The sequence below is a fragment of the Trichosurus vulpecula genome, chromosome 3 (assembly GCF_011100635.1).
Source record: "Trichosurus vulpecula isolate mTriVul1 chromosome 3, mTriVul1.pri, whole genome shotgun sequence".
In the NCBI taxonomy this organism is placed as follows: domain Eukaryota; kingdom Metazoa; phylum Chordata; class Mammalia; order Diprotodontia; family Phalangeridae; genus Trichosurus; species Trichosurus vulpecula.
The window spans coordinates 163,253,663-163,397,841 of record NC_050575.1 but is presented as its reverse complement, the minus strand read 5'-3'; the positions used below and the strand labels follow the sequence as shown (position 1 = coordinate 163,397,841).

Here is a 144,179-nt window from a genome sequence, read left to right as displayed (position 1 = left end):
TGTAGAGCACATGAAGAGGAATAACATAAAATTAGGCTAGAAAGTTAGGTTAGAACCTTATCATTGAGGGCCTTAAATGTCAGGCTGAGGACAGTTTGTATTTTGTCCTAGAATAGAAAGAGAGTGTTTGAGCAAGGAAATTACATGTCCAAATCCCAATAATGATACCTTGAGATTTTAGGGAGATGTGAGAGCTGTCAAAGGCCCAAGTTAGCCTTGCTTGTACATTAGATAACTCTGGAAGTAGTAACTTTTATTACTTGAATTCTTTAAGGATATCTGATCTTGCCAATATGGGTACTGCCTTCCCTGGTGAGGACTGCAACCCTTTGCCTTAATAGATGGTCTTTTTGAGATGTCATAATTGAAAAAACGAATCCTAATGTAGTCTAGGAGTGTCAAACTAAATCGAAAAGGGAGCTACTAAGCCATAAGGTACTAAAACATAAGGATCTCTGTGGGCCATTTATTGACTTAGTTTTTAAAATGTAATGTTATCTATGTTATGTTACATTTTTACTTATTTTGTTAAATATTTCCCAACTACATTATAATCTGGTTTGAGACATACAGCAATGCAGTAGTATTGCCGGCCAGCAGACTGCTTGACACCTCTGATGCAGCCACCTGTCTAAAGGTAAGCCTGTCATGGGATCCTACTTTAGAACTGGAAGGGACCTTAGAGGCCAAGTCGAGTATTCTCATTCTGCTGTTGAGGAAACTGAGTCCAAGAAGGGTTAATTAACTTGCCCAGGATCACACCGCTAGTACCTGAAGCAGAATTTAAACTCAGATCTTCCTGATGATACCCAGTCCTAATGCCCCACCCCCTATATCTCATAGTTACCTCTCTGAATTTACTTAATCCTGTCCTCAAGTGTTATATGGAATATGGATTATTCTTAGGCCTGTTCTCGAAACATTTCTGATTTTTGCTCCAATGATATAAGTTCACTTCCATTGCTTAACCAAGTCCAGAGTGGAGCATTACTATTATTGTGTCTTATTTTTCCTCCTACTTTACCCAGAATATTGTGCCTGTGCTTAAAGGGGCTTGAGAAATCCTTAACTACAATTGATGCAGGAAATAAAAAGTGGACAGTGTAATTGCAGGAATGAAAATTTGCCACCCATCATTGAAACCCCACTGTGCGACTGAGTAAACACGTTGCATTTTTACCAGAGAGATTTTCCTCTTTCAGGCCCTTCTACACATTTGTGTCTTGAAGTAGAAAGTAAAGAGTTAATACAGCTCATCTGGCAGGATGCAGTAAAAGTTACAAATAACATCAGACCTTCTGATTTGATGATTCCATGGCTGAAAATATGCCCTGAAAGTGTTATCAAAAAAAAAATAGCAAAGATTTTCACAGCAGCATTATATGTAATTAAAAAACCAAAATGTCAAAGAAAATTAAAACAAAACAAAAACTGGAAGCAAGATAAATGCCCCACTGTATGGAAAAGGTTAAACCAACAGTGGCACATGAATATAATGTTACTTAGACTGGCCAGTTTGAGAAATACAAAGAAATCTGGAAAGACCTTTACGAAATAATGAATAATGACAAAAGAACAGAATATGTACCAACCAAGACCATATAAGAAAAGAAGTGAATGAGAATAAATGAACAATAAAAAAATCCTGATGGGGATCCAGAGGGAATGACTGAAAAGTTTTGATAATATATATGTTATAATTAATTAAAATCTAAATTGTTACAAACAACGGTGTACTAGAGCCAGCTCCCACTGGCTTGGTCCTATCGTCAAAATTTTGGCATGGGTATTGATACTTCAGAAAGTGGCAAAATATAGCTTGAGAATTAGAAATGCTTTCAGTACTGAGGAAGCTGCCAAAAAAAACCTTTACATTTATCTGAAAGAAAAACTTCGAGCTTTGCATGAATTTTCAATATTCGGTGTATGACATTTTTCTACCACTAGATGGTGCTGATATCTCTGGGATGAATCTAAATTTTCTTAACCAGGACCCATGATTTCATTGGTTAAGGACAGTGGTTTCCAAAATTCTCATCTTTTTTGATCAGTTAAAAAAAAGTGAGGATATACTCTCAATATAAGTATGTTTATTTACTTAAAAATTAATATACATGTAGTACTGTATTAATACATTATGTGCATTATAATACATACAAAAATAGAAGGGTTCAGGCACATGGGGCCCATCCTGGCAGGACTCTGGTTCTTCTTTTCCTCCCACCTTCCTACTTTGTGCCTCACACTGTTCTAGGTGCTAGGGATTTTTTTTTAAAAAAGTGAAAGTGCTTCAACAATCTGGCTAGCAGCTTTTGTGGGGGTGTAAGATCCACCCACAGCCAGCACCCAGAAAGCTGCCAATAGCACAGGTTCTTTTGATCTGCTTAACTAAGGAAAGCAAGGTGAAGGGGTTGACAAGTTTACTTTAATTCAGCATACAAATATCATTCCCTTAGTTCAGGGGAAGAGACCAGCACACTGAACTTCAGAGCAAATTACAAACAAATTACAAACATTAACAGACAAACCAAATACAGATTCATAGTTACCAACATCTAGGTTCAGCCCGGGAGCTGCTACCATCTCCATCTGTGTCACCACAATCTTTGACAGCTGCTGTCCCCCGGGGCCTCGGATTGCAAAGGTCTGGGTCCTGGCCTGGAGGCTGCTGCCCTGGCTGCCCCAGGCCTTTCATTCAGCCTATACTTGTTCATATTGCCAGTTCTGGGCCTCTCTCAGCCTGAATCAGTCCCTGTTGCCATCACCACAACCAACCTTTCGAAGAGAGTGAGAGAAAGGGAACTAGCATCCACCTTGCCCCTAAAGCAGCCAAGCTGACAGAGGAGCCTTGCCCAGAAATTGACTATGTTGTATCAAGGAGAAGCTCAGTTTTCTCTTATATCCTTCATGTAATCCAATGAACCCCACTAGTAAAGGGACCCCCTGGTGAGGAAACTTTTTCTGCCAATGTAAGACTGGAAACACTCAGCAAATTACAGAGTTTCCAGGGAGTAATAAGAGGTGAAGCTATTTGAAGGAAGGAAGAAAAAATGAGAGAGGGGGAGGAGGGAGGAAGGAAGGAAGAGCAAGCATAGAGGATTTTTCTTACGTCAGAAAGGACTTGAAGAAAGAAATTAATAGTCTGACGATAAATTGATCCATTTGTTTAGGTGGAATTATTTATTTGGAGGGTAGAAATCCTGAACTCAAGTGACCTAGCAGCCTCAACTGCTCCAGTAACAGGGATTATGGGAGTTTACCACCATACCTGGGTACTTGTTAAATATAGTGACTTCATTCCATTTTTTAAAATTTTGGACAAATTTGGACAAAAGGCCCTAAGAAAACATCTTAACTACTGTGAAAAAGAGAATTACTCCTGTACTACTACATATCCTAAATGTCTCTCCTTGAAACTAAGACTTCTATTCAATAAAGACTGATTAGGGCTTTGATTCAGGTTGTTCAGAGAACAAGGACTTTGGACCAGGATGCTGCCCTTATATTATTTAATTGTTACAACATGACTGCGGCCTTAATACTATATGCTTCATACCTCAAACACAAAGTTGATCTGACTAGGGAAAAAGAGTCTCCAACCCATGGCCAGACATTGAGTCAACAAGATCTTGCAATCAATATTGGTTCGATGCCCCTAGAAGATCACACTTGTAGGTCCTGTCCTGTCTAACTCACACTCTCCTGACAATCCTTTGACGTAGAAGCTTCTTGCTTTCCCATACTGTTTCCCTCTTTTTCCATCTTTACTCATGAGCTGCTCTCATTGACAGGCTCTAATGTATTCTAAAATTGATATTTCCTGAAGCTATGTGGAAGCTAAAGTTAGCAGTACAAAATGGAAATTTTAAAAGTCCATGTGAGGTTCAGGGATATCTTATGGGGTGAGAGACAGAAAGAATCAATGGCCAGGCAAAATGACATGGCTGACAAGAAATAGGGAAGAAACAAGAGGAAACATTACTGTCCTTTCACAGTTGAGGGATCATGGGTCATGTTCAAGAAGAATAAAGGGAGAGTTGCTGTGGTAGGGCTAATCAAGTGTCAGGCTCACCCGCACATCCAAACAATCGCTAAGTCTGGTCAACCCAACCTCACAACACCTCTCTCATCTGTCTTCTCTGCACTCATAGGATTTCAGTTGTTCAGTCGTGTCTGATTCTTCATGACCCCATTTAGGGTTTTTTTTGGGCAAAGATACTGGAGTGGTTTGTCATTTCCTTCTCCAGCTCATTTTACAGATGAGAAACTGAGGCAACCTGACTTAAGTGACTTGCCCAGGGTCACACAGCTAGTAAGTGTGATAGGCCAGATTTGAACTCAGGAAGTTGGATCTTCCTGATTCCAAGTCCAGTGCTCTATCCACTGCACCCCCTAGCTGCCTTACTCATATGGCTGCCCTCCTCACTTCTTATTAGGGCTATTTGTAACAGCCTCCTAATAGGGCTCCCTGATAACCATCTCTCTTCTCTCCAGTCCATCTTCCATACGGCTGACAGATGGATGATCCTAAAGCACACATCTGAGCATGTCACTGACTTGCTCAGAAAAACACCAGTGGCTCCCTATTGCTTCTGGGATAAAATGAAACTGTTTGGCTTGTAAAGCTCTGCACAATGTGGTTCCAACTTACCTTTCCAGACTGGTTTTCCATTGTTCTCTCACCCACTACATTCCAGACAAACTGGCCCTCTTGCTTTCCCCTGATCAGAATATTTTATCCCCCTTACTCTGTACTTTGCAAGGAAATGTCCCCCAGGCCTGGGATACACTCTCTCTTCACCTCTGCCTCTTGGAATTCCTGGTTTCCTTCAAGGCTCAGCTTCACTGCCGCCTCCTACAGGAGGTCCTTCATAATTCCCTCCAGGCATTGGTGCCCTTTCCCATCAAATTGCTTTGTATTTATTTTGTCTATATCATATATTACATGGATTCTATGTGAGTTTTGATTTTCCTTCAGCAGAAGGCCAGCTCCTCAAGGGCAGGGATTGTTTTGTTTTCATATTTTCATCCCCAGGACCTTGCATGGAGCCCTATATACAGCAGATGCTTCATAAAAGCCATGTCATATGAATGAAAGAAGGTGGGCAAGACTTGAGGAAATCTCCCAGGGAGCTCAATGAGGCTGGTCCTGGGGAGGCAGCCTACAAAGAATCCTGGGGCTCCCCTCTTTATCCAAGCTTGCCTTCCTTCAACTAGAAAAAGTATCTGGCACCTGAAAAAATATAAATTAAAAACAACCCAAAGTCCATGAAAGCTGCAAGGCATGAGAGAATGAATACTGCCAACTGTTTCTTCTGGCCTAGTTTTGATAGAATGGGCAATGTATTAGGCATGTGGGGTGGATACCAGTGAGCCATCCCACTTTTAATTATGCGGCTTTTCTTCCCCCTATTGTCACAGCCTTTAAAGCTTGTTATCTGGGGCCTAGAATTTTCCTCCTATGGGGATAGAAGCCCCAAAGAGGATTTGCCTTTTTTTCCCTACGTCTAAGCTCTTTAGTATAAGCTGGTACTTTCAAAAATGTATGTTTCCCTTTTGACTGGGATTAACATAATAATAACAGCTGACATTTTATAGTCTTTAAAGTTTGCAAAGGCTTTACATATATTTCATTATTTGATCTTCACAACAGTACTGTTTATTTTGTCTATATCATATATTACATTATGTTGATTTCTCTGTGTGAGTATTGCTTCTCCTTTAGCAGAATGCCAGCTCCTTGAGGGCAGGCAGGGATTGCTTTGTTTCATATTTTCATTCCCAGGGCTTAGCATAGAGCTTTACATATAGCAGGTGCTTAATTAAAGTGTGTTGAATGAATGAAAGAAGCTGGGCAAGGGTTGGGCTAATATTTATATAGTAATGTAGAAAGTAGAAAATACCTTCTTATGAACTTACCAAACTCTCTACCCCAGCTTTCTTCAGTATTCTAGAAACTCATCCAAACTCTTGCCAAGCGTATCCATGGACAGTGATGATTTCGCATGAGCTGAATTCCTAGATGATGTTTCTAAAGCTACTGCGTATCCTATACACTTCTCAAACTCGACATGTCTAAAATAGAGCTCTCCATTTTCTCCCATCTCCATCCCTAACTTTCCTGTTTCTGCTGGGTCGACACTATCCTTCAAGTTTTCAATTGCAGTCATCCTTGACTCTTCCTTCTCTTTCACCCCTTATCTCTAATCAATTGACAAAACTTCTCAATTCTACCTCCCAAATTATCTGCATTCTACCTCTGCTTTATACCCGATTCATTCCATCTCTCTCCTCATACAACCACCATTCTAATTAAGGCTCTCATCAACTCTCCTTGGACTGTTACAATAGTCTCCTGATTGCCTTTCCCATATTCAGTCTGTTCCCTCTCCAATCCATCTTCCACACGGCTGTCAAATTGATGTGTCTGACCATGTCGTTCCCCTGCTCAAATAGTTCCAGTTCTCACTTGCCTCTAGGATAAAATGCAAACACCTCAGTTTAGCGTATAAAGCTTTTCACAGTCTGGTTACAGCTTACCTTTCCAGGCTGATTTCATACTGCTTTTCTTCATGCCCTCTATGTGCAAGCCAAACTGGCTTATTTGTCGCTGTCTGTACAGAACTTTCTATCTCCCTACATTATGCCTTTGCATTGACTGGCTCCGCTTGCCAGGAACGCACTCCTTCACCTCTGCCTCTTAGAATTCCTAGCTTCCTTCAAAGCTCAGCTCAGGGTCCACTGGGAGCTGATGGGGATTTGCATTTGAAACCCTACTTCTATTCAAACCTGGGATGTTTTTATGGAGGGACACTGTAAAGGAGATGTGACTTGTGATTTGCTGAGATTTGAAAGCTGAGAGCAGTGCCATAGACCTGTGTAATGGATTTTCATTTGTTGAAGACTTCAGGGAGACTTCAGAGACAAATATAGAGAGAGAAGTTCCAGGGAGGTGGTTAAGAGAAAGAGAGACTTTTGAATGGAGGACTGGCACCCTTACTGCCTTGGACATGTGTGGGAGCCAGCCCCATTTTGTTTCAGGATCCCCAGGACTTACAATATTAGACTCCTGAGAGTGGACCCCCTCCTAGGGAAGATCATTCTCTCTCCTGGTTTGAATTGAGATCTTATCTCTCTCCCAAGGTGGCTAATTCCACAATTAATAGATCACCAGATCTGGAGTCAGGAAAACCTAAGTTCAAATCTGACCTTAGACCCTTAGTGACTATGAGACCCAGGGCAAGTCAATTAACCTATCTCAATCTCAGTTTTCTTATCTGTAAAATGGATGTAGTAATAGCACCTACCTTCCAGGGTTGTAGTGAGGATAAAGTGGGATGACGTTTGTAAAGAGCTTTGCAAACCTTCAAGCACTGTATCAATGCTAACTACCGTCATTATTATTACTTTTGTCTAATTTTTCTTAGTAAATTCTAATCTGTAGACTTTTCCAGTTTGTTTGCAGTTTTGCTTGGATACATGGGTTTACTTGCTACCTCTGTTCATGGCCTTCTGTGTAAGTGTTTGGTGGTGAGTGTAAGCTAAGGGCTGTCCTTTCCCTTAAAAACCATCGGGGAAGAGCTTTTGTCCTGAACCTTTAGACATTGTACCCTTAGGCTAGAGATATTGGAGGGGGTGGTCGATAGATCTAGATCTAGTTCAATATGTATCTTAGAGATGGGAGGAGAGATCACTCTGCCTGGATGGGCCTAGGTAGGAGGCTGGAGGTGCTAGTGCGTCCATTCTCCTACTCCTGACAATGGGGGAAGGGCAGAGACCTGGGCAAGGGGGTAGGCCACATCAGATGGAAGGGCCTATATGGCCAGGCTACTTGAAAACTGCTTTACATATTTAATTAACACCTTTTCGCTCCCACCCCTACCTAATACCTTACACATAGAGTGTGTTTAATTTTCTGTGTGTGCCATTTCCCTCCAACAGAATGCAAGAGCCACCCGAAGCAAGGGCTCTCGTTTTTGTCTTTGTATTCTCTTTGTTAGTGTCCCCTCCTTTTCAGTTATTTGCCCGTATTTTGTCTATAATGCTTTGTATCGGCTTCTCTGTAGAATTGTCCCATTTCTCTCAATAGAACATAAGTTCCTTGAGGGTAAGGACTGCTTTGTATTTTGTATTTGTATCCCCTGGGCCTAGCTCAGTGTTTAGAACACAGTAGGCACTTAATAAATGATTGCTGAATGAATGAAAGGCACTCTTCCCACCCAGGGGATCAGTTGAGCTTCCCAGCAGAAATGCTTCTCTTAGCATGGAGGCGGAACAGAGCACCACCTACAAAGTGGGATTTTAGGGGGCTTGGGAAGTTTTCTCCAGTTCCACACAGGCATGGGAAATTTCATCTTTAGAACTATATCCCAAGGAAGTTATTGACAGCAAGGAAAGACTCAATACTCAATGGATCTGTGATTTTAGCAATCTCTCCCAGAGATGCACTAAATTTTTAACCCAACCATGCCAGCACATCCCAGTTTGACTCCTGTGCAGATAAAAGGAGATGACATTCGTAAAGCACTTTGTAAACCTTGAAGTGCTTTGGAATTGATATTGTTGCTGTTATCCGTGCCTTCCCATAATTACATCACAGGGTGTGTACCCAACAGATGGGGGGCGGGGCTTGCTAGCATTTAGTTGACATTGTGTGTATACCAATACTAGTGGAGTGCTTGGCCCAGCCGTGGGTTACTCCTCTTGGTACTTAACCACCCTGTCTCTTTTCTCCAAGCATACATTTTTTGGTGACATCCTTTTTACCTCTTCTCCTGTATAAGCCCTCATTGGTAATGGTTTGTAGACTGCTCGGGTCCGACATGTGCCTCTCCGTTGCCCTTTGGGGGATACTCAGCTTCGGTTCTTCAGACTGTGGCATTCCATAACCGGCAGTCATATAACATCATCAAAAGAATACTGATGTTTAAAATGATTGGCTTTTGTTTCAGGAACAAACCTGAAGTACTTCAAAGAAAGCACTCTGCCATTTTCCAAATGCAATATAGCCTATTCTCCTCATTCTCTTCTATTCTGGGACCATTTTGTTGTCCATTTGCAACGTCCATCTAAGATACATGTATTAGAAGACAAACTCTATGGGTTGTCCATCTAACTTAATCATAATCTAGAACAAGGGTTCTTAATTAAGGAAGCTAGGTGGCACAGCGGATAGAGTGCTGTACTTGGAGTTCAAATCCTGCCTTAGGTGCTTACTTAGTGTCTGTGTAAATCACTTAACCTCTGGGCAAGTCACTTAACATCTCCCAGCCTTGGCTTTCTCTTCTGAGAAACAGGAATAATAGCATCTATCTTACAAGGTTGTTGTGAGGACCAAATCAGAAAACTAGCATATATAAAGCACTTTGCAACCTTGTAAGTGCTAGCTATTTGTGAACCTGGGGTCTACAAACCCTCATGGAGAGATTTCATGTGAACCTTCAGAGGGGGGGAATTATATCTTTATTTTTTATTAACCTTCAACTGAACTTTAGCATTTTCTTCGATTATGAGTTTCAGCAACAAACCACAGTATTATTAGCAGCACCTATGACTGTCACCAAGAGGAATCACAGATATTTTCATATCCCATTATGGTTGTTGCAGATATCTCCAAATATCATTTATACTCATCACTACTTCAAAATTACCATAGTTATTATAACCCATTGCCAGATATTATTTAACAAATTTGTTTTGTTAATATTTTGATATCTATATTTCAATTATATTTGTTTCCTCTCTAATCCTATTTTTTAAAAAAAAAAATTTGTGTATTTATAAGCAGTTCTGAGAAGAGCATATAGTTTTCACCAGACAGCTAAAGAGGTCCATGACAAAAAAGGTTAACCTCTCCAAAGTGGGGCCCCCAAATTGGATCACATCATAAAGCCTAAGGAGTAATTAATTGGAAGGTGGGAACATGTGTCTTATCCCACCTTTCCTATGATAACCAATAGGGCTCATCTCCAACACTACCCTATCACCCTCTTTATCTATTATTGCCCAGAATTTCCCCACTCTGCCTCTTCCTGCTAGTATTATTCCAAAGCTATGGAAACTCCCAGCTTCTCTTCTGCTCCAGACTCCTCAAGGCACTTATAACCTGTCCTCATCCTGGGACCTTTATCAGCAGCTGTGTAGGCAAAATTCTCCCTGCCTTCAGTGTATGTACAATCTGCTGGCCAGATCACCTTATGTCTGGAGCAGATAGTGCCCGAGAGCCCTGCACCTTCTCTTTTTGTTTTGTTTTTGTTTTGTACAAAATGAGTAGGTACAAGTAGGGTAGATCTCATTATGTTATCTTTTTTCCTAAACTCAACCTTGCTTTTGGATTTTCCTATTGCTGTTGAGGGTGCTAGCAAATCCTCAAATACCTAGTGTTGCAACCTTGGCTTCATCCTCTACTCCTCATTCTTTCTCACCCTACATATCTAATCTGTTGCTAAGTCTTGTCAATTCAACCTCCACAATGTGCCTATATGTATTTCCCTTCTCTCTGCTCACACACCTACTACTCTAGTTGAGACCTTCCCTAGATCACAATAGCTTCCTAATTGGTTTCCCTTCTGAAGTCTCTCCCTGTTCCAATGGACACATTACATAGCTGCCACACTGATATTTTTAATCAGATCTAACCATGTCATTCCCCTACTCATGTGGCTCCCTATGCACCCTAGGATAAAGTATTATGTTATTTTTATCTCATTCACTTTTAATTTCTATTTTTGTATCAGTTTTACAATATGCACAATTGTTAGTACACTACTACAAGTGCATGATTTATAAATAAATATGCATATATGCATGATGTATAACCCCAATTTTTTATTGATAGGGGACCAAATAAAAGCAGTTCAGAGACCATTAGTCTAGACAATAGGTATCCTTCATCTACTTGGTCTTTCCTGTGTAGATGGTTAGGTTTATTTGTTTTGTTTTGTTTTTTGAGTGTCTATTGATCTCATCTGATAGGCCATTCAGGTTTCTGGAACTTGAGTCAATCAACACAAAGTCGTCTGCCAATAGGAGCATCTGAGGGGACTATGAGGAATTCTCCACCTGTAATTTTGTTTCAAGAGTTCCAAGGAATGCTGAGTATCCTTGGTGACAGTGGTGAATACTTGTGGTATGCATAGCCTCCTATTTTAGGCTCCTTTGATATTAATGAAGAATTGTGATTCCCTTTGACACAGGCAGAACCAAGCATTTCTTGGGTTTCCTGAGGGTCATTGTATTCAGTATGAAATATTTGCACAGGCCACAAGGTGGTGCCAGTTCCAAGCTTCAGATGCTTGGACTCACTTCCACTGTACGTAATGGTCTCAAGCACGTAGGTTCTTGTCTCAGGCAATTTGCTCACTATCAACCAAATGTGCCCAGGCTACAGTCTCCTACAGTTACTTTCCCTGGGTTTCTTTCCAGGGCTTATCCAAGTGTATGATTAAATACAGTCATTATTCATTATTAGTTTAACCCCAGTCTCCATTCCTACAGAATTTCAATCTTGTGACCTGAAAGGATTACTCATTCACATATAGATTCAGTGGATTCTTTCCTAAGGAGAAAACCAAAGTAACAATGGCACTGTTAAAATTCCAAACTACCACTCCTAGAGTTAAATATCAACTTTTTCTATCTATTCTTCAGAGTGTAGTGTTCCCACAGACCATATTGTTAGGTGTATTGATAGGGTATTGCCCCACCACTTTATCATTCTTGTTTCAAAGGTACAGGGCAGTAACTGTCTCAGTTTATTATATTTGCCTTCTGCCACTTGGCTAGATCTGTAATGATTGACACTTGTTGCCTTCATGGGCTTCTCGATGTCCTTATAACTAGCAGATAGACAAAGTCCTACTGAATAACTTATAGGTTGGTCACCAGAAGATCCTAGGCTAGGTACCATCATGACATCTCCTCCTGAAGTTCTCTAGAAGATTTCTCAGACTTTTTCTTTTTTATTGATTAATTCCTTTCTGTTCCCTTTTGTTTTTAGTTTCCCACTAGAAGCTCCTTGATTATAGGGACCATCTTCCTTTCTGCTTGTATTTGTATTCTTGGACCTTGGCATGATGGTACATGGTAAGATTTTACATTTAATCCTAAAGGTAATAAGAAACCATTGGAAATGATTGAGTAGGGGAGTCACATGGTTAGATCTGCATTTAAGGAAAAGTATTTTGATAGTAGTGTACGGAGTGGACTGGAGTAGGGAAAGACTTGAAGCAGGGAGACAACTTAGGAGGCTGTTGCAGGTAAAAGGTGATGAGAGTTTGAAGTAAGATGGCAGCTGGATGAATAGAGAGAAGAGTCAGATGTGAAAGAGGTTGTGAAGGTAGGAACGGCAAGATCTGGCATCTATTTGGATATATGGGGTGGTAACTTCAGAGAGCACAGTTTCTTTTGAGTAATGACAAGCCTGATTGCAAAGGGTTAAGGAGCAAGTGAGAGGAGAGGAAGGGGAGGCATAGGTAAGACATATGGACAACTATTTCCAGGAATTAGGCTGAGATAGGGAAGAAATATAGGACAATATCCTGAGGGATGGTAGGGTTTAATGAAGGGTGTTTTTTTGAAGAAAGATTTGGGCATTATTAAAGGCAGTAAGGAAGAAAAGAGTAGGGAGAAAAGAGTAGGGAGAGACTGAAGATTTGAGAGGGAAAAAAGGATGATTAAGTGTACAGTCTTCTGGAAAAGATGGGAAGAGATAGGAACAGATTCATATGTAGAAGAGTTGGCCTTGGAAAGGAGAAGGGCCATCTCTTTGTCAGAGACTGGATAAAGGGAAGAAAGAACGGGAGAAGAGCGATGTCCAGGAATTTCAAGATGAAGAGAATGGAAGAAGAAGCTCTTGTTAAATGCCCTCAGTTTTCCCAGTAAAGTAAGGGGCAAGGAACTCAGCTGAGAGGACATAGGGGAAGAGGAGGTATAGGCAAGTTGAGGAAGGAAGATAGTTTTTATGAGGAATGAGATCAAGAATCAATTAGGGAGGAATAAAAGCACTGTCTTGCACCTGAAACTGTATAACATGGATTTGTAATGAACCTAGTTGGCACGATTGTGCGACTTCCTTCCACTGCATTAAGAAAATTAGTGAGTAGTATTGGAAGAAGCTGGTGGAAGGCATCCAGGGCTGAGATCTGGCCAAGAGATTAGTGATAATAGGACAAGGTGGCAAGGGTCTCAAGAGCAGAGGACTGTTGATAGTATCAGGAGCGGAACTATAGGTGAGTAGTTATTGACATTTTCTTGGTTACCTTTTTTTTTTGTTATTACCAAATTTTTTTTCTTCCACATTTGATATCTTCATCTCTCAGTTACGTTGAGGATCAATTGCTCAATCATCCTCAAAATTATCTTGCCTCTAGCATGGACCTTCTCTGTATATCCTTGGTCTAGCCCAGATGAATTTCCATTATTTTCTTAAGTTCTTTTTCTATTTTCTGTACAAGCACATCTGGGACTGGGGTATTGGTTCAAGTGTGGTCATTTTGCTGTCCTTGATGATGAAAGGTTTCTTATTTTAAAAAAAATTATATGTATATATGTACATACACACACAGCAGATAGTTTCCATCTTTTGTCTGTTTATTGTTCTCCTAGCTCTATCTTTAAATGATCTTGGATTGAATTTCATTAACTGAGTCATTCTTCAATCTTTCTTTAAACTAGTATTTCTTTATATTGATTCTTAAGGCTTTATGAAGCAAGACTCCTCAAAACCTTCTGCCATTCTTCTCTGTAGAATTTTTAAAAATTTAATTTAATTTTTTTTTGTTACATTTAAGTTCCAAACTGTCTCCCCACCCACTTGACACAGATTTGGTCACCATTTGACACAGATTTATAAATATATATAAAACCATACTATATGTACTTCTATTTATCAGTTCTTTCTCTGGGGGTGGATAGCATCTTCTCTCATAGGTCCTTTATAGTTGATTTGAGTGTTTGTCGTACTCACAATAACTTGGTTGTTCACAATTATTCTTCCACCAATATTGCTGTTATTGTATACAGCATTCTCTTGGTTCTGCTCACTTCACTTTTCGTTATTTCATGTTTTCCTAAAATCAACCAATTCATCGCTTCTTACAGCACAGTAGTATTCCAAGGATTTTATGAATGAATTTATCTTCTAAATTGTTGCTGCCTCTGGCTGCCATATTTCTGCTTGGTATTTAAGTCAAAGTATTTGCTGAACACAGCAGATTTTAGGCTCTTTTGCCTTATTGTCATGGCGATTGATTTGCATTACTTAAATTTCTTCATAAAATGATTTTATTTGGCTTTGATTTCCTTTATCCATCCATATCACATTTTTCTAACTTCAAAATTTTGTTTAAATAGGTCAGGCTGGAATTGTTTATTTGTATACTATATCTTTTTCTTATTTTTATTTTTTCATCTAGCTTCATATTAATTTTGATTTTTCCTCTTACAAGTTGGTGATCTGATTACATACAGACAACTGAATCAGGAATGACTCCCATTTTAATAGTCATTTCCTATCTGTTAAAATAAAATTGTTGCATTTTTAGGTTATTTCTTGGTGCTCTCCACATCTAACATCTCCTTTTCTTCCCCCAAGAAAGTACAATATTCATAATGTTGTAGGTGTAAAGCTTCTGTGGGGTCTGTAAGGTTTTTGGCCCCTCTCATTCTTTACTTCTTTAGATACAGAAAAGATCCATATGTAGAAAAATGTTCACAGTGGCACTCTTTGTGACAACAATGAGCTGGGAGAAATGTGTTCAACAATTGGGGACTAGCTAAACAAATGAGAACCTATCAGTGTAATGGAATATTACTGTCTCATAAAGAATGCCAAACGTGAAGAATCAGAGAAACATGAAAAGACTTGTATTAAGAGATGTAGACCAAACAAACCAGAGCCGAAGAGTAACATACATGGTAATTACAGCAATGTAACAAAGTCAGCATTGACAGATGGTAAAATTAGGCTCAAATATAAGAGTTAGATGTTAGTGCCATGCTACTGAAGTTAAAGAATCCATCCTTCCTTTCTATTTTCAATCAGTAAGTTAACTTTCCAAGGAATACACGTTACAGTTGGGTTTGTTCGATTGTTGGCAAAGATCTGTGATGTTAAAACAAACTTTGTCAAAATGTTGAAGTTCCACCATTAATTATTCACTTCTTTGACTTTTAAGTTTTTCTCTTCTAAAAAGTATAATAGTTCCCTAAAAATGCAAATATTCTGGGAGAGGTAACATATTAAGCTATATCAAGTAAACCTTTATTTGGGATTGGGTGATAGCCACCTGAAAGCCATTTAACTGGGGGGAGTTGGGAGGAAGGAGAAGCTTGAAGACAGCCAGAGTTAGATTTTTGCCCTCTTTGGAGATTTGTTTTTGTCAACTTGCAAACTCTTGGAAAGTTGCATTATTTAGTTTACCATTATCCCAGTTCTGTTAATAGCAATAGCAAGAAGTTCCTGAGACATTCCTAGTGATACTGAATTTAGCTTAGAAGGCTTAGACAGCCAAAGCAGCAAGGCAGTCTGGGAGAACATGGATACATGTGCTAGGCAGGTCAGACCCCCTTCACCACTTCAACCACCTTCTCCCCTCACATCCCAGGACTCTGCACCCAAGAGTCCTTGGAATAGCAGTGTCTCCCCCCACTCCCGCCCCCCCTCCCCGGGCTATTGGTCTTGTTTTCAGACTGACTCTTGCTGACATCATCCAGGAGAGAAACCTGTGGACAAGGGGTCCTTTATCCCTGCCGCCAATGGGCAGGAAAGCCCAAGAACATAGGAATAGATGGCAGTGCTCATTTTGCCATGGGAAGGATATGTGGTTAATGGCACTCTTTGGTCCCATGTCCTTGTACTGCTAGAAAAGGGGGCAATAGGAGAACTATGTACCCTGGACCTTGAGAAACTAGAGTATGTATTCAACAACTATCAGACAGCAACATAATTGGGGACTTTACCTAACCTAACCTTAGTATCAGGATCCCAATAGAGTTGAAAGAAATCTTGGAGATCTAATCTCTTTACCTGTAGTCACTCATAGATCCAGAATTCTTGGGCCTTCTTAATAAATAAAAAAGGTGCATATTATCAGTTTTGTGCAGAACAGCCATGTGCAAATATAGGTGTTAGCCATGCTGAACCCTAGGATGACAAATTTTTTTGTCTTTGGGTTATAGGTCTCCTTCAGATTGTCAGTATATAAAGACTGTTCATAGACTTCATTTCCAATGATACTTGGGAATCAGTTTCCTTATCTGTAAAATGTGAGGGTTGGACTAGATAACATCTAAGATCTCTTCCAGCTCCCGCTCAATGATTCCACAAGAGTGTTTCCCCAATGGTTGCATGTGAGTCCATAGCATGGTGATATCACCAAGTGAGAACTCCTATTGGGGAGGACGCTCTATGAAGTAGGACACTTAATAACTGATACTGTGGTAGCTACTAAGGGTGAGTGGACAGAAGAGCAAAACTTGGACCTACAGATGGGTTAGAGAGAAGGATAATTTAGCATGAATGTAGACCTTACTAGCTTGGAAACAGTTCTGTGTATTTCATACTGATAGGGTCAATAGCATCATCTTTGTGTGCAATGGGTAGTGCATTCACGTAGTTTTGATGTACAGGAAGTAATCCTTCTGTGAGATTTAAAATTTATGAGGCTATTTTGAGAGCATTGTGTCCGGTTTGGGTGTCTGTCATTTATTAAAGACATGAAGAAATTGGAATGGGTCCACAAATGAGCAATAAAAATGATTAAAGATGTTGGCTAAGAGGAAAGACTGATAGAACTGGGGATATTTAGCCTAAGAGATGGCTGAAGGGTGACTTCAAGTATATGAAGTATTATTATAAGAGGGATGTTCACCAGCTGTTTTGTTTACTCAGAGGAAAAAAACTGAAAGGAAATGTGTTTAAACTATAATAATACAGTAATAATAATAACTGACATTTGCATAACATTTTAAAATTTGCAAATTATTTCTCTCCTGGCTGTGCTTGTGACATTCTAGACTTTGCCACCATGACTCATGTCTTCTCATGTCATGTCTTCTCATCCTGGAATTTTCCTCAACGTCTGGGACCTCTTCACCCTGGAACATTCATTCCTCCATGCTTGAATTCTTTCCAGGGAGGGGCCCAGGCCATTTGTGCTTTCCTCCTGGCTGAACTTCTGACTCTTTTCAGACTCTGCCACTATGCTCCCTCTACCCATCTCAGTTTTGATGTGTTGCCTTCCACTTTTAGGATGTAAACTCCTTGAAGGCAGGGACTGTGTAGTTTTTTATTTGTTTGTTTTTGTATTTGTATTGTATCTCAATGCTAACACAGTGCCTTTACCTATATTGGTAGTATGCTTCAGCCTATGGAGACTGACTGGGAAAAGTTAAGACGTAAATCAGTAATTCAGGCTGTGGACAAACAGTGACACCTTTATCTTGCCATTTGCTAATCTTGCATCCCATTAACCATAAGGCTCTTCATCTAAACTTCCAATGAGCAAGAGTTGTATTGATAATGGTCATCTGTAGAGGAGTGGGCTCCCCCTATCTGGCAAAATACATCCCAGATGAAAGCAGGTTGCAAAATCAGTCATGCGGCAGGATGGACTCTCCTCCCCTTTGTCATCTTTCTCCTGTGTTGGGTCATGATGGAGAGTGCCAGAGCAGATCAGAAGCAGTGTAGCTGGGAGGAAATGGGAAGAAAGACTGTTCTGAGCCTCTTCCTTAAATATAGGGGATGGAACCCACGGATCTGCCCTCTAGCCAGAGGGTTCAGTTAGAGGGGGAGAGGATACTGATAAGATATGAGGACCAGGCGGATTCAATCTTGAAGCATAATGAGATTTCCCAATGATGAGTTACCTCTCATACTCACTAATTGCTTAGGCACCCCTCAGGATACTCATTCACCTAAGATCAGCAAAGAATAAAAGTATCTAGGTAGTATTATAGATGGAGTATGGCCTTGGATTCAGGAGGAGCTGTGTTTTAATCTTGTGTTAGACATTTATTTAGCTGTGTGTGTGACTCTGGACAAGTCATTTAACTTCTTAGCCTCAGTTTCTTCTTCCATAAAGTGAGGATAATAACGGTACCCTCCTTACAGAGTTGTTATGAGGATCAAATGAAATAACATCTAAAAAATGCTTTGCAAACTTTAAAGCACAATATAAAGACTAGCTATTACTATTGACAAACACAAAACAAACACTGGGGTTGGGGGTGGGGTTTCTTTTTTTTTAATTCATTTAAACTTTTTTTGATGAACAAAAATCTGCTTTATGTCCCTCCTACCCTTTCCCATTAAGGAAAAAAAAAACAAAGCCCTTGAAATAAATATGTATAATCAAGTGGAGTAATCTCCTACGGTGGACACACATATACATGTACATATATACATTATATATCTAATTATACACATATATGAATACCCACATGTATCTGGACTCAAGATGTAGAATTTCATAGTATATGTTTATTACATACATATCTAAATATATTATACATAAATTATATATGTATATGCATATACATATATGTACATTACAATATACATGTATGTATAAAATTCTTCATCTTGAGATCATCACCTCTGTGTTAAAATTATATCTTGTTTTGGTCTCTATGATCACTCCCCACTCCTTCTAGTCAGTATAGTAAATAATTTTATAAGTAGCCAGTATAAAGTAATCACAGCAGGGAGCAAGATTGCAAAGGGAGCTAGAAGTCACATAGAGACTGTCCAAAAGATCAAAGGAGCATAATTTGCAAATTCTATCATATATTAACCAAAAATCACAGCCTGATACTATGTGCTAAATCAAGGGAAGCCATTTAGGTCTTGCTGTGAGGACCTTTGGTTCTGCGATAGTAAACCTCAGATAGGCTCCAGACTCCAAAGTAAGACCAGCAGAACACCAGATAGTGCTAATAACTATCTCTGACTTGATGTGGATGTTAATGAACTAACCCCAAGGTGTACAGAGTTAGTCTGTCCCCTACCCAAACCTTATAAAAATGAGACCCCAAACTCCTTTCCTCTTCCACTCCTGCCCAGCACTCTTCTGTCTCCATCTGGGTCCATTTTGCTGACTGCTCCCACCTCTAAATCATGGTTATGTGAGTAACTCTACAACTTTCCCCTTCCCCATTCTCTTCCCTAGCCTGCATGTCTCTGTACCCCACCCCGACTTTTATCACTTGTCTCTGTACTTTCTGTGCCTATTTGATACTTCATTCTCTGTGCCTTATCGAAGTGTGATTGCAGCATCACTTCCCACTGCTATTGTGGTCTTTCCTGGCAAGTACCCAAAAAACTGGGCATGCCTGCCTCCATTTCACAAGTCATAAATTAATTAGCAATTTATCCCCTCAGTCAGGATGTGGGCAGCATGCTTCATCATTGATCCTCTGCAATCATGGTTGAACATGTGTTGATCAGAATTCCTAAGTCTTTCAAAGTAGTTTTTTACAATGTTGTTGTGAATTATGGAAATAATTCTCCTGGTTCTGTTTTCTTCATTTTGCATCAGTTCCTACAAGTCTTCCAAGGCTTCCCTGAAACCATCCCCTTCATCATTTCTCATAGCACAATTGTATTCTATCATATTCATATACCATAACTTGTTCAGCCATTCCTTCCCCAATTGATGGGCACACCCTCAGTTTCCAGGTTTTGCCACCAAAAAGGAGTTGTTCTAAATACTTTTGTACATATAGGCTCTTTTCCTCTTTCTTTGATCTCTGGTTTATAGTCTTAATGATGGCATCACTGAGTCAAAAGTTATGCACAATTTAGTAACTTTTGGTATCATTGAGTCAAAGATTACACACTATCGAGTAACTCTTTGGACAGAGTTCCAAATTGCTTTCCAGAATGGCTGGGCCAAGTCACAGCTTCACCAACTGTTTTCCCATAGCCCCTCCAGTGTTTGTAATTTTCTTTTTTTTGACAACTTTTCCAGTCTCATCAGTGTGAAGTAGAGCCTCAGAGTTGCTCTAATTTGCACTTCCACAAATTCACTTCTGAGACAGAGTTGTCACTTGCTCCCAAGCTTCTCATGATTTCCACCTAAGCCATTGGTTCCTCCTTGTTAATCACAATAACACCCAGAATAGAAGTTCTCTTTCATTGGTTCCTCTACCTTTTAAGGATAAAATTATCAGGTACCTCATCTGCCCTCACCTAGGTCTTGCAGACATCTGTAGCTACAAAATGGGAAGAATATCAAAAGAGAAGCCCAAAAAATTATAGAAGACAAAATCTAAGAAAGGAGCCAGCAATAAAATCCACGCCTCAGATGGCTAGGTACAAATGAATAAAAGTCTGGGTAAGAAGTAAAGGCGAACTAAAGATCCTAATGCGAGGAGCCAAATCTGATGTCACTGATTCACTGATTTGAACTCAGGTCCTCCCAACTCCAGGGCTCGAACTCTATCCACTGCACCACATATTGACTTAGAGAACCACAAATTAACGTAGAGAATCCACCCCAAATGTTCACACGGACTATCTGTGCCCGACCTGTGGTAGAGCATTCCGAGCTCGTATTGGTCTGATCAGCCACAGTCAGACAAATTGAAACTTGACTCTAGCATAGTGATGTCATTTTGGTCCTCTTTGAGAACGAAGGACAATAACCACGTGGTACTGTATTTTTTGTTTATTTTATTAAATATTTCCCAATTAAACTTTAATCTAGTTCAGACCTTATATAGGAGTGTTGTGGGTCACATGTGCCCCATGTTTGACACCTCTCTCCTAGATTGCTCCCTATTATCTACAAACATGTCTAGATCTTCCCCATATTAAAAAAAAAAACCTCTCACTTTATCATACCATCCATTCAAGATGTCTTTCTATATCTCTCCTCCCTTTTAGAGCCAAATTCCTAAGAAAAAAACTATCTGTAGTCATTGGTTCTACTTCTTTTCATCACACTCACTTCTCATTCCCCTGTAGTCTGGCTTCCAACCTCATCACTCAACTGAATATTCCCTCTCCAAGGTTACTAATGATTTCTAGTTTACCAAATCCGATGGCCTTTTCTCAGTCATCATCCCTCTTTATCTCTCTACCACATTTGACATTGCTGACCACCCTTTCCTCCTAGATCAGGGTTTCTTAACCTCTTTTTATGTCATGGACCCCTTTGGCAGACCCCTTCTCAGAATAGTGTTTTTAAATGCATCAAAGTACATAGATTACAAAGAAAATCAAATATTAGTGAAAATAAAGATTTATTTTTTCATCCCAGTGCACTGATTCCTGAAATCTATCCATGGATCCCTAGGGGATCTGGGACTCCAGATTAAGAACCCCTGTCCTAAATATTCTCAGTTTTCTGGGTTTTAATGACTTCTCTCTCTTTTTGTTACATCTTCCTACCTGTATGAGCCATCTTCAGTCTCATTTTCTATATCATTATTCATGTCCTGCCCCCTAACTGTGGATGTAGCTGAAGAGCTGGGCCTCTTCTTTTCTTTCTCTCTATTGTCTTTCAGTGATCTTATTAACTCCTATGCGTTCAGTGATCATCACTATGCAAATGACTCCAAGATCAATATATTCAGTCAATATATTTTCCTGTGTATCAGTCCTACATTGCTGATTACCTATTGGATATGTAGGCATGTCCTATAGGCATGCCAAAGTCAACATATCCAAATGAGAATTCATTATATTTCCTCCCCAAAACTCACTCTTCTTCATAATTTCCTTACTTCTGTCAAGGGTATCATCATTCTAGTCACTCAGGTTCATAACCTTGGAGTCATCCTCTACTTATTCTCCCTCACCCTCCCATATCCAATCAGTTTCCATGTTGTATTGATTCTACCTCCATGGCATTTTTTTTTTCATCTATACACTCACATAGTCACCGATCTAGTTCAGGCTTTTTTCACCTCTCACCTGGATTAGCCTTTTATTTGATCTCTCTGCCTCAAGCTTCTCCGTACTCCAATTCATATTCACATAGCTGCCAAAACAATAGCCTTTAGATTTTTTTATTTGTTTCATTAAATATTTCCCAATTACCTGTAATTTTTTAAACTTTTAAAAACATTTTTGAGTTCCAAATTCTCTCCTTCCTTCTCACCCCTCCTCCACCCACTGAGAAGACAAGCAATATGATATTGATTGTACATGTGCAGTCCTACAAAATACATTTCCATATTATACGTCTTGCAAAAGAAAACACACACATTAAAACCAAGAAAAATAAAGAGAGTTAAAAAGTATGCTTCAATCTACACTCATAGTTTATCAGTTTTCTCTCTGGAGATGGACAGTATTTTTCATCATGGGTCCTTTGGAATTGTCTTGGGTCATTGTTATGATCAGAGTGCCTAAGTCTTTCACAGTTGATCATCCTTGCTGTTACTGTGTATATTTTCCTGGCTCTGTTAACTTCACTTTGCATCAGTTCATGTAAGTCTTCCCACACTTTTCTGAGACTATCCTGCTCATCATTTCTTATAGCATAATATTACTTCAAGACAATCATGCACCACAACTTGTTTAGCCATTGCCCGATTGATGGGCATTCCTTCAATTTCCAGTTCTTTGCCACCACAAAAAGCTGTTATAAATATTTTTGTACAAATATGTCCTTTTTCCTTTTCTTTGATCTTTTTGGGGTACAGACCTAGTAGTAGTAGTGCTGGGCCAAAGGGTATGCACAATCAAAACAATAGTCTTAAAGCACAAGTCTATATCATTCCCCTGCTTAAAAAGCTCTAGTGGCTCCCTACTACCTCTAGGGGAAAAAATACAAACTCCTCTGTTGGCATTTAAAAACTTTCATAGTCTGGCTCCAGACTACCATTCCAGACTTATACATTCCACCCTTCTGCATACTTTATGTTCCAACCAAACTGACCTACTTTCTGTTCCATATGCAAGGCACTCCATCTCTCTTGTCCATGGATTTACATAGACTGTTTTCCTATGCCTGGAATCGTTTCCTCCTCAGCTCTGCCTCTTAGAATCCCTACTTAGCTTCAAAGCTCAGATCAAATGCCATCTCCTATTTGAGACTTTTCCTGTTCCTCCCGGAAGCATATGCCTCCTACCCCTCGAAATGTCCTTGTATTGTATATGTGATTGTTGTTCAGTCATTTTAATCATGTCATACTTTTCATGACCCCATTTGGAGTTTTCTTGGCAGAGATACTGGAGTGATTTGCCATTCCCTTCTCCAGCTCATTTTACAGATGAGAAAACTGAGGCAAATAGGGTTAGTCAATTTTCCCAGGGTCACATAGCTAGTAAAAGGCTGAGGCTGGATTTGAACTTAAGTCTTCCGGACTGCAGGATGGCACTCTATTCACTGCACCACTGGGCACCGCCCCCCCCAATATATATTCTACATTTATTTATGAAATATCCATGTTGCATACCTCCAAATAGAATGTAAGCTCCTCAAGGGCAGGGACTGTTATTTTTGTCTTTGTACCCCCACCACCTAGCACTATACCTAGAATGCAGTAGGTGCTTAAAAATGCTTTTAATTGATTTATCAGTTAGGATATTTAGCTTAGTGGCTATGCAAATGAGCATTCTTCTTCTGTCCCTTTCTCTTTTGGTTTCAGATAGCTGATGGGAAGGACCTTTCACTGGCCTGAATGAAACAGCCTGGTAGGATTTTACTCAGTATATTGCCCTTGGGCAATTTAAAAGCAAAAACTTTCCCTCTCCCACTTAGAGAGAAGAGGGAATTCAGGGTCTGTGTATCATCCCTTCCTTTCAAATGCTATCTGCTTCTTTGTTCAGCTTCTTTCTTTACCTGGTTGTCCAGAAGGAGTTGTCATAGGGGAGATTCTTCAGAGCTGGTCCAATGAAATAAGTAATGGCTCTGAAGTCAGAGGATATGGGTTCAAATCCCCCTTCTCATCCTTACTAGCTGGGTGTTCTGAGACAAGTCACTTAACCTCTCTAGGATCCCTTCTGGCTCTAGATCTATGATCCTATGAATAGAAAAGAAATGGAATGGTATGTCAAAGGCAATCACCAGAGAAGGTGAGGACTATTCCCCTCTCTTAGATATCCTACAGTGATTCCCAAAATTTCACGATAAGGAATTTATTTCTTTGAATTAAACACTTTTCCTCAAGCCTTCTTTTAAATAGTACACATATTCTTGGGAAGGGTTACATACCTATCATCAGTACATTATTGGGAATGGGTAATCTGGGGTTTCCCTTCTTCATGAGAAATAAGGCAGTAGGCAGGGAAAAGATTCAGGTTTGGGGGAAAGGAGGAATGGGAAGTTTTAGGAGTTTCTGATGATTCATTTTGCCTAGAGCTGACCTGATGACCTTGAACCTAAGGCAAGAGAGAGTTGGCAGTTTCCTGCCCTTGAGAAACAATGGGGAATCCCAGAGGCCAAACCTCAAACACAGAGTAAGGTAATTGAAACTGGAACTTGGTTGGGCATCAATGCATCTCCCAGTCTGAACTCTTGTGAAAGAGGGAGATTAAAGAGTTGGAAAGTAGACAGCATAATAACTCTGTGGTTTGAGTCAGGAAAACAATTACGTAAAAACTGACCCAAGGTGAAGTGGAGAGGGGCACAGTCTCAGATTCTGACTCTCCCTGAGTCACGCCTCAGAGAGGAAAACCATAAGAAAAAGGAAGTAGCAGAAATCACTTCTAGTTGAAGCCTCCTGCATCTATGACTTGACAGAAGGATGAGCTCAGAACTACGAAGTCTTAAACACCTCCTGACGGGGTAAGGACCAGGAGTGTCAGGGGTGGGCTTGCATGGGAGCCCAGGATTGGGTTACAGGGAGGGCACCTAGGTCAATCCCCTGCCACTCACTGTAGGAGATAGATGACAGAATCTACTTTTTTCTCAAAAACCACTAAGGAAGCCTCACAATCCCAAGTGAATAGAATTGGGTATCATAGACTCACAACTTGCTAGTTGCTGTTTTCAGTGCTCTTGTTTTCCCAGTTCTTTCCTTTAAAGCCTCTTTTTTCAGAAATCCTTTCTTCTAAGTCATGTTGGCTTCTCAGATTCTTATGAACATTATATCATGACAATAGTAGTCAACTGTTTAACATTTTACCCGATTCTGTTTTGTGAGCTCTGTGCTGCATCTCAAGACTCTGGGTTCAAAGCTGGTTGAAATTGAGGGCTTTGGCTGTTTATGTATCCAGGAAAATGTTATTATAATATTCACTGATGTTCAGATAGCTGGTATTCTTCTCAGACTGCTTTTTCCTATTTGCTTCTTTCAGTTTAGTATTTACAGAAAGGGGCACTGAGGGTGCGATTCTTGGAGAAGAAAGGAAGGGAAATTGAAGGGATATGGTAAAGTACCAGGTTTGGGCCATCTGGTTTTGATGCTCTCACTTTCACTGTTAACACCTAAGGTGGAAGTGGTTGGGGTAACTTTTCAGGTTACAATGTCTACAAGAAGTCCGATTTATTTTCCTCCTTCTACCTTGCATATATTTCTAGGCCAGAACTCCCGTCCTTCTCCCTCTCTCTCTTGACAGCTTTGTCTGGCTTTGGTAAGTTCTAAAGATTCTTAACCCAACTCCGAACCACACTGATGAGTTGGGTGCCCCAGAGGAAGGTTAGCTACATCTTCCCTTTTAAGTTCTAGGGGTATCTCTGAGGGATTTGGGGTATCTTTGTTGTTGTTAGTTCAAGTCCTTGTTTTCATCTATTCTCCCCAATATCAACTACCAGTGATCAGCACCCCAGCATCATTTAGTCCATTGACATCAATTCGCTTTTAAATGGGGATATTTCCTGAGAAAATATAGAAATAACAGAAGTAAAAACATTTCCCTCGCCAGCACCTGAAGACACACTCTCCCCTTTACCACCTTGGTCCTTAGGGAGAGTGCATTCCAACTTAAAGCAGTTTTTACCAGGGATTTGCCCTACCAAATTCACTTCTGAATTCGTCATAGTCAATCAACAGAGCCACTCCCTTGTTGGTAGTGTTCAGCATCTTAGATTTAGGGATCCACCCAACATTGAGCTGTGTTAGAAGCACAGGCTTGGCTAGTACCAAAGTTTATCATGGACTTTGGTTCTTAGGCCCCTGGTGGTTTGCCATTTTGACCTTTTAAATCTCATGTTGGAGCCATGGAGCTGTTTCTAATACTCCTTCATCTAAAAGAACAAACACAGAGGAAAAAAGAATGGAGACCCATATTCATGGGCCATATGTTGACCCCTGGGAGAGGGAGAGAGGGATGAGGCCTCTTGCCATTGAGAGGCTTACAGCACGTTTCTCTCTTAAATGAGGCCAGGCAGGAAAGACAAAGGGGCTTGCTTTGGCCAGTTAATGCCTTTTGAATATGCTTCAGTTCTAGCTCAATCCATCAAAAAGTCCATCTCTTCACTAAGAGGTTAGTGGACTGGAACCACACAGGGTCTGTATCAGCAGAACAGGCTGTGCGTGCTCATAAAGACTGGGCTCATTCACCAGTCCCCTGCTACATGTGTTTGGTAAGCATTACACATATTTTTTCTTTCCTTTCTTTGTTTTTTAAACAGATGAGGAAAATGAAGCTGAGGGAGATTAGGTGAAACAGCAATGGGGTATGGTGGAAAGGGCATTGGCTCTTCTCTGACACTTATTACATGGACAATCATGGGCTTCATTTTCCTTGAGTGTAAACTTAGGTGGTTAGACTAGATGGCCTAGGAAGTCCTTACCATTGCCAGACATGTGAGCCTATAACTTGACTATGGTCACATAGCTAATAAGTGCCAAAATTAAGGTTAGCCACTATTCTAAACTGCCTCAGTTCTTATGTAGTGTTCTTTTCTCCTTGCCTCTTCAAGTAGGATTTCAGTTTTGTCTTTCCTATTTACTTAGTTTTCTCCCAGTCAGTTTGATAGGCCAAACATTACAGATTATCATTCATAGATGGCATACATTTGCATAGAGCGTATAGTAGCTGCTTGCTGATGTTACAGGAGGGACATAAATAATGCTACTATCTCAAGGGACTATTCTAGATTTGATTAATTTTCATGGTGGTATAATCTTTTTTGATAGTATTGCTATAGTCTCTTTGTTACTGTTTTATTTAAAAGTATAGCTAACATTGATATAACACATATTATGTGTTATATAGTACACATTACAAAGATCGTTCATTTGGTCCTCATCACACCCCTGGGAGGTAGGTGCTGTGATTATTCCCATTTTACAGATGAGGAAACTGAGGCAAACAAAGATTAAGTGACTTACCCAGGGTCACACATCTGGTAAGTGTCTGAGGTCACATTTGAACTCTTTCTGATTCCAGGTCCAGTCTTCTATCCACTGCACCATCTAGCTGTCCCCATCGGTATTCATTACGAATATTGTTCTGTAGTTTCTTTCTCTGATTCGTCTCTCTCTAATTTAGGTATCATGACAATATTTGTATCATAGAAGGAATTTGGTAGGATTCTTTCTTTTCCTTTTGCAATATTGGAATTCATTGTTCTTTGAATTTTTAATAGAGTCTAATTGTAAATCCATCTTGTCCTGATTTGTTTTTCATTTTGAAGTTCATTTATAGCTTTTTCCTTCCTCCTTCTGAGATTGTGTTATTTAAATTCCCTGCTAATTGTGCTATTAATATGAGAATTTTGTATTTTTGTAGATATTCATCTATTTAATTAAAATTTTCCATTTGTTTGCTATATTATTGAATAAAATAGTTTTTAATTTTATTTATTTCTCATTTATTGTGAGTATTCCTTTTTTTTTCTCTTGATACTAGCAATTTAGTTTTCCTCTCCTATTTAATCAGACTAGCTAATGGATTATCTAATTTCTTTATTTTTTAAAAAAGCTTTTTGGTTTTATTTATCAATTCAGTCGGGATTTTTTTTTTGCTTTTGTTTTTGTTAATCTCCTCTTTGATTGACAGAATTTCTATTTTGATGTTTAGTTGTTTTTTAAAAAATTAATTGATTTTCTAGGAGTTTTTAGTTCCACGCTCAGTTCAATTATCTGTTCTTTCTCTTTTTTGTAAATGGAAATGTTTAGAAATATGAAATTTCCCCTAAGAATTTCTTTGGCAGCATTCTAATAATTTTTGTACGTTGTCTTGTCGTAATTTTCTTTGATGATATTCTCTATTGTTTCTATAATTTGTTCCTTAACCACCAATTCTTTCGAGTTGCTTTTTTAAATTGTTATGCTTATTTACTTACCTATTTATTTGCTTGTTTATTTGATTGAGACTGGGTCTTCCCACCTTGGCCTGGCTAGAAATACAGTGGATATTCATAGTCCCCATCCCAATACTGATCATCATGGAAGCTTTAATCTACTCTATTTTTCCAGCCTGAGACTGTTCACTCCTCCTTAGACAGTTTGGTGGCTCTTTGCTCCTGGAGGAATCATTTATTAAGTGCCTACTATGTGCCAGGTACCGTGCTAAGTGTATTACAAATATCTCGCCATATCAGTGCCAGACCCAATATCTAGAAACCCAATAGGCTTTAGTTCTACCATAGCTCTGGACTCAGTGGATCCACCAGCTTCAGATTCCTCGGCAGCAGGGACCACAAATATGTATCTCCATGCCTGGCTAAGATATTTAGTCTCAAATGAATTTTTAATTCTTATTTCAAAGGTTCTTTATTGAGTCTTCAAAGGTCCTAATATAATTTTTGTTTGATTGTAGTCAATAAAAATGTATCTAATATTTCTGCTTTTCTTCATTCATTTGTGAGGATGTAGAATGTGGAAAATTTCTGGAAAGGTGCCATGCACAGTTGAGAAACATGTATGTGCTTTTCTGTTACAATTCAGTTATCACCAGAGATCTATCATATCTACCTTTTCTAAAATTCTATTCTGGACCTTAATTTTGTAATATTTAGGTGCCATTCCAGTTGGTATGTGTGTATGTGTGTATGTATACAAATATACATATATGTGTCTTTGTGTGTATTTATATACATGTATACAAATAAATACATATATGTGCATATATACACACATATTATATACTAAATATAAATTATTGATATTCATTCTCTAGAATGTGCTGAGATCATGATAACTACCCATGATTCTTTTCATTAAGCTGAAGCATAATAGAGTTTGCTCCAGCCCTTTATTTTAACTCTATATAAATCTTTCTGTTTCAAGTGTGTTTTATATAAACAATTTAGTCCGCTGTCTAATCCATGCTGTCAGCTTTCTCCATTTTAGTGAGTTTGTCCCATTTATGTTTACTGTTGATTATTAAGAGCATCTGTACCTTCATCCTGTCCTTTCATACTTTCCCTTTTCTTTGTCCCCACCTATTTTCTCCAATCTACTTCCATTCTATTATTCCTCTTTTCTTTTTGTCTAGTCTCTGATATTGGGTTCTTAACTTTTCTCCCCTTCATATTCCACCTTCCATAGATGGACTTTGTTTTCCTTATGTCTTCTCTAAATCTACTCTCTTTAGTTTTCCTCTTCCCTCTCTCCATCTGATTTCCCTTTTGAGCTGAATGAATTTCTACACCAATCTTTGTGTGTATATATGTATGGATTCAACCTTCCTTCATCCAGTTAAAATGAAAATAAAGTTCATGGGTAGTCTGTTTCCCTTCACTCCTCTCTCTATGCTCATATGGTCTTTTGTCATATCCAAATTATATGAGATAATAAATTCCACACCCTATCTCTTTCTTCTTTAGTATATTCCTTTTTCCTTCCTTTTTATTTTTTTCTCTTAAGGTCATCAAAATATAGCAGAACTGTTCCCAGGTGTTCTCACTTATTTACTCCCTCTAAGACCCCTGAATACATTAGAAATCTGAGGGGAAACTTGTTTCTTAAGCCTCTACTAAAATATACACACTTTATAATCATATGGCCCCTTCTAATTACTCAAATGTATTTATCTTTCTGTTTTTCTCTTAACTCTTTTGTTTTCATTTCAAAGTATCTGTTTTCAGTTTTGGTGTCTTCATCAGGAATATTCAGAAGTCCTCTATTTCCCTAATGGTTCATTTTTTCCCCTGTAAGATTTTACTCAGCTTTGTGGGGTAGGTTATTTTTAGCACTTTTGCTTTCTGGAATATCACAGTATAAGCTCTCTTTTTCTTTATTGTGTAGATGGCAGGTCTTATTCAATCTTAACCGTGACTCCTGGGTACTTGAACTCTTTCTTTTTGCCTCTTTCAGTATTTTTCTTTGACCTGAAAAATTTTGGATTTCGACTATGACAGTCCTGAAAGTTTTCATTTGGGGCTTCTTTCAGGGTGTGACCAGTAAATCTTTTTTTTTTATTTTCACTTTACTCTGGTTATAATAGATCTGAGAGGGTTTCATTTGTGATTGCTTAAAATACAGTATTTAGGCTTTTTTGTTCTCAAGATTTTCAGGTAGTCTGGTGATTCTTAGATTGTGTCTCCTTGATCTGTTTTCCAGATCAGTCATTTTTGGTAGGAGATGCCTTTCACTTTCTGATGTTTTTTTTTCAGTATTTTCAATTTGTTCTAAAATTGTTGCATGGGGAATTTATTACTTGAGTGAGGTTTGCACCTCCTGTAGTAAGTTATTCATTCTCCTTTCAACTCTTTCCCATAGAACTCTCATTTCCTTTCCCATTCTTTCCTTGAGAGCTCTCATTTCAATCACATGATCACTTTTAAATTCTTGCTCCATTTCTTCTGGAAATCCCAGTAGAGCATGCGGTAGATTTGTAATTTTATTTGAGGTTTTGCTTTTATATGTTGTAGAATTCTTCTCTTCTTCTTGTTATGTATCTTTAGCATCCCTCGTTCTATATATTAGGATTTTGTATGGGGCCATTGGATCTGTGTACTTCTAGAAGGAATGATAGGTCTTCTTTGGTGCTGATCCATATTATCTGAGTAATCAGGCTACTTTCTTAAAGTAGCAGCTGGCCAACTCAAGTGATGAATGTGGGAAGGGATGGCCTACACTGGGGCAGTTTGACCCAATAAATAGTCAATAAACATTAATTAAGCATCAACTACATGCAATACTGTGCTAAGCCATGGGGATATAAAGACAAAAAGAAAGACAATCCCTGCTCCCAAACAGTTTACAATCTAATCCTTCCCTTCTGAGTCAGTGACTCAACTGCATATTCTAGGCATCCTTGGGTAGACCCGGGTCTGGTCTCTTATCTCCCTGCTTCTGGTATACAGCTTTAGTCTCTAGTTCTTTGGCTTGTCCAAAGTCCCTAAGCTAATAAGCTTCCATGAGCCAAAGCCCCAGCTTGGGGAGGAAGTGGTTTCTCCCTCTTTATGTGGTCCTAGCCTGGCAAAATGCATGGATTTCTTGATCATTTCTTAGTCTGCATTTATTTATTTAGATTCTTGCTAGAGTAGTTGTGAGAGACCTGAGGCTGATCTGCTTTCACTCACTTCACCTTCATAACAAAAGTCCTTGATTAAGTAGTCTTCTCCTTAAAATTGTTTGTCTTCAACAAAAACCTATTTAAAATAAGTGTGTTCTTCAGGAGCAAAGATGTTACCAAGAAGGGAATCTATTATCACCCATTAACACATTAGTGAGAAGTAGTTTATGAGTAGTGATCAGGGCCTTATGAGAATAGTAGATAGGGCAGGCAAGATTCAATGGGAATGAGGTCAAGAGAGGTGAAGGGCATGGAGCCCATCTGGAAGAGGAATGGTTCTGCTGGAAAGTTGTAGTGGGGAGGGATGGGAGGGTGATACCTTGCACTTTAATCATAACAGTAATGACAATAATAGCTAAGATGCACGTAGAGTACTTTAATGTTCACAAAGTTTTATGTGTACACATGCAATGTACAGTGTCTCTATGCACATGGATATTCACACATGCATATGTGTTTATATGTACATATATGTTACATATATGTTTATATAAGATGACATTTGATCCTCACAGCAACCTTATGAAAAGATGCTATAATCATTCTCATTTAAAGCATGAGGAAACTGAGGCCAAGAGAGTTTAAATGATTCGCCCAAGGTCACAAGCTAGCGAATAGCAGAGGCAGGATCTGAACTCAAGTCTTCCAGACTCTTTAAGCCCAGATAGCGACCCATTCTTCAAAACTGCTTCTCACGTGACCCGGGATGCGCAAGCCGAAGAGGAAGTAATAATAGTGGCTGTCATTTATGTGGTGCTTACTATGTACCAGACACCGTGCTAAGAGCTTTACAGTTACTACCTCACAACTACCCTGGGAGGCAAGTGCTATTATTAACCATATTACAGAAGAGGAGACTGAGGTAGACAGAGATGAAATGACTTGCCCTAGGTCACAAAACTAGTAAGTGTTTAAAGGTGGATTTGAACTCAGGTCTTCCTGACTCTGGGAAGTAGAAGATCAATCTCACTATTTCAGCCTTCTCTAGCATATAAAAATTTTTGTTTTAGATAAATATTTACTTACAAAAATGTCAGTCCTGAAATACTGTGATTTCATGACTGAAAGATGATGGTCCTTGAGATCAGAATGACGCCATAGACTTCAGGAGAAAGAGGATGGACCTTCCTGACTCCTACGGTATTTTGTTTTGTTTTCCTCCCAAATGAGAAGGGTTTGACATGTTTCATCCATTTGGGAAAACTATGGTCAGGCTGATTTGGGGAGCTCCATCTGAGTACTTCCCTAGGAATGTGACATCAATTCTCTCAGGGCTGCTGCAGGAAATACATTCCTGATGTATTCCAAAGGTTTGAAGGTCTCAAGTACACCAGAGCCCAAAGGAGATGTCTTGTGCGCCAACAAAACCACGGAGGGTCTGGGGCAAGGGGCGGGGGTGGGGTGGGGGTGGTTTGAAGCCAGGGGAGATCTTGTCTCTAGCCTCCTCCTGCTCCCCATTTCCAAACCAGGAACTGTTCTCTAGGCCTAGCTTTTTTGGCAAAGTCAAAATTTTGAACAAAGGCTTATGCTGAAGCAAATTTCTCACCCTCCACCCATCCAGCTGGGCCCTGTCCTAGAGGGTGGGCCAATAAATTTCCCTCTCCCAAATGTGATTCCGTGTAGTTTCCTCCTCTATAAAACAGAAATGGTAACCCCTTCCTGGCCATCTTCACAGGGCTAATAACGTGAAGCTCAAGTTAGAGGGGCTGTGGAATTGTGAAGCTCCCAGTAAATAGGAATTATTAGTAGTAATACTGGAACAATTGGAGGATAAGAGCCTCAGGAGCAACAGGTAGGGCTTTGTCAGAAGCCTGGGACCCTCAGGCTGCATAATCTGGAGCCACAGCTATCGATAGCATGATGGGAATCACGTCCTTTTTTAAGGAAGAGGCCAGGGCAAGCACCAAAGCTTTATCATAGACCTCAGAAGGCCGACCATTTCTTGACACTATTGTTTACCTTCAATACCAATTTGGACATACTCCTCACTGCCCGGGGCTCCCAGCACTGTCTTTCCTCTGACCTTTGGAATGACAGGGTTTTAGAGCTAGAAGCCACCTTTTAGGGACTCTTAGAGGAAGTGACCGATGAGTAAATTCCTTCATTTTATAGACACAGAAACTGAGAGTACATCATTTAGATATCTCACAGTCAGTGGCATTACTGGGCCTAGGGCCCGGGTCTCCTGATTCTCACACAGGAGTGTTTTTTAGAAAATGTGTTGCTGAAAGAAACACCACTCCGCCAGCTTTTCCTGATAGGCCAGAAAGCCTATTTATTTATAAATTATCCCTGTGGGTTTGCTAATATTTTGGCCTTTCCCAGCTTCAGTGCCCCATTATGCTTATCACGCTCAATGAGCTGTGATGCCTCATGCTTCCAAGGTACATCTTATACTTTGGGGACAACATTCCTGCAGTGTACATCAAATAGAGACCCTTCTGCAGTCTTTTGCCCTTTGGGGAAGGGGAGGGGAGAATCTCTCTTCATCCAGATGCTCTTTTGCATGCTGTGCTCTGGAAAGGGGGCACACAAGGTTCAGAGGAATAACAACACACTCATGGAAACACTGAGAGTAGGCTCCCTGACGGCTCAGGTGTTGCCAACTTCTCTTTGGGTGGGCTGGAGAGTTCAGCCTCTAATTTCATACCAATTAAAAAGCAGAACCCCTGCTGAGCTGCCTGATCCATGGCAAATGCAAGAGGCAGATAAACTGGTCCGGGATTTCTGGCAAAGATAGTTGTGGTTTTTCTTGGAGGGCTCAGGAGTTGAGACCCATAACTGGGAGAGCTTCAGTAGAGGAGACATTGTAAGCGTGGGACACGTGTTAAGTGTGAGAGAAGAGGCATTTGTGAGGAGCTAATAACGTCCCATGGTGGAATCAATGAATTTTAGTTTTTCACTTATCATCCAACAGCTCCATATTTCACCCTCCCCCGCCAAGTGATAACTTGTGATTTCAGAGGCATACAGGGCATCCAATGACTAGCACATGACCGCCCCCGGCCCAAGTTGGTGCCTGCTCTGCAAATTATATTGGTGTAAGCGAGCTGCCTGGGGCCAAGGAGAGGTTACAGTGTCCCCGGGTCACGGGTCCGGGGTGGGACTCCAGCCCAAGGTCTTACTGACCCCGAGGCCCACTTCCGCCTAGCTCCCTGCCATTTCTGGGACATTTGCTACTAGTCTTGGGAGCCTGACTTCCCCGAGTGCTTTCTGATGGAGAAAGGTGACATTCTCCAAGAGGCCGATAACAGGGTGTGTGGGCTTCCCAGACCCCCCCACCCCCCAGGCCTGAGGCCGGGTAGGGGCGGGGGTGGGGGCGGGGGAGGGTGTGTCCCATCATTTTCCCGCCTCCAGTGCGGGGCCTGCTAGGAGAGCCTGGCGCGAAATTCCCGCAGCTGGGCCTGGGAACAGAGCAGCCAATCACAGCGCGACCAGGGGTTTCCTGGGGCCCGCAGCAGGGGCTTAGGGCTATATGAGGAAAGGGCAAGCACCACGTGGCTCATTGAGGCGAGGTTCCGAGGCGTTCGTCTGTTCTTCTCAGCCGGGGTTTTAGGAGCAGCGATCAGTGAGCAGGTGGGTCAGATAGGCGGCGACGGGGACCGCCCTTTGTCTCACCAATGAGAGTGTCTTGATTTATCGAGGGAGGCCGGAGGGCATAGAAGCCTAGAGCTAGAGACCTCAGAGGCTATCCCGATAGTCCGAATGCCCCATTTTACAGAAAGGGAAACTGAAGCCCCGAATGGTTATCTGATTTGCCCAAGGTAAAATATATACATTTATATATACTGTATTATAAATATGCATAAATAAATAGAAATATGTATGTAAATATATTTTAAATATGTATTATAAATATTTATAAATCATATAAATATACAATATATGTATACCAATAAATGTGTAAATTTGCCCGAGGTAAAATATATGCATTTATATATATTATAAATATGTACAATAAATAAAATACATTTATATATACTATATTATAAATATGTAAATATATATTATGTTATAAATGTCTACACATGATAAATATAAATATGCAAATATGTATATATATGTGTATGTATGTACATACACATACATGTTTGTATATATATGTATAGGGCAGCTAGGTGGCAGTCTGTAGAGTGGGCCTGGAGTCAGGAAGACTCATCTTCCCAAGCTCAAATCTCGCCTCAGATGCTCACTAGCTGTGTGACCTGGGCAAGTCACTTAACCCTGTTTGCCTCAGTTTCCTTATCTGCAAAATGAGCTGGAGAAAGAAATGGCGAACCACTCTAGTATCTTTGGTCACAAAGAGTCACCCATAACTAAAATGCCTGAACAATATATACATGCAAACACACAATCAATTTGTCCAACCTCCTCTTGTTACAGATGAGGTAATGAGATTCACAGAGAATGCTGGGACTTGCCACTGAGATATTTTTATTTGTGTGTATATTTAGACATATATATGTATATGTGTATATAAATACAGAGTGAAATAGAGATGGGATTTAAATCCAGGTCCTTTGACTCTAAATCCAGCATACTGTCCACTATATTAAGCTGGTCTGAGGGCCTTGGGGGGTCTGGGGGAGGGGTTAGATCAGAAAAATAGTTTAAAACAGGGGACAGCTGAACAATCCACTAAACCAGAAAGACATTGAATTTGAGGATTCTCCCTTCCACCCACCACCCCAAAACCTCTGAGATGGCCTTTATAGGAGGAATAAGTATTTATTGAGTGCCTGCTGTGCCCTTTTGAATTATTCATAGGTCTAGCGTTAAAGGGTACCAACTCTATTCACTCCATGACCCTCCTGTGAAAGGAGAGGGTTGGGCAAACATCACCAACGTCCTCCCCCACTTGTACTCTGTGATTCTAGAATTTAGAGCCCGAAGGGACTTTGGGGATCATTTTGTCCACCCCCTCATCTCACAGGTGAGGAAGTGAGATCCGCAGAGAATGTTGGGACTTGCCGCTGATTTATCTTGGCAAAGGTGGCCAGGAAGAAAACCCTATCCTTACCCTCAAGGAGTTCAGAGTCTAGTACGGGAAATAGAACAAGATAGGACAGGGAACCCTAGCACCCATTGCCACTCCCCCACTCCCTTCTGCTGCTGTCTTTTCTGGATGATGGTTGGCTCACCCGTACTTCCTCAGATCATTTTCACGGTAAAGCTTGAGGTGAAAGAAAGGAGGCATTTTAGGGAATTCCCCTGCATCCCTTCTGTTAGCGCTCAGGAGCCAGTAGGAAAGACTCTGCCAAGCCATGGCCCATAAGGATGCCTGAGAGGTCCCAGGACCCTTCGCTAATAGGCTTTAAAGTCCTCAGTGTGGCCAAAGATACAGGTTTCCCACCTATAGGTCTAGGGAGGCATTCTATTTTAAGAATTGGTTGTCTGTCATTTCCCGGAGCAGGTTAGTTCATTCTGCTGAGAAAATAGAAAGTTAAGTGTATTGGAGCGTGGTTTGTGGTAGAGGTGGGGGAGATGAAATTGTTTGGAGGGTTCTGAGACCTTTCTGGGGCAGATTTTCCGTCCCCCAAATTAGGGAGGGCGGCATTTCTTGCAAGAGTAAATCCTTCGTTGGCATGCTCCTCGACTAACCCCCAACTTAGAGGTTTCAGTGTTTCAAAGGAGCTCTCAGCGTTTTCTAAAATACCTGGAGGCAGAGAGGACACGTCCTGCTAAATGAGCAGGGCTGAGGGGCTTTGGGCAGGAGAGGCTAAGAAAATGAGCATCTGTCACCTTAAGGTTCTGTGCCTCTGTGTGGGTGTCTTTGTGTTGATTATAGACTAAAGGTTTTTTTTTTCCCTTCATAACCATTTTCCCCCCCTTTCCTTTCTCCGCCTTCTTCCCTTTCTCTCGGTCTCTGCCCTGCTCACTCAATCACATGCATACAAGGAATCCTCTGCTTGGCCAGGCATTCAAAGGGGACCGAGCCCCGGCTCCCACTAACAGGATGATGGACAATGAAGTCTTCCAGAGCTTCCTTCTCTACAGCACCATGCTAGTCATAAAGATGTACTTGTTGGCAGTTATCACCGGGCAAGTGAGGCTTCGAAAGAAGGTAAGTTTTCAGTCCCTCTGAATCCTCCTCCCTTCCCTCTTCTGGTTCTGTTCTGTTATCTCTGCAAGTGAGGCTTCGAAAGAAAGTAAGTTTTCGGTCCCTCTGAATCCTCTTCCCTTCCCTCTTCTGGTTCTGTTCTGTTATCTCTGCAAATAGTTGGAGTTGGCAAATAAAACCCAGTATGTTTACACTCTGGGGGAGACTTAGAAGTGAGTTAGATGCTAAATATTTTCTTACTGTTTGCTTGAGTTTCTCTTTCCCTCGATTCTCTGCCCCCACCCCCAATCTGTTTCAATAGAGCCTGCTTATTTCATCTTTTACATGTAAAGAACATTTTTCTCATTTGACATGTCATGTTCTCCAGAAGGGTATGTGTATGTTAATCTCTTTTTGGTATCCGGAAAGAAAATCAGATTTCTTTTAAACCCACAGTTCCGGAATAGAACAATCTGAAAATCAGATTTCTTTTAAACCCACAGTTCCGGAATAGAACAATCTGACAGCCTTGGAGCCTTGTATCTTTCATAGGGAAACTGTATTTTGGGGGTGGAGTAGATTTGGCTAAACCAAGGACATGGGGATCATTAAGTGGAAATTCCCCAAGCCCCAGGCTGATTATTCTCCAGGGCCATCAGAATCTTCTGAGCCAGAGTTTTAGCTGGAAATAATCAGGAAGATTCAGGTTCTGGCACAGTTTATGTGGAAGAATTTTCACCCGACATGTTTTAGTCCCTTAACAATCAGGGGAAAAATACAGAGAGAATGAAAGCAAAGAAATAAGTAAAAACTGTTCAAGATGGGAATACATTTTTAACTGGATGGTGATCAGACAAATAAGTGTATGAGCCAACAAGTTGGGCCTGTTTTATGTTATATAAAATTGGAAGAGAATGCCTGCTTCAGAGGACTATAGCCACGAGTATTCACCTGGAGTTTTCACTCAGTTTCAATTTTTCCATATGATCTCCCTGTTGATATATTTCTAATTAATCATCCTTCCTATTTCTGTCTTCTGCCCTTCTGAGCATTGGGTTTAGAGTCAAAAAATCTGGGTTTGAATCCCAGTGAATTCTGCCACTTATGTACTGTGTGACCTCAGACAGATCACTTGACTTCTCTGTTTCTTCATCTGTAATACGGGAATGATAATACTTGTACCATGTACCTCATTATTTGAGATAACCAACTTATGCTTTTTAAATTAATTCAGCAAATATTTGTTAAGCATGTAAAGCACCTTATAAATGTCATTTATTGTGGTTCTTTCCCACATCATAGGATGGTGGTTGCGTTTCAGAAATAAGTAAAATTTCAGTGTAGAGCCTAAATCTTGTTCAGAAGCTAGGAGGAGAAAGGAAGAGAAGCAATCCATTGAGCGTCACTGGAAGCTTCAAGGAAGCATAACTTCCTAAGACGCAGAAATGTGTGGGATCATAGATTTATTGGTGGAAGAGACTCTAGAGCTCATCTAATCCAAAGCCCTCATTTTCAGTATGAGGAAACTGAGACCCAGAGAAGTTAGTCATTTGCCTGAAGTCACATGGGTGGTACTTCTAGGAATCTGGAATGCATGTAAGCCATTGCCCTGTCACCAACTACAATTCTGAAGATATGGGAACAAGTAAGAGGAGTGCCCATGCTCCCAGAAGGGCTTGTTATGTTACTAAATGTTGTTGCCCCATTCAAGAATAATTATTCCCATTTGAAGGTATTGTTGGGGAGAGGAATTCCTCAGATTATACTGACCTTGCTTCTTTGTGCTTTGTTTTGTAATTTCTTTAATTCTTTGCATTTCAAACCCTTGTTCACAATTAACTAGGTACGTTAAGGCATCACAGGCAGTCAGTATTTTTTGAATAAATGAATGAAGGGCTAGGATAATTTCATGCCTCAAGAAACATGTTGCAGCTCTGCTGCTAAAAATGGGATCCCAGAGATTGGGCCTCACTTGGTTTGAGGTTAACAGATAAGAATCCTTTGTGCTGATCTCAGTTCTGATGAACTCAGAAGATAACTTGGGACAAATACCATAAATTCCCAGCTCTTTCCCTCCCTGTCTGTACAATGGGAAGGGTGAACTGTTTTGCAAAATCAGCTAGATGTGAGAACCGATAATGATCCACTGGGGATCCTGGCCTCGGATCCTGGAGCTGGAATGCCCTTCAGAAGCCATTTACTACAATGCCTTGACCAGATTCACGCAGGCAATAAGTGGCAGAGCTGGGATTTGAACCCAGGTCGTCTAACTCTAAATTCGCTCTTTCCCCATGTACCACATGATCTCCTAGAGCTGAAAACTATCAATTTTCTAAATGTACTTATCCTCATTCCCATGGCAAGGAAGACATTGTTGCTCAGCAACTAGTATCGATCAATCGACAAGAATTTGTTAAGCTACTTATCTGGAAAGTTGATGGATAGAGTGCTGGACTTGGGTTCAGAAAGACTTGAGTTCAGATCCTGCCTTAACTACTTACTAGCTGGGCAAGTCATTCCATCTGTCTCAGCCTTAGGGCCTCCATCTGTGCAATGGGAATGATTGTTTTGAATACCTAAGTAGGTAACTTGTGTAAAGGGCATTGCCAGCCCTTACAGCACTATATAAAAAGCTAGCTATTATTGCTCAGTGCCTACTGTGTGCCAGGCATCGTGCTAGAAGGTAGGCGTACAAAATATAAAGAACAAAACCTACTTGTAAGGCCCTTACATTCAATGGAAAAGCAGAAACACATGGACAGGGGCAGGATAAAGGAGTCTGGCTGGCCGGCCTGGGCATTCTTCTTAAATGAAGGTTGGGGAGGGGCCTCAGGGACTGAGGTGTGAATTCAAGAGCTGAAGTGATGGGAGTGGGAGGGAGGAAAAGAACCAGCATTTATCGAGGCTCTCTAGTACTATGGGCAGGCGCTGTACAATGATCTCACTTAATCCTCACAAACGTTTCTGCCTAGAAGGTGCTGTTATTATCCCGTTTTAGATGAATGACTCACCCAGGGTCATGTAGTTAGTAACTGTCTAAGGCTAGATTTGAACTCAGGTATTCCTGACAGCGGGCTCAGCGCCCTATCCGCTTCCCCCCTAGCATGCCTTTTCTGGGGCATGGTAGAGGAGTCTAAATTGTAGCCTGATGATAAATGAAGAGATGACTGGCCTGAGTAACCTCCTTAAATGGAGGTTACTGTCCTGAAACATCCCAAACAGTAGTAATTCTCCATGAATATCTTTTAGGCTTTTGCAAATCCAGAAGATGCTTTGAAGCATGGAGGCCTCCAGTATTGCCGGACGGACCCAGATGTGGAGCGATGCCGCAGGCAAGTATCTGCCTTCTGTCCCTGTGTGTTCCTAGTTCAGCCTCTCACTTCTTCCCATCCTGTGTGCTGGGGCGCTTAATGCTACTTTGGAGAGATGGCTGGTGAGCTGTGAAGGAGAGATGGGTGTTATCTTAGACATTCTCCTTCCCTCCTGCCAGTTTCTGAGCTAGGGTGAAAGGGGTGGAGTTTGTGGAAACAGTGGTAGAGAAGGGATAAGTGTGGGTGGGTGGATGGTATACCTAGGATGGCTTAAGATGGGACAAAACCCTTCTAAACAAACGAATGGGCATGTCACCTCAGACTAGAAAACACGACTAGTTGGCATTAGTTATAAAGCTCTCTTTACTTAACGTTATTTCCTCATTTGACCATTTCATTCACCATAAGCCTATCCCCCATGCCTGGAAAGTATTCCCTCTCGTTCCTCTTTCTCCTCTTCCTTTACTTCCTCCTTGACCTTTTCTTCCTTCTCCTCCCCCTCCTCTCTGAAGGTTAAGTGACTTGTCCATAGCCATTTGGTGGAACCAAAACTTGAACCCTGGTCTTTGACTTCAAGTCCCTCACAATATGCTTTTGAAATGCTGAAGCCCAAATAATGTGGAATTACCAGAGTCCTTGGCAGCTTCTCTCCAGCTTAGCAAATTATTGCAGAGTATGGAACAAATGGAGACATTCGTTTTTCAGAGATTTTAAGAATTTATAGCCCAAGGAGAAAACCTCATTAACCTGCAGAGACTAGAGTAGTTAAATATTAGGCCAGGGCTAATGGAGCTGTTATTCAGTAGCTTAGCTTTTCAGCCATGAAAGCATTTGTGTTTTTAGAGCAGTAAAGATGCCCCATAGGTGAGCCCAAACTCTGAAAAACTTGGGCTGCATTTGGGGAAGGCTGGGAGATGGGGGTCAGAGTACTCTCTACCACTGCATTTAAATACTGCCTTTTTAGGTGGCCTGAAAATAGAAGCCTGGGAAATGGGGCAGAATACTAAGACCTTATCTGTATGTATACATAATTGGAAGCTATTCATGTGGCTTAGCAAAAGGAGAAAAACCACCTCAGAAGGAGGTAAAAAAAAAAGGAGAAAACCCACCACAAATTATCAGGCTGTTACCCTTCTTTTGAATGAATGTGTAGACAAGCCCAAGGCGTGGACTAAGAGGGACAGATGCTTGCATTCCTTTTGGGCAAAGATTTGGAAACAGGAGGAAAGTGTGGACAAGGGGATAAAGGGGGCAATGTTAAATGTAGTTGAAAAGAACATTAGATTTAGAGTCAGAGGGTATGGATTAGAGTCCTGGCTCTGGCAAAGGGGGATCTGGGTTCAAATTCTTGATCTGTCCTGTGTAATTACCCTCAGGCACTCAGCCTCCCTGGGCCTCAGTTTTCTCATTCATAAAATGAGAGGAATTGGACAAGTTGACATCTTAGGTACCTTCCAGCTCTAGGAGCCTGTGATCATAGCTTTCTAACCTGAGACAAATTGCTTTTTGCCTGGACCTTAGTTTCCTCATTTTCAGAATTGGGAGAATGCACTACCTGCCTTTTGTTTTGTTTTTGCTCTCCATATCTTAATGTAGGGAAAGTGTCTTGTAAAACTTAGAGGGCTTTGGAATAGGCATTGTTAGTAAGTTTTCTGTTAGTCAGAATGGATGAAGTCTTAGGAAGACCAATCTAGCTGGCTTGAAAGAAGCTCATCACCAACTTGACCACAAGTTAGTGAAATTTTCAGCTATAGAAACTCGAAAAACCCCAAAACAAAAAAAATCTGTCTGCTGTTGTGATCTGCATTGGCGGAGAGAGCACCCACTCTGATGAAATCACAGGTCCTAAGCATGATTGCCACCATGTTGGAGGATGCCCAGGGCAAAGTCCATTTCTATTTGAGTTTGATGTCGCTGCTGTAGTTGTCATGTTTGCAGATGACAAGGAGTTGCTTGTATCAAGCCCCAGAACATTACAGAACCTTTTAAATGAAAGCCATAATCATGCCTAAGAGGCTCAGCCTAACACTCCATGTAGGAAGACCCCAGTGGATAAGGAATGCTTATCATCCAGGCTACAACGTGTAGTTTGACTGATGAACCATAGATCTGTCCAGTTAGTACTTATATCTTGGAAGGATGCTGTGCAGGGCTATGAGTTGGGCCCAGGAGCAAATAGTAGACTAGATAGATAGGCTGTGGAAAATTGTGCTGTATGTCTGATGCTCCCAAGCTTCTCACTGAAACAAAGGCCAATTTTTAGAACCAGGACTATTCTGATGATGCTGCACGACCATGAGTCACAGAGTAACCTCATTTCTGAAGAGTGAAAATTGTAAGTTATTCTAAAGAGTGGTGGGCTCTAACACATGTCTGAGGAGCAGTTGTGGGGGAGAAGCAGCATCAAGAATGGGACCAACATAGAGATGGGACCAGAAAGGAGGCGGGAGGGTCCTAGAGCCTAAGACAGATCCAGAGCTGGGAGAGGCCCGGGAGGCCAGCTAGTCCAATACAGATGAGGAAATTGAGACGAGAGATGATCAGTGGACAGCCCACAGGTTCCATTATGTCCTTTTATCAAACGAGTAGGCACGTGTAAAGCAAACCTTAAAGTGCTGTATGCGTGCTGGCTACTGTTATTATTCATGTAATGTCAAGTTTTGGGAAAGGCTCCCCTCACAGCGGATGGACTGCCTACAAGAGTCTTTATGGTAGGAAATGGACGAGAAGGCATGGATGAGTTAGAGCCTGTACTGCTGGATGAAACATCTACCCCCTTCCCCCATTACCAATCCATCGAAGTGCCTTCAAAGTAATATATTGTCACAGTCTGTTTCATCAGACATTGAAGGCACTGGAGGTAGGAGCTGAGTTAGCTAACTTGAAATTTATTAGTTTGTGGGATATTTTAAAAATAGGACTTCCTACTTGTATTTCTCATTGTTTGAGGTATCAGCGGAGCCCAGCTTCCCTTTTCTCTACACCAGTAGTTCTCAAACCTTTTGACCTCAGAATCCCTTTACACTCTTAAATTATTGAGGGCCCAATGAACTTTTGTTTATGTGAGTTATATCTAGGGATATAATGGAGCTAACTACATCTGGATGAGCCAGTTGTTAAATTTTTAGTGAGTATTTACTTCTTGAAAATCAGCAAAAGCTACAAATCAGGGCTTGATTTATTGTTTTATTGATTGTCTAGACTTAAGAAAACGATGGAGAAAATGTTAATAATGCAGATTAAACATAAAAGTGTGTCTCAGTGTATACTTTTTTCCCCTTGGAATGCTGGTGGTTAAACATTTATCAGCACATTCTTGTTTATAACTATCGATATTCGTTTGGCTGTTCAGGTGCTTTTCAGTCATGTCCGACTCTTTATGACCTCGTCTGGGGTTTTCTTGGCAAAGACACTGAAGTGGTTTGCCTTTTCCTTCTCCAGCGAGTTTCACAGATGAAGAAATTGAGGCCAGCAGGGTTAAGTGACTTGCCCAGTGTCATGTAGCTAGTATCTGAGGCCAAATTTGAATTCAGGAAGACGCCTCTTCTGGACTCCGGGCCTGGCACTCCATCAACTATGCCATGTGGCTGACCCATTGATGTTTACTGTATTAGAAAATAAAACACCTGAGTATTAGGATGAAAATACTTTTGACATTGTGGATCCCCTGAAAGGGTCCTGAGCATCCCCCTTGTATTTCTGGGCCACATTTTGAGAACCCCTGCTCTAACCGAATGAGGTTTTACTGTGTTTTTCACAAGCTGCAAAACTGAGCTGAGATGGGGTTACCTTAAAGTGAAAGTCATGAAAATTGTAGAGGCAGTGGGAGGAAAATGGTCTGCCTCCTGGATTGTCTGAACGTGACTCCTAGCAGCTGCTCTCCCAGTAGGGATGGGGCCTGGGGGGAAGGCGCCACTTCTAAAAGACAGCTATCAGATTTCCAAACGGCTGTAATGACATAGTAAAATTCAGGCTGATGTCGAAATGGCTCAGCAAGAGGCAGGATATTGCAGTATGGTGAAGCTACTGCGGGTGGGGAGCAAGTCTGGTCTGGAGTGAATTTGTTTTGAATCACTTTTGCCTTGAAGTGGTCATTATTATGAATGAAACACGTCAGCCCATACCTCTGTTGGCTGAATGGGTTTTTCATTTTTTTCTTCTCCGATTCTGCCCTTTGCTCCCTCACCTTCACCCTGGAAAATGTCCTTAGTGGCTTTATTTGGAACCGTTTTTATAGGATCCTAGTTATAGAGTGAAGAGGGACCTTTAGAGGTCATCTAGTCCAGCACCTATTAAACTGTAGGTCGTGACCCCACACGGGGGTCATGACCTACAGTTTAAGAAGTGCTGAAGGGGTCATGAGTGGAAAAAGTTTAAGGAGCCCTATCTAGTCCAACTCCCTCTTGAAAAGAGGTTTATTAATGCTTTTTTTTGTTTTTACACATATACTTCCTACGCCCTCCTCCACTTTTAACTGAACCTTTTCTTATAACAGAAAAACAGTAATTGCAGTAATAGGTAATGTAACTAAAAATGTCTGCAACATGCTGCTCTTGTAGCCCCGCCAACTCCCTGCTGAGGGGAGGGAGGTATGGTTCATTATCTGTTCTCCAAGCCAACCCTCTTATTTTGCCAGTGATTAAATTAAAGCCCAGAAAGGTTAAGGACTTTTCTAAGGTCACACAGACAGAGTTTCTGTTTAGAACTCTCATTCCTGGGGACAACATCTTCCAATGGTCAGTATTATGTGAGAATGCAGGGAAAGCCGAGAGCCCTCCAGGGAGAGAGACTTGGGTTGATTTACCTCTTTCTCGCCTCTTACTTATAGTTGGGCAACCTTGGGAAAGTCATCTAATATTTCTGGGCCTTAGGTTGGCTGGGATGACTACTGAGGGCCCTTCCAGCTTTAGATATGTGATCCTCTGAATTCTGAATGAGTGAGCATGAAATAAGCCACTTGAATCCCAGAATAGTAGGATCTAGGGGGACCTTCCTTGAAGCTTGAGTTTCAGGAAAGCAAAAGGAATACCCAAATCTACATAGCAAGTAGCATATAGATTCTTGGGTGATCTGCCTCAGTTTCCCCACGAGTGAAATGAGGGAACTGGACTAGAAGGCTCCTTCCTTAAGGGCATGGGTCGGCAAACTATGGCTTGCTACCTCTTATATGGCTTGCAAGCTAAGAATGGTTTTTATATTGGCCACATTTGGCTAGTGGGCTATAGTTTGCTGACCCTTACCAGCTCTAGTGGGATACAATCTATACCCTGACCTTTACTGCAAAAGGATATACATCAGAAAAGGCAGCAAGATATAGTAGTGAAGAGCCCTGGGCTTGGAGTCAGGAAGACTGGCTCAAATTCTGTCCAAGATGTTTGCCGGTTAGGCGACCCCAAGGAAGCTACTTAACCACTGTGGACTCTCAGTTTCATCATTTGTAAAATTGGGATAAGAATAGTACCTGCCTCATTTTAAGGCGAAAACAGATGTAAAATACTATATAGAGTAAATTAAGAGTTAACAGTCGGTGGCTAACTGAGCTCCAGTAAATGACTTAAGGAAGGGAGAGATGTGTGAAGACAAAGTCCCTGATCTTCTGAAGTTGATTTTTGAGCAAGGTGGTTGTGTCTTTCTCCAAACTGGTCGGCAGTGTATCCACTCTATCTAGAGGCAGGCTAAATCATAATTTTTTCTTGTAATCTTTTGGTTCTCCTCCCACCCCCCATCCCCAGCTCTGTTATTTTTAATAATGAAATCTCAGTCAACTTCAGAACCTTCTCACCACTCACTCTTCTATCCTAGAACCTTTGACCCTCTCCACAAAGAGTGCCATTGAGCTCAGAATACCCATTTTAGGACTGACTCTAGAACCCTGTGCCTCTTTCCACTCAATCCAAATACTCTCTGGATATCCACATAACTGTTGGTTTGATTCTTGACATGCCCTTTCATTTTTTTTTTGTTTGCAAATAGAGTTTTTCCCCTAAATCAAATCATTTAAAATACAGTAGAGAAGTTGGTTAAAAGAACCCTGTCATGGATCCTTTCTTAAAGTGAAAAATCTTTTGGTAAAGGTGATAATGATTTCTTCTCTGTCTCCTCTATCAGTCCCTACTTTACTCAGTCAGACTCGTATGAAATAAAGCACAGCTGCACTGTTCTGACTGCATTAAGATAGATTTCTTTTTTTAATTAAACTTTTTTAGTTTACAACACTCCGTTCCACAAGTTTTTGAGTTCCAAATTTTCTACCCCACTCCTTCTCCTTCCCCCTCCCCCTCCAAGATGGCATGTAATTTGATATAGGTTCTACATATACCTTCACATTAAACTTCTTTTCCAAAAATCAAATGGTAAAGAATTATAACCAATGAAATTAACCATGAGAAAAATGTAACAAAACCAAAAAAAAAAGAGCAAATAGCTTCAATCTGCATTCAGATTCCATAATTCTTTCTCTGGATGGGGGATAGCCTTTTCCATCATGAGTCTTTTGGAGCTGTCATGGAACCTTGCATTGTTGAGAAGAGCCAGGTCTATTAAGATAGATTTCTTTAGAGGTAGTGAAGCAGCTGAGAGTCCTGAGTTCATCAAGTCTCAGAGCTTGAAGGGATCTCAGAGACCATCCTGGACTGTACCTTAACAGAAACTGTGCTCCTTCTTGAAATGTGCAGACCAGTGCGTTTAATTCAGAACCTAATTCTCAGGTAGGAAAGTCTTGGTAAGGCTCTTTCTTCGATGAGGGAGAGATGTTTGCTTGATGCTTTTTTTGTATGGAATCCCAGAGAGTCGGGCAAGTTGTATAGAGCAGAGAACATGGGTCAGTGAAGTCTGGGAGGTTTTCTAGTCTGGAAAAACCTGTACAAATCTCTCCCTCAAGTTTTTCAGGTGAAGGCTGGATAACTCCTTGATGGGGATGTTATAGAGAGGATTGCTTTTAGTTTACACTTTGAACTAAATGGCCTCTTGAGGGTCCATCCTAACTCTGAGATGCTGTCATTTTCTCAGGGAAACTTGGGATGGCTGTGCTTTTCCACTAACTGATCTGCCCACTTGACATTCTATCAGAAATAGAATCCTGCACCATGGGATTGAGGCTGGATACCTCTGCTGGTCAATTTAGCAAGCTAGGTGATTTGGGGAAAGAACACTGGCCTTCTAGTCAGAAAGTTTGAATCCAGCCTCTGACATGTAGTAGCTGTGTGATACTGGGAAAATCATTAACCTCTTCCAGCCTCAGGGTCTGCCATCTGTAAAATGGGGACAGTAATAATAGAGGCTGCCTTACGGGGTTGCTGTGAAGCTCAAATGAGATAATATATGTAAAGTGCTTTGCAGGCCTTGATTTTTTAATGTTTTGAGACTGGGTCTCCTCCCTTTTTTGTCCGGGCTGGAGGTACAGCAGCTGTTTGTGGGTCCAATGGCAGGACTCATCAGCATGGAAGCTTTGACCTGTTCTGTTTCCATTCTGATCCAGTTTGCCCCTCTGTAGGCAGCCTGGACCCCCGCTCCTGAGGCTCACCACAGTGGTGCCGTACTAAGAGAGGACACCCAATCAGCATTCAGAATGACTGAACTCAACCAGTCCATTACCCTCTACCTTCCCCTTCCCAGGAGCAGGAATTATAGGAGCACACCGCCATGCCTGCCTTAGAAAGCCTTTAAAGCACGATAGAAACGTTACCTCTTATTTAACATCTACTGTAGCCAAGGCTTGGGCTTGCAGAGCTTACAGAGATAGATATGACATGCTCTGCTCTCGATAAACTTGTCGTTGGGTGATGGAGGAAAGACAAGTATAGAAGTAACTATGCTGTAAGAGTGAAGTGAAGGGGATTGAGGGGTCCAGGCAAATTGCTATGGAAATTTTAAAGAGGAAAAGATTGTTTTTATCTGGGGGGCTCAGGGAAGGCTTCATAGAAGAGAGCACTGGAGTTGGCCCCAGAGGGAAGTCCATTGTAGGCAAGGGGCAAAATGGCATGAGCAAAAGCATGGAGATGGAAGAAGGCTGGACAAGACTGAGGCAGAAAAGAGTGCATTTTGACGGAAAGCGTAATCCATGTTAGCAGTATCATGGGGTAAAGCTGCCCAGGTAGAATGGAACCACATTGTGAAAGGCTTTGAATGCAGCTAGCTGGTGCAGTGGACAGAGTGCAGGACCTGGAGTCAGGAAGACTTGAATTCAAATTCTCCTGCAGCCACTTATTAACTGTGTGATCCTGGGCAAGTCACTTAACCTCTGTCTGTTTTAGTTTCCTTAACTGTAACATGGAGGTGATAAGAGCACATACCTCCCAGAATAGTTGTGAGGATAAAATGAGGTGATACTTGTAAAATGTTTTTCAAAAAGAACCATATAGGGGCAGCTGGGTGGCGCAGTGAGTAGAGCACTGGCCCTGGAGTCAGCAGGACATGAGTTCAAATGCGGCCTCAGACACGTGACACATTTACTAGTTGTGTGACCTTGGGCAAGTCACTTAACCCCAATTGCCCTGCCTTCCCCCCTGCAAAAAAAAAGAACCATATAAATTATTATTATGGATCAATGTCAGGAGTTTCTTTTTTGTTTGCCAAGGAGCCACTGAAGGTGCCCAATTTAATAAGTAGTATGATCATAGATATATTAGAAGAGTATTACTCAGGGTCAGTTGTGTGGAAAATGGGTGAGGAGAGGAGAGACTGGAGGCAGGAAGACTTGTCAGGAGCCTGCTAGAATCAGCCACCAAACATGTATTAAGCATTTATTGTATACAAGATACCGTGCCAAGGTCTGAGGGTACAAAGAAAGGGTCTGCCCTCAAAGAGCTCACATCGATGGGGAAGACAACATGCAGACAACTCACATATATACTGTACATGAGGAATAATTTTAGGGGAAAACATGGGGATGGGTGAGATTGGGGAAGGCCTCTGGCAGAAGTGGGTTTTGAGCTGTCTCGAAAGAAGGCAGGAGGTAGAAGTGAGGGAGGAGAATATTCCTGGCATGAGATGGCTGATGAAAAAGCTAGAGTTGAGTGTCATGTGCAAGAAATACCGAGGAGGCCAGCGTCACTAAATCATAGAGGGCGAGGAGGGAAGTAAAGTGTAAGAGACTGGAAAGGTAGAAAGAGGCCAGCTTGTGAAGAGCTTTAAAAGCCAAACAGAATTTTATATTTGATCACGTAGGAGCCATTGACATTGATTGTGTGGGTGATGAGGTCACCTTGGCAACAAAATGGAGGGAAAGACTGGCGTGGCAAGGAGCCCAGCAAGAAGGCTATTGCAGCAATCCAGGCATGAGGGGATGAGGGTACATGTCACGGTAGTGCCTGTGTGAGTGAAGATGTTGGGAAAGTAGAAATGGCAAGACTTGGCAACTGACTGCTTCTGTGGGTTGAGTACAAATGAGAAGCTGAGCATGACGCTGAAGTTGTGAGTCTAGATGACTGGGAGGTGCCTTAGACAGTAATAAGAAAGTTTAGAAGAGGAAAGGGTTTGGAGGGAAAGATAAAGAGCTCTGTTTGGGACATGCTGAGTTTGAGATAACATCTAGTTAGAGACGTCCAAGAGGCAGTTGGTAGTGTGGAGTGGAGTTTAAGAAAAAGATTGTCTGGCTTGGTGAAATAGATCTGGGAATTGTGTGCATAGAGGTGACAGTTGAACCCATGAGAGCTGATGAGCTCACCAGACAATAGTATAGAGGTTGAGGAGAAGAAAGCCCAGGACAGAGCCTTTGGGAATACCCACAATTCATGGGCGTGACCTGGATGAAGATCCAGCAAAGGAGACTGGAGGAGCAGTCAGATAGGAAGAGAACCAGGAGAGAGCACTGTCACAAAAACCTAGAGAGTAGAGAGTATCCAGAAGAAAAGAGGGATAGTGTCAAAGAGAGGTCCAGAAGGATGAGGATTGAGAAGAGGCAGTTAGACTTGGTAAGTAAGAGACAGGGACAGCTTTGGCAAAAGCAGTTTCATTTGAATGATGAGCTGGGAGTTCGATTGCAGAGTTGAAGAGAAAGACAGGAGAGGGAGTGGAGGCGCTGATTGTAGATGGCTTTCTCAAGTTGCTTAGGCATGAAGGGGAAGAGAAATACAGAGGGGTGGTTGGATCAAGTGAGAATTTTTTGAAGATGGGGAGAACCATGGGTGTGTTTATAGGCAGCATGGAAGCAGCAGCCTAGGTAGAGGGAGAGATTGTTAGAGTGTGAGATGATAGAGAGGGCCATCTGCTGGAGAAAATGGGGTGAAATGGGAGCGAGTGCATGTGGGGGAAACATCTGAATGCCATGAGATGAGGAGGAAGTGGGGCTAGCTCCTCTTGGGAATGGCCTCAGTTTTTTCTTGAGGTATGAGGCTTGAGGAGGGATAAAAGGGTTTGGATGAACTGCTGTGGTGAGTGGATAGTGAATTAATCACATGTAGCACTTTCACAGAAGTGAAGTACTGTATTCTCATTTGGGGGTGGGTATAGAAAGAAGAAAAAGGTTTCATTGGACCTCATACCTACTCCCCAGTTTTCAGGTTTGTTTTTGAGAATGTCATTGGAGATTTTAGCTGTTTACTCAAGACAGGAAGTAGTGGATGGATTTCCACAGCGACCCTTTGTGTATGCCCAGCAAAGCTCACGCTTAGACAAACCCTGAGAAGGAGCAGCTGGATCACAGTACACAGATGTCTCCTGTCAGCCACCAGCCCAGCGTCAGCAGCAGCAGGAGCCAGACATGGGAGGCAAGCTCTCTTGCTAGCCTGAGGACTGTTGTCTGTGCTAATATTGGTCCCTGGATTTTAGAGCTGGAGTAGCCTAGGAAGCCGAAAGACAGGTGAGGCCTAGAGATTGGAGGTGCCTTGCTCAGGAGGTCACTCAGGTACTCGAGTGGTAGAATTCAAGCCCAGGGCCGCTTTCCCACTAAAGCAAACAGGCGATTGATGCTGGCACCATGCCTAGTTGCTAGAGATCTCTGAACACTTGCCTCTACTGATTTTATTTCCCTGTGACCTATTCAGGAGGCAATAAAGTTGGCATCTTGCCGAGGCATTTTTATTGTTGTTAATTATAATAGCAGTAGAAGGTTCACAAAGTGCTTTCCTCACAACTGTGCGAAGGCAGGTAGTGTAGTCATCATTTTTCCCATTTTGTGGGTAAGAAAATGGGGTGAAAGAGGGAAAGGGCCTCTTGCCAGGTTATACTACTAGTAAGTGCTGGTATTGTAGGACTATAACTTTAGAGCAGGAAGGGACTTTAAAGGCCTTCTTATCCAACCTTACCTCGTTTTACAGAAGAGGAAGCGGGCCCAGGAGATTAAGTGACTTGCCCAAGGATGATCACACACATAATAAATGTCAGGTGGGATTTGAACCCAGGGCCTCCAGTACTTTATATTGAAGTTGGGCACTTTTGGCACTGTGATGTCCAGGGCAGATTTTTATAAATGGGAATCCTAGAATCAGGATCCACCTGAGTATGACCTACCTAATCAGATGTTGGGCAGTTGGCCCCCCTCTTCTTCCTCTAGATCTCTACCTCCACCAGCCTGAAGTCTAGCAGTAGAGAGATTCCTTGATGTTAAACATCAGCTCCTTCCAGTTTTCTCTTTTTAAAATGCAAATATTTTTGGCGAGGGTGACATAAAGGTCAGGATTCCTTAGTGTGTTTGGGATCCTGATTCTGTTAACAGTGGATAGGTAACACGTTTAAGAAGGAGCAGTGAGTAACTATGAAGGGTCTTCCTAAAGGTTTCACAGTTTTTTCTAAGGGCCACTTCTGGGGGTAGCAGGTAGAAGAAACTTGCCTTAAGGGCATCAAGCACCAAGTCTTGAATAGGGGCACTGATTAGAAATCATGTTTGAGGAAGTTGGGGATAATGTTTTCCCCTTCTAAGCAGGTTGGAGGAGGGTCATGGGAAGAGCTGCAGCTAAATCGAAAAGTTCTGAGAATAAAATAGTGCCAGCCTGATTGACTGGCCCTTTGGTCAGCAGTCACAGAGCATCTCTATGAGCCAACTAGCTGCTTTACAAGACATAGAATTACATGCCAGTCCCTTTGGGCATGAATTCTAGGAACAAAGATTGGAAAGGGTTGGTCCCCTTTGTACAAGGATAGAAAGTTCACCGGGTTGGTGTTGCAGAAATGAGTTCACCAAGCCTTCTCCGTCTCTCCCATTTCCCTGTTTGGGTAACAGTCTTTCAGGTTGGACCAGTATGAATCGACTCTTGCCAAAGAATGGAAATTCTGATTTTGAAAATGGAGAAGTCACAGGGTTTTGTTGAAAGAATCAGAGTTACTGGGGCCCTGGAGCATTCCATTTGAATGAGATAGAGTGGGTCTTGCCCTTGATGGTGATGGTGGTGAGCTCAGGGGGGGAATGGGAGCAGGAAGGGAGCTACTCTGAGAAGCCATCTCTTCCATCAACTAGCTTTGTAAACTTAGGCAAGCCCCCTTCCCCTTTGCAGGCCTCAGCTTCCTGGTCTGTTAAAAAAAAATGAGGGTCTCTGTAGTCCCTTTCAGTTCAAAATATTAAATTCTGTGGAAGCAGATTCTGGAGCCTGTGGATGTGTGCGTGTGATGTGAGTGGGGTGGGATCAAGGGTTACAGAATTGGCGGGGGGTCGGGGGGCGAGGGGTAAGGAACTTGGACTGTTCTTAGAGTTTGCCTCACACTTGCTTTAATGGGCACTTTTTGTGGATCTGTGATTTCCTCGTAAATACTCCCCTCATAGATAGAGATCTCAGTCCAGGCACTTATCTGTGAAACTTATCTGTATTTTCCCCCATAAATCCTTCCCTTACTCCTAGACACTTCCTCTTAGTACCTTAGGGGCTCAAATATACCAAACCAGCTGGCTGCCCATCTGCCGTGTCTCCTTCTTGCTCTATGATATGACCACTCCAATTTCTTTCCTGATCATATGTTTCTTGGTTGTGTACACATATAAATTAGTCAGACTTCCAACCTGTGGGTGTAAGCCACTCATTTAAATCACTAATTTATGGCAATCTGGAATTTGTTTACCACCGAACTCAAGGAAGTCAAAGATTTGCCAATGCCTCATGGAAAATGTTAACCAGTTCCAATTAGATTGAAGCAGATTGGCTCTCCCCCCACATCATCAGTTTATGTATAGGTACGGATGATTTTCCTCCCTTCTTGATCTTTATAATAAAAGCCATTTCACTGAAAAGTAGAGTCAGGGAGCCTACAGGGAGGTTATTAGGTGATTATTGTTTCACAGATGTGATAAGAGGCAGCGCACGGTCAAATCAGAGAGCCTGCCTCTGGTCACATGCTGCTCTGTGGTTGTGGGCACATGCCCCAGGGTGCTCTGTAGCGCCATACACTGCAGAACAGTTACTGATCTGCACTGCCACAAGACTCTCTTATTTCCTGACTCTTGTTTAGTTTTCTGGAAGTCCAGGAAAACCGGTTATCTCATCTCTTCAGCGTTGGACAAGTTACTTCCCTTTTTAGTGCTCTAGGCAGCGAAGACTTTAGATTGCAGTGACAGTACCAACCTGCTAATTAATTTGTGCTAATTAATTTAGTATCCGTGTCCTTTTTTTCTTCTCTGTGGAATAAGCCTGTCCAGGTTTATCTCTACCCCCATATACATGTGTATGTAAACACCCCTTATAGGTAAAGATGTGAGCATGTCCGTATTATCAGTTGTGAGAACCACAGTGTTATTTACTGATAGCTAGCTAGCATTTATAAACATCCCTCCTCAGGCCTCATACCTCAAGAAAAAACTGAGGCCGTTCCCAGAGGAGCGAGACATTTTGCAAATGTTATCTCATTTTTTCCTCACAACAACCCTGGGAAGCAGGTACTATTATTATCGTCCGCATTTTACAGAGAAGGAAACAGGCTGGATGAGGCTCAGTGACTTGCCCAGGCTCACCCAGCTAATAAGTGACTGAGGCTGAATTTGAACTCAGGTCTTCCTGACTCCAAGTTCGGTTGCTCCGTTCACTGTGCCACCTAGCTGCCTATTGAATCAAAATTCCTTGTTGGAGATATAGATCATTCCCCCCAGCTTTCTGCCCCTCAGAGTGGAGAAAGGATCATTGAATTTTCAGATAAGTCCCTGATAGTTTTCTATCCCATCATTCAACTTTCTACATCTTATTCCCCTAACTAGATTGTACGTCCCTGGAGGGGAGGGCCCATATGTTTACTTTTTGTGACCTTTGCAAATAAGAGTTGTTTAGGAACACACTGAGCAACTTAGAGTAGAGAAAGAGGTATTTTGAGTGGATACGTTTGGGCTGTGTGTGGAGGCATCCCCATTCCAGCAATTGAACTATGATCTGCAAGTGACCATACTCTTCTCTTTCTATTCCAGAGCCCATTGGAATGACCTGGAGAACATCTTACCATTTCTGTTCTTGGGATCCATCTATTCCTTCCTGGACCCAAACCCCTTCGTAGCCTGGCTTCACTTTTTCATCTTCTTTGTGGGGAGGATAACTCATACCATTGCCTACCTGCTGAAACTGAGAGCTCCCATCCGCTCAGTGGCCTATACCATTGCTCAGTTGCCTTGTGTTTCCATGGCTCTACAGATTCTTTGGGAGGTCATAGACATCTGGTAACCAGCAGTCAGCTATGGTGCCATCTCTCCAACGAGGGAAGGCGACGAATGCAGATTTTCCAGGGTTCCGTCTCATCCCCATATCCATCTCCCTCCTCTCATTTTGTTTCCCTACATGACTGAACCAAGTGCCTGGTTGGCCAGACACTTGTAGAGTATGCATGCGTGTGCATGCTTGTATGTCTTTATATCATCCCATGTATGTACTGATATGCAGATGTTCTTTAATTCCATGGAGTCTAGTAAAGTTGCTGATTACAACTACAGCATATGGAAGAGACTGATCAGATCCAAAATCCTCCCAAGTTTGCTACAAAAGCACAATTTTAAAATTACTTGTCCAGTATGCACCTCTTTCCTGCTCTTGTTCTCTTTTGCGCTCTCTCTCTCTTGCTCTCCCTTTCTCTCTTGCTCTCCCTCCCTCTCCCGCTCTCCCTCCCTCTCCCTCTCCCTCCCCCTCCCTCTCTTCTTCTCTTCCTCTCTTCCTCCCTTCCTCCCTTCCTCCCTCCCTCCCTCCCACTCTCTACCTCTAAAGGGTTTGAGTCCATTTGAGTTTTAAGACCCTGGAAAAGGAAATGTCTCTTTTTGTTAAATATTGTCCTAGCTGTAGTTTAATGAGATTGGGGCCGTGGAAACAGCCAACTTTGGTGCCCTCCCAGCACAGGTTTACAGTGTTTGGCAGGCTCTGTATCTTCTTTTGCACTGACTTTTTTCCCTAGGAGATCACTTCAGAGGAGGAAAGGGGTTGTCCTCTCTAGCAGTAATACAACGGAGCCACTAGTTAGGTGTAGGTTTAGAGATGAGTAATGGAATCTAACCTCTCTGGGGGGGGGAAGGGGGACAGAGCTATAACCAGCAGATATAAATTGGGGAAAAGTTGTAAAATAAGGTAAATAAAAGCTGACTCCTTGGTCTGGCATTGTTTCTGTGGTTTAGAGACCTAAGACTGGGGACCCAAATGTCAGAACACCTTCTGGAAGTTCATTCCCAAGAAGCATACTTTTTTTCTTGGTCTGTGAAGTGTTTATTATTGTTGTTATCAAATTGCATTGTTTGAGAAGTTGGCCCATTGTCTCTAAGCCTCTTTGACTTTTATTTATCCGTGATGTCTACTTTCCCCAAAACCAGTGCTCTCTGGTGATCTTATTTGGGCATGCCCTTGACAGTGATGTTTAAAAGAGGGATTCCCAGTGAAGGCCCAGCCCTGCATCCACCCCCACTCCCCTGAATATAGACCTTATTTTCTGCTTGTAGGGTATGTTACATAGGGGATTCTTTTGGATATAGATTGGACTAGATGGCTACTGAAGGCCCTTCCACCTCTGAAATCCTGTGCTCTGGGGTCATCCTGACCAGGGCTTGATAGGAACATTTAGGGATCTGAAATAGCCAGAGACTGAGGACTTCAGCTAGTGGCTGGCGATTCAAGGGGAAAAGGAAGTGTCAGGGGCAGGGAGGAAGGAACAAGTGTTTGTTAAGTGCCTACTTTCTGCCAGGAACTAAGCTAAGTGCTTTACAAATACTATCTCATTTGAAGGGATATATATCTCCAGAAACTGACCCAGAACCAGGAGGCTTCTGGCCAGCGAAGCCTCTGTTGATCAGCCTTCATCTTGACACCATCAATCCCTTTTCTCCTGCTTCCAGTTTGAGTTGCAAATCATACGATATAGAAATTGGAAAAAGTGACCAAGAATCCTCTCTGAGTTGTCCCTGGCCAGTGATCGTTCAACCTTTTTGAAGACCCCCACTCCCTCTAGAGACAATTTATATAAAGTCTCTGTGACCTCTTTCCTCATTGCTCCGGATTCTGTCTTTGGGGGCCAAGTAAACCAAATCCAATTCGTCTTACACGGAATAGCCTGTCAAATATTTGGGGGCAACGATTGTTTACCTCCTACCTCAGTATTCTCCAAGTTAGTTATTTCCATTTTTTTTAACCAATGCACATTAAACCTGTTTTCCAGGCCTGTAGTGTCCTGGTCACTTTCTTTTGGATCTGTTCCAGCTTACTATGTCTTTCAGATGTGTATGGTGAGTTGAATGGTGTACTAAAATTTTGTTCCAGTTGGCACATCACTAGGAACAGGTTTTTCTCATTGCTGCCTAGATCCCAGATTATACTTCTGTATAGAGTTGAGCTGGCTCACTTCCCCCTACTATGGAGCCTGTTCTTTGAATGGGATTAGAGGTTGCAGTGGGAAGACCAATTACCAACCTTCACCTTTCCTTCAGGAGTTAAAGGGAAGGTTTGATTCAGAAGCCTGAGAGAAGAAACTAGGTGTGTGGGAATGAGGGGGCTGCTGGGCAGCCAGCACAGGTAGGATGCCATTACTCTTGGTGAAGGGGGACCCATAGAGGGGATCTTTCTGGAATGGAGCTGCTGAATGAGGACAAGCCTCCTGCTCTGAAAACTGACTGACTCACCTTTGGAGCCAGTTCTGGCCAGCAAAGAGGCTGAGGCCTCTTGTTATGACTGCCCTAAGGCCCAGGCATAAATCAAGGGGAGGAGTAGAGAGGTGGCTTTGTTGCTGGCTCTTCAGTGTGGTCTCAGAAGACAGGCTCATAGGATCATATGTTTAGAGCTGGGATGAAGTCGCTAAAGATCACTGAGTCCAACACCATTTGCAGTGAGGAAATAGACCTAGAAAGGTGGTGACATGGTCACACAGGTTAGTAATAGGATTCAAACTTGTGTCTCCAGACTTCAAATCCAGTGCTCCTGAACCTTGCTGGGTTTGGGTAAATCAGGGATATGGGGACTGCAACCCTGAAATTCCCACTGGTTGTTAATGTAAAGGGGGTTAATATGATCTCTGAGGTGAAGCCTCACGTCCCTTCCTTGCTCAGTGTCAGAACAATCTCTGAACAATAGGCCCTTGGTTTGGGTCCCAGAGGGAGGGGCCATTAAGTTGAATTGGGAAATGTGCTATGAGAACTGGGACTGTTCATTTAGGAGCAGGGCTGGGTGAACAGTGACCTCAAGATGGCAGTGTTGGCTAGTCACAGAGATGCCTGGACACACTAGGGAGCAGACTAGACTGCAGGGAATCCATCAGCCAGAGCCGGGGAGGCCCTTAGGAATCTGGGGGCAGTTCTCCTTTGCCATTGCTGGGGCGAAAGGATTTAGAGCTGGAAGAGGACCTAAGGTCCCCGCCCCCATTTACTAATGCCACCTTGGCCAAGAAGCATGTGGGTATATTACAATTTAGAGCCAAGAGAGGATAACTGTTTTCCAATAGAGATACAAGCGACAGGGCTTTACCAGAAATTAGTGAACTCTGATGGGAAGTGAACATGTTGAAACTAGTTACCATGGCCAGGATTCTGCTGCCCTGGGAAGTCTTTATGGCAAGTACAAGTGTTGGGTTGATCCCTCCCAGAATGGGGAGGGCCTGTAAGTTGTACCTTCTTTGTCCCCTCATGCTGAAGGTTAGGAGTTGACAGTTTCTCAGCCTGACAGTAACGAACAATCAGTGCTGAACCTTGGCACAAAGTGTGAAGTTGGGGGTGTTGATAAGTTTGTTTCTTAGTAATTCCTGTTGCCCTCCTTCTGGCTATCCCATATCTCTTCCCAGTTACTTTTAACTAGTAGCTAAGTTACTGTTAACTGACAGCACTTGCTATCAATCAATCCTATATTTATTAAGCACTCTCGATGTGTACTCTGTGCCTGGCACTGTACTAGATGCCAGGGATCCAAATACAAGGGTGAGACAGTCCTTGGCCTCATGGACCTTACATTCTAGGAGGGCTGTGTGGTACAACCCATATTAAGGAACAATGGACAGCCAAAGAGGGCCTTGGGAATGGAGCTACATGGCACTTGTTTCTCATGCCCTTTGTAGAAGCAGTGATAGATAACATTTGATTATTATCCAGGGGAAGAGGTCAAAAGTGGGTTGGGAAAACCAAGGAATGAGTGACAAGCATTTATGAAATGTATACTATGTGCCAGACCTCTTATATTCATTTAGTACCATTTCTGAATTCTACGTTTTTTCATTGATCTATTTTTCTATTTTTTAAATCTAGTAATTGACCATTTCCATATTTATCATTTAATAGTTTAACCTGAAATATTGTAGGATGAGTCCCTTTCATAAAATTTTCATTGTTTCTCTTGATATTCTTGCTCATCCTTTAAAGCGCCATATGAATTAGAGTTTTATAAATGCTGGTCAGTAGCTCTTTGACATTGTATGCAATCTAAATTAACTTGGAAAGTATTGATTTTTTTTTAACACATTGGCTCAATCTAACCATTTGCCCTTCCTTAATTTCTGTCAAAGTAATACTGAAGTGTTTTGTTTTGTTTTGTTTTATAAATCTCTTGATTGTCTTGGTAAGTTTTTCCTTCTTTTCTAACTTCAAAAAGCTTGTCTCTCATAGTAAAAATTAAAGTCATAATTAGACAATGTCTCCAACTTTCCCCTTTCCTGGAATCACTCTCTTAGGATTACCTAGGAACACTTCTCAGGGTGGGGAGGTGAGACTGTAAGATCCTTCAGAGTACCCCAGTTATCCATATCTGAGAACAGACTTATTTTGTAAGTCAGAGCCATGTTCAAATAGTAAAGAACAAAACTGAGTATCGGTTGCTCATATTACTGTATCTTGGCCTATTTGAGCTAATATTGAATCACCGGTCCAGACCTCTCTTGGAGTTCCAGACCCACATTTCCAGTTGTCTTCAGAATATAGCTGTGTGAACATTCCACCAGCGCATCCCAACCTGGTGGTCTTCTTTCTCGTTAAGCATATCCTTCCTTCTGATTGCACTATTTTTATCTTTGGCACCATCATTTACAGAGTCTCTCATGTTTGCGACCTTTGGGTTAGAGTTGACTCTTTCCTTTCCTTCACCTTTCATATCCAGTCATTATTAAGTTCCACGAATTCCACCCTACAACCCATCCTCCATACCATTGCCAGAATAACCTTTCATGAGAAAATAATGACATTTATTTTGTGCCTTAAAAATGATAGAGCACTTTCGCCTTGTTATAGCCTTTACATCAGTCTCTTTGCCACTGGGTTCTCCCCTCTCTAATTCATCCTTCAGACAGTTGCCAAAATTGTCTTTCTTCTGCTAAAAACTTTTGGTGGCTCCCTAATGTTACTAGGGAAAAATGCAAACTCCTTAGCCTGACATTTAAGGCCCTTTTCAATTGGGCTCCAACCCAATCTATTCATGTTACTCCCCTCACAACCACTTCACACCAGTCAAATCGTACTACTTGCTAGTCTCCAACATGTCAGCTCTCCATCTTCACATCTTGGCATAGATGACTTGAATACCTAGAATACACTCCCTCCTCACCTCAGCCTTTCATAGTTCTTATCTTATTTCAAGACTTACTTCAGAGACACCTCCTCCCAGATGTCTCCCATGATTTGCTGTCTCAAAGTTCCTAAAGCTCTTTCTTATTTCTCCAATGTGCCCTTATGTAGTAGACAATGTTCCAGAAATCAGAGCAGCTACAAAAAGGTTTGCTTGTCCTCCCTCCTTGGCTAGACTGACCAGAAGTATACCTGAGGGTACACGTGTATAAAAAGTTCTGAGCTCGAAATTGCTGGAGGGAGATAGCCGGCTATTAGGAAGACGGAGAAGGAGCTTCCATGTTGGAAGCCCATGTGGTAGGGTGAGAGTAGTATCAGGCCATTGGAGACAGCAGCTGCCTGGCAAGTATCAAAGCCAAGCTGGGTTGGTGACCATGTGGGAGGCATGCAATGAACATTGCTGCACTGGAGTTGACTTGACACACCCAGCTGGAGATGGACAGCTGTGCAGAGAGACGGACACACTGGGGGAGAATACCAGACTCCAGAAAAGCAAGGCAGCCAACAGAAAACCATTAGATCCATGATGATCTTAACTTGGGGTCCAAGGACCTACAAGGTCTGGTCTATGGATAGATTTCAGGGGGTGGGGGGGGGGGGGAAATGATATCTTTATTTTTGCCACCCTTTGGCTTCCTTTATAATTCTATGTATTTTATGCATTCAAAAATGTTATTTGGAGAAAAGGGCCATAGGTTTCACCAGAATGCCTATAATCCTGTCCCCGTCCCAATAAGGACCAGTGAGGTCCTCTCTCTTCTTAGAATTTAGAATTCTATTTAACATGGCCTACAAGCTTCCCCCCACCCTTTTCATTTCATAAAGCCAGGAGAGCTATGAAGAAGATAAAACTGTGAAGTTGGTTAAGCCTGCTCTCCACCTTCCCTCCTCTCCCCACTCCAAACTTGGAAGGGTCGTAGAGAATCATGGAGTCAGAACTGGAAGGAGGCTTAGAAGCCATCTTGTCCAACTCATTTTATACATGAAGAAACAAAGCCAAGAGTGGTTGAGTGCTCTGCCCACGGTCATGCAGATAGCAAGTCTCTGAGGAAGGATTTGAAACCCAGGTTTCTTGACTCCAAGTCCAGAATTCAATTGACTATGCTATATAGTACCTCCTCATGAGGCTCTATCCTTAATATCAGGAAGGAAACCAAGCATTGGATAAGTTAATTTATGCCTGGGTGTGAATGATGGGAGTGTGTGGCCCAGCCCCTTGTGTAACCCAAAGGGAGGAAGCACTAATGGTGGCATTCCAGACACTACTGTCACAGCTGGGGTGGGACATGGGGCACTGTTTTTGGATGGGGGCCGGGATGCTCTCTAATCACAGCACATTTCCACTCTAATCCTTTTTGCTTTTCTCTTCTATCTTGGTCAGATAACTCAGTGAAGGAGTTAGCTGTCTGTGGTTAGCCAACCTGAGGTTATGTGCATGATGAATCTGTCTTCCTTTTCTCTGGAGAATAAACCAGAATAGCGCTGGGTTTAAGCAACGACTTCAGGGTATGTGTGCCTTTAAAATGGTTTTTTTTAGCCTCTCTTGAGTGTTAAGTAACAGACGTGAGGTGGGCTTGAGCTTGACATCATAACCCTCTGTGATGTTTTTTGTGCCACCTCCCCCTTCCCTTGACTCCCATCAACCTACTGCCTATGATAGAAAAGTGATGAGAATTCCAGGAGATGTGTCTCTGTCATGGGATCATAGGGTTTGACCATAGGATCACTGGATTTCAGAATTAGAAAAAGGTTTCAGAGACTGTTTAATCCAGCGGTTCTCAAACTTTTTGGTCTCAGGACCCCTTTATACACTTAAAAATTAGGTGTCTCCAAAGAGCTTTTGTATATATGGGTTATAGCTATTGCTATTTGCCATATTAAAAATTAAAATATCAAATAATTTTGATCTCATGGACTCCTTTACGGAGTCCATGGACCTTACTTTGAGAACCACTGGTTTAATCCAATATCCTCATTTTATAGATGAGGAAGCTTGAAAGAGATGACGGGAGTGGAGGTGTCTCGTCCAGGGTTACACAGATAGTGTCAGGATTCAAATCCAGATGCTCTGACTCTGAATCCTCCCATTATCCTTCTCCCTCTTGGCCTCATGTGAATTTGAGGCTAAGAAGCATATCCCCCAAAGCTGTGAACCTTGGCCAGGAGATCTCCTTATGTCTCCTCTGTGACTAGGATGGCTGGAGACCAGAGTTTGCCTCTCCCCAGCCACTTCTCCCTCCACCCTCTTTTTTCTCTTCCACTCCTCTGCCCCCTTGGGCTCTCCTTCTGGGGTAGTGGCCAACTTTTACAGTGGCCTGGCTTGGCTTCCAGGTACCAGGAAGGGTGACAGTCTTGAGGCATCTTGGAACTTCTCTTTTTCAGGATTCTCACATCTTAATAGACAGAATCTGGCCCCCAGCCTGTATACCTCTGTATACAGTCAAATATGTACTTTTCGTATTGCTTTGCCAACAGCTGTGCCTTTTTTAAAAAATGGTTTGGGGTTTTTCTTTGTTTTGTTTTGTTTTTTACAAAAATTCCTTTGTAAAAAAAAATTGAAAGGGACATTTGAAAACCTCCATCAATCGTGCTTATGAGTAACTGAAACAGACAAAGGGAAGGGAGACAGGGTGAGGGGAACGAACTACAGAGGAAAAATTTCGAATTCACTGCAACGCTCCGTGTGGGCAATTTGTATCTTGTCTCGGTGAAGCCTTTATCTCAAGTGACAGACGCTGAATAAGCTGCCAAAACATCACAGCAATTAAGGGCTACGATATCAAGAGCAAATGTTTTAATTCATTTTGTTTTTCTTTTTTAAAAAAAAAGGGGGGAGGGAGGAGAGAGAGAGAGAGACCCTTATTCTCTCCCTTTTGGGTTTCCAGAGAGGCATCTGTAAACTATTAAACTGGTTTATTTTCATTAGTGCACTCACGGCGGAAGTGACATTTATATCCTTGCGGTATGACTGAGAGAGCCAGGAGCTTTCCATGGGAAGAGAGCCCCCACGGCTTTTTCCAAAGCTGACAGAGGTTCTCATGAATACAAGCTTCGTGTTCAGAGAGGATTCCAGGCCCTCACAAAACACGCCGATTCCATCTCTCTAGCCTTTAGCAGTGCCAGAAAAGGCCTTTATTTTCTCCAAAAAAAAAAAAGGAAAAGAAAAAAAGGTAAAGAAAACATCCTTCTTTCGCCGGCACAACCCCAGCCTGCTGGACATCCCTAAACTCGGAGACCTTAACCACTGACTGTAATACACCTGGGAAGGGCCATAATCTATTAGCTTTTCTGTTCCCATGGGGGAAAGGAGGTTTAAATTGCAATCTGTTTACCAAGCCCTCTATTGATGTTCTGTTAGGCCACCTGCTGGCCAGCTGGAGTCAGTGCAGGCAGGTGTCAAAGCTAACCTTGCTTTCCCCGGGTGGCTGCTCCAGCTTCGCATGGAGGTGGGATTACCCGGTGTCTGCAGTTTGCATCAGGGCAGCCCTTCTTTTAAGAGAGGCTGTGGGTCTCTACCCCTGCTATAACCCTCTCTGCAGGGGGCATGTTTGTGTGTAAGCTGTGAGTTAAGGTGCCTGGAGACTGCCCACCCCACCACACCAGTGGCTCTTTAGGTCCCACATCCCTCCTTTGCCCCAAAATTCTTGGGCAGAGTTAGTGATCTTAAAATTTCCTTAGCATCCTTCAAGTTTTCTCTCTAGTCCTTCTTTTCTTCCTTTATTTTATGTTCTTTACTTCCCACTTCTCCCCATTCCAAGCCTTCAGAGTCTCTTGGCTTTCCCCATCCCTCAGGCCAAGGAAGGAAGCTTCTGATAAACTAATTTACAAACAGGTACTTGTTATTAAATGTGTGACCCCAGGCCTTTTAGGGGGTATCTGCATCTTAAGATGAGCCTGGAGAGTGCTACGTTTAACCCAAAGAGAAAGAAAACTAATGGTGTATTTCAGACCCTGACTCCCGGATGTGGGGCTGGGACGGTGCTTTCTTGGAAAGGGTGTTATCCTCGGGGTCTCTTTCAAGCAGCCTACTGCCTTTGTCCACTTTGCCCAGGTGTAAGTCTGTTCTCTGACCGAATTAATGCCTCATAGGATTTGTCAGACTTGTTAAACAGTATGGGAATCTGATGGCTCTTCCCCCTTTTGCCTCTGTATAGTAAACCATATGAGTTCTGGATGTAATGTAGCAGCATCTATAGAGAAATAAATGTGTTTTATACAATTAAAAAAACAACAATGCAAACCTCTGCTTTTGTGTGCAAGAACAGATGTGGGGTGGGTCTGGGCTGGGTGGTCTCTCTAGGGCTGGTTGTCAGGGAGAGGTTGTTTGGGTTCAGAACCCCCATGTGCAGTTTTCTATGGCCCCCTACTGCCTTGGCTGGCAGGCAGAATTCTACAGCTGAATTTTAATCCCTTGTCTTTTTCCCGTCACCTCTTCCCTTTTCACTAGCCATCTGGAGAGATCACGATTTTTGGTCGATGCCCCTTGGATCCTACTCCATAGATAACCACCCATCTGTAATCCCAGACTGGCCTGTGGTTCAGCATCTTGTGTTTGTTCTGAGAGCTGATGGTATCAAAATGGGATTTGTCAGAGCTGTATACAGCATAGTTTCCATTCAGGTTTTTAAGGCAATTCATTAAGATGCCTGCATATGAAAGTCAATAAATTCTATGTTCCTGCAAGTGAGGTTCTTTCAAACTACCCTGTTATGTCCCCCCACCCCCATCTTCCCCCCTGAGCCATCAGATATGGACAGAGCTTCCAGTACCCTGGCCCAGGACTTAGTCACAGAATCCAAAGCATTCCAATTGGCAGGGGCTTTGGAAATCACCCCGTTTTACAGATGGGGATACTGAAGCCCAGAGAGGGAGAGCCACTTAGCCAAAGTCATTCAAGTATTAAGTGGCAGAGCCAGGGTTTGAACCAGACCCCAGGGTCCCCTGTTTATTGTTCTTTCTGCTACATCCACAGAAAAAGGGCTGCTCTAGGCCCCACTCCCATCTGTCCTTCTTCCTTCAAATCACCAACTATGGAGGGGTGGGGGGGTGCTAGAGGCCATACACATGAAGTAAAGAGAGGCTTCTGGGAATGAGAAATGTCCCTGCTATTTATCTGTGCCTCTCCTCCCCTCATAGCCACTGCTGGGATATTCAATTAGTGAAGGGTAGTGTTGGTTGTCAGAGGGAAGAATGGCCTGGCAGGCTCCTGTATGATGCTGAGGAGTCTCCTAACCATCCTGAAGACTGGAGATGTGGCGAAGAAGTGGGAGGGCAAAGGAGAAACACACCAGCTGTCCCAGGTACACAGAGAGCATCTATGTTGATGAGTCTCCTATATTCACAGAGGATCTTGGGTCTTGGAGCTAGAAGGCATCCTGGAATTATCTGGTCCAGCTCTGCCTTCCAGCAGGGGAAGTAGTCATCCAGCCAGGAGGGTTGTGACCAGGGTTCAGGGCAACATGGCCATTAGTTTCCAAACATCAGGCTCCTTTTACCCTGTAACTTGGCATCTGCCATCCTTTCCTTCGAGAGTCTGCCTGGAACCCTAGGAGAACTCCCCTGGGAAAAAGGGATGGGGGGAGTCTGGGTCAATCTCTTTCTGACCCCCCCCCCACTAGGTACGTTTATACTAGGATGCACATATTGTTCAAGGCCCAAACCACGGAGCTGGATTCCACTATGTGTCCAGTGGAAATGGGCAGTCTTCAGCCTACGTACAGACCAAGGTCCGCCAGCTGGCATGATGTCATAGAGAGGCTAGTTTATGCTGACTGTTGCCCTAAGGGTTGCTGATACATATGATGCCAAAATCCCATCTGGTTTTAGGAACCAAAATGGATCTTGAACAATATCAGCTGGTACCAGTTCATATTCTGCATCTCAAATGAAAAACCTTTGGTTCTGTTTGTAGTTTTTTTCTTTTTTTCCCATCCCTTTTCAGGTTTGTTTGTTTTTTAGGAACTCAAGCTTTTGGATTTTCAAACAAAAACTCTGTTCACGTAGGTCTCCCTCCTCCTTCCTGGCCTGACAGCATTGGATGCTCACGAGTGAGGATGACTGGGACAGAGGGTGGAGGGAGGGGCTGGGTCTGGCCTCTGCTGTCCTCAGCAGCCAAGTGGGAGAAGGAGTATGGGTTGGAGAGAGTGTCCTCGGATGTCTCTGTAGGTTCCCTTCTTAACCAGCCTTTCTGTTGGGGGCACAAATAGCCATCTTTGTTCTGTGGGTAGGAAAGGGGGGTGGGGTTCATTTTCCTTTCCTTCCCTCTACCCCTTTTTTCTTTTTTTTTTTAAAACATTTTTTCTTTTTTTTCTTTCTCTCTTTTTTCTTTAAAAATTTTTTTAAGAAAAAGGTAGCTTAGTCCTAGTTGAGGGCTGCTGGGAATCATTCAGTTCACTGTGGGCACCTGGTTCTGATGCAGGCTGAACTCTTTGGCTTTGAGGCGGAGGCTGGCGATGCTGTTGGCCATGTTGACCCCCTGAGTGGGAGTGGCTGTCCCCCCGGGGCTGTAGGACGGCACCGTGCTGGGGTGAGGGAAGGAGGAGACATAAGATAAATGAATCACTCACAGCCTTGGCCCAACCACTTCCTGACTCTGGCGATTTCCCATTCTTGTTCTCTCTCTGTTCACCTTCCTATCTTGGCTTTCTCTTTAAATCAGATGGGATCTCAGATCTGCTCCTTCCCTTTCAGAAGTGCCAGGAGGTTGGCAGGACTTGGGGAAGAGTTAGAAGCACCTTTCAGTGTGGGAGTTGGGTAACCTTTGAAGTCTTAGAAATATGGAATTTCAGAGCTGGAGGGGATTCTAGAGTTCATCTCTGATAGTTAAGACCCCCAGAAAAACCTTAGTTCCCCACTTCCCCTGCTGTCTCAAGTAAGAATAAGGAAGGAGGAGGAGGTGGTGCGAGGGGAGCCCTGACCAGACATTCTAACTCCCTGCTGTCCCCATGCCCCACTTCCTCTCTTCCCTTCTTCCCCTTCACACCGGCAAGCCCATCTCGATGTTCTGTACAGGCGTGGAGCTGCCCCCGCAACTGGCTCTGGAGCCCCCATCAGCCGGTGCATCTCTGGCAGGAGGGTGTGAGTGCCCAGAGCTGCCAGCAGCTGAGCTGAAATTGAGATTAGAGAGTGATCAGAACCCATGGGCTGGGGTGTCCAGAGTGGAGCCTAGACACCAGAGCAGGCCCCTCCCTATGCAGCTGGCCTGAAGAGCCATTTGGAAGCCCCCTGACTCCCCTTCTCAGCTCCCTTTCTGTCCTAGGAGACACTGCAGTTTTCTAGGCTTTCCTGGCATTCATTTAGAAATCCCTTTTCTAGAATAGATTCCCCCTAAAGGCCATCTGATAAATCTCTTACTCCCTCCCTCCCTTTCCCTTTGTCTCTCCTTTCTCTTTCTTGCCCCTTTCCCTTCATTTATCCCATTTCCCCTCTCCTTTTCTCTTTCTTTCCTCTATGATTCCTTCCCTTCCTCTTTCTCTTTCCCTTTCTCTCTTTTTTCCCTTTCCCTCTTTCTCTTCCCTCTCTCCTTCCTCCCTTTCCTTTCCCTCCCTTTTCCCTCTCAGTCTCTCTCATTCTCTCCTTTTACACTTCCTTCTTCTTCCTTCCCTCTCCCTATCTCTCGTTCTCCATTTCTTTCTCCCTCTTCCTCCTTCTCCCTTTGCTTTCCATCTCTCTCTCTCTCCTTCCTTTTCCTCTCCTTATCTCTCTCCCTTTCACTTTTCCTCTTCCCCCAGTCCTTCTCTACCCTTTCCTACCTAGTTGTGCCCAAATGAGTAGAGTCTGAGTTAACCTGTTCTGGGGCAGGGGTTTCCCATTGGTTTAGATTTTGGGATACCCAAGCTCAAAGGATTCTTTAATTTCTCTGTTTCTGTGCCTCCCCAAAGCATAAAATAAAATCTGTCTTGAGCTCTCCATTTTGAGGGTCCTTTTCTTCCCCTTCTTCCCCAGACTTTGAAAGGAGTTGTTTCTCCTCCCTTAGCTCTCTAGCTGCCCCCCAGCCTGAAGTCCCTGGAAGGTAAGGTGAGGAGAGGGCAGGGTCAGAGTGTTGGGAGAGTCTCACCTGTAGGGGGACGTGGTTGTCCAGGACAGATAGTCTGGACTCAGGGCTGTTGGCCTGGGTGCCATTGGCTGCTCGATGGCCGCTTCTTGGCTATAAGACTTGAGGATCGAGGCTGATCTGTTGGCCAGCATGGCTCTCTCATTTCGTCGGAACTTTGCCCTTCGGTTCTGGAACCATACCTGGGCAGAGACCAGGAGGCACACATGAGGGGATGCCAGGTTGAGGGGAGTGGGACATTCAGGGAAGGAAGGAAACTGACTATGAGTCTGGGTATCCCAGGCTCTTCTGGATGGGTCACAGCCAGCCAGAAGGTATGCTCAGCAAGATCATTAAGTTTATCTTAGCTGGGAGGAAAAAAATCCCTAATGCTCTAATGGTGAGACTGTAGGCATGGGGCCAGGAGGCCTTTCCAGAGGCCATAAGGAAGTTAGCACCTTCCCTCCCAGCGTCCATTCTAATCACAAGAGCTTAGAAGAGACCTTGGAGATCATCTAATCCGGCCCCTTTATGAAGTGAAGATGAAGAAACAGACCTAGTAGGGTTTAACAATGTGCCCTACATCACACAAGGAATGAAGATTATACTTCTCCCAGCACCCTGGACTGCCTCCTACATGGAGCAGGCTTTTGGTCCCTGCTGCTCTCACCTGGACCCGGGCCTCACTCAGGTTGACCCTGCGAGCTAGCTCCTCTCGGACAAAGGCATCAGGATAGTGTGTCCTCTCGAACACCCGCTCCAAGGCTTGTAGCTGGCTGCTGTTGAAGGTGGTTCGGTTTCTACGCTGCTTCTTCTTCCTCTTGGCAGCCCCTCTGCTGGGGCTGAGGCACTCACCTAGAGTCACAGGGAGAGACAGAGAGAGAGAGAGCATGTCCCACACCTTCTCGTCACTCACAGAGACCACCGCAGCAAACACCAAGTTGTGGGTGCCCATCCTTGTCAATGTCTGCATTTTGTAGTGCAGGATGGTGGAAAGAAGGCAGCTAGATGGTTCAGTGGATACAGCTCTGGTCCTGGAGTCAGGAACACCTGAGTTCAAATCCAGCCTCAGACACTCACTAGCTGTCTGACCCTGAGCAAATCGCTTAACCTGTTTGCCTTAATCCACTGGAGAAGGAAGTGCCAAAGCACTCCAGTATCTATGCCAAGAAAACCTCATACAGGGTCATAAAGAGTCAGAACACAACTAACAACAGTGTCATGAAGAGCCTTGGATTTGGAATGAGTAGAACTGGGCTTTGCTGCTTATCATCACTGTGACCTTGGGGGAAGAGATTCTGGGCCTCAGTTTCCTCATCTGAAAAATGAGGTGATGCTAAATGATCTCTAAGGTTCTTTCCCATTCTAAATAATAATAATTAACAATAATAGCTAAATCGGGCACTTTAAGGTTTGCACAACACTTTATAGATTTTATCTCATTTATCCTCATAGCAAGCCTGGGAGATTTGTGCTATTATAATTTCCATCCTACAGAAAAGGAAACTGAGGCAGGGAGAGATTAAGTGATTTGCTTAGTTATCATCTGTGGCTGGATTTGAATTCAGGTCTTCATGAATCCAGGTCCAGTGCTTTATCTACTGTGCCACGTAGCTGCCGATATAATGATATGACTCCTATGATGTACTGTTGTATCTTTTCTCCTTATTAAATGGTAAACTGACTCTTGAGAAAGAGTGAGCTCTCATTGTACAGCTCATTTACTTCATTGGCATCTTCACTAAATACAGAGAAAATGAGGAAGGACCCACAATACTTGGTGGCAAGGAGCCCTCCCAGCGACAAACCTACAGGGGGATGCGGGAAAGTGTCCCATAGTGTGGGATAAGCAGTATTGCAGGGGATACCCGTATCAGTGAGCTCGGAAATCCATTGGAGCATCTCAGATTATAAGCTCCTGGAGGTGGAGAAGGGTGTCTTCTTTGTCTATGGATCCCCTTCAGTTGCCTAGCACAAGGAAGGTTTTGCCCATAGCTGGTGCTCCATTAAAAAGCTGAATTGATTTGAACCAAATCTTTCCAAAATCCTGGTAACAACTCTTGACATTTCTATAGATGGCTTTTAATGTTCACAAAGCACTTCTTTCACACCAACCCTTTGAGGAAGGTAGCATAAGTGTGATGGTCCCCACTTTAGAAAGAAGGAAAGTGAAGAGAGAGGGCTTAGACTGAATGACTGGCCTGGGGTCATGTAGCCACCAGGTATCAGAACCAGCAGCAGACCCAGGTGTTGCCTGCCTCCAAGTTCAAGGCTCTTTTCCCTGAACTAATCGCCTCTCTGCATCTGCAGATAACCCAGACAGAAGTCAATCTGTGGCCAATTTTGCTCGTTAATCTTCAGAACGTGAGGTCCTGGGCTACACATCTACACAATGCATCCTTCCACTGCATAACCCCCAACAAATCAGGGCCCTGATGGGCATTTCTGGCACTCGAGTAAGCACTTCCTAAGTGCTCCCATAATCTCTAGGCTCAAAAGTCTGGTCCTGACTCTCTTCTACCCCTGCCCCATCACTTTTTACAGAGATTCAGCTGGGAGGGAAGAGAATAAACTTTAAGACACAAAATGCATGGGAGGAGAGACTCCAGGACACCCCCCCATTGCAGGGAAATAGGGGCCCTGGGATGCTGACCCCACAGGCAATGATCCTAGGAATCCTGAAAAGTCTCACCTGGGGGGAGGGAGCAGGGCAGAGTCCATCTAGGAAGGGGCAAAACCCTGATTACCCTGCCTTGGGTTACCGCTGGAATTTCTATCCTCCATCATAAGGAAGTCAAAGTGGTTTTCCTGAAGTACAGGACTGACCATATCATTCCCCTACTCAATAAATTCCAGTGGCTTTAGGATCAAATATAATCTCCTTCATTTGGCTCTTCTAGTGCTTCACAAGTCAGCTCCAACCAACTTTTCCAATCTCATTGGCCTTCTCCATATGGGACACTCCATTTCCTGTCTTCCCATCTTCCAACTCCTCTGCTTTGGAGGTCTGGTCCCCCTTCTGGAATGGTCTTCCACTTCACCTCCACCTCTCAGAATGCCTGGTTTCCTTTAAAACTCTCCTCAAGCACCACCACTTACATGAAAATTTTCCCGATGTCTCCAACTGCTAGTGTCTTCTCCCTCCATTTATCTCATATTTATTGTCTATGTTCTTACACAGGCGTCCCCAGATTCTTAGCGCTAAAAACTTCGTTCAAGCTCTCAAAGCGTCAAACTCCTCTAAGACTTTGGGGATGCCTTGCCTATGTACATACATGTTGGCTTCCTCCATAAAATGGGAATTCCTTGGGGGCAGAGACTTTAGAATTTTTGTCTTTGTGCTCCTGGTGCCTCATGCAGTGCCTGGCACATAGTAGGTGTTAGTAGGTGTTTAATAAATGCTTGTCGATGGATTGTCATAAGCCTCATGAGATGGATTTTGGCTTGGAATTGGCAGCAAAATGGCACACATTTAGTTGATAGTGATTTCAGCTCTCTGCTGGAATACTGACTTCCAGTCTTCTTTTGTGGAGAGAACTCCTCAGCTGTTTATATTCCCATCTATCCCTTGCACTTATCTTCTGCTCATTAGGGAGTAAAATTAATTACTCTCCATCCTTAAGGTCTTCTTAACTCCTGCATCCTCTGTGGAGAATCCCTTGCATTTGTCATGCATTCATCAAGGACATACCGGCCGCCAGGTGGCCCTGCAGTGGATAGAGCACTGAGCTTGGAATCAGGAAGACTCATGTTCATGAGTTCAAATCCGGCCTCAGAACCTTACTGGCTGTGTAATGAACAGGTTGCTTAGCCCTGTTCGCCTCAATTTCCTCAAGTGTAAAATGAGCTGGAGAAGGAAATGGCAAACTAACTCTAGTATCTTTGCTAAGAAGACCTCAAATAGGGTCACGAAGAGTAGGACACAAGTGAGAAAGTACCCACTGACCATTTGACCATACAGAAGGCAACATGGGACAGATTTAAGTCTTTTACTTGTTTTGTTTCCCCAGACAAGAGCTCCTTCAGGGCAAGGATTGTTTCTTATACTGTTTCCTGCCTGTCTTGGCCCCAAAAATCTCCTCTCCCCACAGCATTACTTAAGGGTAGAGTCCCATGAGGTGCTCAATAAATGTTTAGACTTGGAGTCAGGAAGACCTGGGTTCAAATCCTGCCTCTGACACTTAGGAGCTGTGCTGACCCTGGTCAAGTTACCTTATCTTTCCAAGTCTTAGTTTCCCCATACCTGTAGTACCTACCTCACAGGTTTGCTGTGAGACTCACATAAGTGAATGGAGAGGCAGCCCAGAGTAGTAAATATCAACCTGAATTTAAAGTCAGGAAGAACTAGGTTCAAATTCTGCCACGGTCACTGGGCAAGTCACTTAACTCCTCTGGGCCTCAGTTTCTTCGTTTGAAAAATGACAGAATCGGACTATATGGCCTCTTCTACCACCAGGTCAATGATCCTAACAATGTAGGTGGCTTTGTTAACTTTAAAGCATTGCCCTTATCATCTGTCTGGGATAAGGATGCTGCTTGCTCACCGACTTCTTCTTAGTCAAGTTGAGGTGACAAGAGTGTTATCAGGAGGCAGGGACTGGACTTGAGATTTCAGTGGCCTAGGAAATGACCTCTATCAATGCAAGCTAGGACCTTCTCTGTGGCTTATCATGTAAGACAGTGGCGTCCAGCGAGGCCACAGCTGCCAACACTCCTGGTGCTGCCAGAATCAGATTAAAATGTAACTGGGAAATACTGAACAAAATAAAAATACAATAGAATAGATTGTGTTACTATGTGGTTTTCTAAGTCAATATGCACCTGCAAGGATCCTTCTGTAGGTTTGATGTCTTCTTTTCTATTTCAGTTTGACACCTCTGGTCTTAGGGAGTTGTTGGAGGTTAAGTGATTTGCCCAGCATCACGCAGCCAGAATATGTCAGAGGCAGGACAAACCCTGGTCTTCCTTGTTTCGAGGCTGACTTTCCAGCCACTCCTCCAAGCTGCCTTCACTTGAATGTTCATGTGGCATTTACATTTCTGGGGTGAAAAATCAGAGTGGAGTGGAGTGGAACTTAGTGAAATAGTGAGGATGTACTGGGTGCCAAAAAACAGTCTGGTTATTTGGCTGTTTTCTTTTCTGGTCAGTTTTAGTCGAAAGGAGATGGGGCAGAAATGTGGCGATTTTCTTGTTTCTTTGAGTTCCAGATAACTGATCAAGCCTCTTAACCTCACATACACATAGGCAAGCATTCCCATACATATTGTTGTTTGGGCATAGATCCAACCCAGGGAAAATTTTCAGCCAAAAGACGCGAATTTTTCCAGGAAGTTTCTGAGCCATTCAAAATGGGAGTTATAATGAAAACCATTTTGCCTTTCTAGTCCTTTTGACCACCAGAGTGGTTAAAAGAAACTTTTCTGGCTCCAGGTTGTCGGCTAGGTGCCTATGATGGAGCTAAAGAGGTCCCACTGAAACCTTGTTTCAAACCAAGACATGGGAGTCCCTGGAAAGCTGGAGACTTGGTGACTGATAACCACTACCTTATAACCGCATCTCCTTTGTTTGGGGATCCAGGGCAGGACTGAACTTCCTTCTGGATCCTGCCTCTCATCCAAACTGTGATTGAAGTAACCCTAAAGACCATATTGTAGAAAGTCCATCCTTAAGATGGAATGGGGAGGGCTTGGGAACTCACCTTCAGCCCCCAGCTCCAAGTTTCCTTTTCTAATTATTTAGGAATTCCTAGCTTAACTTAGGGTCCATGAATTTGTTTATAATATACAGATATACAGATTACAAACACACACACACATATGGGAAAGAAAGAACTATATTTAAATATATAGGCAGCTAGGTCGCAAAGTGGATAGAGCACTGGGCTTGGAATCAGGAAGACTCATCTCCCTGAGTCCAAATCCGGCCTTAGACACTTACTAGCTGTGTGATCTTGGGCAAGTCACTTAACCCTGTTTGCCTCAGTTTCCTCATCTGGATCGGTTTCTGATCTGGAGAAGGAAATGGCAAATCATTGCAGCATCTTTGTCAAAAAACCCCAAATGGGATTGCAAAGGGTTGGACATGACTGAAACTACTGAACGGCAGCAGGACCTGTATTCAAATCTAGCCTTAGACTAGCTGTGTGACCTTAGGCAAGTCACTTAACCTCAATCTGCTTCAGTATCCTCACCTGTAAAATGGGTGCCACTTCCCCGAGTGAAGATAAAATGAGATATTTGCAAAGCACTTTGCAAAACTTAAAGCGCTATATAAATGCTAGCTATTATTATTATAAATATAACTTGTTTCTTTTGTAATCCTATATGCTTTATTTTATGCATTTAAGAACTTTACTCTGAGAAAGGTTTCATAGGTTTTACCAGACATCCAAAGGGATCCATGATGCAAAGAAAGGTTAAGAACCTAAGGAGTGATAGCCCTCCCCTAACACTCACAAGAGGTTTTGTAGATTATTCAAACTTTCCAAGAGGAAGTTTGAATATACTGTGACTCTTGGAGCCAGAAAGACCTGAATTCAAGTTCTGTCTCTGACCCACACTGACTGTCTGACTCTGGCAAGTCATTAACATTTCATTGCCTCCAGACAACTCTGAGACTATATATATCTTGCCCCAGCCACAGATGGCTGTGTAGGTACACGTAGCTATATCAGTGATATCAGAGGTCCCCAGTCCCTACCAGGGGTGGGGAACCTTCAGCCTAGAGGCCACATGTGGACTTCTACGTTCTTGGGTGCAGTCTTTTGACTGAGTCCAAGTTTTACAGAATAAACCCTTTTATTAAGGGGATTGGTTCTGTGAAGTTTGGAGTCAGTCAAAGGGCTGCACTTGAGGACCTAGAGGTGACAAAGGGTGTTGAGAGAGGAATCTGTGGCAAACCATGAAGGAATTGACTGGTTCAGACTCTATTCTTTCTTCCTAGGGAAAGGTTTTTTCCCAACAGCCAGGCCCAAGGAAAAGCCACATTTTCTTTGATGAGCAAAGAGATGCTAAAGCTGGCCTGGGGTTCTACCAGAATTTATAACATGGTGTTAACATCCTTCAGACTGCAGAGAGGCTAGCTCTCTCCCTTCTCCCGCTTACAAACTAAGAGAGACCTAACAGAACATTTAACCCAACACCTTCATTTTACAGGTGAGGAGACTGCGATCCAGAGAAGGAAGCGACTTGACTGAGGTCACAGCACCACTAAGTGGCAGAGTCTATATTTGAACCCAAGTGTGTCTCCAAGTTCAGCCCATTTTATCCCATGGCTCTGTGGGTATCACCAAGGGTTTGCATGGTACCTTTCTTAAAAAAAAAAGACCATCAAGCCTTCAGTTCCTTCATACATTTTAGTTCTAGGACAAGGTTGAAATCATGCAACTTACACAAACCTTTCACTCTAGGCGAATGAATTACATTCAGTTCAACAAGCATTCCTTATGAGCCTACGCTGTGCTACCTACTGGTGATCCAAACCAAAGTGAGGCAGTGCCCCCAGCCAGCTTATATCCTATTGGGAGGTAAACAAATGAATAAAACAAGCTAGTTTGAGGAACCAAGGAAGCCCTAATAACTAGGAAGATGAAGAAAGGTTTCCTAGGGTAGCTAGGTGGCACAGTGAGTACAGCACCAGCCCTGGAGTCAGGAGGACCTGAGTGTGACCTCAAACACTTGACACAGTAGCTGTGTGACCTTGGGCAAGTCACTTAACCCCAATTGCCTTCCCTTCCCCCCTGCAAAAAAAAAAAAGAAAGAAAGGTTTCCTGTAGGGTGTGGCACATGAGTTGAGCCTTGAAGGAGGCTGGGGGTTCATTGAGGTGGAGATGAGGAGAGAGTGAATACCAGGACTGAGAGCCTGTGGGAAGGCATACAGACGGGGGAGGATAGAATGTGGGGTTCAGAGTTTGGCAAGTAGGCCAGCTTGGTTGGAAGGCAGAGTTATATGAAAGAAGTCATGTGAATTTGGAAAGGTGGGCTGGAGACAGATGGTAAAAGGCTATAAATGTCTAACTGAGAAGTCTGTAGTTTATCTTTGAGGCAACGGGGAGCCATTGAATATTCTCAGGCAGAGAAATCTTCAGTATTTCCTTATTACTTCTAGGACAAAACATCACCAATCTTTCTGATACGCTGTGCCAACCAAACACAATCTGCTCCTTCCAGCTCAGTGTCATAGTGCCCTAGAATCAGGAAGACTTAACTTCAACTCCAGCCTCAGAAACTAGTAATGTGACCCTAAGTAAGTCATTCACCTGACCCTTGCCTCCCTGTTGCATCAACTGTAAAATTAAGATAATAATAACACCTACCTGCCAAAGTTGTTATGGCAATCAAGTGAGTTACTCATCGTAAAGGGCTTAGCACAGTTCCTGGCACATAGTAGGGGCTTAATAAATGCTTCTTCCCTTCCTCCAGCATTTGCACATGCCATTTCTCTCATCTCTCACCACCTCCTCTCCTGCTCTCTATCCAGGCACTGTTCCCAAGCTCCTCTGAAATCTAACTCAAATCACGCCTCCCCGGGGAAGGGCCTCCTGATTAACCCCTTCCAATTCCAGTTTCTGCTGGTCTCCTCAGTCCTTTTTTGTGCTCTCAATGCCACATTCATTAGTTCCTGCTGATGTACATTGCATCATTAAGTGTCCTTCCCATGTATCATGTCTGCCACCTGCTAGGAACGTGAGATTCAGGGGTAGAAGGGACTTGAAACATTACCTAGTCCATTCTTCTTCTAACAGATGAGGCCCAGAGTGGCCGGGTGATTTGCCTAAGGTTGTCTGCCACAGTGAAAGAACTAGGATTCAAACCCAGCTCCTTGAGTTTCAAATCCAATGTTCCTGTGTCCTCCATGTCCAGGCTAGTCTAGCCTTCTATACAGAGAGCTGAATTATCCCTTAACTTTGCAGTATTGTCTCTTCGCATTTCTGGAGGGCAGAGGTTGTGTCTTATATTCCCTATATGTCTCCCTTTCATTGGCAGACAGATTACACCATTTCTTTTTTTCTTTTTTGGGAGGCAATCGGGATTAAATGACTTGTCCAGAGTCACACAGCTAGTAAGAGTCTGAGGTCAGATCTGAACTACATTACACCATTTCTACGGCTCAATGGACTCTCTTGTATTATGGTAGCCAGAAGAAATCCATCACCTGGTGTATGACGTTTTAGAGATGAACCTCTCTGCAATTAGCTCATTCAGTTCTTGGATGACAGACAGCCAGTGCATGCCTAGGCCTGTTCTTGAGGCCTTTCCAGCGTGGCCAGACCTGGCAAGGCCTGTGGTCCACTGGAACAGTCTTCAAGAGCCTAGGGTCACCTCCACAGTGAGGCGTCAGAGGAGGGCTTTCTCAGAGGATGACCGGCTGTTCATTTATTATATTAACTTCCTAAATCATCACTTAAGGAATTTATTTATGTGGATATGTGTCCTCCTCTGGGAGCACCAAGCTTGAGGTTTAAAAAGAAACCACTGTTCTAACGTCCAGAAAATACCTCAATACAACTCACCTCTAATCACACCCAGCTAATGGGCTGGGGTGGGAGGGAGAGAAAAGCATCGAGGATTATGATTTTGCAAGTGGGAATGGAGCCTAAAGTCTCCCTTTTTGAAACTAAAAATTTAGTTTTGAGAGAGAAAAACATGAAAAGGTTTCCATTTGAATTGGCCGCTTAAATGTTGTTTGTGTGAAAGGTTTAGGATCAGCACATTTCTGTCGCTTCTCTCTGGGTTCAGTTCAGATGGAGGAAATTTCAGGTCTACACCTCCTAAAAGCTAAAATTACATTGCCTGCTATTACATTGCAATGAAAAAATGACTAGCGCGGTTTTCTGCCATTAAATTATTTCACACATTCCATTTCTTTTCAGACGCTTGCCAAAGAGATTTTCAAATGTGCTCGCAGCCAAAGGATCAAGTCTTTCTTACCGTCCCCTCCCACCCCACTTGTTTTTTTTCTTATTCCATGTAATTTAAGGGTCAAAATAGCCTGGGGGGAATTAGCTGCAAATTCTTCCTAAGACAAATAAATTCAACCTTTGCTTCTCTCCCCCCCCCACGCCCCCACCTTTTTCAAGCTGTTGAGAGACACTTTCTGTTTGTTTTTGGTTGAAATAATCAGTCTGAGCCTGACCCTACGGTTGTGGTGGGCTCGTACCCAAATAAATAACTTTTATTAATTAGTATTTGCTCTTATCCAATAGGCTCCCAACACCCCCCCTCCCCAACACCCCTACCCGCTCCACCATCTCATCGCTGCCAATATATTAACAAAAATAAACAATTGGCTCCCTAGATCTTGATGTGGATTTAACAAATTAACACTGGGCCTTAATCAGAGGGGCCGCGAGGCTGCAGAAATATTTATAGCTGAGAAAGTCCCAGGGAGTAACAGAGGAGAAAGTCTTTTCCTTCACCCAAAGGCTTTCCTGGTAAAGATTGTGGAGGCCTTTAAAATACCTCTGGGAGAAGGTCTTAAGTAAGAGGGCTAGTAATGATGTCCTGAGTGGGCGGGCGGGCTGTTCCACAAGGTTATTAATGCATTGCCTTTCTCAGCGGCCTCTCTTGATTCGTGGGGGTTGTAAGTGGCCCCGGGACTGCTGCTCGCTGCTCGCTGCTCAGTGGAGCTGTAATAGGGGGCAATTAGAGAGATGCAGAATGGAGAATAAACCCTCAAGATATGTCGAGAGCTGAGTCTTCTATTACTTACGTGGGGGTCATCTTGGTCATTAAGTAATTCATGGCTTCCTGGAAGCCTCATGCTTAGGACACTTATAAATGCAACTTTTAACTGGTGCTCATTTATAAGGTGCTCAGTGGACATCGGAGTCACTGAGAATGTGTATGACCCAGGCCATAGCTCTTGGACTCCCACCTACTTAGTGAATGGAGTTTTAAAAAATGGAACAAACACCATACTTTCCAGTATATTGGGCACACCTTTTTTGAGGTTGGAAATCCGGCCGAGACACAGGAGTGCTATTAATGGCCAAGAAATCCAAAAATCCTATGGTGGCTTCCGGAGAGGATGCCCCTGCCTCCCACACAGAGGCTAGCTTTCTGTAGCCAAGGCCAAGCGTCTTCAGCTATCGCCTCCCCTCCCCACCCAAGCTGAGACTGTGCTGATGAGTCCATCCCCCAGACTTCCTGGGCTCTCACCCAGAAGAGCAATGTTTTCAACAAATGTGGTCAGGGCCCCCGAGAAGCTGCCAGCTGAAGCTAATTGCTGTACTTGTCCCTTTGAAACAGGCAAATCCAGTGTTTGGTTTTAAGAACCTAAACACTTCTGAGTTTAAGTCCCGTTGGCAAAGGACAGTCTCTAATTCCGATGGTCTATTTGGAGATTTGTATGGTAGTATGGGAAACGCTTCAGAAGAAGGGAATGAGATGACAGGTAACAGAAACATTTGTGTAATGGTTATATGTCACATAATTCAATTACGGACCTTCAAGGAAATTCAAAACTACAGTCTGGTGCTGGGGTAGTGGTGGTGGTGGTGGTGGGGAGGTTAGGGGGAGGGTGGTGTCAAGATTTGAAAGCATAGCCTTTGGGAGACCCAGTGAGGAAGGGCATGCAGGCTCTAGAAGGATATATTGGACAGGTGTATGGGAAGAGGTGTCCGGAGGAGCCAGTCAAATGGGAAGATGGCTAACAATGTGGAGAGAACAAAAAGACACGAAGGAGGCTCAGGGAGCAAGGGAATTTGCCAGGGCTTAGGAAAAACTGGGAGGGTTCATTTGAAACAGGAGAAATTTTTTCCATGATGCCTCTCTGGGTTCTCAAGCTTTCTTGTGGCCCAGTCACTCCGGGCTGAATTGAGTTTTTGGTTATTTTGAGTTTAACATCTTCGTAATTAGGGATATTATAAGATACTGCCCATGTGAATCTAAGGCGGGGGCAATGGGGAACAGTGATCTCTCCTTACATGCTGCTGAAACCAACTGGCTTTTTTTTTTCTGTTTTCAAAGGGACATGTCTTCCTTTCCCAGGGATTCTAATCTTAACAAAGGACAGGGACTGGTCCTATGATTTCATTTGTATAGAGGACTCTCAGGTGAGGAAGTTCCTTCCACTAATACAGATCTGCACCTTCTCTAAAATGTATAGTCTTTGACTCTTGCCTATAGCACCAATAGGTTAAAAGACTGGCCCAGGGTCACATAGTCAGTATGTGTTAGAATAGGGACTTGAATCCAGTTCCTTCCTGGCTTCAAGATCACTCTCATTCAAGATCACATATTATCGTACCCACCATCTCTCTACTAGCTATCTGAAGACAAGTATCTAGAAGAAGACCACATCTCAGACTGAGCTATGACTTTCTCCACTTTAAAATTCAATGAGTTTGTAGATGTTGCCCCAAAATGAGCCCCAGGAGCTTAGACACATAAAAAGTCTTCAGGGAGGTGAGGTTTTGTGGGATTAGTCATCTATTACCAACGTGGTTTTTAGAAGACCTGGATGTGAGTTCTGGCTTTGCCATTTACTAGCTATGTGACTTTAAAGGATTTCCCTTCCCTTCTCTGGACCTCAGTTTCCTTTTTTTTTTTTTGTAAAATAAAAGGTTTGAACTAGGTCCGTGGTTCTCAAACTTTTTGGTCTCAGGACCCCTTTATATTCTTAAAAATTATTGAGGACCCCCCTAAAAAGTTTTGTTTACATGGATTATATCAGTATTTACTGTATTAGCAATTAGAAATTACATCTACATATTATTAAGAAAACAGATTTGACCTTACAGATGTGAAAGAATCCTCAGCTTACCCTCTGAGAAGTATTATTCTGGATGAATTCTAAAGTGCTTTCAGACTCTACCCATTCTGCTGGGATTCTGTGAGACTCTTCTCACCTGATGGTGAGCTATTCTCTAGTAAACAAATTGGAGCACTGAACTTAAGTTAGAGTCCAGGGTTCAAGTCGTGACTGCCAAGCATGTCACCATGGCCAAGTAAGTCTTTGGGCCTTAGTTTCCTCCTCTGTAAAACAAGACTGTTGGACTGAATGACCTTTAAAGGACCCCTCCAGATCTAACATTCTATAATCCCTAGAGAAATTAAGAGAGGAGAGATTTTGGGGGTTTATTTTTTGTTTTTCCCTGACAAAAATTAGAAGCACAGAACATCCAAGCTGGAAGACCAAGCTTAGAGATCACCTACCTCTAACCTGTTGTCAGAGAAAGAAACTGGACTTTGCTGAGGTCACACATCTTGGTGGCAGACCCGCCACCAAATAGACAGAAGAGTCAGAAACCCTGGGCTCTACCTGCATCAAGCACTCAGTTCATCTCAGCAGACTGAATCTGTTGGGAGAAACCCTGTGCTTGTACTTGGGTCTAGTCCCAGATCTCCCCTGGTAGCTCTGAGATAGTGGTCACCCTCTGACACAACAGGAGAACTTAGAATTACTACAATGAGAGGTTTCATTGAGATCAAAGGAGCACAGATTTAGGGCTGGAGGTGAGATTCATTTAGTCCAAGTCCCTCATCTTGCTGATAAGAAAACCTTCCTATGGGCTTGGAAAGTTAGCAGTTAGTATCTGAAAGGAGGCTAAAGAAAAGCTTCCATATTGAAAGAGGAGCCCACGAAAACATCTGAGAAGGAGGGAGCTGGAGAGATAGGGTCTGCATGTTGGGAAGTGTGTGTGTGTGTGTGTGTGTGTGTGTGTGTGTGTGTGTGTGTGTGTGTGTTTCAGCTACTGAAATAACATTACAATGCCATGTCTCTGAGAATGTTTCACTTATTAATTGTGAGAAAAAAAGACTGATGAATTTTTATTGGATGCCTCTCAAGGGGCAGAGGTTGGGCGATGGGGGGTGGGGGGTGGGAAGAGTCATCTATTTGAAGGAAGAGACAGAAGGAAAGTAAATCTGGATGGAGGATCGTGCTAGCTAAGAATTAGTCTCTCTCGGCCAGCCTCCTGCTAGAAGGCAGCAAGGGAAAGGAAGCTTTCGTTCCCTTGGTGCTCTGTGGTGGGAGGCACGTAGACTCACTCGTCTGGCTGTAGGAGACAAAGCCATGTGGATGTCACAGACCATCCCCACAGAGGGCAAGTGAGTAGGAGAGGCTGGAGCCTTGGCTCCACTTGGACTGCCTCAGAAGATGTGGTGGGTACGTGAGGTTGGAGCCAGTGAGAAGGACCAGACTTGAGGTTTGCAACCTCTGCCCACGAAGCAGCTGCAGGCAAATATGGACCAGCTGGGCAGAGCTGCACCTGAAGTCTCACCTCCTCTAATATGTATGAAATGCTCAGCTTTTATACTGTGGAGCATAAGAGAACAGGTCTTCAGACACCATTCCCTGCCCTCAGAAGTCACATCTTGGATGGCTAAAAGGTGGTTTTCCAAACTTCCCACAGGACAACCAAGGTGGCTAAAAAAGGAAATGAAAACTTGGGGAATGGATCCCTTGTCTTGCTCTCCTGTCTATGAAGCAGGCCTTCTTCATGCCTCAATTATCCTTCCTATTCAAAGGAGTTGAAAATGGGCATGATGTGGTAGAGAGAACCCTACCTACGAATAAAAAGAACTCAATTCTGTTTCTGGCTCTAGCACATCTGTGTGGCCTAGGACAAGTTACCCAGCTTCCATTTCCTCCTCTGCGAATTCATAGCATGGTATCTTCCCTACTTATCTTCTGGGATTTGGGTGTCCTGCATCCTGCTGACCCCATAACTTTGTTCACACTGTTTCCTGTGCCTGGTATGTCCCCTTCATCACCTGCAGAGCTCCCACTAGTGCCTTACAGCTGAACTCGGATGCCATAGAAGGCTTCCGTGATCTCTGTTCAGCTGGTCATCACCTTGTCCCCTCAGACCTCACCTACCTCTTTATTTTATAACCCTAGACTTCTTTACACTGGCCGATCCCCAGGCCTGAAATGCCCTCGTTTATCACCTTTGCCTCATAGAATCCCTCTTTTCCTTTAAGACACAGCTCAAGCCTGACCTTCTCTCCTACCCTGCCCTCTCAATGTTACTGTTCCCCCAGACCATCTTGCATTTAACCGTGTCTGATTTATTCTTTTTATTTATACTGAACATGCTTCTGTATGTTCTTATTGTCTCCCCCTTAGAACATAAGCTCTTCATTAGTAGGGATTGTTTCAGTCTTTATATTTATAACCTCAGTGACTAGCATAGTATCTGGCACACAGTTGGTGCTTAATAAATGCTTGATGATGGATTAATTGATCTATGTGTATTTTGGGGGGGACTGGCATGGGGAACTTTTGGAGAGAAAACTTGTCTCCTAGATCAGTATCAGAAGATCAGTAACTTCTCAATTTTTAGCTTTAGAGAATTGCTTGGGTCACTGAGAAGTTAAGTGACTTGCCCAGGGTCACACAGCCAATATAGATTAGATGCGGATCTTGAACCCAGGTCTTTCTGGCTTTAAGCCTGGATCTCTATTCAGTTTGCCATACTACCTGTAAGAAAATAAACTTATCTTGCATCATTAAATTTCAAAGCTACCCTGTGTCTTACCCTCCTACCAGACGGTAAGCTCCGGGAGGGCAGGCTAAGTCTTATTTAAACTTTGTCCCTTCCCTAGAATAAGGCTCTGCACACAGTAGGTGCTTGGTAAATGTTTGTTGAAGTCAAATGAGAATGTGGGTAGGAAGGGTGCTTGGAAAAGTATAACTGGTTATCCAAATATTTGCTTATTATTACACATATAGGTATTGTATTCACCCTTCGGGAATCTCCCGCAGAGGTTCCCAGCACAAGTTCCTCAGAAGTGGTGACCGGGCTGATTACACAGCTGAAACAGTAGTAACTCCAAGGGATTTGTCCTGAAGAAGCTAGCCCGGCTTTCTGAGGCCTGCTTCCCAAAAGGGCTGGAGAGAGAGGGAAGCTCGGAATACACAAACCTAGGGCTTAGCTATGGGGCAGCTAGGTGGTGAGCCTGGAGTCAGGACGACCTGAGTTCCAATGCAGCCCCACGCTTAGTAGTTGTGTGACCCTGGGCAAGTTACTTAGCCCTGTTTGCCTCAGTTTCCTTATCTGTGAAATGAGCTGGAAATGGCAAACCACTCCAGTGTCTTTGCCAAGAAAACTCCAAATGGCATCACAGAGTCAGATATGAACAACAAGGGTTTAGCTACCTATCGGTGTTTCCTACATTTTAAATGGGACTCAAATGAGAACACTAAATTGGTCAAAGAAATCGATAAAAAGAAGAGGTCTCAAACCATGAAGTCTTCATTTAAGATCTGCTGGATGAAGATTGAGGCCCTGAAAGGGAGTGTGACCCAAGGAACCCAGTGGCCAGGGAGGACCCTGGGACCTTCAGTTTGAAATCTCAGCTCTGTCTCTCTGTGTCTTTCTTCCCCCACTGCCTCCACTGCTAGACCTTGGGCAAGTTTCATAACTTCTTTGTGTCTGTAGAATGTCAGAAAACCATAAGATACTGCCCTTGGCTCTGTCCTGTCTTCTGGGCACCTCTGGCCCCCAGACCAGCCAAAGGGAGTGAGTGGGTCTTGGGGCCACATGGTAACACAGGGACTTGGATTACCAGATCAAAGGGTAATTTACAAAGCATCAGAGACCCCTGGTGTGAGGCTCAGTAGTGCCAAAACCTTAATAACTCCCCATGAGCCTCATGAAATAGACCAGACAAGGAAACCTCAGATTGGGGAGGGATAAGGACTCTAAATTCTAAGGTCGGGGGAAGAGAATTAGGCTGGAGATGGGGGAGTGGGTCAGGTTTAGGGGAAGGGTGGGACTACATCCCTGAAACTAAGGCAGATAAATAGTCTGTCCTATTTTTTTATTGAAGTAACTAGCGATGCCTTCCTCAGATTATGAAGGCAGGAGTTTAGGGAAGTCTCTACCTAATTAATTTAGCTTTCAACAGCCTTTTAAAATTGTTCAGTTCTATATTAAAATGTGAGTCCTTTATCCAGAAAAATTGTTCCCCCCAGACGATAGCAGGTTTTCCAAATCCTTATAATGCCCTCATTTTGCTATGATTTCTTCGTACATCTTGAGAACAGTCTTCACACCATCCCATGGCCATCAATGTGAGAAATCTGGCTACTCTCCTGGTCTGGACTATGGCACACATGCACTACTATATCATTCCCCACCCCCAAACCTCCTCCTAGGAGCTGGGTACCTCCTGCAACTTAACAAGCCCCCCAGCCCACAGCAAGCCCTCCCCACATGGCATCTGGCATTGAAACTAAACACCAACCCTTCAGGTTAAAGTGGAGCCCTAATTGCATTTAGGGCGGTTGCCAAAAGAGGCATGTAGAGCCTTGTGATGCAGCACCAGCCACTGTGGGGGGGGGCAGGTGGGGAGCGAGAGAGCACCCCTGCTTCAATCAGTATTTATGGCCTCAGCGCTGCACAGTCTCCACTAAGAGTCTAGTGTGTCGCTTGTCAGGGGAAGGGAATTTAAATTAGATTGCTTTGCAGAGCACAAGCCTGACTTCCTCCAAGGAGAGCTGCCTCAGAATTGGGGGCAGTGGGGGGAGAGGAGGAGGAAGGGCAGTACCGAGGAAGTCAAGTGTGTGTACAGCCCTTGCTCTGGAAACTGTGGGTCTGAAAACCGAGTTGCTGTCCGCCAGTCTGTTTTTAATTTGAGGTTGATGGAGCCCTGCCAAATTTATTGTAAAACATTCATTTTAATAAGTGGTTGGTATCTCTCGGAAAGCCGCCCTGCTTAACCATTTTCAGCCCAGGCTGCACTTGGGCAGATAAGAGCACCACTGTTTCCAGCCTTATTAAAAGCCTGCAAAGTGACACCTGCTGAAGTGCTAGGGCAAGGTTACCGGCTCCTAAAGAGCAGCAAAGTCCCCATTTCTCTTTTTCTGAGTCGGTCGATAAGCACTTGTTAAGCACCTACTATGTGCCAGGCACATAAAAACATAAAACCGCTCTTTCCCAATCAAACTTGAATCACAGGTCAAGTTGTCCTTTCATCTTTGTTGTCATTCTACTCTCCCAAAGAACATCTGAGTAAATCTAATCTTGCAGCAAGTCCCCCCCCAATTCTAACCTAAACTGTGGGGGCTATTTAGCCAAAGGCATTAGCTCCCATCCCCCTTTACAGAATGTTAGAGGTAGAAGGAGCCACAAGGTTGTCTGGTTCAACCTCTTCTACCTAGTGCAAGAATCCCTGGCAGCCTCCCTCAGCCTCTGCCTGAAGTCTTCCAATGGCCGGGAGCTTAGCCTTCTCAAGGCCCAGCCTGCTCTGATCTCAATGCTGTATCCTCAGTCGCTCAGAGGTCTTAGTTCTTGATGCTAGAGCTGGAAGGGGCCTCAAGAAATCATCTGGGAGAGGTAGCCCCAGCCTTCCAGGCAGCCAGAGTGTCCTTATCCTTATATTGTGGATCGAGCAACTGAGCCCAGAAGAGTTAAGTGACTTATCCAAGGAATTCCACATGCCCTCCCAGCTTTGGGTTGCACCCAGACTCATTCTCCCCCCACCATCCTCCCCTCGAATGGACAAAAGTGAAGTGAGGCCGAGACAGGAAAGTCTGAAGGAGGGCACTTGAGGGATTGCAGCCAGATATGCTGTTCTTTTGGCTACCGTTTGATAGCTGGGATCCAGCCCACCTTATCCCAGGCCTCTTCTCTCTGCCTATCACCTCTGGCTCCATCTTGGTTAACTTGGGACTTCAATAAGGAGATAGATTGTGACTGCCCCAGGGGAGCTAACTGGGGTGGATGTTGGACAGTGCATTTGATTCATCCCTGCACAGGTAGCTTGGGTAAATAGGAATTCATTCATTGGGCACAGGGTTGGGCCTGATGACCCCTGAAGTCCTAAGGAGACTGAAGATTTTTCTGATCTCTGTGGTCCTTTCTGACTTCAGGATTCTCTGAGAATCCCAGCAGTAAGGAGAGCAGATGGACGACAAGCCAGATGAGAAAAATGCTTTGAGTCTCTATCCCAGAAATAAATTTCACTGGTTGCTTAAGGAGTCACAAGATCTTAAGAGCCAGAAAGCACCTTAGAGACCAATCAGTCCAGCTGCTAGTAATGGAAAAGCCTAGGGAAGCTAAGAGGAGTGGCCTGTTTTTACTCAGTCCTCTCTGCTATATGTCCTTTACCATCTAGAGCAGAGGAGATAGTCCTAAAGGAGTGAGTGGAATTTCTCTTTCATTCCTGAAAAATCTGAGATGTCCATTCTCATACAACCTTAGTGGTGAAAAGGACCTTAGTAAGCATAGGTTCTTCAAGCAGCACAGGATCTAAGGAGTCATTCCAGCTCTACCCCGGCCCGGTTGAATGAATCATCTCTTACAACCTCTCTGACAGGGGGTCATCCAGGCGCTTGGTGAATAGCAATGGTGTGAATTAGTGGAGGGCTGGTACCAGAATCCAGGTCTTCTGGCACCAGCCCAGGACTCTTTTCCCTGCACAGCATTCCAATCAGAATTCAAATATCCTAGGCAGAACTAAGGGCAGATTCTCATCAAGCTCACCCTAAGGGTGTTTCCTTGGGATGAACAGCACTACCTGTATTATGCCTCCAATCAAAGGGCCCTAGTTAACTGATCTCACTTATTCAGCTTTTCTCTCTTTAACTTCTTTAGCTCCTGAGGGGAAGGGCAGGGGAGGGATGCCAGCACAGCTCTCAATTGGAACCTATCACATAATATTAGAAAGCCTTTTTTTTCCTGGGGAAAAAAGCAAGGAGCACAGCCAGACGGGGTCCATAAAAGCCCGAGGGCACCAATGCTGATTAAGCTTTCTTCCCAAGATCTCTTCAAATAACTTTCCATTTGGTAACACCAGTAGAGGCCAGGGGCTAAGGCACTGGGAAGGATACAGCTTCCCTTCCTTCCTTCCAGGGGACCTCACTATCATCTGCTCAAAGCATTCCTGGCCCAAGCTAAACTTTTGTCTGGATCCATACTGTTGGGGCCCTCCATGACGCTTTTGGTTGCTCAATTCTGTGTTCCCGAATATGTTTGGCCTTTATAGCGCTGGCAGAGGGTTTTATGATTCGTTTGTGAGTTCCGGCTATGCTGGAAAAAATGAACCTGGAGCTCATGAAAGTAAAGGACAAATGACATGGGTTAGTTGGAGCTAGACATAGCTCCGGCAGATGTCTTTAAAGGTTTTACTTCTTCTCTGACTGTCTATTCAGAGAGCCTGATTTGGTTTGTGATGCTGTTGGTCAACAGGGAATGCAATCTGTTATCCCTCATTCAAGGCACTGAGCTGAGTTTCAGTCAAAGACTGGACAGCTGGATGGGTGATGGTGTCATGTAGCCTGGTTCACAGTAGGGACCAGCTTAACACCATTAGGTCTATATTTTTGTTATTTTTCTGACTCTAAAAAATCCTCGTGCTCCACCCACATCTACCAACCAGACCACCCAGTTTCTTGCTCTGCCTTTCAGCTGAAGAGAGACGGAAAAAAAGGGAAGGGAGTTTGAAGGGAAAAAAACCAGATCTAATCCCACAAATAGTCATTCTATCATGTGTAAAAAGGGGGAGGGGCACTGATTTGCTGTCATTCCAGGGTCTCTGTGGTCCTATATCTAAAAAAAAAATAGACAAAAAACAAAGAATGTTTGAGTCAGAAAGATCTCTGGAGATCATCTCATCCGACCCAATCATTTTTAAGATAGGGAAACAGAGGGCCAGAGAAGGGCATGGTTCCAAATTGCTTTCCAGAATGGCTGGACCATTTCATAGCTCCACCAATAGTGCATTGTACTTTTCCTCCTACAACCTCTCCAACAATTGTCATTTTCCTTTCATCTTTGCCAATCTGATGGGTGTGAGGTGGAACCTCAGACTCACTTTTATTTGCATTTCTTTAATTATTAGTGATGTGGAATATTTTTTCACATGATTGTTGAAAGCTTGGATTTTTTCCTTTAAGAACTGATTGTTCATATTCTTTGACAATTTTCTATTGAGGAAATGGCTTTTATTCTAATAAATTTAAATCAATTCCTTATATATTTTGGATTTGAGACTTTTATCAGAAAAACATGCTATAAAGACTTTTCCCCAATTACCTATTTTCCTTCTGTTTAACTACAATGGTTTTGTTTGTATAAAAACTTTATAATTTTATGCAATCAAAAATTATCTATTTTATCTTCGGTGATCCTCTCTATCTCTTGGTCATTAACTTTTCTTCTATCCATACCTATTGTTGTGAGAAGTACATCATTCCTTGCTCTTCTAATTTGTTTATGATATGACTTTTTAGATATATCATGTATCTGTTTGGGATATATGGTATGAGATGTTGGTCTATACCTAGTTTCTGCCAGAGCACTTTCTAATTTTTCCAGGAGCTTTTATCAAATAATGAGTTCTTACCCTCAACAGATGGAGTCCTTGGGTTTATCAAGCACTAGGCTACTATGTTCATTTACTTCTGTATGCTATATACCTAATCTGCTCTACTCATTAACCTCTATTTTTAAAAATAGTACCAAACAGTTTTGTAGTATAGTTTGAGTTCTGATAGATTCCCTTCCTCCTCACTTTTTTCACCATTTCACTTAAGATTTTTAATCATAGCTGGACTATTGCAATAGCCTGCTGATTGGTTTCCCTGCCCCATTCCAATCCATCCTCCACTAATCTGTCAAATGGATCTTCCTAAAGCACAAATCTAAGCATATCATCTCATGATTCAATACACTTCAATAAACTCCAGTGGCTCCCTGTCACCACCAGTATCAAATATAAAATCCTCTGTCTGACTTTTAAAGCCCTTTATAATCTGGCTTTTTCCTACCTTTCCAGTCTTCTTAAGTCTTATCCCCTTCACATAGTCTGTGATACAGTGACACTGGCTTTCTTGCTATTTCTTGGATACAACATTCCATCTTTTGACTCTGAAGTGTTTCCACTGGCTGTCTCCTGGGCATGGAACTCTCTCCTTCCTCATCTCTGCCTCCTGGCTTTTTCCTGGCTTCCTTCAAGTCTCAGCTAAAGTTGGGCCTTCTGTAAGAAGTCTTTCTCTTTAATCTTAGCGTCTTCCCTCTGAGACCAACCCCAATTTATCCTGTCTATATCTTGTTTATACATAATTGTTTCCTTATCATCTCCTCCATTAGACTGTGAGCTCCTTGAGAGCAGGGACTATCTTTTGCCTTTCTTTGTAAACCCTAGTGCTTAACATAGTGCCTGGGATGTAGTAAGTGCTTAATATAATGACTATAGAGTTGACCGATTCCAGATAATTTCATCATCATTTTTTCTAGCTCTATAAAGTAATCCTTTGGTAGTTTAGGTGGTATGGCACTGAACTGGTAAATTAATTTAGGTAGAATTGTCATTTTTGTTATATTGACATGGTCTATCCATTATCAATTAATATTTTTCCAGTTATTTAGGACTGTCTTCATTTCTCTAAAAAGCATTTTATAGTTGCATTTATATAGTTCCTGTGTGTGTATTGGTAGCTAGACTCCCAAATATTTTATAGATTTTGTAGCTATTTTGAATGGAATTTTTCAGTCTATCTCTTTCTGCTGGGTTTTATATAGGTTTTAATAGGCATACTAATGATTTATATAGATTTATTTTATATGTAAAATCTTTGCTGAAGTTATTGTTCCAATTTTTTTAGTTGATTCTTTTACATTTCCTAGATGGACCATCTTATCATCTGTAAAATATTATAATTTTGTTTTCTCTTTGCCTATGCTTATTCCCTCAATTTCTTTTTTTATCATGTTGTTATAGCTATCATCTCTATAACTATATAAAATAATAGTGTTAACAGTAAACATCTTTGTTTTACCACTGATCTTACTGGAAAGGACTTCAGCTTTTTTCTGTTATATACAAAGTGTCCCAAAAGTCTTAGTGCAGTTTAAAGCTTTAATAGCTTAAAATTGCACTAAGACTTTGGAATACCCTGTATAATCTTGGTTTTTAGACATATAGTACTTAGCAAATTAAGGAAAGGTCCATTTATTCCAATGCTTTCTAATTTTTTCTTAAACAGAAATGAGTGTTGGATTTTGCCAAAGGCTTTTTTAGCTTTTTATTTAATGATATAATAATGTAGTTTTTTAAAAAGTTAATTTATTTTTAGTTTACAACATTCAGTTCCACAAGCTTTTGAGTTTTAAATTTTCTTCCTTTCTTCCCTCCCTTCTCCCCAAGACAGTGTGCAATCTGATAGAGGCTCTACATATACATTCATATAATAATGTAGTTTTAAATATTTTTATTATTAATATGATCTATTGTGTTTATAGTTTTTTCTTATGTTGAACTAACTCTGTATTCCTGGTGTAAATCCAACCTGGTTATGGTGTAGAATCTTTTTAATATGTTATTGTAGCTTTTTTGTTAATGATTTAATGATTTAATTAAATTTTTGTATTGGTGTTTTGATGAGGGATATTAATATATATTATGTTATAATATAATATATAATTATATTGATATATATTTTTATTTCTCTGCTTTGTCTTACCCTGGTCTAGATGCCAAGATCATCTTTGTATCACAGAAAGAATCTGGAAAGATTCCTTATTTTCATTTCTTTTTTTTTTTGCTAACAGTATATTTAATATTGCAATTATTCTTTAAATATTACAATTCACTTGAAACTGCATCTAGTTCAGGTTTTTTTTTTTCTTTAGGAGCTCATTTATGGCTTGTTCAATTTCTTTTTCTCTTATCGGAAGGCCAGAGAAAGGAAATGCCTTGACAAAGCTGTTAAAGCTCGTAAATGACTTTCCTGACTGCAAGTCTAGTGCTTCCCATCCCCCCATGATCTTTCTCACTTCTAGCCTGAAATGAAGGGGAAGAGAATAGACACCAAACTCAGTCCATCATACGTTATTGTTTAATACAATTGAGACTTGTACTAGAAGTGTTCTAAGGGAGAAGTCCCTTTTCCCCTCTTGATCACTAGCCCTTCAGAATCCTGGATGGGTCCTGCATGCTTTTACCTTGTAATACTCTATGGGTCAGAAGCCTAGCTGTGCAGACTTCATAATAGTTTAAATAAAAGGGAACTAATTAACTTATTTTCCCCTCCCCATCTTGCCATACCAGTTACTAGCAGGTATGTAACAATGACTGTGATATTGTGTCTTCCCAGATCATTCTCCAAAGTGAGAGGATTCGGAAATCTGTTGAGATCCTCGCTGGTTATAAGGATGCTCTCTGCTGTAGCTCCCATTGAGTCTGCTATTATCTTACTGCTCCATTGTGAAAATTATAGGAGTATAAGGAAATAACACTTACCAAGAGTATTCTACCATCCATCCCATAAGTGACTACAAAAGAAATAGAAAGCCAGTACCTTTTGATGGACTTCCCCAGATTTGGGGGGAAACAGAAGGAAATGGACTGCTGGATTTGGAGTCAGGAAAGCCTGAGTCTTACCCCAGACACTTACTAGCTGTGTGACCCTGTGTAAATCACTTAACTTTTCTGAGCCCCAGCTTCTTCATCTATAAAATGGAGATTAATGATAATGTCTGCCTCACAGTGTGGCTGTGAGAATCAAATGAAGTAATTTATAGCAAATGCTTTGCAAATCTCAAGTTTATAGAATAAACTGTGTTAGCTATAATTATTACTATAATCATTAAGGACAACAGCAACAGAATACATCTATCTATATTTTATCAAGCACTTTGTGCAAGAACTTATAACAGGATCACTGCCTTAAGGTCACTGAATTAAATAATTTTAGATTTGGAAGAGACCTCAACATCCATCTAGCCCAACCCACCCTGGAAAGCAAGTCCCTCTGTCACATATCTGACAAGATAAGGCAATTCTGGCTGGATGGCAATTCATCTGAAGAAAAGCTGGGGGTTTTAGTGGCTGGCAAGTTCAATATGAGTTAATAGTGTCCTAATGTAGCCAAGAAAGCTACTTAGACTGAATTAAGAGAGTCTAGTACTAGGAAAGTGACAGTACCACTGTATTCTGCCCTTATCAGACCACATCAGAAATATTGTGTTCCGTTCTGGGTACAATGTTTTAGGAAGGATTTTGATGAGCTGGAAAGCAATCAGGAGAGGGAAGAACATCAAGACAATGTCATATAAGAATAATTTGGAGGAAATGGGGATGTTAGTCTGGGGATGGGGAGGGGCAAGGATCATTATAGCTATCATTAGGAGTTTGAATGGCTGTTCCATGGAAAAGGAGGGTAGCTAAGTGGCTCAGTAGATAGAGCATTGGCCCTGGAGTCAGAAAGACTCATCTTTCCGAGTTCAAATCTGGCCTCAAAACCTTAAGAGCTGTGTGTCCCTGGGCAAGTCACTTAACCCTCAGTTTCCTCATCTGTAAAATGAACTGGAGAAAGAAATAACAAACTGCTCCAGTATCTTTGCCAAGAAAACCCCACATGAGGTCATGAAGAGTCAGACACAACTGAAATGACTGAACAACAACAACAAAAACCATGGAAGAGGGGTTAGATTTATCTTCCGCAGATTATTAGAGGTGGGAGAGACCTCAGGGATTACAGAATCATAGAACCGATAGAAATCTTAGAAATTATTTAGTCTACCCCCTACTCCAAGAGATAAATCCTTTCTACAAACCTTCAATGGTTTGTAAGATGATCATTTAAAAAATGAAAGAATTGAGTTAGCTAATTTCTGAATTTCCTTATAGCTCTGTGATCCGTGATCTCCAGTGATAGGGAGTATATAACCTATTATTTGTTTTACAGTTAAGAAAAAAGACCCAGAGAAAAGAAATGATTTGCTCAAAGTCAAAAATCTACTAAGTAGCAGAGCAAGTCCAGTATTGTACCCCCTACCTCTCAATGCCTCTTAAGCAGGAGCCCAAGAGTCACAGATCTTGGTCTGACTGGGTGTAGAATGAAAGGCCTCCAACTCCCGGCTCAGAAGCCAGTTCAAAGGACTTACAAACAACAAATACTAAATTCTTACAATAGCATTTCCATTTACTTATTTTTGCTCCCAGGTTTTATTTTATCTTTTTAATTAAGAGACCAGAGCCCTAATCCCTACAAGAGAGAAAGTCTGACAAAGCAAAGGTGGCCTGGGCTGTCTGATGTACCCCAGACCCAAACATTTATTGGAGTATCAGTTTTCTCCTGTTTGTTCAAGTTGCCCTGGGCTGCAGCCAAATTTTAGCCTAGTCCCTCAGGAAGGGGCAGCAAGAGAAGGTTAATTAGGGCAAGAGAGAAGAATCTCAATGACTCTACATAGTTGTAACGGGATCCCTACTGAATAAATGAATTCTATCGTCTCTTCAAACTTATCAGGCCTCCCCAGATTTACCCACCTTAGAATATTTCGATCCCACAGCTCTATTGTCCAATCCTTCCTCTACCACTTGCTGGTTCTGTGAGAACACCCTGGACTTAATCTTACCACCTCCTTCCCCAGCTCCAGGTAAGTACATTTTGACTCTCTAAATGGAGGAAAAGAGGGAAAAGGAATGACACTTTTTTTTGTGCTCATCTATAATGAGAGCACAGCCACAAGCTCTTAATCAGGACATCCTCCTTTGGCTAGGAGATTAAGCATAGGCAAAGACTCAATAACCTTTTAGTGCCTTCTGAGGGGTGCCCCATTTCCCCCCATTTTTAGGGAATGACAGAGTCCAGCATCATTCTTTAAGCTCCAAGTGGGCCGGGCTGGAGGATGCTTCCTATAAAGTGAAGGTACCTTAATGGCTCCTTGCGCTTTCTGGTATAGTATTTGTTTATGAAAGGCTCCCTTGTAGTGAATTAGGAGAAAGAGTTGGAAGCCAAACAGAGTCCCAGATACCACTGGTTCTTAAGGAAAGCCTTTCCTGACAGTTTCCTCCACTGCTCACAGTCGTCTAACCGGTCTCAGTCATTGAATCCTGAGCCAGCTCTACACTTCTGGCTTCTCCAGCCGATGCCAATCCAAATCTGGTTTTTGCTTCAAGGCCCAGCTCCAGTCCCACCACTTCCTAGAGGCTTCCCCTGCCTCCTCCAATGCTCAGCACTCTCTTTCTTTACTCTCTAAACTTATGTGACATTTGCTGTCTGGGTCTCAAATTTTAGTACTTCTAATCATGGAATTTTTAGAGCTAGACGGAAACTCATTTTGTAAAGGAGAGCTTGATCACATGATGGTGATAGCTTGTGTTAACACAGCTTTATAAAAAATATTTTCACAATCCTGGGCTGTTTGAAAAGTCTACATTATTATCCACCATTTTAGAGAAGAAGAAACTTGGGTTCAGAGAGGGGAATGAGTTGCAAGGTCACACAGCAGGAGTGAAAGGGAGGGGGTGAGATGCCTTCGGGTCTCACTATGGCTGTTGCAAAGGAACACAGGAAATTTTGATTCTGGGTCTCGCTAGGGATTCATTATAGAAGAGCAGGTTGTCTAGGCAAGAAATACTGCCCTTTAATTTTGAATGCTTTGTTCACACCTTCCCTTAAAGAGAGAAAGGTACCCATCAGGAGAACTGACCAGAATTTACAGTCTCAATCTCGGGGATGGACTTCTGTAAAATAATCATTTATTTAGAAGACAAACTCTCCCCACCCATCTTCTCCGGCAACCCTCACCAAATTGATCTTTTGATTCTAAACCCAATTCTCTACACTCCTACTTGTGTTGTGTCTTATGTGTGTATATGTCACACTGCTCTAAAAAGACTGAAAGCTTTTTGAGGGCAAGAACCTTCTCACGCTTTTTTCAAGCATACTGTGGGCACCGGACGAATGCAACAAACACGTGAATTGCAGTGGGGCTGTAGTTAGTTTATAATTAAACACTTGTCTCAATGAGTTCAGCTTTTCCAGAAACCAAAACCGGCAAACTTCAATTCTGTCGGCAGTCCCTTAGTTCCTAGACTATCCTGCTCCATGGTCATCCTCCCTCACCTTCCCTGACCTTACCACCTTGCGTTTTTCTGCTGCCTTAAGCTGCTCGAGTTCAATCAGAACTTTAAAAAAACAACCCCCCCCCAAAAATTGATTTTAGAAATAACAAAACAAATTTGCTCTTCTTTGGAGGGAGGTCACAGTTTTTGTATTATGTGGAATTATCTCTCAGTCTAGAGGCGAAGGATTAAGAATGAAGGGATTTAGAAGGCATAAGTTCAAAATGGCATATTTGTGTGGGAGGGGCGGCGGGGGAGTGGGATGATGAGGAGAAGATTGCTGCAAAGAGAATGTCCTGTGGCCGTCTGGAGTTAACGCCCGGTGTGGGAGAGTTTATTCTCTTATGGGCCAGTCTTGGGTTGGGGGAGGCAGTACCATTCTGGCATCAAGAGCAGCGAGACCGAAAAGAACAAGTTGGGGTGAACGGGAGACGCTTCCAGCAGGAAACCTCGGGGTTGAATGCCCAGGGTAGCGAATGGCCAATGCACCCTGACTCTCCTAGAGTGATGACCCTCATCCACACACATCTTTTTCGGTTCAAAGATCAAGGTCCAAGAAGAACCCGAAGGGGCTGGGTGCGGGAGGCGAGCATGGCGGGGGGGCGGGGAAGGAGGGATGGCTAGGGGGCTGGGGTCGCAGCATGCTTCCTCTAGCGGGCCCCAATTGGGCTGCAATCCCCTCCCCTCTTGGGCCCGCCCTGCGCCCGGGCCAGATGCTCCCCTGTCTCCCCAGCCCCCGCCTTTCTGCCATGTGCTCGCCAGTCTCATTGCGTGTGAGGGCTGCGATTCGGTGGCTGGGCGGGATGGCGCCTCTCCACATCTGGTTCAATGTGAGAGCCTGGCGCCTGGCTTCGCCACAGACTTCAGCCTGAGACATGCAGACGTTAATAGACTCGCTCGTTCGCTCGCACAGTCCTCCCCGAGCTATCGCTAGCTCGCTCAACCCCCGGGCTGCTGAAAAGCCGCTTTATTGTGCGAGGCCCCCGAGCCTGGCTGGGATGGATGGGGTGGGGGTGGGGGTGGACTGTTTCCACACCCCTTAGGCCGTTCTCCCTGCTCAAGCCCCTTTTCCCCGGGCTGCGATTAACTTCTTTTCTCTCTTATTCAGCTCAGATACCCCCCCCAACCCCCCAAAAGGCTCAGATCCTGTCATTAGTTTAATTCTCTCGGAAGCTTAGGATCGGTTACTTTTTGGAAAATGGGGAAGAAGAAGCTGTGAGTTGAGTGGGGATGCGGGTGGGGTGGGAAGGGAAGATACCCCAAGTTGTTCTGCCTCCCCAGTCCCTGGCTGTAGCCACTGTCTTCTATAGCTGACCCGTACCCCTAACTCCCAGCCTCTGCTATAACTAAATCTATACTAGGAACAACTTTCTACCCTAGAGGAATCCTTCATCACCTGCCCAAGTCAGTAACTGGGGGATTCCCCCCTCTCTCTGATCCCTTCCTTGGCTGTAGTCCCCGTTTCCCATTCCAGCACTCCATTTCCCAAAGTTCCTTTTGTACACAGGCACCTGAGGTCGATGCCAAGGGATTATCACCTTATGGGTGAAATAGGTTTTTGATGTCATCCCCTTTGGATAGGGTCCAAACTGAATTACCCTGAATTCCTCTCTATCTCAAAAAATGTCATAGTGGCATTGCAACGCTGGCTTTGGTTGTGTTCCCGAAAGATAAATATGAGCCTGGCTTTGCAGCCCTACCGCCTTTGTGGAGGGGTGCAATTTAGAAGTCTGTTTTTATTGTTTAAGGGCACATGACGCATTTTATTTTGCAAAAGGGCAATGGTCCATCGGACCAGCCCCCCTATAAAGAGCTAAATAATAATAAATCTTAAGGCCTCTTCTAAAGAAACTTTAGAAGTCCTCTCAAAGAGCTTGGGGGTAGGATGGTGTTTCATTGTTTATGGCAGACCTTAGTCCCCATTTCTTGCCCTTGTGTGCTTAGAAATTGCAAATCATTTGGAGGCTCAGTGCTAGACTTTAGCTTTCCTCCTTTCTTAGAGGGCAATTTATAAGGAAATGGATTACTTTTAGCTCAACATCAAAGTACCATCGCTTTGCTTTTAAACTGGAGAAGAGAATTTTGCTGGGCTGCCCAAGTTTCTTCTTAGAACTGCCACTTTAAGAGCAGCCCACCTCCCCCTCTCCCCTTAACTTGGGCCCTCGGAAATTCTGGATTTGGGGAATAAACCACAATGTTTTTCTTTTTTCTTTCCTAAAAGGCAATTCCAAACCTGTAACAGAATCCACAATCAATGACTTCAACATGGTCAATACACCCAGGCATGTTTAAAGGCAAGGGTGGAATGATGGATGCTCCCTGACTCTCCTGCCAAGCCCCTGGGCTCAGAACTCTGTTTTTGATGACCTTGGCTGGTGGTATCCCCTACTGTCTTATAGATGGAGCAGGAGACGCGGAGGATGCCTTCAGGTCTCACTGTGGCTTCTGCAAAAGAACACAGGGAATCGGGACTGCAGAACTCAGTGAGGGATCGTTAAGAAGAGCAGACTGTCTCTTGGCAGGAAATAACTGCCTTTTCATTTTAAAGGCTTCATTCACACCTTGTCTTAAAAGAGAGCAAGGCATCCTTAAGGAGAATTGACCTCAATCTTTGGGGTTGGCCTTTGTCACTGACTGTTTAGAAGACTCAGCCATCCTGTCCCACTTTCTTTGTCTTTCCCCTCTGACCGGCTTGAATCAAGTGGAAATTGGGTCAAATGGCTGGTTTTTTGGTTACAATTTCCACTGAAGGAATTCCCAGATGCTCACATTTTATCTCCGTCTCACAGGCAAACTATGGCACAGTGGAAAGAGCTTAAGAAAATGGTGTCTGAGGACAAGGGTTTCAGTTCTGCCTCTGCTACTTAGGACCTTGTACAAGTCTTGTATAAGACCTTGTTCATCTCTCTATGTCTCAGTTTTCCCACCTATAAAATGGGGAAGCTAGGCTGGGTAATCTTTAGGGTCCATTCCAACCCTAAAACTGATATTATTGGTATTATTTTATAGTTTGTGATCATTTTCCCCCTCTCTTGGCAATGAAATTTTTGTCTTCTCCCACTTTCCTCCATTACTTTCCCTCTTCCCCAAATAAAAGCAAAACAAAGCAAAAACCCTCTCTGCACCTTAACATGGATAGGGGAGAAAACATGGATGGGAGTTTGACCACAGGCTAACTCTGTGGGCTTTAGAATGGGTTGCAGCAGGAAAAGTATCCCAGTCTCAGTCTACTTGACAGTGGAATATCTGCTTTCTCCTTTATGAAGACACTGAGACATTTCAAACACTTGGAACTATAACCCACCTCTGTTCAGAAGTGGCTGTTCTGCCTGCCCCTGCAAACCATGGGCTTGTTCCTGCTGCTTGTCTTTGGAGAGGAGTCTCTGCTTTCCCTTCCCTCCCAGCCCCTTGCCTAGATAAAATGATGGCTAAGCAGTCCCCCTTCCTCACCTTCCTCCTTGACCTCTCTTAAGCAGTGCTGTTATATGCCTCATTGCTTCTTGATGATTAATTCTTTCATCTGGGGGCTGAGGAGTAGGTGGGGGAAAGAGGAAGGAGGGTCATGGGGCCTTGAGGCTAGGCAGACACAACCTCCCTGATCTGAAGTGCCATGCATTTCAACCAGTCTGAAAGCTAAGCTACAGAAAGCAAGTAGTGGCCCTTGTCAGTACTGCCTCAGAGATCATCTAGGACAGTGGCCCTCTCCATTTCATAGCGGGAGAAGCTTCGAGGAAGTGATTTACCCAGAGTTCCTCGGGTGGTTAGGGCTGGGATGGAACTCCAGATCCCCTGAGCCCCAAGCTAGCATTCTTTCTCCTATACCACCCCTCCCTGGAGCAGTTTGGGCCACGGACCATCTGGTGAAACCTATGGATTCCCTTCTCAGAATACTGTTCTCAAATGCATAAACTAACTGCATAGGATTATGAAGGAAACCAGAAATTTTCAAATACAGTTATCAAAATATTTTTAAAAACAAACTCACAGACCGCAGATTAAGAATCTCTGCATCAGAGCATGCTACAGGCTACTTTAACTTGCTTTGTATAAATGTCAGTTTGGTACTGTACACACACAGCTTACCCAAAGTGACCCAAAGTGACCTGTAGAGCTGGCTCTGGGTACTTGTCACAAGTTATTTGGTGGGGGGGAGCTGCGGGGTGGGGGGGGGAGGGCTTTGGAGTTCTGGTGTGAAAGAACAGTTTAATGGATTGCATCTCCAACGTTGAAGGACCTGGTTACTACTCTTCCTCTCCATCAACAGAATCATAATCTGAAGTCACAAAAGTTGGGCAGGGCCCATGTAGGCTTCTCTCCCCAAGCCTACTTCATTATACTTATTATCACCATTCCCCTCCTCAAGTACCATCCCTTATGGAGGCAGCTTTCTTCAGCCAGGGAACAACTGTCCAGATTGCATCAATCCTGGGTTGAAGTCTTTGTCTCCAAATCCCCTCACTCTCCACCTTCATCAGGGGAGGAGAGCTGATATCCTCAGATAGGGTTGGGGAGGTTTCCTTCTTGGCAGAGTTTAAGTAAGTCACACCCCACCATTGTGCTCCAGCTAGGCGTATTAAACGCACCATACTACTCAGGTGCCTATAATATGTTTTATTAAACTTTTTAAAAAGGAATTTGGCTACCCTTGAATAAATTGCCAATTTTAGAAGAGACTGAACCAAGTTGAAAAGTCCTACCCAAGCAGAAAGGCTGCTAATGGACAAGGTGAAGGCACTGTACTCAAGGATCCTGGGAGAAACAAAGAAAACCGACAGTTCCTGCCTTCCTGGAACTATGGGCAGAGGGCACTGGCAGTCTATGTACTGAATGTGCTTTGAGATCTCAGAGGAGAAGGAGATCACTGTGAGTTAGAATTGTTAGGGGAGTCAGGGCATGTAATCCTTGCCATGAGGGGATATGCTATGCTATGAGGGCTGGTGGTTCACTTGAGTCACTGAGCTGCAAGAGGATTAAAGCTGATGGGTTGCTGTATAAAGTCTAGCATCAATATAATGAGTCCCTGGGAATGAAGACCCCCGGGCTAGTCATGGAGGAGTAAGCCAGCCCAGGTCGGAAGTGGAGCAGGTCAGAACTTCTGTCAGTAATGGGGTTGGGCCATGAGTAGCTGATGTCTTTCCAGCCAGAATGAAACAGGAAGATCTATTCTCAAAGTAAAAACTCAGTAGGGGAGATGAGGGATTTAAGCTAGTTCTTGAAGGATGTAGAGAACATTTTTTATAGAGGTGCGTGCAAACTAAAGGAATATCTTGTACCAAGTTGGGGTGAAGAGGGGACAAATGATCCACATTTTGATGGCACTTTTAAGGTTTATAAAGCACTTCTCTTGCAGCAACCCTATGAAGTAGGTAGGGGAAGTACTATATTGCCATTTTACCAATGAGGAAAATGAGGCTCACAGGTTAAGTGATTTTCCTGAAGGCCCAGACTGACTTAGTGGTAAAGTTGAGACTAGAACCTATAAACTTTGGCTTCAGCACCAAGTGATCTTGCCGTAACTCCAGGCATGAAACATGAGTTGACTTGGAGGCAGAACTTAGCTAATTGAACCACATTTAGGACTCAACAGTATTGTTTTTCTTACCCCTAACAAAATTCAGACTTTCTTACCTCACCAAATATATCCTTCTTCTGTCTTCTCCCCTAGCCCCCAACCAGGGGTATTCCCCTAAGGTGAAAAATTTCTGAACTAAATGTTGTCAGTGAGATCAGAAAGGAAAAGAGAGATTTGCCAAAATATTAATTTATTCATCAAACATTTATTAAGCACCTACTGCATGCCAAGCACTGTTGTGGGCCATAGAGAAGAGATAAAATTTAGATGACACATTTCTTCCCTTCATGGACCTCATATCTAGCAGGGAGGAGTCAAAAGAGACAGCACCCTATAGTGGAGAGGAAGCCATACCTTTCCTGCCTCTGACATATACTGTTGTGTGACTCTGGGTGAATTACTTGACCCCTCCATTCTTTAACAACCCTCTAAGACAGGGGTTCCCAACCTAGGCTATATAGATTTGGTAAATAACTGTATTAGCCTATGGAAAGTAACGTCTTTAATTTCTTATGGGCATATGCATGGTGATTGTTTAGTTGTTTCAGTCATATCTGACTCTTTATGACTCCATTTGGGGTTTTCTTGGCAAAGATATTGGGGTTCCAGCTCATCATTTATAGATGAGGAAACTGAGACAAGCAGTGACTTACACAAGGTAACAAAGCTAAAAAGTGTCTGAGGCGGAATTTGAACTCGGGAAGATGAGTCTTCCTGTCTCTAGGTCCTGCGCTCTGTCTACTACACCACCTAGCTGCCCCATATGTATGGTAAATTCTGGAATTTATTCCTTTTTATATTGAATGGTGATACAGGAAGTTTTACTGAAAGCCAAGGGGCAGGGGGTTGGAAAAAGGTTGGAAACCTCCTGCTCTAAGACTATAAATTATGGAGTAGTTGCTGATCTGCATTAATAGAAGGAATTTCCTCCCCAGGAGTTCCCCTACACCAATGAAATCATGGATCTGGACCTCCCTCTCCCTGTTCTGTCCCTCCCCCCTCCTCTTCTTCTCTCCACCAGGGGAAAAAAAAGAACAGAACTTGGGTGAATTCCATTTTAGACATGTTGAGTTTGAAGTGGTGATTGATATGACACGCAAGTTGAAATGCTTGGCTCCAGAGGAAAGAACAAGAATCAGGGGGCAGAAATTGTAGAGAGGCAGATTTTTGCCTCCATATAAGGAAAAACTTGCTTCCAGCTAGACTCATCCCAGAGCGGAAAGCTTTGCCTTGGGGGGCAGTGGTTCTTCATGTGAAGAAGGCTCAATGAGCACTTGTTGGGGATGCTAGTGAGGGGCTTTTTCATTAGTTATGGGTTGACCAGATCCCTTATAACTCCTTGGGATTCAGTGGAGTGTTTTGGAGGCAGCTGGAGCTCAGGTGTGAGGTCAGGGCTGGAAGCTACAATTGAGGCCATAGTCACCATGGCAGAAGTCATTAAAACCAGAAGAGGAGGGGACAAGGAATGAATCTTGGGAGAATTTCTATAATTTGGAGGTAGCAGGAGAGAGAGGAATAAGCAAAGGAGACAGAGAAGGAAGAGAGAGATAAGAGAACCGAGCTAATGTGGTATCTGGGAACAAGGAGGGGTGAGTTTTATGGGACCATGGAATGTGAATTTAGGTCACTTAGTCAAATGCCTTTATTTTGAAGATGAGGAAGATGAGGCCCAGAGAAATTTAATTACATGTTCAAGGTTACGTAGGTAGTAAGTAGTCAAGCTGGTGATGTGAACACGAATCCTCACTGGCAAAACTCTGTTGTCCAGCAAGGGTCCACCTCTTGCTCTGGGGACAAATCAAATCAACAGGCTACTAGAAAGGATGTGACAACTGAAATCTCTGTAACCAAAATCTCTTCTGTCCACCAGTACCCAAATGAATTATATTCTCCATTAAAATGTGTGCTCTTCAGGGCCAGGAACTATCTCACTTCTGTCTTTTCGTAGCACAGAAATAGGTACTTAATATTCTGTCTCTGTCTCTCAACAATCCTATGCGATAAGTACTATAGATATCAGCATCAGCATCATGCCCATTTTCCAGATGTAGAAACTAAGGTCCAGGGTGGTATTGAAACCAAAGTCTTCCTGATTCCCAAGTCTTGTACTCTGTTTCTCCATCCTTCATCTCTATGTCACTTTCTTCAAGCTGGGATAGGGCTTGGGGAAGAGACAGGGCTTAGAGAAACCAGAGGAAATTTGGGACAGATGATTTGGCATCTGCCTAGGCAATCAACCACAGAGGAATAGAAGGTTTATTGAGCAGAGAGCAAGCAGGCTGGATAGCATTAATCTGTAATGGGTCTGGGTCTGCAAGGTTCCAGAACTTTCTTTAGCTATGTTGATAGTATGGGAACAAAACTATAGAAGATCAGAGTTCACAGAATGTTACAGCAAAAAGGGTCATTAGATACCAAGTAATTCCCTTATTTAACTCGGGATAGAAGTGAGTCCCATAGAAATGAAGTGAATGGTCCTTGGTCGTACTACCAGTTGAAGGAAGAATTGGGTCTCAAGCCCAGAGTTATTTTCTTCTAGCTCCCAGTCCATTCATTACTCAGCTACATTTACCCAGAGAGACAAAAACAATTACATGACTTTTGGGGTCCTTGGGGTCCTGATTATATGAGGATGACCCAGGGTTGACCACTGGCACGACAGGAGCTATCTACACTGGAGCCCTGTCAACTTAGTTTAAGTATAAGCTTGAGTAGTATGGGAATGACTGGACATGACACGGGGAGGAGGAGAGGGAAGAGATGGAGTGTGGCCAGGAGGTGGCTAAAGACACTTGGTGAGATGAGAAGATCCATCAGTGCAGGCAAAGAACCGGCTGACTGGGCATGAGACAGAGAGGGGAGTGCCTTCCCCAGTGCTGGCATAGAAAGACAAAGAGAACAAAGACACTCCTTGGTGCCTGAGGCAGGGGCTCTCACCCTTAAGTCACCTCAGAATCCATGCTGCTAGGACCAAGGAGGCCAAAAGAGCTTGGATGGCTCCACATAAGATGATGGGGAAAGAACGAAGCAGTGCCCGACCTCCTAGTGAAGCGACATTTATCCTCTACTTTCTCATCTTCTGTCACCTGGGCAGTCTCTGCATCCTGGGCCCCTACCTCAGAACTTTGCTCAGTTGGCCGTGAATGAAATCACACCATGCAAGTATCTGCGGAGGGAACTAGGGAGGGTTAGGCTGGAGAAGGGAAGAATAGAGGGGGACGTCATTGCTATCTCCTAATATCTATCATGTGAAGGAACAATTAGGCTTGCTAATAATACACACTAATGATAATGATAGCATCTATATAGAGCTTTAAGATTTACAAAGTACTTTACAAATTTTATCCTCACAACAACCTTAGAAGGAAGATAATATGTTTCCATTTTACAGATGAAGAAACTGAGAAAGACAGAAGTGACTTGCCCAGCTCTATTCACTTCACTTGGACCCAGAGTGCTGAACTAGGAACAACAGCAGGAAGCTACAACAAGTCAAATTTAGGCTTAAGGAAAGGGAAAACTTCTAAATAATTGAGCTGTTTAACAATGGAAGGGATTGAGAGGCAGTGGATTCCTGTGGATATCTCCTCTAGGCTTACTGTGCTCTGTACAGGTAGCGCAGCAGCGTGGTGGACAGAGTGCTGGCTGGGCCTGGGGTCTGAAGACTTAGGTTTGAATTCAGTCTCTGACACATACTAAATGTTTGACTCTGGGAAAATCATTTACCTCACTGAGCCTGGATTTCGTCTTCTCTAAAATGAAGGGACTTGGAGAGACAGCTTCAGAGGCCCCTTTGAGCACCGAGTCTATGATGCTCTGAAGCCTGTCCCATACACGTATTAGCAGTGTGTCTTCAGACAAACCATTTAACCTCTCTGTGCCTTAACTTTCTCATCAGTAAAATGGGGATAATCATAGCATCTACTCCATAGCGTTGTTGTAAGGATCAAATGAAATTATGCTTGTAAAATGCTCTGCAAACCTTTAAGCATTACATAAACGTAAGCTACAAGAATAATATCTATATCATATATGTTGTATTTATGGATATTTTTATATATACATTTTTGGTATTCATATGTTATGTTTATATGTATGCCCATGGTATTATATACATATATTCTAGTATATGAATATATTATCAGTGTATAGAGAATAATGTATAGAGAACATCAGGAAAACTTAGGTTCAAGTCCTGCCTCTGACACATACTGGCTGCCTGATCCTCCTGGACCCTTCACTTAATCTCTCAGTGCTTCAAGCAACTCTCTAAGACTATAAATTGTAGAATCATTGCAGCTATGAATCTGTAGATGGGTCCCCAAGACCAATGGGATCACGGAGCCAGTAAAAAAAATTAGGTATAATTCACATATATGTAAGAATAATATGTTCTTTCTTTCTTTTTTCTTTCCCTTCTTTCCCTTCCTTCCTTCTTTTCTTCCTTCCTTCCTTTCTTCCTTTCTTTCTTTTTCTTCCTTCCTTCCTTTCTTCCTTTCTTTCTTTCTTTTTCTTTCTTTCTCTTTCTTTCTTTCTTTCTTTTTCTTTCTTTTTTCTTTCTTCCCTCCCTCCTTCCTTTTTCTCTTTCTCTTTCCCTTCTTTCTGTCATTCACCCCTCTTTCTGCCATTCTTTCTCTCCCTCCCTCCTTCCTTCCTTTCTCCCCCTGTCTCTTTCCTTTCTTTCTTTTTCTCTCCTTTTCTCCTTTCTTCCTTTTTCTTTCTCTCTCCCTTCCTCCTTTCTTTTTGTCATTCTTTCTCTCTGTCCCTCACTCCTTCCTTCCTTTTTTCTCTCCCTTTCTCTGTCTTTCTCTCCCTCTTTTTTCCTTCACTCCCTTCCTCCCTCCTTCCTTCTTCCCTTCTTCTCTCCCTCCCTCCTTCTTTCTCTTTCTTTCCTTTTCTCTTCCTTCCTCCTTGTTTCTTTCTTTCTTTCTTTCATTCTTTCTTTCTTTCTTTCTTTCTTTCTTTCTTTCTTTCTTCTCTTCCTGTTCTGAAATTCTGTCAATATTCACTAGCCACCAAAGAACATGCTTACCATGGTAGAGAAGGGACATAAAAAAGTCCAACCTCCAGCTTTCTCCAAGCCAGTCTTAACAGTTGGCTGTATATTTTAGCTTTTAGCTCTGTCCTCAACCACTGCAGTTACTATGATCTTTTACTATGATAATGAGAGGCAGTAAAATATGACTCTATTAGTTTATGAAAACTCTGTTTGCACTTAAAGCCCTTCTCTCCCAGGCCCCTTCCCTTCTTGCCAGTCTTCTATCCCTTCCTCCTCAATATACATTCCATGCTGCAGTGATACTGGCCTCCTGGCTTTTCCTTGAGCAAGACGCTGTCTTTGATCCCAGGCCTTTTCAGGGGCTATCTCCAAGGCCTGCAATTCTCTCCCTCTTCGTTTCTGCCTCCTGACTTCCTTTAAGTCATGGCTAAAACCCCTCCTTCTACAACTCTGATCACCTGTCATAATGTGCTTTCCCTCTGTTGATTATCTCAAAACTTATCCTGTATACACTTTGTGTGCACTTAGCTGTTTGCATGTTGTCTTGTTATACTATGAGCCTTGTGAGAGCAGGGTTTGGGTTTTTTTTTTGCCTTTCTTTGGATCCCCAGCACTCAGCATAATACCTGACACATAGTAGGTGCTTAATAAATGCATGATGACTTGACTAAATAATTTGAATAATCAGTGTTAACTGCCTTCCCTCACTCTCCCCTCTCTCTCAAATTCACCTTCTTGATCTATCTCATTCTGCTGTGTCCTTAGAAACTCACCTTGGCTGCCTACACAGATTTTAATTGCATATCTTTTCCTCTGAAGCAAAGTCATCTCTATAATAACAGCCAATTAAATATGGAAATGAACCTCCACTGAGTGGCACTTCATTTGCTTAATTCGAGTTTAATTTGGTCTTGACAAGGGGAGTGGCTGCCTTTGCCTAGGCCTTTGGTTTTAAGAGAATTCTGCAAGTTTGTTCAGAATTATTCTTACAGTGTGCTAAAAAAACAAATCCCTGGAAGGGATTTTTTTGTTTCTTAAGGGATGGCAGGGAAAGACAAAGGGGCTGGCATTATTGTAAAGGCTTCTTCACAGCTGCACAACCCATTCCTGGAGTAGGAGAATTCATTTTTCAGTCAGAAGGTAAGGAAGTCAGAGGTCAGGAGAGGCCCAGGGACAGCTGGGGAGTCCAGGGAGAGCAGGATGGGTGTGTATATAACTCATCCCTAATAAGAACCAGAGAGTCCTGTTTCTAATTGTCTATGGGTTCAGAGACGGCAGGCACCTGCTTGACAGCCTTGTGTCTCTTAAATCCAAACCCCTGCTCCTGTAACAGGGAGGGCTCTTACAGAGCTAAGAAGAGAATGGCTGAATATGAGGGAAGGGAGAGAAATATCCAGCAGCATCTCTTTTTCCTCTGACATTTTCTCAGGGAGACTTTCAGCTCTCTGGCCCAACAGTCTTAACTGGCTGGCCTGCTGCCTTTACTTGCATCTCACCAGAGGTTATGATGACAAAGGAGAGCAGAAGTTTTACCTTCTATCCTCAGGATCTTTTGTCCTTTGCCAAGAGAGGACATCCTCTGCTGAATGTCAATAAAAGTTGAGATTCTGTCTTTTCAGAAAGCTTCCCCCCTCCTGTTATCCAAAGATTCCTCATCCTACCCTACCCACCAGCCATTAATACTAATGTGGGTATCTACCCTCCTTCTGGTGGCAAACTCATAAAGTTAGCAGATTTGTTTTCTGAAGTTACCCCTTCCCTTTTTACATTGCTTACCATTTCTAATTAATACAGGATTCCATTCTCAATTATTCCAATAAATTAATCCTTACAAATGTATCAATGTGATAGTTGCATATGAACAACTGTCTTTGGGGGACAGTGCCTTTAATTCAAAGGTACAGGAATTTCAGGTACCATGAAAGGCTTGAGGGGAGAAAGGTCAGGGGAATCTTTCCATCCTCTCAGTCAGATAAATACAGTAGACATCCCTTTTCTGTAAGGTTTCCCAAACTTGCTTCTTTATCACACAATGGTTTGAGACCTGCTGGAACTTTAAGAGAATCAAGAATTGTCATAGAGTTGATTGCTCAATTTCCTGAATTTCTTTTCCTTATGGAAGGTTGGAAGGGCTATTTACAGACTTGTGATTTGAGAGAGAGAGAGAGAGAGAGAGAGAGAGAGAGAGAGAGAGAGAGAGAGAGAGAGAGAGGGAGGGAAGGAGGGAGAGAGATAAAGAGAGACTGTCTACCAAGACCAGAGGGCACTGGAGCAAGCTTCTCTTTATCAGGGTTCCCCACCCCTGCCCCATCCAGGGAAATGGCGGCTAGGTTTGTTTCCATTTGTCTTGTCAAAAAGTAGTGAAGACACCCTTTGACCCAGCAATACCAATATGAGGTCCGTAACCCTAAGAATTAAAAAGAAAGGAAAAGGTCCTAAGCGTGCAAAAAATATTGCTAGCAGTTCTTTTTGTAGTAGCAGAGAATTGGAAACTGAAAAGATGCCTCTCATCTGGGGAATGGCCAAACAACTTAAGGTATATGAATAAAATGAAAACTATTGTGCTGAAATAAATGACTAAAAGGGTGTTTTCAGAAAACAACTGGGAAGAGTTGGATGAAACGAAGCTAGATGAAGTGAGCAGAACCAGGAGAACAGTTACAACAAAAATATTGTAAAGACAACTCTGAATGACTCAGGAACTCTGAGCAACATACTGACTGTCCCCCACAATTCGCCTCCTGACAGAAAGTTGATGGACTAAATATTCAGAATGAAACACACATTTTTGGACATGTCTGCCATGGAAATTTATTTTCCTTGACTATGCATATTTATTACAGGACTTTCTTTTTCTTTCTTTTCTTTTTTCTTCAGAGGGGATGGGGAGAGTATGGAGGAGGTAGAAGGGAAAGAAAATAAATGCTTGTTAATTGGGAAAAAATTCCATTAAAAAAGCAGCAAAGATCTAAAATTTATTGAACTATCTCTTTAGATGTACAGACACTATAGCTTCTCTAGCCCCCAAAGACAACAAAGTTTGTAGTGGGGGGTGGGGGGGTGGGTTGGGAAGCTGGAGCAGGAAACCATAGGCACTGTGGGTAGAGATTCAGTGCCCAGGTTAAAGAATTGGATGCAGCGACCAGCCTTGCTCCAGATTTGCCTTTCCAAAGTAGAGAGGTGAAGGAGCTGGAAGGAGTAGAATGTTGCAGATTTTATTTGCCTGGTTTTCTTTGCTGTAAAAAGAGGGCTTTTAAACTATTTTTGTTACAAGTACAGATGCATGTGCACAGAAAATAACTGTGGTGTAAAAAACTTAAATTGACAGCCAAACTTAAAATTTAAAATTCTGCCTCCATGGTCCCCCAATAATTCAAGAAATACTAGGAATTTGGAACAACTCCTTCCCCCATATCCATCTGTTCTTTAAGACCATCCCCCTGAAGGTTCTTGTTTGAGAATCCCATAAGAGATGAATGTAACCAAGCCCCAGTCCTTCTTCTCTGAGCCTGGAAAACTTTCCTCTATGTTTGTTTCTGATGTTCCCCTTCCCAAGGGAGAAGATGCAAGACTTCCTATTCACAATACAGAATCCCAACCACATTCCCCTGAGCTGTGTACCTTTAAAACATAGCTACCTGGGATCAAATCCTTGACCTGAGTTCTTACCTGCAGGTTACCCCAAGACCACACTACCCAAGACTGCCCATTTTTAAGGAAATATCAGACATTTACTTAGAATCCCTGGAAACCCGTTAGCCAGAGTACTCTAAAGGGAGCAGCTGGGAATGGGATTGTTTTTTCTCTGTTTGTTCCTGTCTTCCACCAGCCCTGAAATGATCGAAACACTGTAGGGTTATCCGCTGGGCAGCAGGTTGGATGTCGAGACTGGGAAAATTCCCTCAACTTTAAGATTCTATAATGTAGCAAAGGCCTCTGGTGAGTTTATACCATCACTTTCTGTCTAACCTAGAACCTTCAGAACCTGGCCCCAAACTACCTTCCCAGTCATAGCATGTACTACTCCTCTTTACATAATCTTCAGTCCAGTCAATTGGACCCGCTTACTGTTTCCCATAAGGAACACTCCATTTCTCTTTGTGCTGGCTGTCCCACATATCTGGAGCCCACTCCCCACTTATCCTGATTCTTGGAACTCTTAGTTTTCTTTGAAGTTCAACTCAAGCTCCCTTGCCCCTTCAAAATGAAGCCTTTCTTAATTTGGCAGCTTCTGGTACCCTAGGTACTACCTCCTAGGACAGGTACAGCACTTTGTATCTATTTTATATCTATTTCTTTAAGTATATGTTGTCTCTCCCAAAGAATATAAACTCCTCGAGGGCAGGGTCTGCTTCACTTTAGTCTTATATCTCCACTATCTAATGCAATGCCCTGAACGTAAACAATTACCAAATCCTTGTGGATTGTTTGATTAATTATTCTCCCCATTTTGTAGCTGAAACTCCAACCTATGAGGGAGAGAGCCAAATAATGACTCTGGGTGAGAAGGGTTCAGAACTCAGGCTGTTTCAGTTCCAACTAACTACTACCACATCTCCAATTGGAAGCCATATTCTCAGCTTCACTATTAATTATATTTTCCATCTGGTTCTAGTGTTATTCTTTTGTTGTTGTTGCTTTTAGGGGCAGGAGGGTTCAGGGAGCAAAGAGTTGAACCATTGCCCAGCATGCCACGGAAGCAAATTGATATTTAGAGGGAAGAGAAAAAAAGAACTAGTTGAAGTTTGGTGCCCCTTGGGTTTGCCTTTAATACTTAACTTCACAAATTCTAGGATTGGCTTTATCACCAAAGCCTTTTTTTTAGGATTATGGTGGACATCTCTTAAACATCAGATCAATTGATCTTGGGTCTCCTAATTAGACAGTGGATACATCTGTGTGTCATACCAGCTGCCTGAGGTCCCCTATCAACCTTTGCATCAAGATCATTTTTGAAATGGTTTCCCTAATTGCAAACACTCACTGGCAACACTATAGAGTGGTTTCTTCCCATGTCCCACTGTGAGGGCATGTGTGTTCCTAGATTTGCCAGAACAGTGAGTGCTTTTTTAAGGGGACAGACAACCCCCAGCCTATAATTTCTGTCCATGGAATCATAGGAATAGGATCCATTACTTTCAGTCTTCCTGAGCTGCCTTATCTGGAGATCTAAAAGACATGGTAATTAATCTTTGAATTAAATTAGTTAACCTCAAACACAGCCACTGTGGTATATAAATAGGCAGCAGTGTTGTGTTTTTTATAGAAGGTATTTATGCAATTATACATGTTTGCAATTTGTGCCATTCGGGATAAAATCCGGCTGTCATACTTGGGATTGAAGTGTTTGTCCCAAGGAATAGTGCCTCCTTTTAGGAAACTGATAAAACTGGAGAGTATCCAGAGGGAGGTAACTAGGACGATGGAGAACCTTTAAGATCTGGGCCAATGAGGAACCCCGGGGCTGTAGAATCTGAAGATATTTTGGCTGGAGAAGACTGGGATAGGGGTATGATAGCTGTCTTCACATATCTGAAGAATTAACATATGGAAGGAAGATTAGGACAGTTCTGCTTGGTTTTGGGTGGGGGAATAGAGGGATGGCTAAGAACAATGGATAGAAGTTGCAAAGAGGCAAGCATAGATTCAAGACATAAGGAAAAACTTTCTAACAACTAGGGCTGTCCAAAAGTGGAACTGGCAACCTCAGGAGGAAGTGAGTTCCTCTTTGCTGGAGGAGGGGGGCAGTCTTCAAACAAAATCTTTTGTTGGATACCCAGCAGAAGAAATTTCTCTTCAGGTCTAAGTTGAAGTACATGGACTCAGACTGAGTCTTCTTCCCTTTGTGAAATTCTGTTATTCTTTTTTTTTTTAAGAAAGGTTGAAATATAATTATCTCAGGTCTCAGCAAAGGTCCATATGCTCGGAAGGGACTTTATATAGTCCAGGAGTCAGCATAAAGGCCATTATTCAAAGCATAAGCTCAGAGAATTATAGATTTAGATTTGGAAGGGACCTTATAGATCATCAAGTCCAACTCCTTCATTTTAGAGATGAGGCAACTCAGGCCCGTGAAGGAAGAGTGATTTGCCTAAGATCATACAAATAATAAACATCAGTGGTGGGATTTGAACCCTAGTCTTCTCACTAGAGAGCCAATGTTTTTCTACTGTGCTACCCTACTTTTTTTGTTTTCTACAGCTCTTCTTCTACTCCCCCTTTTAAAAATAAAACAAATTATTAACTCCCACAGTATAAATACGAACCCAAGGAGAGGCCACTTGGCCTGATTGAGGGGCAGATTAGAATCATGGGAGCCAGGAGGACCCTGCCTGAATTCTAGTTCTAATTCTGCTTTCTGAACAGCTTTGGCTAAATCTCTTTGTATCTTGTTTTCTCCACCTGTGAAATGGGACAGACAATCCTAAACTGAAACCTGTCCATCTCCCAATTGGTACTGGGGAGAATGGTAAGGTGAAGTGATTGCAAAACACACTGAAAATATGCAGCATCATCTCTTGGGTACTAATTGAACAGAAGAGCTTTCTCCTTAATGTTTTGCCCCCCTTACATGATTTGGTCCTCTAGGTGTGATACAGTAGCAAGGCTCTGGATTCAGATGACCTGGGTTGAAGCCCAGCCTGTAATGCTTACTACCTGTGTGACCTGGAGTAAATCACTTAAATTCCCTGGACCTCAGTTTTCTCTACTATAAAATGAGGGACTGAGAGTTAGGTAACCTCTTAAGCCTCTTCCAGGTTAGTAGAGACTGTTTTTCCCTCTTTCTTCCCCAAACTTTCCAGATTAGATGGTTGTTCACAGATGGAGAAACGGATAGGCCCAAGGCCAACGAGAAAGAAGAATTGCATTAAGAAAACTCAGCTCCTGGCTCTCAGTCCAATGATCTGATCCTTGAACTAAATGCCTTCTTCCATTTACACTGGGCATGTTAATATATCTATTGCTTTAAAAGAGAGACAGACTGAAAAGAGAGAGACTGACAAAGAGAGGGCGCTCAAAGAGGATCTCATGAGGTGTTCACTAAGTGAACTGGAGAGATAAAGTGTGGCCAGGCCATTTGGGAGGGGGGGGAGGAACACCTGTTCTTAGTTTTGTAGGGCTCTGAATATACTATGCTTATTGGGGGAAAATAATTAGGTGAATTAGTGGGACTGCTGGTGAAGTGAACCAACTTGGCCTTCTGCCATGTACTCGAGTTAGACTGTGGCCCTTTTAATGAGGCTCCAATATGATTTTGGCTCCAGAGTGGGTCAGTTTTAAAGCACAAAGAATTCCGGTGGTGTAGACATGCCCTCAATCCAAGAGCCCAGGTAACAGCTGGTCAGGAATTTACAACTTTCCTCTCCAGGAGGCTAGAGCAGCCAAGGAAGCAGCCACGGGCAACTGTGGTCCTCTAAAACAGCAACGTGTAAATCAAAATAAAATAACATGGTCCACGCTACAATAAGAGCTTCCCTACAGCTGGTTAAAAAAAAAATAGAACCCAGCCTCTCCTGGTCTAGATGCATTCATCTAAGAGTCTGCCCAGTGGCATGCTTTAGAAACCCAAGCCTGGAAAGAAGATGCAGAGAACCACTCTTCCATCACGGGTGTGTTCATGACTCTAAAGGCATTTCTTTAAAAGGGGGAGGGGAAAGATCTTATTTAAAAAAATCCTTCCCCTTCCTCCATTAGCTCTGTTGTCTCTAATGTACCTGGATGAATTCAAAGAGAAAGCGTTTTCTTTAAACAGTGAATATGTTTTCTGCTGTTCGTTAGCTCTTTTCTCTCTTCTTTTTCCTTCTCAGTGAAACTGGATCGGTCCGTTTTTACTTCTTGTCTCTAGCAATTTCCCTTTCAGGTTCTGATGCCCTAGCCGAGGGCCATGGAGGCTGGGCTCAGAGCTCTGCAGGGAGACGCTCCAGTCTTTCAAATGAAAACATTATGTCTCTTAGAAATATTATATTCCTGAAGGCTTTGCCTTCTCCTGCTTCCCACCCCCCACTCTTCCGCCTAGATCGAAACCCAGATCTAGGGCCCATCTTTTTTGACTGTGTCCCTTTCCTATGGGCCTCACAGGTGCATGGACTTACACACACACACACACACACACACACACACACACACACACTCAGAGCCTGGAAACACAAAGGTTGGATGGCATGGACCCACTGACTGAGATGTTCAGGTTTCTAGGTGAGCAAAGAGGCCAGGCTAGGGATCCCTATGGCTTCAGGAGATGACAGGCAAGCCTGTCCACATGCAGGCCAGGGAAGGGCTGGGAAAAGCACATAGTCAAGGGACTGACTACTCTACCTGGGGCTCACCAGCAGGGCAGTCACCAGACCAGCCAGACCCTAGGCTGGAATCTGCTGCCAAAGAGGTAGAGAGGAATTTGCACGTGTGCGATTTCATCAGATGAGGAAATACTCTTCCAGACAGCTGGACAAAATGACAAATTTGTCTTTTTTCCTGGCTCTACCACACTGCAGTGATTCTTTTACCCCTACCTGAGATTAAGAGTCAGATAAGATAAATTCCATCCTAGAGGCTATGGCTCAGTTAAGATTGAGAGGTATGGCTCAAATTCCCTAGGATTCTGGAGCCTAGAACTGGGGAGCCACAAGCCTTTTCTGTGAGTGCTTTGGGGCCTCTTTTGTTCCATCTGCCCTTGAGAAACATTTCCCCCAGCCCTGGGCCTTCTTGCTATATGTCTGTATGAGGAATCCCTGTCATGAGGGTGGGAGGATACAACAGGAGGGGCCTGGCCTATGAGAACATCTGCATTCAAGGTCCCCTGTGGCTTCTGAGACAGAGCCTCACTGCCCATAAAGTTAGTTGTGGATGCTTTCTTTTTTTTCATAATTGTACTTCTTTACGTTTCTTGTCCTTCTATTATCTGGGGGTGTTTGTGAGTGGAAAATTCAGATCAAGTCTATTTTTTAATAATAAGAATGCCTCAAATTATTTTGAATGGACATCTTTTCATTGTTGTTGGCTTTCAATGATCAGAACACTTTAGGGTGACCCTGGTCTGACCTAGAAGAAGCTGCTTTCTAAAAGTCCACTAGTGCCCACTCTCCTTTATTTGTATACATGTCTTATCTCTGCTATGAGGTTAAAAGCTCCTTGGGGGGAGGGAAGGCAGGAATAACAATGACATCTTATATTTCTTTGCCTTCTCTTCAGTCCCTAGCACAGTGCATTGTATACACATAGTAGGCTGTTAATAGACTTGTGCTGAATGAATGAGTTGGGAAAGGAATTGAAGAGAGTTCCTGCCCACATGTTGCACAGAGGGGCCAATACTCTAGGGTAACCTGCGATACCTATGGAATCAGCTTCCCTGGGGAGGGCAGGCTTTTCCCAAAGGGCTCTCAACCTCCCATGGGGATGCCAGGAGTAAGTACAGCCCGAAATGGCATCAGACCACGGCCTGCTGGCTAAAATTACCCTTCTGCTTTATCATCTTGAGAACATTAAGGGCTGTTGTTAACAGATGTTTTCTGTTACACGTTATTTGTTAGTCTAATGAAAGGAGGTGCACTAGCTTTCAAGACCTCGGCGTTCTACAGAAGGTTTTATATGAGAGGCTATTGCACAGATCTGGTGGAGAGAGCGTCTCTGCCAATTGTGCTTGGCGGGTCCGGCTTTGATTTTGATGTTTGCAACCATTTGCATTGTAATTTTAGCTCTGGTTAAATGTCATTTTTAATAACTCCATCTATGGTGAGTAAATGTCTGAGCAAGCACAAGAGAGGCAGGAAGGGAGAGGAGAAAGAAAGACAGAAATGGAATTCTTGGTCAGCAGTTACGAGTAGAATTGCTGAAGACGGTGAGCTAGCCAGTTCAGGGGATGCAATGGGAAAGCTGTGTCCCTTGTTGTTTGTCCTCTGAGGGTGGGGACTAGATGCCAAAGTGTGTGTGTGTGTGTGTGTGTGTGTGTGTGTGTGTGTGTGAGAGAGAGAGAGAGAGAGAGAGAGAGAGAGAGAGAGAGAGAGAGAGAGAGAGGAAGGTCAGTCGGCCCTTCCCTTGTAGGGAGGGCCAGTAAGTAGCAGAGATGGAAATAGTCTGTATGCTAAAGGCAAAGTGCTATCCTGGTGGTACAAAGGGACACACGTGCCTGGCTTAACAATGAAGCCCAACTCCCACAGTGAGCCTCAGCTGAAAGCTAGAGAAATCAGGACACAGTAGGGGTTAACAGGATAAGTCTTCTCCGTCTCAAATTCTTTCTTCCTTTACTCACAACCATTTAGGTTGCTATTCTTTGGTGACTTAGTTACACTTTCCAGTGACCTGGTCTATTTTCTCATCTTTATCCCAGACACTAAGACGTCCTGGAAAAATTGAGATCCTGGAAATTCAGAGCCCTGTTCACGGTGTTGGCCGGTCCCCATTATTCCATATTCAATCTAGCCATCTAGGTCACTCTCACCCAAAAAACATCCATGTTCTTCACAGTTTATGTGTATCTTATGTACTCCTGAGTAGTAGTAGAAACCAATGAAGTATCCATTTTCCAGATGGGCAAATTGAGGCAAATGACCACACAAAGGAAAGGAGGGAAAGCTAAGATGTTTAAGTCTCACATAATCAACTCATATTTCTAACACTCCTTTATGGTTCACAAAGTGTTTTCCTTATGATAATCCTGTGAGGTAGGGGGTTCAAATATCATCATTCCTATTTTACAGATGAAGGAATTGAAACCCAGAGTGGTATGTGCCGGGGCTAGGACTTGAACCCAGATCTTCTGATTGTAGAACACGATACTTTTTCTCATAATGAGGAAATGGGTCTCCCTGGTGGGTTTGTTCCTCCTTTGAAAGTCCTTCCATTCCTTACCTCTAGAGTTTCATGTTCTCTCTCTCTGTCCTGTGTCCAGGAAACTTCAATTACTTTTCCTCTAGAGTCAAAACTACTGGGTATCCCTCTTATTCCCTTTTACTCTTTCTTATCAGGCAGATTAGAGCCCAGTCCTCAGTCTTTCTTAAAAGGGATTCGGTAACTGAAATATAGATGTATGTATATATGCATGTGGGGGTAGAAGTGGGGGTGGTGACCGTATGTATATAATTTTTTTTTCAATGTTGACAATAAACTTGTTGGCCCAGGCCAGGAAAGTTCCAGCTGCCCATCCCATGTACAGCTGGGAACAGAGAGAGCTGGCAATAAAGAGGGGCTGGAATAAAAACGTTCTGGGCCTGTTTCATTTTAGGACACCAATAAAAGATACCATTACCCGTAAAAGTCCCTGTGTGGACTATGCCCTGCCACACAATGGCCCCTCTGCCTTGGGGTGGGAGCTGAAGGTTTCCCAGATGTGTGGAGAGGGAAAGAAAGAGTTTAGAGGAGGCAATGGCAAAAAGACAGCATGACACGTGGCATCATGCATATCCCATGAAGAATCAAACCTGATACCCAGACCAGGAGAGGAATTCACAAAAAGCTCTTCAAGTTTTACTTCCTAGATTAGAGGAATGAAACATTGATAGAAATTCAAATGAACCAGTATCAATCATTTAAAATGATTTTTCCCCCCAGCAATTTTTATAGTCAGTGCCCTCTGGATCAAACCAACGCCAGCCCTGACCATCCTGCCCTTAAAACTCTTAACTAAGGGATATACCTATGAATTATTCTGAGTCCTTTTCATTTTCAGTCCAATTCTCTATTCTTTATGAGACCAACAGGGCTTACTTCCATTCCCCTGTGATTTCTACATGGAGTCCTTTGATCCCTTTTCCACTGAGATTGCTAGGCTTACAAGTCATACCCTGATATCACATTTTTCCTTTCTTAGCTTATCAAACTCTGCCTCCTTCCCCTTCTCTCCTACCTCTTCCCACAATGCCTTCACCAAAAGAGAAGTAGATGACTTTCTCCAACCACATTGTCTAAACAGGAAACTCCCCCAGACCTCCCCTACTCACCACCTCACAAAAGGCACTTAACCCTTGGCCCCTACATAATACAAATAGGTAATCTCATCTACTCATTATTCGAATTTATCCTATCACTGTTTTCTGGGTGTTCTAAGTTTATCCATGTGTTGATCCTCCAAGAAGGGATTCTTAGTAAGATAAGGGTTAGATTAGATGTCCCCAAAGACCCTTTCAGCTCAGAGATTCTGGTATTCTATATCTTCAACTCCAAGAACCCCAGAGGAGGGAAGGGAAGATATCTGTGTAATTTTCTTCTTGAGAGAATCTAGTATAATTCCAACCAATCAGCCAACTAACAAGCATTGATTGAGTGTGTCAAGCACTGTGCTGGGCACTGGGGATGCAAAGAATGAAAATCCCTACTCTCAAGGAGTTTACATACTAAAAGGGTGTGTATGTATATGTGTATGTATGTGGTTTGTGTGTACACACGTTTACATTTGTGTGTGTGTGTGTGTGTGTGTGTGTCTTGGCGGAGGAACTTACATTCCATACAAGAGGAAGAAAAGAGAGTAACAAGGGCAGAATGGAATCATAAAACATTCGGACTGAAAGGGATTCTGGAGAGTATTTAGTCCAGGTCCCCTAATTTACAGCTTCAAAAACCGAGACACAGAGGATGAAGCAACTTGCCCAAGGTTGCCCAGGGAGTTCAGTGCAGGACCTGGCCCTGAAGATCTTATTTTTCTCTCTACTGTTGCTATGCTGTTTCCCACTTGCAGTTCCCAACCTAGAGTTAAGTTAGTTGCGTGTGAGGTGGAACAAGGGGACCAGGGTGGAGGAAAAGTCGTCCCCTGAGCTTTGTCCTGACTCTAATATCGACATCTACCAAGACTATAAGTATAGGGAACTTGCTTGACCCCTAGCTCCTTTCTCCTTGGCAGGAATATGACAATCTGTGGATGATGGGAATGGAAAGGAAGGGATCAATCAATCTACAAGCATTTATTAAGCACAAACTATGTGCCAGGCACTAGGGATCCAAAGATAAAAAGGGTGATAGACTGATTTAGACACAGATGAGAACCTGGATGTCACTGGGTCCAATCCCCTCATTTTACAGGTAAAGAAACTGAGATCCAGATAGTTTCAATGACTTGTCCAAGGTCACACAGGTAGTGAGGGGCAGAGCTGGTATTTAAACCCAGGTCCTCCACAGCCAACATTCTTTCCATACTAATAATATCCATCATTTATATATCATTCTAAGTTTTGCAAAGTGCTGGTAGGTGCTATTACTAGGCTCATTTTGCAGATAAGGAAACTGAGGCAGAAAGCAGTTAAGTGACTTGCCCAGGATCACACAGCTAGTAAGTACTGCATTTGAACTCATGCCTTCCTGACTCCAAGTCTAACACTCTACCCATGAGAGAATGGAAACGTACTTACCTACCTTTCCATTCTATCATGTTGGAGCTCTTTCCTAGTTCCTGCTGGTAATCTATCTAGTCCAGCTTTCTGTAATATCCCTAACAAGTGGTCATCCAGCCTCCTCTTGAAGGCCTCTAATGACAGGGAACTCAGTTCCAGTCAGTGGCCCTTTTCTTCTGTCAAGGGCCAAGCTGAATAAGTAATTCGACCTGACATCCCTTCAAATACCTGAAGTCTAGTAACATGACCCACTCAAGTCCATCATTTTCTCCTGGCTAAACATCCCTTGCTTCTTCACCTGATCCTAGAATGTCATGGTTTCAAATCTACTCGTCCTAGTTACCCTTCTCTAGGCATTCCTTGGCTTTTCAGTATCCCTTCTAAAATGGGCCGCTCTAGGTAGGGCCCTCCCAATGTGGGCTGACTAGTGCAAGCTTTAGAACTAATGAATCTCCCTCCCTCTGTAATGGGCTCTTCCTAATGGCCCATCAGAGCAAATCCAAATCTCTTATGAACCTACTATTCAAAACCCTCCAAAAATAAGTACCATTCTTCCTATTATTAGGGCCCTAATTCCTTGAACACACCCTCTACTCTAGAACAGTCTCTTTACTGTCCCAGGTTCTCATCCTTCTCCAAGCCATACTTATTCCTGATTTTGCCTTTGACTTCCTTTTCTCCCCAATCCAAATTCTACACTTTACCTCTCATCTCAAGACTTATATCCTGAAGCTTTCTCTCCCTGTCTGCCCTGTGGGCTCTCTTTTCCAAAAGTCCATGGAACATCTAGTCTCTATGTTACAACTCATCTCTTGGTGATACATTGTCTTTCTTGTGTTGCCCTGCAGTTTCAACCGTGGAAGTCTAATGTATTCAATTCAACTCAGCACTTTTTAAGCACCTACCACGTACAAAGACAAAACCCCAAAAGGAGCTTCCATCCCTGTGTAAGAGAGGACTGCTATGTTCTCCATATTTCTGTAAAATCCTTTTTACAATGCCACATGATGGCTGACACAGGACTTTTATTATTATTTATTATGATGATTAAATATTTACTCAGTAAATATTTGCTGTCTTGCTCCATTCAAAACCAACTCATGTTAAAAAAGGCAGTCAAGAATGGAGATCCGCTGGGAAATCCACACAATCACCTTGGGCCACTTGGTTAAGCATTAAATTGTTTGCATCAGAACAAAATTAATTTTTTAAACCCCAGTGTAGCCTAGCATTTATAACTCCAGTCATCCAAACTCCCAGGCAAAACACCTCCTCTCTCCATCCCACTTCAAACACATATATTCCCCCTTCACTTAACATCAGTTCTCAGCTCTCTAGACCAGGCATCAATCTTTTGCAGTGTCCCTCTCTGTCATATATAATCAGCCTGTGGCAAGGAAGCATGGACCAAAGGGGACAAGGATACATTCAGATAGTTGAGTTCCTAATAATTATAACAATGATTTTTTGGGGTTCAGTTAATCCTCTGAGGGAGCTGACCCAAATGATTTCCTGGGATGGTGACTATGGCACAAGCTGAGCACCGATCACTATTACTCCCAGGTTCTATGGAGTGCTTGTTAGCTTCACTCAAGTGTTAAATTGGGTAGGGAGGCAAAATCTCACTGAAAACCATATGCTGCATCTAAGCTGCAACATATTAAAAAAAAATAAAATAGAAAACACCCTTCCAGCTAATGAGTTAGTGTTACACAGAAGCCATCCGCAAACATGAGACTGAGTGAGCCACCAAAAGGCAGACAGCTGAAGCCAACAGCACCGCTGCCTCTTTATTCGAACAAGTTTGTGTAGAGTTGCTCTGTATGGGTCAGTTGCCCACTGCTATACTAGCAAAGTTGGGGGTGTGTGTGGCATTTATGTTTCAGATTCCTTGTGTTCCATTGGGGAGAAATCTCAAATGCACATATATCAGGCTCCTAGTTTTCTAAGTGCTCGAACATTGAGGATGTTTGTCAACAGAAGGGTTAAGAATATCTACCCTATACTAGGTTTTAAAAAAAAAAGCCAGCCTCTGACAACACTGACTTTATTTTGAGATTTTCTGGTAGGGGTACATGGTAGGGGTACTACGGGGATTGTAAAACAGGAGGTTTGGATTCGTATTAAAAGGGTACGTTACAAGGAAGCCCTACTTTAAGTAACTGAAAAACCAATGATAGTGCTAGAAAATGGGTAATGAAACATACCTGCCTCCTCATAGCAGAGAAATGGGAGAATACTGGAGTATAGTATCGTATACGCTATCAGAAGCCATCATGGGATCAGGCTTTTTCTTAATTATTTTTATTTGTTACAACAGAGTGTTCAATTTGGAGTGAGGAAAGGGGGTCTTTATTAAGAAATGAGTGTGATATAAAAGACTTTTAAAGCATTAAATGTTAAATTTAAAGCATTAAATTGAATTTTTTAAAAAGTACCCCAGATGAGTAGATATTTTGTGTCTTGATCAATCACCCCTTCTACCTTCTCTCCAGATTCTTCCTTCTCCTACCCTTGGAGCTGGTAGCCTACAGCAGATGCAGGACAGATTTTGCCTTCTGTGCCAAGCCAAGCCAAAATAAGGAGGGAGGGGGGAGTCAAATTTAAAATGAAAGTTATGTTGGAAGTTCCCTGGCAAAAAGTGGTCACATGTGAACATCCATTAAGAAGACAAAAGGGTATTTCAGGTTTTCTTTCCCTCCTCTAGGGCTAGGACACAATCCACAAACTGGACTTTTCTTCAATGTCATTTCCTTTCACTTTTTAACAGATTGGATTGAAAGCCCTAACTTTTAAGATGATAACCATGGTCAAAATGCCAGTGTCACGTTGTCTATGGGCTCCTCTGCTTTTCATTTTTTCTCATTTCTTTCAATCACCAAGTTAGTACCATGTCCTGAGTTAATGGAAAATAGGTAGAAGTTTGGTGGTTGTTTTTTTTTCTCCCTCCCAAATCTCTGAAAACCCTAGTGAAAAGAACAAATTTTTAGTCCTAGAATTTTTTGAATATAGGCAACAGAGAATTGAAAAATGGCAAGAGGAAGTTCTGTTTTAGCCAAAAAGTTTTAACCTTCTACTCTTGACTTTATTTTTGTAGCATCCATGTTACTAGTTTCTGCCCTGCCTACAGGAGGGAGTCTTTTAAAGAAAAGCCCAGTTATTAATGTGGTCTCTTTTGTTGTAACTCATTGCAAAGGCAGCAACCCAAGGGTTTATTTTTTCAACGTGCTTGGCATATCTTAACGCCCCAGCTCAGACCTCAGAGTTTGATTTGGGAGGAATCCGAGCCCCTGGCTTGCTCTGACTCACTGAAGAAGCCGCTGCCTTTCCCTGCTATCTCTCTGAAAGGGGTGGGGGTGCCTGATGTCTGGGAAAACCACCCGCCAGAGACAAGCTGTGTCCACCTTGGCCTTTCAGAAACTCTCTCTCTCTCTTCCTCCCTCTCTCTCTCTCTCTCTCTCTCTCTCTCTCTCTCTCGATTCAGCTTGCTTTCTTGAAAAGACATCCATTTCTTCACTTTTTAGTATGTCCTATTCTTTCCTCTTCTATCCGCTGCCCCCCATTTTTTAAAGGGGGCACACATCTCTTTTTCTCCAGATCTAGAAAATAGCTCCCTGATGCTTCGGGGAAACTAACTTACAAACATGTTGGACTCCTTTGGGAGTAGGCAGAGCATTTCCAAGGCCAAGGGGCCAGAAGGAAGTTAGAACATGTGGCCAAAGCTCGCTGGAAACTGAATCTTGGAGATCTGCCTGGTGCCTGCCTGGGCAACTTAATATTATCCTGAATATTATTCAAGACCTGCCAGGTCATAGATTATGGTCTCAGAGAAGGGGGAGCAGTGGCCAATGGTATACTTAGCCGAGAACTGAAAAGGAAGTTAAAATCACAGGAAGAAATGACTGCCCCCCCACTTCTGTATTTTGAGGTACAGATTACTGGATCATGGCCCTAGAGAAGAGGTTCTTAACCAGGGGTCTGTGAATTGTTTTTTAAAAAATATTTTATAACTATTTCAAGATCATTGTTTTCCTTTGTAATCCTAAATATTTTGTTTTCTGCATTTAAAACCATCATTCTGGGAAGAGGTCTATAGGCTTCACCAGAATGCCAATAGGGTCCATGACTCAAAAAAAGGTTAAGAACCCCTGGTCTGGAACAAGGATCAGCAGACTATGGCTGAGGTTTTTGTATAGCCTATGAGCTAAGAATGGTTTTCATATTTTAAAAACAATAAAATTTTATTTAAAAACTAAAAAAAAAAACATTCTTAGCCTGTGGGCTGTACAAAAACCAGTGGTGGGCCAGATTTGTCTTGCAGACTGTAGTTTTCTGAGCTCTGGTCCATAGCTCAAAGAGTCCTCAGAGACCATCTAGTTCAACCCCCCTTATTTTACAGATAAGGAAACTGAGGCATAGAAATGAAGGAGAGCTATGTTTGGACCAGTAGTCCTCTATTCTTCTCCAAAAACTTCTTCTAATTTAAGACATGACAAGGGGAATCTTTGCTTTGCTGTGGGGATGCCACCCATGTGATTTGAACAGGGCATTTTTTGCTGCCGAGCTCCCTGAGAAGTGGTTGGGCTGGTGCACATGGAACCTAGATGCCCAGAAACCTTGAGTTTCACGGATAGCCAATGGCTTGCAGGGCCTTTCTCCTAACCTTCAGTGTCTTGGCTTGACTAGTGTAATGATGCCTCCATTGTCTCCAGGAGCAGGAATGCACTTCTTGTGTTTCCTACCATGCTGGGGCGGTGAGTGTGCTAATGGAGACCACCTTTTTTCCAGTCAAGGAGTCTTTTTTGGCCATGACTTTCTAAGAATAGAATAGTGTTCTTCCCAAATCACTTAAGTTCCTTGCCTTTTTTCTCTCCATGCCTTCTTGGGTCTTTCACCCTTTTCCATACACTCCCACCCTTTGCCTATTTCACTAGGAGATCTGGTAAAGTCGTAAGAAAGTGATGCTGTTCCCAGCACCTTGCACACCTGTCCTTCATATTGGGGGCACTTAAAAATGTTTGTCAAATACATGAATGATGATATTCACACCCACTATGTCCGTAGCACTTCCTGGATTTTTGAGGCACCTTTAGGGAGATTATGTCATCATTCAAATTATCTGATTTAATCAACTCCTCTCTGCTTTCTCCCAGTGCTAGTGATTAGTATGTCCCGAGTTTATTCTTTGAGATAATCTATGTAAAGTGCTAAGCACAGTGCAGGCTTATGCCAGGGCGCATAGTAGGTGCTATATAAATGTTAGCTACATTGTTGTTTGTTGTTATTTTCCCTGAACATTTTCAATACAATGGAATTTCTTGGTTTTTTAGCTAGTAAGATAGCTAGCATTTCTGCCTGGGCCCAATTGGGGACTTACTCTCCATCATCCCAGGAAGACAATTTGATTAAATCTAAACTCTCCAGAGCCTGGCTCCCTAAACTCCCTCTTGGAGAGAGAAAAAAAGGGCCTCTCCTCCTCTCTACGGAAAGTCACTTCTCCAGTTGTTTCCTCTGACTGGAGAGAGACAGACTGGGTAAAGGAGACAGTTTGCTTCACCTTTGATTCATTAGGAATAACAAACCCGGCTGCCAAAAGCACTCTGGAGGGAGCAAGATTTGGCCAAATGGGGCTCTTTCTCTTCGAAGAGAGATTAGGCATGGCCACAGCTTTGCCATTAATTACAGAGGCACTTTTTGATCCCGACTTCCTGCTTGACCTTATATGCAGGTTAAGCATCAGTTTTCTGTGGTCATGTCTGTCTAAAAACAAAACAAAGCAAAGCAAAAAAAAAGAAAAAAAAAGAGGCCAAACCATCACCCAACATGAAACCCCTAAAGCTCCTGGGAGTCTGATGCTGGAAGAAGAGAGTTGTGGCTTCACTCAGACTGGGGAACTTATTAGTCATTTTACAGATGCTGTGCTGTCCTAATTTCCTGGTAGGAATGATGCTGTGAAATATGAATATAACCCTAACATGGAGAGGCTAATGATAGGAGAGGGGACTGAGTGACTTCTCTCTTACATTCACGGAGGGGGTAGTCACTGGGCGGCCGTATGAGCAACAGTGCCCTGATGAAGAAAGTTCCTGCACAGACAGAGAAACCCACACCTTCAGGGTGTTTACAAGGGCTCTGTTAGCTCTGCTTCTCCCAAGTCTCTTTTAATTTCCCTTACAATTTGAGGAGGTGTTGATCGCGCTTTCTCCCCTTCTTTAACAACTGCAGAATAGGTGTCCTGGAAGCAACTTGGAATACAAATCTGAAGGAGGATAGGGGTCTTTTGTGAATTCTTTAGGAGTTTGGATTCTCTCTCCACTCCTTTTCTCACTAGATCTAAATTTCAAGAGAAAGATGACTTTCCAGGACATGGGAATGTGTAAGTATTCTGGACCCGGGGGAACAAGGGAGTCTTAGTACCTAGCCCCTAAATGCAAACAGCCAGTATTTGTATAGTGCATTAAGGTTTGCAAAGCACCTTGTACTTGTTACCTCATTTTACCCTCACAAGAACCCTATGAAGTAGATGCTATTATTATCCCATTTTAGAGATAGGAAAACTGAGGCTGAATTATCCAGGCGCGCACCTGTAAGCACCTGTGGCAGGGCTGGAATTCGGGTCTTCTTGATTCCGGGTCCAGGACTACAATCTCCTACCCCAACAGCTCCCCAATCCTTCTAGCTAGAGACTTACTTTCTCACATTACAGAAAGACAATTTGATTAAATCTAAACTCTCCAAAAGGAAAGCAGAATAGTCTCCCACCTCAACACGTAAAAAATCCATCATTTAGGTGAAAGTTGGGGGGGGGGGTGCGGCGAAGCCAGTCCTTGGCTCTAACCAGCAATTCATGAGAAAGTCAATAATCCCCACCCTCCTTTGAGAAGCAGTAATAAAAAGAATCCACATGTATCTAGTGCTTTAAGATCGTAAACTTTTAGCATTAGAAAGGACCTTAGAGATCACTTAGTCCAAGCCTTTATTTTATCGGTCCACAAGAACACTATAAAGTAGATAGTGTATTATTACCACCCCCCCCATTTTACATAAGAAGAAACTGGGGATCAGAGAGGCAAAGGGATTTGCTCAAGATCACACAGCTAAGTGGCAGAACCAGAGCCAGAACCCAGGTCTCCAGACTCAGAGTCTAGCGCTTTTTCCACTAAGATTTCCCTCACGCCAACACTCCCTCCGCCTTCCCCAGTCTTGTCTAGGAAGTTTCATGTTGTTTTGTTTTTTTCTTAAAAAGAAAAAAAAATCCAAAAAAACCTCTCCGCCTAGATCTGCAAAGTCCCTTCCATGGACTTACTCATTCTGCTCACCAGGGTGTTGCTTTCGCGGCTGTTTCATCTCTAGCACCCACTAATTCTCTGACATCCCTCTCCAACTCCCTACTGAGGCCTTGGCATCGCACCAGCACAGGTTTAAGGAGGGGGCAAAGTGAACAAAGTGAGGAGTGTCCACCGGGCAGGACACTTGCTCTTCGCTGAATGACTCTCTGGGTCCCCTTTCGACCCATCCCGGAACCCCTGCTGGCAAGGGATGGCGGGGATAGGGTTGGGGGATACGGGGCTGAAACCTAGTCCGGGCTGGAGGTATCCTCAGCCTTCTGGAACGCATTACAATTAAGTGTTTCCCATTAGACATCCTTGGTCCTCATTAGAAAGCTGCCGCCCTCCGCCCCTACCCAGGATGAGGGGTTTCCTAATGAGCTCATTTGGGTGGCGGGGCGGTGGATGGGGAGGATCCCCCTCTCTTCTGCGGCTCCCGACCCCCTTCCTCCCACCAAGTCCCAGGGTCACTTACTGTCCTGGGGCGCCGCCTCGCTGCCGCTGCTCCCCCCGGACGGCTCCTGTAGCCCCCGGCTGCCGTCCCGGGGCTCGGCCCGGGGCTCGCGACCTCCGTTCCTGCCTGCGGCCGCCACCTCCTCCAGGTCCAGGAGGTGGCTGACGCTGAAGTTCTTCCTGGCCTGGGCGCAGTCCCCCGGCTCCAGGAGGCGGCCGCCCAGGGGCTGCTGCGGCCCGAACGCCTTGTCCATGCCGAAGGCGCCGGAGGTGGCGGCGGGGGCAGCGGCCGGGGCGCTGGGGCTGTCCATGCCCCCGGCGGGCGGGCGAGCCTCCGAGCCGCGCGGCGACGGAGCTCCGGCCACCCGGAGCCTCTCTCCTAAATACACTTTTTTAAAACCTCGCCCCCAACTCTGCCCCCCACCCTGCACCCCCTCACTTCTTCTAACTCTCGTTCGGCCTCGTGCTGACTCTGTGAGAAAACAAACTTTTTCTCTCTCCTTCCTCTTCTTTCTCCTTCGCTTTCTCCCTGAACTTGTTAAAAAACACAATCTCTCTCCACACGCCCCTTCTTCAAGGGAACCTCTTTCCTTCGTTTCTCCCTCCTTCCTTTCCTCCTCCTCCTCCTCCTCCTTTTCCTCCTCCTCCTCCTCCTCCTTTTCCTCCTCCTCCTCCTCCTCACTCCAGTCCTCTCCCCTTCTCCAGCCTGTGGAGGGGCGGTGGGGGTTGGGGTGGGCGTGGGGTCAAAATAGGGGAGTCAAAACCCAAAGGCATAAAAAGAAGCTTTGGGAGTTGGGGGTATTGGAGGAGGAAAACAGTAATTGTTTTTCTTCCCTCACCGCCCCCAACACACACACACACACACACACACACACACACACACACACACACACACTCTCTCTCTCTCTCTCTCTCTCACTCTCTTCTGCCAGTTTCTTAGAGCTAACAGTGGTTGGGAAAGTTAAGAAACTCTATCAACAAGTGTCAGAGAATGTGTTTTCTTCTAGTTAGGAGACTGCAATGGATAGTAGTGGTGGGTGGATGGGGGTGTGTTTTTTCCTTTCCATCCCATCTGCAAATTCCTCTGGAAGTGGGGAACTGATGCAGAAGGTTAAGGGGAGAATGCTTCATAACCTTTTTTCTCACCGCCCCCCCATGTACTCTGTCTTTCCAACACTGCACCAACACAAGACCCCCATCCTGAAATGGAATGGCCCCAGAAGCCTCAAAAACCCCACTGCCTCCCCAGCCTTGAATCAAGGTCATCTCTAGTGGGCAAGCCTAGCTCTCCGACTTTAATGAGATAATTGTGCCCCATACCACAGTCAAAAACACCCCATCCCTAGGGACAGTTCAAGGAACCTCCCTAATGGAAACCAGGAAAGGAAAAAAACTAGTTTTCCTTTTTAACATTTTTTTTAAAAGGAAAGAAAGTAGAGATAAGCTTTGAAAGTGGGGTTAGGGCTTATGATTGGTGTATGGTTGGAACAGTTTTAACTACACTCCATGTTGCTCAAAGCCGGGAGAGAAAGCACCACGAAACATTTTTAATGGGTGTTTGGCCAGTGTTCTTTTCTATATTACAAATATGTGCAGAACAAGAAAATAATTAGAAGATACATTAGAAATGATGGACAAGAAAAACTTACAAATAAGGATAACAACTTATGAATTGCTCTCTCCACTGTCCCCTGCCTTATCTTTGTCCATTTCCATAGGCATAAACACATAGTTTTTTACAAGTGTCAATGAATTTACTATTCCAGTCCTGATTCCTTTGCCTTACATTAGATTGTAGGTCTTTACACATTGCTTTGTGCTCATCCTAGTCCCCATTTGCAATGGCAGCATAATATCTCATACCTTGGTGGAGCACAGTTTATTTAGCCAAATCCAACCCTTGGATACTTAGGTTGTTTCCAGTTTTTCCTCTTTCAGATAACACAGCTATAAACAAATGTGAACAGATGATCTTTTCACTATTTCAACTTATTGTACTATAACTTTAATAACAACATAACCCATTGGGGGTTTGAAATTTTTTTATAATTAAGGAAATATTTCTGTGTGCTCATTTTAAAATTATAGGCATTCCTTTTTTTTAAAGTTACTCTCTCATAACAATTTCAACCGCTGATTCAACTGAAACTTTATGGAGTTGCATGAGCTTTTTTATTTTCTTTTAAAGGAACAACCCCAAACTAATTAGAGTAGACCCCGTTGTCTCTTGTCACAACCACATCCATAGCAACTGATTGGGAGGTCACAAACAAATGGGCTGTGAGTTTCTGGAGAAAGCCCCAGGGACAATGAAGATTTCCCTTCCTTGCAAATAGCATCTCAAGTAGTGAAGAATGAAGCCAGTGAGACACAAACAAATTTAATAACAATAGTTAGTACTTATATGGGACTTTAAAGTTTGCAACAACCCTGTGAAGTAGGTAAGGGATTACAAGTATTTTTATATCTGTTTTACAGATGAGGAAACTGAGGCTGAGAAAACCTAAATAATCTGTTCAGGGAACATAGCCAATAAGTGTCAGAAGCAAGAGTCAAACCCAGATTTTTCATGACTTCTGATAAAGCATGCAAAGTACTGGATTTGGAGTCTGAAGACCACAGGCTGCCATTTATTGCCTGTATGATCTTGGACATGTTGCCTCACATCTCTGAGCTGGCTTCTGTTTCCTCCTCTATAAAATTAAGGAGTTGGATTAGGTACCTTTACAATCTCATGAAGCTCTAAAAATCTATGATTCTATACTATATGGCCAGAGAGAATGGATTCTTTCCCCCACTCATCAGACAGCATGGAATATAGGGATAGCCCAGGACTGGGAGTCAAAGGATGTGAGTTTGAATACCAGCCCTCCTACTTGTTGTATGTGTTACCTTGGAAAGACACTTTCCCTCATTAGACTTCAGTTTCCTTCTCTGCAAAGGAAGGAGATTGCATTAGATAATCCTTAAAAGTCCCTTTGAAGTCTAAATTCTATGATTGGATTTAGCTCAATAAATATTTATTAAGTTCCTATGTACAAGGCATTATGCAAGACATTGGAAAAAACAAAGGCAAACAAGAAACAGTCCCTACAGAGCATTATTAATTTGGGATTAAGGGAGGCATCATGGAGGTCTGCAAGGACTGAGATGGTACCTGAGCTGAGACTGGAATAAAGAGGAGTATTCTGGGGGAGGCAGATGAGGAAGGAGTGCATTCCAGGCAAGAGCCTGGCTTGTGCCAGTGCCTAGGGGTGGGAGACAGGTGGGATGCTGCTCCAGGAACAGGAAGTAGGCCAGTGTAGCTGGAATACAGAAGATGTGAAGAGGAGCACCATGAAATAAGACTGGAAAGGTAGAGTGGAACCAGATTGTGAAGGGCCTTACACATGAGGATGAGGAATTTGTGTTTACTCTAGAGACAAGAGGGAACCACTGAAAACTTTTGAGCAAAACTTCTGAGAGTCATAGGTTCAACTATGTCACCCCTCTGCTCAAGAATGTCATATGACTCCACCGTTCTAGGGGAGTAGAAGTCAGGATAAAATACAAATTCCTTTTGCATTTAAAGCTTTTCACAACGTGATGGCGACCTATCTTCTCGGACTGGTTTCACATTGCTCTCCACCCCTGCATTATCCCCTTTCCCCTCTTCCCTATACCTGACATAACCTTTCCTGACACAGGGCCATTGCAAAGGCTTTCCCTCGTGCTTGGAATACACTCTCATCTCACTTCTGCCTCTCATAATCCCTAGGTTCTTTCAAGGCTCACCTCGAGCCTCATTTGTTACTTGAGACCTTTCCTGATTTATCCAGTCATTGGTACCTTCGACTACCCCCCATCCACTCCCCAAATGCTTTGTATTTACTTCTCACAACATACATTTTATCTGTTAACACCAGTAGAATGAGGGGTGGGAGTTCAACTTCACAGGACAAAATGCTCCTCCCAGGTTAAATTTGTTGCCTGTAATCTCACCATCATGGGGCCTGACTCAAGCCTTGATTGACACCACCTCCCTCAGCCTCCTTCTTCCCTCTGATTGGCAGGCTGGAAGGTGGAGTACCAAACTCCTCCCAATGCCTTCCTTTATAGAGCTAGTTCTCCATCCGGTGCTCCGTCTGGTTTCAACTCCACCGGTGGCAGGCCTCAAACCTATGGTGAGATAAGGGGGGTGTCTACCCCCGGCATGTGAAGACTTCCCCTGAGGAATGGTCAGATGAGAACAACAATTTGTTCCAACGGCCCAAGAAGCAGGTGCTGTGGAACACCTCGGTCAGACGCTACATCCCAGGCCATTGACAGTGGTCTTGACTTTTGCCTTCCACTAGACTTTGCTGACTCAGGAAGAGAGAATGAGGCAGATGACTTTGTGCAACTCCGTCTCACTGAAGTCTAATTCACATACAAGTCAAGATATCAGCTGATATTATCGGTCCTCTTCAAAAAAGAAAGACAAGTGACGAGTAACAATGCCAAGCACAAAGTAGGCGTTTAATAAATGTTGATTGGATTGAATTGGATTATTCCCCTTTTGCTTTTGTATCCACATTACTTTCATAGCACACACTAAGTGTTTAATAAATGCTTGTTGAAAGTTGAATGACGGCTTGAAGTAGTTTTCAAGTCAGGCCTGAAGGCAGATGGGTCAACCTTCAGAGTATTAGACCCCAGTGTAAACTAACCCTTTTCTCCTCTCACCAACCTCTCCTCCTCAGGGCCCTTTGTCCTTCCTCTCCCCTTCTTCCTCCTGTCTCTACCCTTCCCCACAAAGTGGGATGAGGGGAGGGAATCCTTCATTAGCAGAGCCTCCTGATTTAAAATTTTTATTAAACTTTGATGTTTTGTCTGGTTGTAGCTGAATTCCCTCATTCTCTACCTGTTCCAGACTCTCCCTTGTCCATGTCTGGAGGTATAGGTGATTTAGATGGGCCGGGGATTCAATATCAGGCCTCACACAGGTCAGAGATTACTGAGTGAACTGCTTCAATGGGCCGCTGGGGAACATTGTGTTTTGTTTTGTCATATCACCCTTATGAAAGGTCCTTATTAGGGCAATGTTGATCTGTCAGCTAAGTAAAATCCCTGACTAATCAACCGGGGGTGTGGGCATGGGGAGGGCGGTGAGGTTGGTGTAGAAGGGTAATCCCCCGGTAGAATTCCTTTACTGGTCAAATTGAATGTTTGAATGTTTTAAGCAATGAAGCAATTAGCCAAAAGCAACAGTATATTACTGACCCAATTAACTTATACACGATGTAAAAAGTTTAGAGAAGACACTCTCCCTGTCCTCGGAGAACTTAACAGTGAAGCAAAGGCTCTTTAGGGGCTTTACTCCATGTAGTCAAAGAATATACATTCACTTAAAATGTGTTGTGCCTCTAATTCTAGTCTCTATTACCTTCCTCCTTTGAAAGCAGAATCAAAGAGTTTTGCAGAATCTTGCAGCTGAAATTGATCAATCAATCAATCATTCAGTCAAATATTTATTAATATGTGCCAAGCACTGTGCTGGGTGTTAGGGATAAAAAAAGACAAAAACAAAACGATCCCTGCCCTCAAGAGCTTACAGTCTATCAGGGGAGATACACACAAAATAAACAGAAGGTCTGTTTTTGAGGGAACTTAGAGGTCATCCTACTAGAATTCACCCAGTCCAGTATCTTTGCCAAGAAAACCCCAGGTGGGGTCAGGAAGAATTGGACACAACTGAAATGACTGAATAACAACAACATAGAGCCACTACCTCCCAGGGTTGTCGTGAGGATTGAATGAGATAGTGTTTGTAAAGTGCTTGGCACACAGTAGGAGCTATGTAAATGTTAGCTGTTATTGTTAGGATGATGGTGATGTTGTCGCTGTTGTTGATGATTAAGAAGAGGATGACCAACATTGTCAAAAGCTACAGAGAGGTTAAGAAGAATGAAAATTGAGAAACGGTCATTAAATATAGCCATTAAAAGGTCACTATTAACTTTGGATGGAGCCACTTTTGTTGAAAGTTGAGGATGGAAGCCAGATGGCAGAGGATCTAGAAGCAAGTGAGAGGAGAAACTGACTCTCTCCAGTCAGCTATGACTGTCCTATTGTCCTGCCCAAGATGAAGGTCACTATCTGGGGGCAACCACTCTAACTCCTAGACCATCACACTGTAGGACAAAAAAAATGGGAAGTCCCATTTAATATAATGGGGAGTAAGCTTATGGAACTCTTTATCCTAAGAGATAAACTGAAAGCATAACTTCAAAGTAAGTTTAGTAAATTAATTAGATTTAATTTAACAAAAACTTATCAAGCACCCTTCTGGAGACATGGACCATGCCCTCCAGGAGCCTATTGTCTTGTAGGGACACAGAAGAAGAATACACAAGTCAAAACAATACAAATAAGATTGTTAGGTGGGAAAAAAAACCCAAGTGCTTTTAGGGCCAGTGATGAATGATGACACAGTCATAGTGGGTTATTAAGGCAAGCTAGACTGTGAAGGAGGCTTTGGAGAACAGCCACACTAACTCCTCTATGAAGCTTTCCTCAATCACTCCCAATTGCAAACAGTCTCACCTTCCTCAGATTTTCCTGGAGCATCCTATGTGGATTTCCTTTGGGATTCTCTATTCTTGCCTTTGTATTAGACTTGTTTCTGAACATGTCATATCCATCTAATTAACTATAAGCTCTTTGAGGGCAAAGGTTATATTATTTTCCATCTTTGTATCCCACAGCCCAGTACAGCGCCTTGCACATATTAGGTGCTTTTTTCATTCACTCATTCACTCATGCATTCATTCATCTATCCATCTACTTATTCATTCATTCAGTTAACAAATTCCTAACTGTCTCTCTGTCAGAGATAGAAGTCTGGACTAGATAGTGAACCTAACCCAAGTGTTAATTCTTATTTTCCCCATGTCTTCATAAGGGCCACTCTCTTTAATCATCTTGGTTATTTGCTGGATCTTTTGCAGCCATTTGATGACTAACTAGTCCCCTTTCTTAGAAAGGAAAACCCCAGGCTCCCTTGCACCCATCTCCTTTCCCTGCTTTGCTCTTGGAGCAGCCCGAAAGCTACCTGGCTACCTTGGGCATGGGGCCTCCTCGGGCATGGGGCTGCATCTTCCAGAGAATATGGTTGAGAACTGTGTACAGGGAAGTCTGCGCAGTCTGTGTCCATTACCACACATCAGGGGAGTCATAAACACTGTCAGGCAGATATGACTCAGTCATGTCTTACAGTTACTCTAATAGATTGTGAAGTTTTATAAATATTATATCAAGCTGCAAACATTACAGGGGCTTGCTACTTGTTGTAGAGGCTCGGTCCTATACCTCTCTTCCACTCCTCCCAGTGGGGCCAGGTTTGGAAAGGCAGTCTGGGAGGCATGACCTAGCTACTCAGCAGAGCCACAGAAGCCCAGAACAAGTAAGTTACGTCCTTTCTCTGGACCTCAGTTCTCCATCTGCAAAAAGGAGAAGCTGAAGTCTAATGTTCATACTGAAATATTCCTCCCACCATTCTGGTTCCCATCTCCCATTGGTGAGTACCTTCTGGGTGGGGCTCCCATTTTGGAAATGGGCTCAGGCTGGCCATGCTTTATTACCCTCTTGGTTATGTTTCTGAATCTTTGGACTTTGCCACCATGTACCTTCTTGGGCACCTTTACACACATACGCCCACCCACATATACACACCCACCCATATACACCCCCCATACACACACACACACACACACACACACACACACACACTATATTTGTATTCTCAGTGCTTAGCGTAGTACCTGGCACATGGTAAATGCTTAAAAAATGCTTGTTGTCAAACTACCCATAGCAAAGTTCTTTTACCCAGGCATCATAGTCCATGTTTTACACACACACACACACACACACACACACACACAAAATCCTTAATCATGACCCCACTGGTCATTCTTTGTTCAAAGATAAAAACTACAAGGTTGAAGCCATGACCTGTAGCTTTCTGAGAGTAGGGTCCATGCCCAATTTGGCGTTGATGGTTCCCAGGCTAGGACACAGAGAGCTATGCAGAACTGACAGGGGCAACCTTGGTCCAAATCAAAGGGGTATTCTGGCATTCAAAGTCCTCCGCAATTCACCGACATCCAACCTTAGCAGCCTTTGTTCACTTTCTAGTCAATCTACATTTTTACTCTGTTTCCTAGTATTCCTACCTGCTACCTTCATACCTTTATTCACCTTGTTTCCTATGAGGAAATGTTCTCTTTTCCCTTCTTCACCTGTGAACTTCCTTTAAAATCCAACTTAAACACCACGTCCTCCAGAAAGTCTTCCTGATTTCCCTGCCTTGGTCATGACCTCACATAGCGTTTTGTTTTATACCAAATACAGTTCAACAATTCTCACTTAGGTTCAGTGTGCTCATATCTACTATATTCTCGTTGTTGTGGTCCAGTTGTGTCTGACTCCTCATGACCCCTTTTGGGGTTTTTGTGGCAAAGATACTGGAGTGGTTCGTCATTTCCTTCTCCAGGACATTTTACAGCTGAGGAGACTGAGGCAAACAGGGTTAAGCAACTGCCTACGGTCACACAGCTAGTAAGTGTCTGAGGCTGGATTTGGACTCAGGAAGTTGAGCCTCCCTGACTCCAGGCCTGGCACTCTACCCCCTGAATCACCTAGCTGCCCTCTAATATACTTATTAGAGTGCTAGTTCCATGAGGACAGGAACAATGTCTTATCTAAACTTGGCATCATCCTCTCAGCCTAGCCCAATGTTTTGCATACTGTAGGTGCCTAATAAATGCTTAATAACTCCTGTAGAGATTTCAAAACTCACAAATGTAAGCTTTTATTTTTCAATCCCAGAAGATTATTAAAATTTGAGGGTGCTAAGACAGCTCCATTATTTTGTTAAATGTTTAGTTACTACTTTCCATTTTCCCTCTTACCCCGCCGTGGATACCAGATGAGAAAGTTTATAGAGTTGAAAATAAAACAGAGGTTTTAGAATTTAGTGAAATCCAAGAGTGACAGATGTATGTGGACCATAAAGAGACATATAAATGGGAGCTATTATTATTATAATGGGTTATTAAGGGAAAGTAAGGAACATTTCCAGTACATCCTAACTTTTGAGGTTGACGTCGTAGAAGGAACATAGGTCCTTACTGGAATGGATAGATGGTATGTATGTATGTATGTATGTGGGGTGGAGGGCAGAGTGCAGAGGGATCCAATATGTCATTTTCATGTTTTTTTCATCAGCCCACAAACGTTAAGTGTCTTGTATTCAGCGGGCGTGCAACAATGGATATGTGGATATGTTCGTACATGAATGTGTATATATGTGCTATGCATATGCATTTATGTATATATTGTTCCATGCATAGAATTTATACTCAAGAAGCACCAACAATGTGTTCATGTCTATGCTAGTAAAAAAAAACCCTGGTCTCTGGTCTCAAGAAACTTACATTCTTGGCCAGAGATGTACATGAGAAACAGCTGGATACAAGGTGTCCCCAAAGTGTTAGTGCAGTGTTAAGCCTTTTGAGACACCTTGTCTAAATTAAGTACTATATGGTACCACGTTGTGTAGTATAAATTAAGCAATATAGTTCTTATGAGATATTCGCCAAGTTAATAGAATCTAAGCATGAAAAGAAAAATAAAATCTGAAAAAAATAAAAGGAAAAGAGATCAGAAGATGTAGAAGGAAACAAGAAAGTTTTGTTACTTTATTAAAATCAACATGTGCATTTCTTTTTTAATTTTATTTTTAAATCATGGAACAAAACATGCATTTCCATAGCATAGTACAATAAAAAGATGATTGCACATGAAACTGCAAAAAATTATGGCCTCACTAATATAGAAATATGTTTGGCATGACCCCAAATGCATAATTGATATCAAATTGCTTGCCTTCTCAAGGAAGAGGGAAGTGTGGACAGGAGGGAGAGAATTTAGAACTCCAACTTTAAAAAAATGTGTTACATGATTGTGATGGAATACTACTGCGCTATAAGAAATGATGAGCTCAGTGATCTTAGAAAAACATGGAAAGACGTACAAAATAATGAAGAGTGAAATAAGCAGAACCAAGAGAACATTAAATACGGTAACAGCCATATTGTTTTAAGAATGACTTTGAGCAATTAAGTAATTTTGACTATTGGAAATACCCAAATTAACTATAAAGGACATGTGAAGAAAGACACTATCTGCATACAGAGAAAGAACTGATAAATAGAAGTATGCATAGAATGATTTTACATATATATATAACATATATATATATATATAACATATATATATATATATATATATATATATATATATATATATATATTTGTGCCTAATGGTAGCCATCTCTAGAGCAGGGTGGGGAGGCGGGGAAAGAAGAAAAAAGAAATTCACATGATAACTTTATTACATACTTTAAAGGAATAGTAAGTTGTACATAACAGATTTGCAGTTTTATGTGCAATTATCTTTTTATTATACTATATTATGGAAATACTTGTTTTATTCCATAAATTAAAATAAAATAAATAAATGTGAAAAAATGATTGATGAATATTTTTTCCATGTAATTGGGAAAGATTTAATGAAATAAAAATAATTTTTAAAAATTATGGCCTAAGAAGCTGCTAAGATACTTCCTTTTCTTATAGGTAGGATCCCCAGAGGAGCTAGCTTAGATCCACGGTCTATTTTTTCTATTCATTGTCTATTTTTCTTTAGTCCTCCAGAAGACATTATTGGTAACTTCGGTGCCTTCTAGTGAAGTTTTGTTTGCTCAGAAGTGTGAGAAGATTATGGATGTCTACCTGGAAGAGTCTTTGAGGATAAGCATGAGCTAGTGGATAGAGTGTTAAGCTTGGAGTCATGAATATCTGGGTTTGAATCCTGCCCTTATTAGCTATGAGACCCAGGGCAAGTCTTTTGATTTTCAGTTTTCCCATCTGTAAAGTGAAGGTGGACTAAACGGACTTGTAGCTCTAAATTTGTAGTCCCATGAGCTAAATGAACCCCCTTACTTTACTGTTGAGGAAACAGGTTTAGAGAGGTATGGCTTGGATATTATTTGGGGGGTGACCTTTCTACTCATCCAAGTGCTTTGGGATTCTGGGTTTCTGAGGGCTGGCCCACTTGAGAGTTCTTCCTCAATAGACATTTGAAGAGTTGTCTTCCTGCAAGTCTGTAGAAAGATGCTAGAGACCAGCATTATCATGAAAAAGGGAGACAGTGGCATCATAGCCTGGAGCAAGGGGGATGGTTGGGAGACTCCTACGCCTTGATGGAGCCTGCTGCCAGCCTTCACAAAGGCTGTTCCATTGCTCAGACCCTTCTCTCCTCAGGGCAACATCTTGCTGTGATTATTTTGTGGTAAAGTGGAAATATGCAAGGCTATTCATTGCATAGTGCCCAGGACTGGGCAGTGGGGGTGGGGGAGAATGGCAGAGGTGAATCATGATGCTGGAGGAGGTGGGTATTCAGTGATGGGGGATGGAAGGAAAAGGTAAGGAAGGGTAGCTGAATGAATGGGCTTGCCTCTCAGCTAGCTTGTTTAATTGGAGTTATAATTATTATTATTATTTATAACCCCCCTCTTGAACTTAAGCTGTGTCTCTTGGAGGGGGTGTTGGCAGTGCTCAGCAATCCAGGCAGGCGTTAAATAATTAAATTGAGGCCCTAATCGGTGGCGAAATTCCCTGTGGGCGCCCACTTCCTCAGCTTGCTGATTGCTGATATTTTGGGGGTGAAATATGACCTTTTTAGGTTTTTTTTTCTAACGATCAAAGAGATCAGAGCTCCAAAGGAAAGAAGGAAAAAAAAAACCAGGATTCGAGTTTGCTTTTCCTCTAACTTAGTGGTCTGGTAAAGTTTCTTTAGACATGCAAAGATTTACACACCTTTCTGCAGGGAGCCTTAAATTACCTTCCAACTCCTTACCCATTTCCCTGAGCAGAGCAAGAACAGTAAGTCATTGAGAAATTAACAGGCCTCTCCGTAATAGGCCCTGTCGGCCTTTCAGAGAGAGAGTGTCTAATGACTTTTTTGAAGTCGGGGTCAAGGTTTTTTTAAATAAAACAATCTGTATTAATGCAATTTCCTTTTAGCCGTTAGATTGGGAGTGGGGAAGCCAGTTAAAAGAGGAGGGGGAGGAAGCATCATTTTTCTCAAGCCAAACAATGCATCCCTAATTAGATACGTTTATTTTAAAATCTGTATATCATCACTTTGTCAGATCCCTCACCACTGATTCCAGTGTTTCTCTCTTCACTTGTTCTAGATTATCCAAAGCTTGTGGGGATCAGGTTTGCCACTGAAGCTTTCTGGATGGTTGTCTTATGGTCATGGGTTTCCCTGTTAACCTTGAACAGGGTTTGCAGAAATTGGGCTCTCCTGTCCTAGGGTAGGAGGAGGGATGGAGGGCTGGAGAGGAAGGCTCCCATACAATGAGGGAGGGGGCTACCCTCAGCATCCTAGAATGCCTTGGAGTTGACTTCAACCTCAAACCTTTCTCTTTTCTCTTGATTCATTAGACAAAAATCTCAATCCGTTTCATTCCTGTTACCCAGGATGCTTTGGGCAGGGCTGGAGACTGACTCTGTGGTCTGGACCCTCCTAGCTCATCATTTTTGAAACTAATCTGACCATATGCCACTTGGGGCTTGAAATATAGTGATATAGAAGATTTCTAGGGGGAAAAGGAGCTGAGGAAATTTTGGAATAAAATGTAAGTAATTGAGCCTTTTTTCATATAGAAAAAAAGTTGCCACATGGATTACCTATTCTTTGTTATTATGAATACTTTTATATTTGATATTTGAGAAGAAAAATTTCTCGAGTCTCTATTCCCAACACATAGATAGATCACAGTTTAGGAAAGAAATTGCCCCAACTGGTTCTTCAGGGCTCAGCCCAAGCCCCCACCTTCTCCATAAATATAGATCACTTTGGGCTACACTGATCTTTCATCTCTCAGAATTCTGGCAGCACTGCTCTAATGATCCTAAAATACCAGGGTCAGAAGGCAGTATGGATTGTGTAGCAGTTCTCAAAGTGCAGTTCAGGGACCCTTGGAGTCTCCAAGAGACTGTCAGGGGGTCCACAAGTTCAAAGCTATCTTCATAATAATACTAAGATATTTTAATTCATAATGCAGTAAATATTAAAAGATATAATCCACCCTCCAACAAAAATTCTTTGGGGTCCTCAGTAACTTTTGAGTGTAAAGTTTCCTGAGACCAAAAACCTTGAAAACCACTGATACTATGGAAAAAGCAGTGGATATGAAGCTTGGGCCCCAGCTTTGCCATTTACCACTTATCTCTTAACAAGCTAACTTAATTGGAATTTTGGTTGTTATTATTATTACTTATAATCCCCTCCTTGGATGACCTTGGGCAAGGACTTACTTTCTCGTTGGTCCTCAGTTTCCTCCTCTGTAAAAAGAGCACTGGACTAGATCACCTCTAATGTCTATTTTATAGTTAAATCTTAGGAACCTATAAGTCTCAGACGGTCATTGAGTCCAACCCTTACCCCAAAATTCCATGTACATTACAGTGATCGGCGTGTATATTGTTTTCTTGGCTCTATTATATCAGCTCATGTTTTTCCATACTTCTTTGTATTCATCATATTTATTGTTTTTGACAGCACAGTAGTATTCCATCACATTCATGAACCATAATTTGTTTAGCCATTACTCATGTAGCTATTACAATGGGCATCTACTTCCCACTTCTCTGCTACCACAAAAAGTGCATCTGCTATAAATATTTTGGTGTATGGGCAGCTTTTATTTTTATCAGTGACTTCCTTGGGATATATGACTAGTAGTAGAATCTATGGGTCAAAGGGTATGGAGATTTTAGCCACTTTCTTTGTGTAGTTCCAGATTGCTTTCTAGAACATTTGTACTAACAGACAGCTCCACCAACAATGCATTCGTGTGCTTTTCTTTCCCACATCCCCCCAACATTAATTTTTCCTAACTTTTGTCATCTGTACCACTTTGCTGATTTGCTGGATGTGAGGTCCCAATCTAATGGATTTTTCTCAATCCTCCTTCTTGATCTCTCTGAAGCTTTTGACACTGTCAATCATCTTCTCCTTAATGCTCTCATTTCTGTCTCCTTTGCTGCATCTTTATCCAGATATTGCCTCCTAACTGTGGATCTCCCCCAAGGCTCTGTCTTGGACTCTCTTCTCTCCTTCCTCTAGACTATTTCTCTTGATGATCCCCTCAGTCAAACTGAGACCTGCTAAAGACCTTAGCTGAAAAAGGTCAAGGTCTCCCACTGCATCCAGGGCCATCTCCAGTCATCCTGATCTATATCTTGCCATTGGACCCAGATGGTTCTGGAGGAGAAAGCGAGGCTGGTGACTTTGCACAGTCCTCCCTCACTTAAATCCAATTCCTTTACATGTCATGGTATCACCGCCCTGATATCATGATCCTCTTCAAGAATGAAGGACAAACAATGATAACCTTGGTGATCTTATTAGCTCCCATGGATTCAATTATCATCCCTATTCTGATGACACTCAAATCTATTTGTCCAGCCCTATGCTATCCCTTGACCTCCAGGGTCAAATCTCTAACTTCCTATTAGACATCTCAATCTGGATATGTCGTAGTCATCTTAAACTCAACATGTTCAAAACCGAACTCACTCGCTTTCTCCCCAGACTCTCCCCACTTCCTAACTTCCTTCTTATCGTCATGGGCTTCACCATCCTCCTAGTCACCCAGGCTTGCAACTCTGGGCTTCACTCTCTCTAACTCCCACCATCCAATCAGTTGCAAAGATCTGTCATTTCACTTGTATAACATCTTTCAGGTAGGCTCCCTCCTCTCCTCTGCCACTGTCACCACCATTTTAGGACTGAACTATTGCAGCAGCCTACTGGTTAGTCTCCCTGCCTCAAGTCTCTCCCCACTGCAGTCCACCCTTCACTCAGGGAAGCTTCCTAAAGTATAGGTCTAATCATATCACTCCTCTCAATCTCATTTAATAATCTCTCCTCATTACCTCCAGGATCAAATATAAGATTGTTTTTCTGGCTTTTAAAGTCCTTGATAACTTGGCCCCTAGTCTTCTTATACTGTATCCCCCCTCCCCCCAGACACTCTGATCCAGTGACCCTGCTCTCGTCCTCCTTGCTGATTGTTGAATACAAGAGTGTATCCTAACTCCTATCATTTTCACTCCTGTCCCCCATGCCCGGAATGCTCTCCCTCCTCATCTCTGCCTCCTGGCTTCTGTGGCTTTCTTCAAGTCTCAGCTAAAGTCTCACCTTCTGCAAGAAACCAAGAATGTCCTCCGCAGTGCCTCCCCTCTGAGATTATTTCCAATTTATCCTGCACATATCTTGTTTGAACGTAATTGTGTACATATTGTCGCCCCCATTAGGAGGTGAGCTCCTTGAGAACAGGGACTGGTTTTTTCTTTCTTTCTTTGTACCCCCAGTATTTAACATGGTGCTTGGCACATAAGGGGTGCATAAATGCTTACTGACTTGGCTTGGCTTGTTTTGCTTTGCATCTTTCTTACTATTAGTGGTTTGGGGGTATTGTTTCACATGGCTGATTGTAGTTTGCAATTCTTTTTTTGAGATAAATACTTATATCTTGAATGAATGAAGGTGCTTTTAGGTCTGTGGTTGGCTTGAAGGAAGAATCTGGGACAAATGCTTACCTATTCCTTGGGAGCTTTCCTGACCACCCTCCCCAAAGAACACCACCACCACCACCACCACCACCAAGAAGGTTTAGGACAAATTATTTTTTCATCAAAGATTTATTTGGTGCCTTTTGATTTTACTTTACAGTCATTTCTGGATATGCATCATCCTCCCCTTCCCTTTCCTCTCCTTACCGCCCAACCTGCCCAGCGGGCCTTCCTTTGTAACAAAGAAAGATAGTTCGGTAAAATCAACCTACGGCAACACCATATGCACCATCCCTGGTGCCTTGGACCTATGGGGAAGGATTTCTTAAAGCAACATATTCACAAGACCAGACAGAAGTCTCCCTTCCACAACAGCTGC

The 144,179-nt window shown here is 42.8% G+C and overlaps 2 protein-coding genes across 2 annotated transcripts; one reads left to right on the top strand and one right to left on the bottom strand.

The window, feature by feature from the left end:
- Window positions 1-37,252: 37,252 nt before the first annotated feature.
- PTGES (prostaglandin E synthase) lies at window positions 37,253-55,636 on the top strand. The gene is made up of 3 exons (XM_036752129.1): window positions 37,253-37,430; window positions 40,656-40,738; window positions 55,035-55,636. Exons 1-3 carry the CDS (start codon window positions 37,254-37,256, stop codon window positions 55,282-55,284), a joined length of 510 nt encoding a protein of 169 aa, XP_036608024.1. The 5' UTR covers window position 37,253; the 3' UTR covers window positions 55,285-55,636.
- An 11,328-nt stretch (window positions 55,637-66,964) lies between these two features.
- Window positions 66,965-128,440, bottom strand: PRRX2 (paired related homeobox 2). Its single transcript, XM_036753057.1, has 5 exons — window positions 128,152-128,440; window positions 69,329-69,513; window positions 68,683-68,861; window positions 67,609-67,732; window positions 66,965-67,147 (listed from the first exon to the last, which is right to left on the bottom strand). The coding sequence occupies exons 1-5, from the start codon at window positions 128,438-128,440 to the stop codon at window positions 66,965-66,967; spliced, it is 960 nt and encodes a 319-aa protein (XP_036608952.1).
- Between the last annotated feature and the right edge of the window lie 15,739 nt (window positions 128,441-144,179).

What these genes read in the sequence shown, in the direction of transcription:
- PRRX2 (XM_036753057.1), bottom strand. Translation starts at nt 128,440, where the DNA reads ATGGACAGCCCCAGCGCCCCGGCCGCTGCCCCCGCCGCCACCTCCGGC. An exon ending in TGAGTGAGGCCCGGGTCCAG is followed by an intron (nt 68,862 to 69,328) that starts GTGAGAGCAGCA and finishes GTCTCTGCCCAG; the next exon opens with GTATGGTTCCAGAACCGAAG. An exon ending in ACATCGAGATGGGCTTGCCG is followed by an intron (nt 67,148 to 67,608) that starts GTGTGAAGGGGA and finishes CCCTCACCCCAG; the next exon opens with CACGGTGCCGTCCTACAGCC.
- PTGES (XM_036752129.1), top strand. Translation starts at nt 37,254, where the DNA reads ATGCATACAAGGAATCCTCTGCTTGGCCAGGCATTCAAAGGGGACCGA. An exon ending in AAGTGAGGCTTCGAAAGAAG is followed by an intron (nt 37,431 to 40,655) that starts GTAAGTTTTCAG and finishes AATATCTTTTAG; the next exon opens with GCTTTTGCAAATCCAGAAGA. An exon ending in GATGTGGAGCGATGCCGCAG is followed by an intron (nt 40,739 to 55,034) that starts GCAAGTATCTGC and finishes TTTCTATTCCAG; the next exon opens with AGCCCATTGGAATGACCTGG.